We start from the raw sequence: 144,179 nt of genomic DNA, 5'->3' as shown, positions 1-144,179 counted from the left end.
AATTAAGTTTCCCTTCACACACCCTCAACTTATGTACTTTAGCTCGTCCTCCTTTTCCTTCCTCTGGCGAGGTGCAGACCAGCGCAGCACCAACGGTGATTGTCGGCTCGCATTCTGAATTCATGGTTGTTCATATTTATATATTTATTTGTGAATAGTTTGTCTCGAGAACATGACGGCGATATCAGGCCTCAGGCGAAGGCCGTTAGCAACAACATTGCTGGCTTCTCCGCCACGATGGGTGGAATATATCAATGTTGTTGTTGTGATTATTGTTGTGCATTTGTCTGATATATATGATTAAAAGAGGGGCAACAGTAGCAGCAGCAGGAACAATAGAAGTGAGTAGAGTAGAAGTACAAGCAAACAAAAGTAGAGAGTGTAAAGTGAACCTTTGCAGGTATTTGCTGCCCTCTGGTGGACAAGTGGGATGACCTGCGCTCCCCTTGAGACATTGTGAAGACTGCAATGTTTCTCTGTTGGCAGTATTTTATTCATGTATGTATCCTGCTGCTTAATAACACATTAATGATTAATAACACATTAATAACACATTAATAACACATTAATTTCAATCTCAATGCGCTTTTAAAACACAGACGCATTCAAATGCACACACACACACAAAAACACACACACACACACACACACACACACACACACACACACACAGCCCCGCCTGCCTCCCCCACACATCCATCTCACTGTCATGTGATCAACAATGCAGCTGGCTGGTGCTTCATTTCAGTCAACATACCGTGGTGTTAATGAAGGCTCATGGGACAGTGGGGCGCACACACACACACACACACACACACACACACACACACACACACACACACACACACACACACACACACATACACACACGCAATTATATTTGCACAGATACTGTACATGTAGGTGTTTGTACAGGTGTTCCCAGTCAGCCACAGAGTATAAAGACAGCAGCTCTTCATATACAGTCGTGACATTCACTTTAATCCATCGTTGACTTCATAATTCTGTATTGATAAATCTGACCCACATGTATGTCGACATTCCCCTCACCATGATTCTTTAAAATAAATAAATAGATTATCTTTGGTCATCGAACTACCTCACTTATCTCCAACTATTCACCAAATAAACAACAAATAATTCAATGCACCATGACACATAAACACGCAGCAACACAAAGTAAACAGACTGTAAACAGCATGTTGGGTGTCACACCGAAGGCGCAAGGTCAAAACACTCAAAGTTAATAGTTAGAGAAAAGCTCAGTAAACATACTGAACCTTGAGGTATATGTGTAGATTAGATATTTAACTTTATTGACTTTGCTCAGAGAACAAACACAGAAACAAATGCAGCTGAGCATCTAACCAGGAGAGCAAAGATCAGTAGTAATGTACATATATGTAAATATCTCTCTCTCTCTCTCTCTCTCTCTCTCTCTCTCTATATATATATATATATATATATATATATATATATATATATCCACTATATACATATACAGTATATTTTATAATAGTATATATTACCACTACACATTTACATCAAGAAATATATATATATATATATATCCACTATATACATATACAGTATATTAACACCAGACATATATATATATACATATATATGTATATATATAGTGGTAATATATATGTATGGAGGTAATATATATGAGTAAATATTTATATATATATATAAATATATACACATATATATATATATATATATAAGATCTGTATATATGTATGTATATATATAGTGGTAATATATACATATATGTATTGAGGTAATATATGTATATGTGTAAATATATATATATATACACATATATATATGTATTGTGGTTATATATATATGTATATATATACATGTGTATATATTTATATATAGTGGTAATATATAGAAGGAATGCAGGAGAATGTATTAATATATTAAGATACGTATGTGCAATATGAACCGTATGTGCAGCAGGATGCAGGTATACATAAAAGTATAGACGGCTGTGAATATGAATAAGATAAATATGTACCGTATGGCCAGTAGTATGAATATAAATACAAAGAGCATATCGATGGCCGAAGAGCAAATCTATCTGAAAAAATGCACTTTGAACACAAAAAGGAAGTTGTTGTTGTTGTTGTTGTTGTTGTTGTTGTTTTCTTGCATACTGTTTTTTGTTCAGGACCAAATACAAATAGACAAAGTGCAGATCGGAGGTTTTGATGGACGGCTGCTGGCTAAAGACATAACCAATCAAACGAAGAGTGGTGGCTTTGAAGTCCCACGATGAAGATGAAGATACTCGTCTTCCTCTCCTCTTTCACAGCAAACCCTCCAGAGGGAGCCATTGTAACTGCAATGAACACGCACAGCTCGTCACACCCTCCTCCGCTTCCTTTCTCCTTCACATGTTTCTCCTTCACATGTTTAACATGTTCCTTCTTTACATGTTTGACATGTTTCTTCTTCACATGTTCCTTCTTTACATGTTTGACATGTTTCTTTTTCACATGTTTCCTCTTCACTTGTTTGACATGTTTCTTCTTCACTTGTTTGACATGTTTCCTCTTCACTTGTTTGACATGTTTCTCCTTCACATGTTTAACTGTTTCTCCTTCACATGTTTGACATGTTTCTCCTTCACATGTTTAACTGTTTCTCCTTCACATGTTTAACATGTTCCTTCTTTACATGTTTGACATGTTTCTTCTTCACATGTTTAACATGTTCCTTCTTTACATGTTTGACATGTTTCTTCTTCACATGTTTCTTCTTCACATGTTTGACATGTTTCTTTTTCACGTTTCCTCTTCACTTGTTTGACATGTTTCTTCTTCACTTGTTTGACATGTTTCTCCTTCACATGTTTAACTGTTTCTCCTTCACATGTTTAACTGTTTCTCCTTCACATGTTTAACATGTTCCTTCTTTACATGTTTGACATGTTTCTTCTTCACATGTTTAACATGTTCCTTCTTTACATGTTTGACATGTTTCTTCTTCACATGTTTCTTCTTCACATGTTTGACATGTTTCTTCTTCACATGTTTCTCCTTCACATGTTTGACACAAACAAGAGTTAATATCGGACTTTATTACATCAGGGGGACACAATGAAAGAAGAAAGTCGGCACATATGTTTGAACCTTAATCAATCTGCTTTTATTACCACACAACAATTTAAATCCAGCGGCCCCTGATCCACACAGAAACACCTTCACGCTTCCTAAAAACAAAATAAACATACATTTAGTTCATGTCCTCGAGAAAAATGAAGCCTGTGGTACATTTAGCTTAGCTGGTGGCTAATCGAGGGTCACCGAGACGTTCTGTCTGATGATCACGAGATCCACCTTAAATCCCGGCAGAGAGAATCCTCTGTACGAGCGCGTCTATTTCTCAATATTTCTTCGTTGCCCCCCCCCCCGATCAAGACGAGCTCCCTGTGATCACGCCGTCGCTCCGCTGCCTTCTTTGTTGACTTCTCGTCATCTTTTCCGCGGCGAGCACACAGTTACCCTTGTTGTGTTCGCCCGCAAACAACACAAACAACAACAACACAAAACAACACTCGGCGACATTCACCACTGCTTTCAGCCTGCAGCTGCATGCCAGGTCGTCTCTGTCTGTGATTAATTAACATCCAGTTTCTCCCCCCCCCCCCTCCTGAATTAGCACTCGGGCTAATGAGCTGACTGTGAACCAGGTTACAGTAACCAGCTCATCCGTCAGGCTGGTGGACTCACACAGGCCTCAGATCAGCTCTAAATACTCAAGGTCAACTATACGGTATACTTGACCGTCAGTATTTAGATGTTGTGCAACTTTCTACTCCACTACATTTTTGGAAGTACATTTTCTATTTCATTTTCACACCACAACATTTATTTGACAAATTGCAGATTCAAAATTATTAATAAAACATTTGAATAAATCGTGATGGATTGCCGCCAGAGAGCACAACAAGTAGTTAAATTAAATAAAGAGATGTATATTATATATATATATATATATAATTCTTATTATTTAGGGACATTCTGCATAGTGAGTATATTTGGTACTTTAAGTTTATTTTGAATTATCTATATTTATTAACCACAGTCTAAAACAAAGAAACATAGTCATTCAAAACACGAGGCAAAATGGAGACAGAAGAAAAACAAGGAAACTACAATAACAAAACAAAAACTATAAATCAACAATAAAACTACTAACGACAACAACACAAACAAGTATCCACAGTATAGACACAATATTTGGATAGGCCAAGAAACGACCTCCTTCCATGCCAGGGGTCAAGTTCAAGGTCGAGTCTCGAGAAACCATCTCACCACAGGGAGCCTCGAGTAGTTGTTCTTGAAACTGTTTTTTTATACTGTTAGTGTGAATTCAAATATAATTCCTGTGAGTAATTAAATTAATGTTAATTCGTTCAGTAGATTCAACTTTAACAGAAAAAACCTTTTCCCACAATGCACCACTCCAACAATAACAACAACAACAACCGGGCTCTCGCGGTGGACCGCTCTGACCCACTTGGCCACGCGGGCCGGTCCAGAGCCGGCCAGCTGCTGTTGCCACGGGTGACGATGAAGATGTTGGCACGGGCGTCGGCTCAGGTGTCGTCTCCAAGGGAACCGGAGTGACAGTCTGATCGTCACCTGACTGACACCTGACTGCACCCAGAGACACAGGAGGAGACTAACTGATCACCAATCAATATTTAGAATATATATTTATATATATATATATAAATAAAAAGTGTTTTTTACCCGCTCTATGTGTCACAAAGTTTTTTCCAGGTCAGAATAGAAATATATTAGCAGTTTAGCTCCCGGGTTGCTCAATCAAGTTAATTAGACTGCAATCAAGGCGTTATCATTATTTAACATGTTGCCTCTTTGATGTTGATGTTTTGGATTCATTGCTCTGAGCGTCACACACACACACACACACACACACTCTAGTGTCTAGGTGATGTGAACTCGTGTTAACAGCAAAAACTTTTATTTGAATCCATTTTTTTTCCTGATCCATTTGACAGATTATTGATTTTTTTCAATTTTATTTAAACCTTGTGTTGCCTTCGGGTCAATTTGACCCGATTCAATGTTTCACCCTCCTGTCGCCTTCGGGTCAATATGACCCGATTCAATGTTTAACCCTCCTGTTACCTTTATATTTACTAACATATTTTACCCTTGAGGTCAATATGACCCCAGCTATTAAAATCTCCAGAAAATTATTAGAATTAATATTGTTTTCCAAGTTTAAGTGTGAGGTACTTTATGTTTGTTTGTTGACTCCCGAAAGAACACCGACATTAAACATTGAATCGGGTCAAATTGACCCGAAGGCGACAGGAGGGTTAAATATTGAATCGGGTCAAAATGACCCGAAGGCAACACAAGGGTTAACATTAATAAGCAAATTCTTCAAAAGCATTCAGACTTTAAACGTGGGGCCACCTGACCTCTGCAGCCCAACGCGCCCCCCTCTGGCTCCTCATTGGCTCGTACGATAACCGGGACGACTTCTAACTGGACGAGGGGTTCGCCAGGGCCGCTCCCATTGGTCCGCTCACTTCCTGTCCCGCAGGACGCCATCAGGCGCCGCCAGGTCCGAGCCCGTTCGTTGAAGCCTGTCACGCTGCGCCGTTGTCGTGTGCGGCGGCGGCGGTGGGCGGGGCGGGCGCGAGGGGGGGGGGGGGGGCACGACGACAACGACTCCAAAGCGCCTGCCCTTATGCTATATTTATAAGCCGGTATTTATAAACACATTTGCATATATCAAGATGAAAAAGTTGTTTGAATTGGGGGGGGGGGGGCAATTTGCATTCGGTGAAACATATGGCGGAGCCGCGGAAGCCATGGGCCATGCCTTCATTACCCGATCTTCGTTTCATCAGCCCCTCGCCCCCCTGCTGAGCCCCCCCACGGCGGAGCCTTCTGTCCCCGAGGTTTCAGTGACAGGGGACAATATGTCCCCAAGGTGAGGAGCAGGGGGAAACCGCGACTCCAATGATTATTTAATCAGACTCTTCACTCTGGATCTGAAAGAGGAGAGCGCTACAAAGTGGCGCTTATTACCCATTTGTTCAACGCAGGGGAGAAAGAGGGGAGACGGAGAGAGAGAGAGGTGGAGGAGCGAGCGCCGACGGAGAGTGTGAGAAGGTCCAGACGGGAGAGGAGGAGGAGGGAGGAGGAGGAGGAGGAGGAGAGATCAGGACAGCGTAAAGGTCAGAGAAGAGAAAAAGAAATGAAGAGGAGATCTGAGGACGGACGATGAAGAAGAGGGTGAAAGAAAAGACATGAAAGACATAAACGGAAACATTTTAAAAACAACTTTTTGTGTTTATAATTATCAGGATGAATTGTTGGATTTGAGCTTCTCGTCCTCGATGAAGGAAAACGGTTCACTTTGTAAAACATCCACGATATCAATCATATTCTGCAACGGGGGAGGGGGAGACGGGGGGGGGGGGGGGGGGTAGAGTGCTGTACAGATGTGCTTCACGCTTCACTGCAGTGCAGAGAAACAATGTTCTCTGCACTCCGTTCACATCGTACGTTTCTGCGAACTGCGAGGGAAACGCCGAACGTCAGCGTTTACGCAAAAAATAACTTATCGCGTTTTGAAGAAAATATGAATCATGCATCCAGGGGTTGTAAAAATTAAATAAAAACGTAAAAATGTGAGTGAACGCAGTTGGTTCTCAAACTGTGAGTGGGCCGCCAAGGCATTACAGGTGGGGTGCAGGGGGAAAATGCAGATTGTTTATAAATTGCAAGACCTTTATTGAGAAGTACACAGACATAAAACTAATTAGTAAATAAATAAATTAATAAATAAATAAATAAAGAGCAACATTTACTATTTTCTTTCAATTTTTTTGGGGGCGGGGGCACGTGAACATCTTTCTTTTTCCGAAGTGGCAGAACAACTTTGAGAACCACTGACGGAACAACGGAACAACGGAGCAACGGAACGGAACAACGGAGCAAAGTAACGGAACAACGGAACAAAGTAACAGAACAACGGAACAAAGTAACGGAACAAAGTAACGGAACAACGGAACAAAGTAACAGAACAACGGAGCAAAGTAACAGAAGAACGGAACAAAGTAACGGAATAACGGAACAAAGTAACGGAACAACGGAGCAAAGTAACAGAACAACGGAACAAAGTAACAGAACAACGGAACAAAGTAACAGAACAAAGTAACGGAATAACGGAACAAAGTAACAGAACAACGGAGCAAAGTAACAGAACAACGGAACAAAGTAACAGAACAACGGAACAAAGTAACGGAACAAAGTAACGGAACAACGGAACAAAGTAACAGAACAACGGAACAAAGTAACAGAACAACGGAACAAAGTAACGGAACAACGGAACAAAGTAACGGAACAACGGAGCAAAGTAACGGAACAACGGAGCAAAGTAACGGAACAACGGAGAAAAGTAACGGAGCAACGGAGCGGAACAAAGTAAAAGCGTAACTTAGCGCTCGTCACCTCACGCTGCGTATGACAGTCTGCGAAGTATCGAGCGTGAAGCCGATGTTTACTTCTGGTCTCCTGGGTGAAAGTCGCGTGTTTGTTTGCCCCGCCCACCACACCGGCCCTCAGCTGGCTCCGTCTCGCTTGTGATGACATCACAGATCACACACTGTACCTTTAAACGAGGCGTACTCGACACGCAGCGTGGCGGCGGCGACTCGTTCAGAAACGCAAAAGCAATTCAAACATTTTATTTCCCGACGACTGAACCGTTCATTTGACTCGTAAAAGTTCAAAAACAAATAATGAGCTCGAGAACATTTTGGCTTTGTATCGATAACCGTAAATATAAATAACAATGTAGCATTAAAATGTATCCACATCACCCACAGCAGTAATGCATCGTAATATATAACACACACGTCATTTAAATACACTTTCACTAACATACAGGATCTGAATACTTCCTCCAACCGCTGATGGTTGGTGTAACTAACCCCCCCCCCCCCTCCCTTTAATTTACGTCTTCAAACCAAATACGGAGCAACAAAAGGTCGGAAGTGGGGATAAGAGAACAAAGTGGATGTGGTTGTGGTCTGGCGTTGGTTCGGTGGAGGTCCAGCAGGTGAGCTCTCTCTCTCCCTCCCTCCCTCTCTCTCTCTCTCTCTCTCTCTCTCTCCCTCCCTACCTCTCTCTCTCTTCCTCCCTCTCTCTCTCCCTACCTCTCTCTCTCTCTCCCTACCTCTCTCTGTCTCCCTCCCTACCTCTCTCTCTCTTCCTCCCTACCTCTCTCTCTCCCTCCATACCTCTCTCTCTCCCTCCCTACCTCTCTCTCTCCTCCCTACCTCTCTCTCTCTTCCTCCCTACCTCTCTCACTCTCTCCCTCCCTACCTCTCTCTCTTCCTCCCTACCTCTCTCTCTCTCTCCCTCCCTACCTCTCTCTCTCCCTCCCTACCTCTCTCTCTCCTCCCTACCTCTCTCACTCTTCCTCCCTACCTCTCTCACTCTTCCTCCCTACCTCTCTCTCTTCCTCCCTACCTCTCTCACTCTCTCCCTCCCTACCTCTCTCCCTCCCTACCTCTCTCTCTCTCCCTCCCTACCTCTCTCTCTCTCCCTCCCTACCTCTCTCACTCTCTCCCTCCCTACCTCTCTCTCTCTCACTCTCTCCCTCCCTCCCTACCTCTCTCTCCCTCCCTACCTCTCTCTCTCCCTCCCTCTCTCTCTCTCTCCCTCCCTACCTCTCTCCCTCCCTCTCTCTCTCTCTCTCTCTCCCTCCCTCTCTCTCTCTCTCTCTCTAGCTCCATTTGCATGGTGTCTCACCCCGCCTGTGATTTGTTTACGTGCTCAGTTTAAGCTCCTCCCCCCGGCGCATCCTTCTTGTGTCACACACGCAGCTCGGTGGCTCTGTGACCTGCGTGCCGCCGGTCCGACCCCTCCCCCCCCCCCCCCCCTGCACAGTTGTCTGTCACGGTCTCCGCCCTCAATGTTTGTCTTTCTATTTCCATACCCTCATTCCATTCGGACGGAGCCCGGTTTAGAGCCAGGTGGTCGGCTCTGAAGGTCGTTTCCGGGGCACCTGCCCGCAGGCGCTCGCCCCGAGGCCTCCATTTAGGCCTCGGTTCTTTCAAACCTGTTTTTCCTTTGCGGCCGCCTCTCTGTTGTCTTCGCCCCATTTCACACGTCGGACACGAACCATTACGGCGAGGGGTATTTAAGGATAATCAAATGAAAGGGTTGGTTTACGGAGACGTGTTTTCTACCCGGCAACCTTTTTTTTTTACGAGTCTGTTTTCCACTCGGAGGTCGGCTCGGAGCGGAGGAAATAAGAACGAGTGCGGTCCAGTTCCTGTGACGGTCAGAACCGACACGTAGTGATGAGCTGGCAGAAAACATCTGGACACTTATGTGTTATTTAATTAATTCTAAACAGGTTATGATTCAATCCTGATCATTTGATCACTGCCTTGTGTATATATTTAGTTTCCTCTGTATATTTAGTATTTAGTATTGTTTTTGTGTTTTATGTGTATCTTTATTCCTGCTCTAATGTGCACCCATGCTGTGATCCCACTGTGGGAATAATAAAGGAATATCTAATCCAATCTAATTCAACTATATAGGATTCTCGATTAGTTTTTTACTGTTTATCAAATACTTCAATTGTTAACCGCTCACTTTTAGTCTTATTTGATCCACTCTTTCATGTGGGCGACTGAACTCCCGACAAGCCAGGTGGGCTCTGTTTTTCTGTCGACTTTCACTTTCCGTCCTGGGTCCAAGAACGCCAAGCCCGATGCTCCAGGCTGTACGATTCTCCCGGAGCCTCCAGAGGCTCCAATCCTTCCCAAGAGTTGTGTTGCAGGCGCCTGAGATTAATAACACCATCCTGGAGGCATTGAGAGAACAACCAGACCCGGGTAATGGTCCTCCGAACTGGGTTTGTTCCTGATGCTGCCCGCCCAAGGTTCTGGTCCATAATTCCCTCAATTCACCCTGGAGGAAACCGTACTCTTCTCCTGAAAAGACATTTCTGGTGGCCCACGATCAGCAGGGACACTCTGAGTTCGTTTCTGCCTGTCCCACGTGTTCCAGGAGTAAGTCCTCCCACCAGTTACCTGCAGGGTTGCTCCAGCCCTTCCAATCCCTAGTCGCCCTTGGTCTCACATCGCCCTGGATTTTGTTACCGCCTGCCTCCCAGGGCAACACCACTATCCTCACGGTGGTTGACCGCAAGTCGCATAGCTCTCCTAAACTCCCGTCAGCTCTGGAGACCGCCCAACGATCATGTTTTCCGATCCTTCTGACATTGTCTCTGACCGTGGTCCCCAGTTCACCTCTCGAGTCTGGAAGGAGTTTTGTCAGTCCCTGGGAGCCTCAGTCAGTCTGACTTCGGGATATCACCCCCAATCAAACGGCCAAACAGAGAGAGCCAATCAGGACATGGAGTCCTCAACTTGGAGCTCGTGATCTCACCTGCAGAGTACGCCCACAACGCCTCACTTGCTCCGCCACTGGTCTCTCCCTTTGAGGCTTCTTTCACCCCTGTTGTCCCTCAGTCCAGCAGCATGTAAGTCAGCTGTCAGAAGATCTGTCTGCTCCTCCTCCAGACTTCCAACAGTCACAGAAAGGCCGCCTCCCACGCCCAGGCCAGTCAGTCTGGTTGTCCTCCACAACATTCCTCTCATCTCAGAGTCCCGAAGACGCTCATTGGTCCTTTCCCATCATCATTAACCCTTCCAGTCCGGTTGAAGCTTCCTAGAACTCTGAGAATTCACCCCACTTTCCACGTGTCCCAGATTGCCGGTTCACACCAGTGAATTGAGCCTCCGGCTCCTCCCGCCCCCTGTCTATACGGGGACGCCAGACGACGGGCAGGTGGTGGACTGGGAGGGTTATGGTCCCTCGCCTGCATCATGGACCCAATCATGGTCAGGCCTTCACAGGGCCCATCCGCCTGGTGGTCGCCAGGCTCCCATTGAGGGGGATTGCAGCATCGCCTCCTTTTTATCTGTCTGTCTTCCTGGATGGTTGACCTACATTCCGTTTTTCCATCAACTCACCTCCGCCTCCTGTTTCTCATCATCACTGATTACACCACTCACCCACAGCTGCTTAAAACCCCGGTTCGACCATCAGACCGCCAGTTCCCACGATACAGTGAGATCCACATCCCATCCTGCCTGCCACGCCCAAACCAACCTCCATCTCAGCTGCTGCTCCCGTGTATTTCCTACTCAGCTCAGTGTTTTGCTTTTTCTCCTGCCTTTTTGGTTACACCCACCCAAAGTCTCCGTCCCAGTGTTTTTTTGTGTCTCTCCCCGCGGAGTCCTAACAAAAGTAACGGAACAACGGAGAAAAGTAACGGAGCAACGGAGCGGAACAAAGTAAAAGCGTAACTTAGCGCTCGTCACCTCACGCTGCGTATGACAGTCTGCGAAGTATCGAGCGTGAAGCCGATGTTTACTTCTGGTCTCCTGGGTGAAAGTCGCGTGTTTGTTTGCCCCGCCCACCACACCGGCCCTCAGCTGGCTCCGTCTCGCTTGTGATGACATCACAGATCACACACTGTACCTTTAAACGAGGCGTACTCGACACGCAGCGTGGCGGCGGCGACTCGTTCAGAAACGCAAAAGCAATTCAAACATTTTATTTCCCGACGACTGAACCGTTCATTTGACTCGTAAAAGTTCAAAAACAAATAATGAGCTCGAGAACATTTTGGCTTTGTATCGATAACCGTAAATATAAATAACAATGTAGCATTAAAATGTATCCACATCACCCACAGCAGTAATGCATCGTAATATATAACACACACGTCATTTAAATACACTTTCACTAACATACAGGATCTGAATACTTCCTCCAACCGCTGATGGTTGGTGTAACTACCCCCCCCCCCCCCCCCTCCCTTTAATTTACGTCTTCAAACCAAATACGGAGCAACAAAAGGTCGGAAGTGGGGATAAGAGAACAAAGTGGATGTGGTTGTGGTCTGGCGTTGGTTCGGTGGAGGTCCAGCAGGTGAGCTCTCTCTCTCCCTCCCTCCCTCTCTCTCTCTCTCTCTCTCTCTCTCCCTCCCTACCTCTCTCTCTCTCTCCCTCCCTACCTCTCTCCCTCCCTACCTCTCTCTCTCTCTCTCTCCCTCTCTCTTCCCTACCTCTCTCCTCCCTACCTCTCTCTCTTCCTCCCTACCTCTCTCTCTCCTCCCTACCTCTCTCTCTCCTCCCTACCTCTCTTCCTCCCTACCTCTCTCTCTTCCTCCCTACCTCTCTCACTCTTCCTCCCTACCTCTCTCTTCCTCCCTACCTCTCACCTCTCCTCCCTACCTCTCTCACTCTTCCTCCCTACCTCTCTCTCTCTCCTCCCTACCCTCTCTCTCCCTCCCTACCTCTCTTCCCTACCTCTCTCACTCTCCCTCCCTACCTCTCTCTCTCTTCCTCCCTACCTCTCACTCTCTCCTCCCCTCTCACTCTTCCTCCCTACCTCTTCCTCCCCACCTCTCCCTCCCTCCCTACCTCTCTCTCTCCTCCCTACCTCTCTCTCTTCCTCCCTACCTCTCTCCTCCCTCCTCCCTCCTCTCTCCTCCCTCCTCTCTCTCTCCTCCACCTCTCTCTCTCTCTCTCCTCCCTACCTCTCTCTCCTCCCTACCTCTCTCTCCCTCCCTCTCTCTCTCTCCCTCCCTACCTCTCTCTCTCTCCCTCCCTACCTCTCTCTCACTCCCTCCCTCTCTCTCTCTCCCTCCCTACCTCTCTCTCTCCCTCTCTCTCTTTCTCTCTCCCTCTCTCTTTCTCTCTCCCTCCCACTCTCTCTCTCTCTCTCTAGCTCCATTTGCATGGTGTCTCACCCCGCCTGTGATTTGTTTACGTGCTCAGTTTAAGCTCCTCCCCCCGGCGCATCCTTCTTGTGTCACACACGCAGCTCGGTGGCTCTGTGACCTGCGTGCCGCCGGTCCGACCCCTCCCCCCCCCCCCCCTGCACAGTTGTCTGTCACGGTCTCCGCCCTCAATGTTTGTCTTTCTATTTCCATACCCTCATTCCATTCGGACGGAGCCCGGTTTAGAGCCAGGTGGTCGGCTCTGAAGGTCGTTTCCGGGGCACCTGCCCGCAGGCGCTCGCCCCGAGGCCTCCATTTAGGCCTCGGTTCTTTCGAACCTGTTTTTCCTTTGCGGCCGCCTCTCTGTTGTCTTCGCCCCATTTCACACGTCGGACACGAACCATTACGGCGAGGGGTATTTAAGGATAATCAAATGAAAGGGTTGGTTTACGGAGACGTGTTTTCTACCCGGCAACCTTTTTTTTTTACGAGTCTGTTTTCCACTCGGAGGTCGGCTCGGAGCGGAGGAAATAAGAACGAGTGCGGTCCAGTTCCTGTGACGGTCAGAACCGACACGTAGTGATGAGCTGGCAGAAAACATCTGGACACTTGTGTTATTTAATTAATTCTAAACAGGTTATGATTCAATCCTGATCATTTGATCACTGCCTTGTGTATATATTTAGTTTCCTCTGTATATTTAGTATTTAGTATTGTTTTTGTGTTTTATGTGTATCTTTATTCCTGCTCTAATGTGCACCCATGCTGTGATCCCACTGTGGGAATAATAAAGGAATATCTAATCCAATCTAATTCAACTATATAGGATTCTCGATTAGTTTTTTACTGTTTATCAAATACTTCAATTGTTAACCGCTCACATTTAGTCTTATTTGATCCACTCTTTCATGTCTTTTTGCCCTTTCAACAGTTTTACCTTCAGTTGTCTGCTTTATGGTGACCGTTCTAACCATTAATACGTTACTTTTTGCTATTTCAACTGTTCATTGTCTTTAAATGGAGGCTACATTCATCCCTCTGTACATTCACTTAGTTCTAAAAGGACCAAAGTAGTTGGAACAGTTTGCTCCCTTGGTTACACCTCGTGGCGTCTCGGGAGAAAATTGTTATTTCAATTTTAGCAAATGACTTTTGCTACTCGACAGTCGTTCAACTGCAGAAGTACACAAGTACATAAGTACACAAGTACATTAGTACACAAGTACCTCTGGGCGGGAGTCACCACTCATTACGACAAAATCTGTGAAAAACTACAAAAGCTGCTCCATCTGTCCGCTTGACGTCACACTCGGGACTCACACCTGGCGGCTTTGCTCTCCGATGCTATAATAACGTTTAATGAGCGGGGGTCAAATGATAATCTGCACCCCCCCTTGAAGAAACTGTGCCATTTAACCCTCCTCTGCTATGCACACAGTGGATTCAAAATACTGGTTTAATTAATCTCCCTTTATGATAATGATTCCACATCTGAGCCAATAAATAGTGTCGCCCCCCCATTCAGTGTAACCCCAATATTATTTCTGCCGTTTACTCGGAGCTGTAGAGGCAAACAGGATGAGCGCGTCATTAACGCCACGCGGCGGCGGGGGGGTTTGTGGGGGGGGGGGGGAGTATCCCGTCTGTTAATAAGTAATGACCGCCCCGACATCACAGGAACCTCACGCTGCAACAAAAACGAGTTACGCACCGGCTTTGATAATGACTGTTAATAATTCAATATGTGTAATTATCGCTTTGCAGGAACGCACAATGGCGTACGGGGAAAATAAATACAAAATAAAAATAAAAACCCGATCGAGGTCAGCGGGTCAAGCGGACCTCGCAACGAGGGGGCTCTACTTTTTCTGTTGTTCTTTCCTCTTTCGATTGAACATTTGGAGAGAAAAAAAAAATACATTTCTATATGAATGGGAACCCCTCTTGTCCTGGGTTGGTGCTACTCACTTCCTCCTCCTCCTCCTCCTCTTCTTCTTCCTCCTCCTCTTCTCCCGTGCACCTCTCCCTGTTGTCCGTGTGCGGTGTCTGCCGCCTCTCTACCACTTCCTCAAATTTGCTTCTCCATTGTCCCGCAGACCTCGACTCGCAGCAGCCAAATGTCGAGGCGGCACATTTGCAACTCAAAACTGCCGCCAGATCAATGGTGAGTGTAATCACTCTATTTGTCATCCCCAGATTTGAATTTCACAATGAGTGTGTGCAGAGGAGGAGGAGGAGGAGGAGGTGGAGAGAGAGAGAAACTGGAAAGATATGTGACTCCTCTCCAAATCAATGTCTTTCAACAGCCCCGCGCACCTCTTTTCACGGGAAAGGGCATTCACGAGCGTTTCGGGTCGGCCATTGTCGGCAGCAAAATGACTAATCATAACATCATTGATGTGTTTAAAAGAAAAGAAAGGAAGAAAAGAGAGAAAGAAAACCACTACAGACGACAGTATACCATTGACAACCTTTTGCTCTCCCATCCAGAGAGAACGAGTTAATTTGATGGTGATGACACCCATGTCTTCTTTCAAGCCCCTTTTCAGGCCAGCAGCAGCAGCTGGGGCTGGAAGAGCAAGAGATGGGAGGAGGAGGGAGGAGGAGGAGGAGGAGAAAAATGTACAAGAAGGGTCGTTATTACGTCTCCATTTTGGGGACTGAGAGGGCTTTCTGAATTGCCCTGGATTGCGATCCCGCGTCAGGGTTCATTCCGACATAGAGACCCTTCGGAGCGCCAAAAAAATGGGCCTGGGGCCAAAGCTGGAACAGGAATGAGATCACAATTACATGTAAAAAGCCCAGAGAGGAGGGAAAGAAGAGGAGGAGAGAGAGAGAGGGAGAGAGAGAGAGAGAGGGAGGGAAAGAGAGAGAGAGAGAGAGAGAGAGAGAGAGAGAGAGGGAGAGAGAGGGAGAGAGAGAGAGGGAGAGACGGAGAGAGAGAGAGAGAGAGAGAGCCTATGAGCACCTAATTGCCAGATGGTGAATATTTTCGCTCCCTTTTCAACGGCGCATTAATTGCAGGTCTGCCCGGGGGTTGAGACGCACTGATCAGTGTGGCAGAGGATCCTGACCCTGATTATCCCCCCTCAGACTCCCCCCGCCGGAGAGACAGTGAGCAGTAAAGGGGTGTGTGCATGTGTGTGTGTGCGTGTGTGTGTGTGTGTGTGTGAAGGGGGTCTGAGATAGAGAGTGCGACAGTAACTCACCCAATCATTTGCCCATCGAGCCACCTGGGCCTCGACACTTTTAGGGGTCTCAAGTCGGAGGGGGAGGAGGCCGGGTGGAGGGTCTTTTAGGAGGGGGAGGGGGGTGTGCGACGAGGATAGGTAAGGACAGATCACCCGCCTGTCCTCCTTCTCTCCTCCCTCCTCACCCACCTTTCCTCCCTCCTCCTCTCCTCGTTTACATATCTCCAAAAGACGTAATTGAATTAAATAAAGCTTTCCTCGGGGGCAGCTGCCACAGCTGCTGTTTGTGGCACGTCAAAAGGCACCGCCACTTTAAGAGCACTTACATATGCTCCAAATTAGCAGGTCAGATAGGCGGACGCGGCGATGACGGGGCCGCGGCTGCCAGCGCGACAAGGGGGCCCCGCAGCTGCGAGCAATTCACTGGCATGAGTGGGGCTCCGTCGGGCCCCCTGATTATGAAGGGCAGCGGCGCACGTGCTCACACACACACACACACACACACGGCACGTATGCCGACTCGGGGGGTCACTGCGGCGTTGAGGAGGAATGAGGACGATGTGACCCGGAGGAATTCCTTTAAGCAAACACTGATTAGGATAAAAACCCAAAATAATCAAACCATCAATGAGACGTCTTACGGATTTTTTTTCGGCGGGGGGGGGGGGGGGTGGGTGGTATGTGGACACAAAACATCTGCTTTTGTCTTTTTTTTAGATCGGGGTCCAACACACTAATTAGTCACGCGCACAGAGGCGTAAAGCCAACGGGAGAAACTTCCAACTGCAGATGTTATTGGCTGTATTTCCTTTGAAGGAGTTTTTTTTCATTACATTATAAATATAAATATCTTTTTGTACTTTTATACATGAATTGGCCCCTTTCAGACACATGGTATAGTCTCGTTTGCCACCGATTCATCGTGCCGTGGAGCGAGGGAGCGCTTCATGACATTTCATTTATCATCAGTGCAAAAACATAACAAATATAAATTTGTTGTGCTTTTTTTCAATTGGGACCTGAATTTTTTATATTTTCTCTTTGTGCCATCTTCATTTACTCTTACCCAGTAACATATTGTCAGGAGGTGTCACGGATGTCGCAGCGAAAGAGAGAGGACCCAAATGCCAACACAACTTCTGCAAAACCAATATTTAATTTCACAAACCAGCCAGGACGACAAAACGCGGCCCAAACGGTACGAAGCCACACTGGGAATGAGACGAACAGGGTTAACTACACAGGCAGGTGGAGGTGATTGGACGACGGGGAACGAGACACAGGTGAACACAATGAGGGCGGAGCCAGCAATCACACAGAAGGAAACAATCAGGACCAGAGCAGCCAATCACAGGGAGACAGACGACACAAGGACTTCAAAATAAGACACAAACTCCAGATCATGACACATACAGTATAGACTGATATCTACACATCTGAACAATATATATATATATATTTTTAAATGTAAATATGATTAAAGTAGCCCTCGTGGTTTCAGAGATACAGCCTGTTTAGTTTGGGGATGATATTTTCGGAGCAGAGGCCTAAAGAAAAGCGTGTAGCTGAAAGGGTTAACATTTAGCATATGGTGCACATATTTGGATGATTACATATTTGATCTATATTTTTTGGTGATGTTCTTGCAGAACACTGGACGGCTAAAGCGCCGGTGGAACAAAACCAATAACGATGGCCGCGTTCCATTGAGCTGCGCCGCTATTCTCGCTCTACTTCCTGAGTGTCGTTGAGCGACAGCTGACTTTTTTTTCCCCCGGCCTCGTCTGATATTTGGCGTGTCCGTCATTCTGGGGATGGCAGACATCTTCTGTTCCTGACCTTGGAGATTTGTTTTTGCCCTTTAGAAGAAAAATCTTGAACAGATAAAAAAAAAAATTGGTGTTGGGTTGCATTGAGGTCATGTGACTTACAGGCTGGTAATAGACTCTCCCCCCCCCCCCCCCCGGATCCCGATGTGCATTGGATTGATTTCATAAAAATCATCCGTTATATTAAATAACAAAACGATGTGCCGCTCAGCGACGGGGTTCGGCGGCGGCGGCCCTTTTGAAAAAAAATGAAAACCGATGTCAACACTTCAGTCTGGGTTCATGTCTCCAAGACGCGCCTGTCACGTCGCAATCAACCGTCGCGAACAATCATCTAATGACTTGTCACTCAAGGTCTGCCCGGGCAATTATGTTTCATTTGCAATGCAGTGGATGGTGTTTATGACAAATAACCCGCGTCCTAATTGCTCGCCTGTTTTCCTTAAGGCGTGTGCCGCCGCCGCCGCGCTGATAGGATGTGATTAGCACGGAGGCAGCCGAGCGGGGCTGATCACGCGGGTCGTGCTGAGCGCGGGGCGGCCTTTCAACTGACTGCTTTTTTATGTGGCTCTTTGAGGCCCCCCCCCCAAAAAAAATTTGTCTCATTCTCGGACGTCGGTCTTGTGTGTGTGTGTGTGTGTGTGTGTGTGTGTGTGTGTGTGTGTGTGTGTGTGTGTGTGTGTCAGAGTCTCATGTGTTGATAAAGAACACACAAACAAAAACTCACCAGCCAATTGATGACGACAATGTGACTGTTGCAAGCTCACAAGCTTCTCAAATCAGTTCCGTTAATGTTCAATAACTCAATGTAAATGTGTTTCTGGTGAAAGTGTGCGTTTAAATGGGTGTTGTGCCCGAGAGGGAAGGGCCTGGGAACGTGGCCCCTGGCCCCTGGAGAGTCTGAGGGCTGTGGTGGATTAAAAAATGTTCAAGTTGTGTGCTTCCACAATATTTATATATAGCGTGTGTTAAACTTTTACATTGTGTTATATTCGACTTAAATTACATCTAAAAGATGATTTAGAGGGCAGACACACACACACTCACACACACACACACACACACACACACACACACACACACACACACACACACAGCTCTCTCCCTTGCGTGTTAACGTAACGTTGCAGCGGGACAACTCAGGCCCAGAGCGTTCAAAAAAATTAAAGAAAAAGGAGAAAAAAGACTAAAAAAAATCCTCAAATTTAAGAGGTCGTCAACTGCACTTCAATTATCACGGTTAAATTAATAAATATATATTTTGGTGTCCTAAGACTGGCCTAAAAGTCTTCCTTTGTTCATATCTCATCCGTTTAAAACAGGAAGTGGATTGATGTGTTGAAGCAGCTGCTTTAAAGAGTTTTGACATATTGACCTTCAGTAACCTTGTTTCATTCATTCAGGGGTCGGGTCGCTCGGCCAAGACACTTTGTAGAATGAAATAAAAGGTCTCCTGACATCTTTTGGGAGGAAACGTCTTGTGGAGTGTGACGGCCGGCTGTCAGACGTCTCCTCGCGCCCGGATCTCTGCATCTTCGATTCTTCATATTTCTTCCATTACGAACACGACGGGTATAAAAACAGTTCGAAAGTTCCGAGGAGACATTTTATTATTTTTTTGATCCCGTTTCTCGACTCCTGCTCGAGACCCAAAAGTTCTGGAGTAAAAAAAAAAAATCTAAATCCTCTCCTGACCCCGAAGCCCGGGCGCTCTCGCTCTCCGAGGTCGGCGGCGCTCGGGCGTCGTCCTGTGGCGGGAATAACAAAACAAGAAGAAAAAAAAAGGCTGTGACTCAGCTGTTTGCAATGCAACATGGGAGAATAATGGATGTAAAGGGGAACCAAACAACTGCCGATAAAAAATGCATGAGCCCCCCCCCCCACCACCAACCCAAAAAAAAGAAAGGAAAAAGCTCCCTCTCCCTCCGCTGAATAGAGCTATCATGGCGCCTGTTATCTCCCCGGACCCCCAGGTAGAAAATGGTAATGATACCACTTAACATCGCTGCACATATGGAGGGAAAATGGGAAATGCCAACAGCACCTCAACTATAAAGCAAATCAAATTGAAATATTAATCCGCTGATTAATATAACATTACGGGAGCCCATTCTCTTTGTTGTTAAACAACAAAGGGTTGCAAAATAAGCAACCGCCTCAGAGGTAAGGGGTTTAAAAAGAGTCCCACCGAGGTCCCAACACCGCCGCTCTGCATAATGTATCCCCTTCCACGCTGCTGAGCGTCGATATTGATGTTGACTCGTTTATTTTTTCATTAACGTGCGTTGTTAATGAATTCTTTGATGAGAGGCATTTTGTAAATCATTATACTTGGAAGAGAAGAGAAAGGAGAAGAGACAAAAAAAGGGGGGGGGATGCGATGCTCTGGCCTCTTATACAAGGGGCAGAAGAAGGGGAAAAAAGAAGGAAAAGAGGGATGAAAGGGGGAAAAGTTGCACGCAAAGAAAAAGTAAGGTCATTGTTTAAAGTTTGTTTTTTTGATGTGTTGACTTTTTTTCTTTTTCCCCTGCCTCCCCGTGTTGCTGTTCTTCTGATTGCATCTTCTATCTACAAGGGATGAGCGTATAGGGAGCCGACAGGGCCCCTGTGTGTGTGTGTGTGTGTGGATACTTAGCTAATTACAGGAATATAACTCAAGGCCTTTGGGGGAGTCGCTCCAGTGGGGGAGGACGGGTGCCGCTCTGTATCCACGGAGCCCTCTGTCCTTCCCCTCTTTAATATTGATCGCTGGGGATCTCCAGGAGGACGGCGAGGCTCCGAGGACGAGGGGAAAGTTTGCTCTTTCTCACAAGTGTCACAAACATCGGGGTGTACTTTATCTGAATACATCCCCCCCCCCCTAAAAAAAAAACCTATTACAAATAGTTGTTCCTTCATTTCAATGAATACACTGCACTTCATTTTGAAGGCGGTCTCGCTGGGGAATTATTAAGCCTTTTATTTCCTTTATTTTTTATGTAACCATCATTATAACAAACGCCTATTTTTTTATAATATAAATAGGACATTTAAATATATTTTTTACAGGTACAGCAGCTTTACGCCAAAGAGGTTATCTTTTGGTTTGTCAGCAGGATTACAGGGAAAAAACAACAAGCCGGATTTTCATACAAATTTAGTGTACGGGTGTATCGTCACGCGAGAAAGATGCCATTCTAATTTATATTATTTATTTATTTTGGTTAAGATTTTCCCGATTAGCTCTGGGGCTTGTCGGAGACGGAGGTTCAGCTCCTGGAGAATCCACTGCGAGGCTCCGGGAAAAAAACCAAGTCGCTCTTCTGCTGCGTTTCCGACAAAGGAGCGTTGCCCCCGGTGGCCGAACACTGCGTGACATGTAAAGTCCTCTTAGTTTAATCCCATCGCGCTAACATCCTGAGGGACAACTGTAAAAAAAATATATATATATTATTATTTCAATTACTTCGTCCTCTCCGTCGGCACATCTGGCTGAGAGGTCAGCCGGATTGACCCGGGGAGCACCGGGGCAGCGGAGCAACCCGCGAGGGCTTTTCTTTTTACGGTGATGGGAATCAATTTCTCTTTTGTTTAGACTTTTAGTCGGCGAGGCTTTACCGACTAAATTACCGCAACTTCATCATCATTGTCATCGCAGCGTGAAGGTTTTGATTGCTTTGTAATGGCACCCCTCCCCCACCCCTCCGCCCCTCCCCCCTGTTTATTTAGACGCATCGTGTGAATGACCCCCGAGTTTCGCCAGCGGAAAGGCAGGAAGGGAGAAGGAATGAAATACTTTCACCTTTCAGGTGTTTTTTGTAGGCAGAACTTCAGTTTCCAGATGTTTTTGTCTCGATGTGTGTGTCTATATCCGACCACAGAGCGCTCCACCGGGGCCCTCTAACGCACGGGGAGGAGGAGACGCATTATTTCATAATGATTTCCCAATATTGACAACGGGAAGGCAGCGATGCGCCGCACAGACCGCGAGCCTCTACGACGCTGTAGGCTTGTCTCAGCGTGGGGGGGGGGGGGGGGGTTTGGGACCGGTTGGCCACCGATGAGTCTTCGAGGCCCCCCCCCCCCGACCCATCTGGAGCCATCTTGGAGATGAAAGCGACTGCAACCTTGGAGCCGGTCCATGTCCTGGCGGGACCGGCCTCCTCTCTACCGCATGCAGGCCCGGTCGTCTCTAATCCCACCGAAATAATTAATTGCTTAATTGGATCAATTAGGTGTCCCAATAGGGTCTCGATGGTGCGCGGTGGTGTAGGTGAATCAAATAATGATGAATAAAATCAAGTCAATATTTGAAAAGGAGTTATTTAATATTCATCTCCACTTGTGTCACCACTTCATTTCAAAAAGGCACTTTTTTTTCTTTAAACTTCACGTCACGCGACGTCATTATGCAGTGCTTGTTTTTTTTTAGGGGGGGGGGGTTTCCCCCCCCGACAGAAGAACTATTTTCATGACTTATGGCGTTTGCAGAATCTCAAAGATCGCACTGCTGTTTTGTTTTTATCCCCTTCGAGCCAGTTTTTAAATGGAGCCGAACCGCACGGCGTTTTAAAGGCACATTCATCAAAAACAAAAAAAGGCGAGCAGAGAGCGCGCTGCAGATGCTGCCACTTTTTTTTCTGTAAAAAAAAAATAATGAATAAAAAAAAAAGGGGTGTTGAGGGGGGTTTGCAAGTAAGAATTATGGCTTTTCATCAGCCGATAAATTTCACTTGTGATTAATTGCAACGCTCACTTTTGGGATCACTTCTGCACAAAAGAGCATTGCTGCTTTGTAAAATTCATATAAAAGAAATGCAAATCATTGGTGTTCTTGGCACCAAACATATGCTGCCACAATGCCAACAAGCCTGCCCCTGACAACCCCAGCTGGGGGGCTTGTAAGACTTGCTCTTGGCAAAAAAGAGACGTTTTTTTTCTCTTCTTCTTCTTTTTTTCCACCCCGCTTTGCAAATGATCACCAATTAATACGAACAGCATCCAATTCTAATCTTGCACCTGGTAAGATTGTGAGTATCTCGTAGAAAGCTCTTCTGAGGCTATATGGATCCAAATTACTGGATGTTTTCTTGCCCTCCCTTTTTGGGGGGGGGGGGGGAGGAGGGATCTGAGCCAAAAAAAGAAGGCGGTGGCAAAGGTCCATAAGCCATCACGACCCACGTCAGTGGGAACCGTGGAAATGACCGTTTAGCGCTCTTCAGATGTGGAGACTGAGTTCAGCTGAAGGGCTTTCAGAGGAGAGAGAGAGAACATGTGGGGTCTTCGTCTCCGTCCTGGCGCTAACACTACGATCCCGACGCTAAAATAACTAAATATGTAGAAATACGTCAACATTCTTCGTCTTCTTATGAAAATATATCCCGATTTTCTTCATTTCGTGGATCCACACAACTTCCTCCCCCGTCGCTCTAGTTTCCCCCAGACTTTCAGGACATGCTCATCACTCGGTAACACAGCAGCATCCATCCATGTGATGAATTTCACATTATCCCCCCCCCCCCCCTAAAAGAAAAAGAAAACTACAACAACTATAAAGAAAGAGAAAAAAGGCGTTTTGCGTCACTAATTGCTCATCAGAGCTCCTCTCTCTCTCTCTCTCTCTCTCTCTCTCTCTCTCTCGGTCTGTCTCCGTCTCTCACTCTGGGAGAAAAAAAAAAGGAGCAAAAAAAGAAAAAGTGATACTCGCCATACGACTTATGATGGATAGGAAGCTTTAACGAGCTTCTTACAAGCAATTAAGTAATCAGGGCACCCCGCCGCTCGGCGCCGGAGCGAGCCGAGAGCGCGGTGACAAACGGAGGCCCATCAGCGGCGCAATCAGCACAGGACACAGTCACCGCTGCTCACCACTGCCTGAGCCGGGGCAGCGGCGGGCCGAGCAGCAGGCGACCCGCCCGGTTGTTGTGTCTGTGGAATAAGAAGCTGAACTTTGTGACTCCGGAGACGTGCTCTCGGTGGAGCCTCGGCATCCCAGAGTGCTTTAAAATAATGTGTTATTGGAGTTTAAGGTTCCCATTTAAAAGTTCATCGGAAAAATGAAGAAAAAAAAGGGAAATTGTGGAAAAGGGAAATGAGAAACTGAGTGTTTTTATTGGAATCGGGAGACATTTTCAATAAAATAAATTATATTTAATTGTTTTGTCACGAGGGACATTTTTATTTAATTTTTATTATTAAAATGTGATTTTATAAAATACATTTTTATTTATTTATATTTTAGAGAATTAGTTTTACATTTTGAATCAAACTCGCTCCTTATATTAAAACAATTAAATGTATGGGAGTTTATTCAAATTTAGATAAAGGAAATCAATCCATCTCAGTTTATTCTTCCATTAACAGATTTAAATTTAAATTTGATGAAAAAACTGCTTTTAACATGTACGTAAAGCACTTTTTAACATGTACACTTTATATTTATCATTCTTTTTATTACATCTCTCTTGTGTGTGCTTTGACCATGGCGCTGGAGCCAGGAGGCGATTAGCTTAGCTTAGCATAACGACTGGAAGCGGAGGGAAACTGCTAGCCTGGCTCTCCCCCATGAGTGAACAAAGAATGACCTCATGACCTCTTGTGCATCTGTTCTTTTTCTTCTTCATGTCGTGTTGCATCCTTTTTGATGTCGCGGGGCGCATTGGTTGTTTGTGCGTGTGGCAAACGATTCACGTTGTGACGAAGAAAATTAAAATCTATAACTGGGGGATCTGGCGCCGGAGCCGGTGAGCGCCATGCGGCATGTTGGACGCCCCGGGGCGGCGTGACACGTCTCCCACACGCCCCGAATTCTGCCCCGACCATACGTCTCAAGTCGAAAATCAAATATGTTGCTTATTAATAGGACGACTTTTGGCGAACGCTACCTGGAGAAGAGCCGGGGGGGTTCTCTCTCTTCTGTGTGCTACAAGAAAAAAGAAGGGAAAAACAGCTGAGGGTGCAGATTTCTCATCGCTAAACTGGCACAGTTGATGTAGGTGCACACACACACACACACACACACACACACACACACACACACACTCACACACACATGCTTTATGGAAATCAGAGAGCCAGGGTGTGTTAGTCATGCCATGCATGAAAAGCTCAGAGCTTCTGGTGCTTTCTTGTGCATGTGGGGGAGCAGGAAAAAGAGAGGATAAAAGGTAAAGATGACAAAACAAAGACGATCTCTTCATTGAACCAGAACATTCACTCGGGTCGTCTGCTGAAGTTACTACGAGGAACTGAGTCTGGCGCCCCCTGTGGACAAAAGCAGAAGTGCCAGGGTCCCTTTAAGAAATAGCCAATCATTTCGCTGATGATCTCTTACTCGTCTCATATGGAGGCATCTGTATTAAATATATTAAATGTGTATGTTTCATAACCAATAAAGGACTGCGAAGGGTCCGACTACATCGGACATGCAGTACCACCTCCGTCCACAGGGGCCGCCAAAGACCACACGCAATGGAAGTTTCCTCTCGTCGCTTTAAGTAGGCTAAATGTTTTGAATGCAGTATTTTTACAGAGCAGCACTGTACGAGTGAAAGCATCACACCCACACACACACACACATGTTAAGGTGACATCTCCGTCATCAAAACACTACCAGTTTATTTCCATCAGCTGCCATCTGGTTAATTATATTCCTCTTTATTCGAAACGTGGACTCACACCGTACGCTTTGTTTCACGAGGGGCTGAAGAAGAAGAAGAAGAAGAAGAAGAAGAAGAGGAGAAGAAGAAGAAGAGGAGGAGAAGGAGGAGAAGAAGGCTGCCGACGAGCCGCCCGTCGATAACTTGCCGTCATTTCCTCGGATTCCGTACAGATTGCAGCGGCTAATTATGATCTAATAACTGGCAGACTGTCTGTTTCAATATTATTACAGGAAACGAAGGTTAAATGAATAGCTCATCATCTGGCCCCCGTATCAGTCACGTTGTTTTAATGATCATAATTCCACCATTAAATCTTAATAACATGTCAAGATCATAAGGGAGACATGTCAATTTGGGGCTTCAATGAGAATTAAGCAAAGGAGCGCTGAAGTTGAGTGTGTGTGTGTGTGTGTTGTTTTTTTCCTTGGAAGCCTTGATTTCGTTAGCCACACACACACATTTCTGAGTCAATATGATATCCAAGAATATACATTTGTATTCACCAATTTACGTGTTGATGTTGAACAGAAAAAGAAGCCGCTGAATGTTTGTGTAGTTTTGGGTATTTTATTATGAAAATACAAAAACAATGTGTTCTTTCCCCCATTTAGTCATAAAGCTGCTCTGGAGATTTAGAGAAATATGACATGATCTTCATAAGATGATGGAGCATCCAAAAGACTTCTGGTTGAGGATTAGAATACATTTTTAAATTTAAAATCATCAGTAAAGAAAATTAAATGAGATCTCAGCTCTCGGCCTATTGGAGATTTCTAGTACATTAAAGATCTCTCCTTCATATTTTGCCTTCAAGATATAGAGTAAGTGATCTATATGTTCTAAACTAATGAAGTAATCAATAAATAAAATGCTCTGACATCCGGTTGTCTGTCACTGCTGGACCAATCACGGGCCACCGAGTCTCCCACGAGCTGCTATCGCTCGACAGCTGTCACCACCGACAAAAGCCACGTTTGTTGTTTGCGTTTATTATGCTAATTTAGGGAAGGGGGAGGGGCTTTGGAGGAAGGCCACGGAGGGCCGCTATGTGTTGCAAGCTCGGCTACTTTTCTCACGATTCAGCGACTTTCGGTTTAGAAGCTCTCAAAGTGGAGCGGCCGGCCGGTTTCTCTCGTGTTTCTGACTTTTAAATATGTATTTCAACTTTTTTCAACCAGGACTAAAAGACCAAATCTCTTTATGATATCACGACATTTGGAACGACCTCCCGGAGGGGATAAGGCTCGCGGAATCAGTAACTTCATTTAAATCACTTCTTAAAACCCATTTTTTAGAGAACATCTTTTAAGTGATGTCATCCTTTTTTGCAAATTTTTAGTTCCCCTAATTCAATTGGTCTGTTTTTTAATTTTTAATTTGAATTTTATTTAAAATCTTTATATTTGTATCTTTGTAAACTTTGTTTTTAAAGGTGCTATATAAATAAAGTTAATATTATTATTATTATTATCAAACACGAAGTATATTTATTTTTATAAAAAATGACACTTTTGAGAGAGAAAAAACGATTTGATGTTTTAAAGTTTTGAGATTTTGGTGGAATGACATAACATACAAACATCAGACTAAAATGGCGTTGTGCCCGATGCTCCCTGGAAGACCCTCTGGACGCGTTGGAGTCTCCGTTGCAGAACATTACACTTTGTGAAAAGGCCTCAGAGGATTTAGGAGCTGAGGCACTTTTTGGATGGACTCATACAGCGTCTTTAAAAAAGAGAAGGAGATGCTCTGAGGCACAGAGCCCATACTCTTCTTCCCCTCAGGGCTCTGTGTTTGCGAGGTAGAGAGACAGTCACACAGCTCCCGGCTAAGAATAGCTGCAGGAGACTGGAGAGAGGGAGGCGACACGCAAAGGCAGAGAGAGAAGAACTAAACAAGGTTGAGAAAAAAAGAAAAAGAAACAAGGAAGTGGGCGACGGAGAGAAAGAAGAACCCAGGAAGGAGCGTGAAGGAGACAATGGCTCCGTCAAGGAGTCACACGGAGTAAACATCACCGGGGCGATGCGGCGGTGGATCGTGACCAAACACGACACTGGGACGATCAATCTGAGGGGACTGGTGTGTGTGTGTGTGTGTGTGTGTGTGTGACGGGTGTACCCTGTCCCGAGGCCCCCATGCCGTGGTCACAGAAAGAGTCGAGATACATGTGTGTGTGTGTGAATGAGTCTATTGAAGAATAGCATGCTGCACAGCTAATAAGGGAGCATTGTGTGTGTGTGTGTGAGTGTAGGAGGGGATATAGTCAATGAGACTATTGAAAGACAGCAGCCTGCATTCAATTAACACGAGTGCACACGGGGGTTGTGTCCTTTAGGTCGCTGGACGACCACCGACGCTCACACAGGAAGTGCCCTCTTCCTCCTCTTCTTCCCCCTCTTCCTCCCCCTCCTCCTCCTCCTCCTACTGACGAGACGCCGGCTCATTCCGAGTGTCCGAGAGTCAAAAATGAAACAGTTATCTTAAAAACCCCGTTGGTTTGTGGGCTGCGGTTTTGAAGCACTTTGCCCGTCGCCATCTTGGTTTTTTTGCAACCAGCTGGGATCTGACCCGAGCGTCTTCAGACTTCCTGGTTACGTGGATTAACGTCATAATATTATCGTCTTGTTCTGTTTTTTATGTTTGTAACTATGCGTTTCTTATGTTGCCGTCTGTCTTGTCCAGGTTTAAATAAATAAAATATACGAATAAATGGTGAGGGATGTCTCTGAATGACGACTCATTATTGTCTGTAGTTACGAGTGAGAACCACGGCTCATTGTGAGAATATATAACATCACAGGATCAATGATGCATTAATGTGTACGTCACTTTAATGTTCCATCCATCCGTCCATCCATCTATCCCTCCATCCACCCATCCATTCACCCATCCACCCATCTATCCATCCACCCATTCACCCATCCACCCATCTATCCGCCCATCCATCCATCCACCCATCCATCCGCCCATCCATCCATCCATCTAACCATCCACCCATTCACCCATCCATCCACCCATCTACCCACCCATTCATCTATCTATCCATCCATCCATCCACCCACCCATCCATCCACTCATCCATCCACCCACCCATCCATCTATCTATCTATCCATCCATCTATCCACCCATCCACCCACCCACTCACCCATCCATCCATCCACCCATCCACCCACCCATCCATCCATCCATCTATCCATCCATCCACCCATCCATCCATCTATCCACCCACCCATCCATCCACCAACATATCCATCCATCCACCCATCCATCCACCCATCCATCCATCCATCCATCCATCCATCCACCCACCCATCCACCCATCTGTCCACCCATCCATCCACCCACCCATCCACCCATCTGTCCACCCACCCATCCATCCATCTATCCATCCATCCACCCACCCACCCATCCATCCATCCACCCATCCACCCATCCACCCATCAACCCATCCATCCATCCATCCACCCATCCATCCACCCACCCATCCACCACCCTACAACCCCCGCTGTCGAAGTGGACACCTGAAATAGAGCTAAAATAACAATGTGTCTCTCCACACGATGCCAGTTGATCAATAGTAATTATCTACCTGTGGACCTGGCTGGCGGAGCTCCTCAGGCCCCTCGAGGGGGGGAGAGGGGGGAGGGGGGCCTTCGCTCACAACCCCGATCCCAGGTAACTCCGTAGGACGAGACCTTTTAATTGCTTTGTTCACCCAGAGTAATTGAGGGTTGGGAGCGCACCTGCCGGGAGAAGTGTGACTTCACTTGGCCTCCGTTTAATTATTCCCGTAACACGAGCCTTCTGCCTTAATTTACACTCTTGCCGCGGCGGCGTCTGGAGGTGCGAATGCAACTGGAGGTATATAGGTTTGGAGCCAGATGCGCCGCCCCGAACGCCCGCCATATGGAGCGAGGGGAGAAGTGTCGCTCCTTCTCCCCGAAAAAAACAACAAAAAAACATATTGCCCAGACGGGCCACGCGTCTCCTTCTCGCACGGCAACTGTCCCCAACGCTCTTAATTTGATCTCATCCCTCGTCGCTCGCAAGAAGAAAAAACAACCAGACACGTGTCTCTGTATCAATATAGTTTCATTAGCATACTGATTAATCAACCGGTTAATTAGACAAATTTCCTATAGGCTGATTACGCCTCCCGACCTCTTGGTGTGAACACATATAGAGTGCATGAGTAATTTAATTATTCTGACTGTCGGGCGGAGGCGAGGTACGATTTTATTTCCTATAACACCGTTCAATCAGAAAGGCAGAGCGGAGAGCTTCAGAGGAGGCAGAGGAATAACATTTAAAAAGCTTTAAATGAGTTTGCTTATGTGTGAGCGTTAAATGCACATCTACACATCTCCCGCGTGCACATTCTTCTCTTGCTAACGTCTAATGGCGTGTGTGGCGAGAGCAGGACGGTTAACGCATTTAAAGACAATCACGTTTGGACCGTAACTTTTTAACATGACTTTTATTATTAATTTTAAGAGGTTAGTGTTTGACGTGCGTTATCGTAAAGTAACATTCAGTTTTAGGTAAAGTCTACGCATGCATTTTAAGCGCAGACATGATGTTTTTTCCTAAATATAGCAACGTGGTTTTAGTTTAGTTTGTTTCCACGGTGGAAATATTGGTTATCGAGGGTTTATTTTGTAAACTCCCAACGCTGAAGATCGTTGTTTTGCAAAATCTCACTTCTTCTTTTACTGCTGGAAGCTTTTAAAGACGTAAATGTGTGTGCTTTAGAACGGAGAACTTCCTAAAACGACCTTAAACGCAAACTGAGTCATCAATTACGAATGTCCCATCGAATACCGACGACCTCCGCGCGGTTAGCGTTGTACAATGAAGCAAAACTGCTTTTTACCGTGAGCTAAAAACATCACGATCTCGTCCCGACTCATTTAAAACGAATCGCAATTGACATTAAAGTTTTGCTAAACCTTAACGTCTTAAAACCTTACGGTCCGAGGGGTCAGCGGGGGAAAGTTACGGGTCACGGAACCAGAGTAAAAGCCGAAATAACGTACGTAAGCGCCGCTAAACCAACTCCTTTGCATCCAGCTATTATTCTGATCCACCGCGCCACGACTTCAACTCTTCCCCCCCACAACTTGGCCTCTTGTTTCCCCCCCCCCACACACACACCCCACAGCAACCCCCAAAAACTCGCGGCGGGCGAAGGCGGAGTCGCGGGCGAAGGTGCGATGGGCGCCGGCTCGCGGTGGCCGTCCGTCTGTTCGCGTCTGCAGAAGAAGAGAAAAGCAAACTGCACTGTTGCTCACACTCCCGATCCCGTTGTTGTCATTGGCCGGCAGCCACCGATAGTCAGCCAACTGAGTTAACAGACACTTCCGCTCGGCACATAAGGAACCATCTGTTTTAAAAAGCCAGAAATAAATAAATAAAGAGCTCCCCCCCCCCCCCCCCCCACCCCCACACACACACACACACATTCTCCCTCTACCACCAGTCTACAGAAAGCAGAGCTCTGCCATTATCCTGCTCCTCCTCACTCTTCATCATTTGCAATCAACAGCCAGCTTCCAAAATAACTGAATCTCTAGCGCTCGTATTAGCCTTTCAAATTGAGCCGGGACGAGAAACTAACCGATGTGTTATTTGAGAAAACTATTTTATTCCATCTTTTTTCTTCTTTTTTTTTACAGGTAAATAACTAAATTGTCAATTTGTTTCTTCATTTTCATTTTCAATTTTTTTTTTCTTCGCTCGTCAAAACGTGGCGCAGCAGTTACGGCTCACGGCAAAAACGATTTCGTCGTTTATCGGATGTCGGCGAGTTCAGAATCACGCTGACGCCTGATGTTGGTCACATCTTGGAGATCGAGCTCCTCCGACGTGCCGGCTTGTAGCTAAATAAATATTGGCTGAGGGGCGTTTGAAAAAACATATTGTCCTGGCTCAACACTCGCCCCCCCCCCCCCCCTCCCTCTTGCCCTCTGTTGCCAAAACAAGACGACGGGGGTCCGGAGCAGAAATCTCTCCTCACATGAGCGGCTTTGTAGCGGTCAGCGAGCCGCTCTGACCCTCCCGCCACGGCCCTGCTCTAGCCCCTCTATGACCCCTCAATGGCCCCACTCTGGCCACGCCACAGCCCCTCTCTAGCCCCGCTCTGGCCCCTCAATGGCCTCGCCACGGCCTCACTCTGGCCACACCGCGGCCCCTCTATGGCCCCTCTCTAGCCCCTCTATGGCCCCACCACTGCCCCTCTGTAAATGTATTTACTCCCTGGAAGCGAGCCACACTATCACACTGCTCCTTTTGTTCCCGTGCCGCTCTCCAGCAGAACGATGTGCTCGTGTGTGTTTTGCAGCGACAGCCAGAAACATCTCGGTCGCTTCTATTTACGACGCGTATTTTTGAGACGCAGCTTGTATTAAATACGACCGCTCACCGCGGCGTAGAGGGGTGTGTGTGTGTGTGGGGGGGGGGGGGTTCTAGCAATTTTTAGCCATCGTGAACTCACGATGTGTGCGGATAATTGTTTGCACGCTGAAGTTTGTGTCCGCTTACCGTGGCACCTGATCTATTTAAAGGGCCGTCGCGTTTTTTTTTTTTTACAAAATCACCTTACGGTGCAGAGTTTATATTCATCTCTGATCTCACACACACACACACACACACACACACACACACACACACACCTTACCTTATCTCGATTGCTAAATGAGAAGAGTCTTGTTTACTTCGGAGCGTACATTTCATCCCCCCCCCCCCCCCCCCATCACTCTTCGCAGGCAAACTGAATAACTTGAGGGGTAAAGTATTACTAAAACATTAGCGGCCCCGGCATTTAATTTAAACCGCCGAGCGCTCCACGAGTCCCTCTTTCGCCGAGAAATTAAGGTGTATCGAAACAAGTGCATTATTTAGTAGATTTGACACATATTCGCAGAGAAAGAATTAATACGCCCCGTGGAAACGAAAGCAGAAGAAATGTACTGAAAGTAATTAATTAGCGCAGCCTATTTCTAGTCCTCCTCTTAAGCCTATTTAAAGGGCATTAGGTATTATGAATGTGAGGTGGTCTAAATATACCCCCGTAATATCTATCCTCATCTGACTACATCAGTATACTTTCCCTCGCTCCCGATTTTAAAATCACACGGCGTGACTCTGACACCCAGAATCCTCTTTGGTTTTTCGCCCCTCCGTCTTTGTTTGGGATCACGAGATTTACACCTGAAGAAGAAAGAAAGAAAGAAAGAAAGAAGACGGAAGACGATAAACTCGACGCAAGTATTTGCTAAACGGGTGAAAGGCGCCCGTGAGTGACTCGGAGAAATAAATTATGTATACGCTAAAGAGAACTCATTTGGGAATTAAGGAGGATGAGGAGCGGTCCATTTTGAGCCTGTTAGGGGGGGGGGGTCTCTCGGAGCTACAGCGGCGGCATTAGGGGAGAGCTAATGGGCACTGGGAGGGTGGAGTTGGGAGTGGTGCGGGGGCATTTTGGGGGGGGGGGGTTGGGGGTTGGGCCCTTTTCCGCCCCGAGGTCCGTGGGCCCCGGTTGACAGATGGTGGGCCACCTCTTCTGGGGTGTCTGAGGCCGTCAACGCCGCGGAGATCAAGAAGGAAGACGAGGATGGCGAAGACGAGGCGCCGTTAGGGGACTTTTTTTGGGGGGGGAGGGGGAGGAAGTCGCCTCCCTCGAAGTTCTTCAGTGCCTGGAAAATCCCCCCCCCCGATCCCCTCCTACCTCCACCAAAACGTTCTTGGAACGTCTGAAAAAGAGCTTCGTTATTACTTGAAAGTCTCCGCTATCAGATTCCAGTTAAATGACTATAATCGCTTGCATGTAGGACCGGAGACTCAAATACTCTGATCTCCACGACCGCAGAGCGTCAGAACCTCAATATCCTTTCGTCAACCTTTCATCCGTTCTTCATCATCAATGTGATCTCGTTAATTCATTCCTGATTTATATGAATTGAATTCCCAGAGAGAGGTCATGCTGCCCGAGAGAGATCCGACCACAAGAGCACGATGTCACGGCGTCACGCCTTAAACTCAAAGATGGACGTTCGCAGCTCGGCGAGAGCAGCTGAAAATAAAATGCTTTTTTATATAAATACATATGGTCTGCAATAGCAGCCGTCTGGGTTTTATGAGGAGAGTTTGTAAATGTTAAAAACTCTGACAAGATGTATTTTATTTAATAATAAAACTGTATTGGTTCAAAGTGCAACTGCATTCATCCCAAAAACATAATTTCATATCACATCTTACCTAAAAAAATAAGGTAAGACAGACACATACCATCCAAAAACCTCCGTCCTCTTGACTATTCAAACTTTTATCAGGGAACGAGACACAAATTCTACAAATTCTGCGATGAATGTCACGTTAATTAAGTGAAATTATAGACCCACTTTTAAAAAGATGTTACAGAAAAGAAACTGCATCGCGACGTGAGTGTCCAATGTTCAGGCTTTCATTAAAGTGAAGAGGCCGCACGCTGTGTCCTCATATTTCGGGGACCGTTTATTAAGACGCCAACATTACAGCAAACAGCTTTCAGCCGGTTTCATCACTCTGATCAGAGACGTCTGCGCGAGCGTCTTCGGAAAAGTCACGGAAATGAGGACATCGCTTTGCTTAAATTGAGTAATTTCTTTGCCTCGTCCCATCGCCGTGAGTATATTTAAGTATACGTCAGGTTGTCTGGACGCACAGATCCGCTGCAGAGACGTTAGCGGCATAGTAGCCCGTCAGTTTCTGATGGTTGGGGGAGGAGGTCACAGCCAAAAAAAACAAAAAAAAGAGGTGCACAAATGTGGATCGTCAGTGGAGCTGACCGACGGTTTTTCTCCTGACCACCAGGGGGCGACTCCTCTGGTTGTTTAGAAGTCTATGCTTTATGTGTTAAAGCTGTATTCTCTCTCCTGACCACCAGGGGGCGACTCCTCTGGTTGTTTAGAAGTCTATGCTTTATGTGTTAAAGCTGTATTCTCTCTCCTGACCACCAGGGGGTGACTGCTCTGGTTGTATAGAAGTCTATGATTCATGTGTTAAAGCTGCATTCTGTCTCCTACCAGGGGGTGACTCCTCTGGTTGTATAGAAGTCTATATAATGACTCTACTTCTCTCTTGATGTATTCCCTCAATAAACATTGTAAACATGAGTTTATGTCTCAGTCTCTAGTTTCAAGTCTTCTTCTATACAGCATGATGTCACCATTTAGTACATTCTGGTCATTTAGAGTCAAACAGACCATAAAGCAGGGTATGATTTAGGGGCGGGGCTACAAGGTGATTGACAGGTCGCGCGAGACGCCGTCTCTACGTCACTCCTTTGCGGTCCCAAATATGGTCACTTTGGTTCACCGGTTGCAAAAATTCAAGACGGCGGCGGACAAATCGTCAAACTCGAGGCGTCAAAACATTGGCAAACCAACTGGTGAGTTGACACCGACGACTACATCCACTACTACTGCACCCACCGGTCACTCAAAGTGGCCACGCCCTCAATTGTGTACAGCTGAAAAACATTCAGCTGTTATGTAAAGTTGGGCATTTTAACATTTAGGTCTATGGGGATCGACTCGCTTTTGGAGCTTCAAGTGGCCATTTGAGGAACTGCAGTTTTTCTACACATTCTTCGTCGGCTTCATTTTTAACGCCAAACACCAAAACAACGAAAACTTAAAATGAATGCTTTACTAAATGTCTTTGTGTCATATTAGTTACACCTAATTAATGAATTAATACCCTTATGGTTGTTTTCCAGCCGCGCGGCCTCCTCCTCCCTTTGAGGAGAAGCAGTTGTCTGAATGTGAACCGGTTTGATTTGATCAAATAAAACAACATCAAGAGTCAACAACATTTCACCGCTTCCTTTCTAATGTACCAACATTTTGACAAGCAAAATAAATAAAACATGTTTACGAGTGAAACTAAACACTTGTATATAAATCCCCATTTTAGAAAACGAGCGCGGCATCAGTTTCCCCACCGCCAGCGCCCTCGCGGACATGAGAGGCCCCGGGGCCCCGCCGGCCGATTAAGCCCGTCTTACGTTCCCGGTGATCGGATCAGACGATTCCCACAGTCTAGTCTCAAACTACTCCCGACCCGCAGCGCCGGAGAGCGTCTCAATATCCAATTTCACAGCTTTCTAAACCTGGATCACGGAGGCTATTTATTACTGTCACGGGGGGGGGGGGGGCTTTTGTGTTTCATCTGCACCGGAGCAGGAAGGTGATCAACAGGAGAGTCGGAGGAAAAAAAAGTACAAAAGTGTAACGAGCGGTGGAACCGGTGGCGTCGCCCCGAACACCCCGCCAAAATAAAACTACAGTTAAATTAAATCCTCATCTCCAGGACCTTCGATCCACAACGCTGCAGCCACATCCTGCCGAAAAACAATGACCCCGCTGTGTGTGTGTGTGTGTGTGTGTACGTCTGTGTGTGTCTCACTACAACTACATGTGCCGTGTTTTCTTTATTTAAATCTGTTTTTTTAGGGGGGGAACCGTAACTTTTCTAGGAGAAATTGGGGATGCGTGGGGGAAGTTTGTGATTACAACTCCGAATTGCGTTCAGGAGCATACAGTAAAATACGAGTCCACTAAGTGATGTACAGATGAAGCCTCGGTGCTGGTTGGCTGGGCCGCGGCAGATAATGAAACCATTTATAAAAAGGCCGTCTTACACCGGACCAGCAGCCGTAATCGGGGGCCTCCATTATAGAGGCTTTATAATTTCCTTTGCTTTTTTTCTCTCTTCCTTTTAGCGCCTCTGTTGTTCCTCTGAATTACCCCTGAATGATTTATGCCCACTGCTCTGGCCACTGATGGACCCCTGGCAACACAGATAGAAACACACTTAGGGCCTTCCTCTTTCTCTCGGGGTGTGTAAACACGGCGCATTAAAAAACACGACTTGTTTCAAACGGGCCCGAAAAAACGCATTTGCCCCCGACCGCCGGTGTCACCGCTGCTCGTTCAAACACAGTAGCGGCGTGGACAATCAGGGTGGGGGGGGGCAACACAGGCCATTTAACCTGAGTAAACACGGGCGTGTCACGGGAAAAAAACGGAAAATAAAACCAAGAGGATGACTTAAGAGCCCCGAGCAAACACCGGGCGAGAGCCATCGGGCCTCCAATGGAGGACGAGTCACTCCCGTAATGGCTTTGTGATGACTCAAGATCGAGCGGCCATCTGTTTAGCCACGGGGGCGGAGGGGGGAGGGGAGGGGGAGGGTTCAGATACACAGAATATTAGCTGGCGGTGTGGCGGGAGGAGGGGAGGGCTTTGGCCCCGTGGCAACAGGATGTAAAGCATATGTCCATAAATGGGGTGAATATGTTGATGGGGTGGGGGGGGGCCCGACCCCCTGAACGGGGGCCAGATAACAGGATTTGCATGGTGATTCTCAGCCACGACGACACGACACCTTCGGAAGGTGTAAGACGCGTAATCCTGCAAGTGACCTCAAGACTCTAGCCCCCCTCCACACACACACACACACACACACACACACAGGTGGCCAACGCTGCGTCAGAAACTGACGACCGCCGACACGAAAACAAGCTCACCGCGTATTTAAAGCGCCGGTGGAGTTTGCATGACATTTCAATGAGTTTGAATAAACCGCAGCCATTTGTCGTCTGCTCGGTAACCGTGAAGCTCACCGAACAGCAAAAGTCAAACCACACGCAGACGGCGAGGAGGAGGAGGAGGAGGAGGAGGAGGAGGAGAGCAGCAGCCCGAAATCTGAGCGGACGCGACCAGAAAGAGGGCGGAGCCTGCATTTAGTTTAAAATGAAGAATAGTTTGAAGAATATGTAGCATCTAAAAGTACCTGTTATGCATTATCAGACTGGATTCTTAGTGCACACGTTTTATACTTTCATTTTATACACTGTCTAAGTTTGCGATGCATTTTATGTTTTATTTGCTTTTTAATCTGCAAAGTGGTGACTAAATGTAGTGGAGTAAAACAATATAATGCTTCCTGTGAAATGTAGTGTGGTAAAATGAACTAGATTAATGCGTAAAATGTTGTAACTATTTGGATAATTTGTACATTATATATATATATATATATATATAGATGGGTCATGAAGTATGCAGGCTGTTTACAGTATATTACAGTTTATTAGAGTTTAATTATGTACTTTTTTGGTGAGCAAAATCGTTAGTATTCCTGCAGTAATAAAAATAATAATACAATATTTATATAGAAAGTGTATTATATATATATATGTATCACATAATAATACAATATTTAGATATATACTGTATTATATATATATATAAAATACAGTATATATAAATATTGTATTATTGTATAATACATATATATACATATAATACAGTATATATCAAAATATTGTATTATTATATAATAGATATATAATACAATATATATCAAAATATTGTATTATTATGTGATACATATATATATAATACAGTATATCTAAATATTGTATTATTATTTTAATTTCTGCAGAAATACCAACGATTTTGCCTCCCTAAATATGTACATAATTAATCTCTAATATACAGTAATATACTGTAAACAGCCTGTAAAGTATCCAGCGTACTTTATGACCCATCTGAGCCACAAAATATGAATCTCGGGCACAATTTGTGAATCACACATAGACAACGTTGTTTGTTTCCTCGTGGACAGTTTCATAATATTCGGTGCGTACACTTCTTACTGTCACTGGTTATCGCTGAAGATTATTAACCATTTCAGAGGGGGAAGCCCAAATTACAAGTGTCCCCCGCCACAATAAAAGCTCGGCGGCTGCTTTCTGGGTCTCGCTCACGTTGGATTAGATGCTGTTAAACATCCTCAGGGAAGCAATCAGCTGTTTTAAGTTCAGGGCAATTCCCTCGCCTGCAGACAATCAATAAAACGTGGGGACTGTAATCGGGTCGGCTCTGACAAATTAAGGCAAGTAGTGTTTTTTCATTACTTACACATCCGTTTTCATTTTTCCCATCAGGGAGGAAGCAATTAAACAATGCTTCCTTAAATTAGTCATTGATTTTTTTGTGGTGCTTTTTTAGCAATAGTGACACTTTGCAGAAGGAAATAATAACTTTCGGAGGAGCTCTTTGCTCTTTCTTATTTCTTTTTTTTCATTACTGTCTGAAACAATTCACCTACATGGGAAAAACACGGTGTCTTAAATTAGCCATTGATTTTTCCTCAGGTGTCACTTTGGTTAAACGCTCCGCGGTCGGGAGTTTCCTCTCCGACCGGGAAATTGACAAGAGGCCATAAATCTATTAAGTCCTTCACTTCCAGTGTGTAGATATATATAAGTTAGTGTTTCTGAGAGTGGAAATCAGACAGTTGTCAACACGATTAATTAAGAAAACAATTGTGGTAACTTTTGTTATTCCAGAACTATTTTATTACAGAAGTCTGCCGATCCCGTCCCACACACACCGGACACAAAACTCAACACCGGATTCTTTTTTCTTTTCTTTATGCTGAAATTAAACCAAAAAAATAAAAATAAAAAGTCAAAATAATAATGATTAAAAAAAAAGAGAAATCAAGAATAGCAGGTCGTAGCTGCCGCACTTTTCTTTTTCCTTCTTCTTCGAGACTAGAAAAAACACGTACAATTTGAAGCGGCAAAAAAAAAGTGCATTTACCCGATTATACAATGGAACATTATTTTTGTTAGAACATCGTCGCATCTAAATATTCCATATACTTTTTTTATTCATTTTATTTTTAAACCTAAAAAAAAATAATGTGCACCTCATAACAGAGAAAACAAAATGAGCAAAATATTTGACTTTGTTTTCATTCATTATTTTTTTATTATCCAAGCCAATAAAATCTTTTTATTTGTATTTTTTGGGGGGGGAAGGGGATGCAAATAATAATCCTGCGTGTGTTGCCGTGTACAGACCCGTCCACCTGTTAGTCGACACACCTGGACATCTGGATGACAGACGCTCAGAACACAAACAAGTTATTTTTACAGCGGCTTGATTATTGATTATCCGAAACACGGGGCCGTATTTTCACCCACGATGCGTCCTCGCGTCTTTACTTCACGTCTTTACTTCACGTCTTTACGTCACGTCTTTACTTCACGTCCCCCACGAGCGCTATTCATGTCCATACGGCGGGGGTGGGGGGGTGGGTGGACAACACAGGTGAGCTCTACAGTCCGATTGGACGAGGGGCCGGAGGTCACCGGCCGAGCGTCTCTTTGTAATCGCCGCCTCGACCATCAAAAGCGTCGCCGCCGCCGCGCCGCCGCGTGTTCACTTTTGAAAATGAGCACGCGAGTCCAGGACGGCGGTTTGAAACCACGGGAGGGGGTCGTCCTCAGTCAGTCCTCGAGTCCTCCGTCTCACCGGGGCGCCGAGTCAAAGACAAACGAAAACAAACAAACAAACAAACAAACAAACCCCGGAACGATTCCCACGTCACAAAACACAAACGAGGGCTGAGAAGCCGGCCGCGTCGCTCGCCACTGGCAGGTTGACGCCGCGCTTCCTGTCCATAAAGTGCACTCTCTGTCCTGCTGCGCGACTCGGGGGGGGGAATAAATAAAAAAAATGTATGTGAAAGAGAGAGAGAGAGATATAGGGGAAGCTCCGCTGCATGTGTGTGTGTGTGTGTGTTTAAGTCTTATTCCCGGAGCGACAGTCTCAGGTGTGTGGACGGGGGAGGGGGAGGTGTGTGTGTGTGTGTTAATACACGTAGCCCTCGCTGTAGGGGTGCGGCGGGCAGTAGGGCCCCTCCTGGCCGCACGCCATGTTCTCGTCAAAGTGCGACAGCGGCACCGTGTCCTCCTCGTTGATCTGCCGCTCCACGTCCGTCTTCAGCACCGGCCGCTGGTTGTCGGGGAACGCCATGGAGAACAAGGCCTCGGGGTCGCACACAAACTTGTAGACGTATCTCTCGCCGGCCACCTGGACGGAGACGGGAGGCGGGGCAACGAGCGAGGAGGACACGGGACTTTAGTAAGGACACCCTCATTCTTAGTTCATGTGTGAAAGCAACACATTCGATATTTATAGATTGTTTCCAGCCAAAAGTGAATCTTAAAGTCAAAGTTAAATTGTGTTGTTGTTGGGAGGATGAAGCACGGCGGGTTTCTGAGAGGCAGATGGAATCTATTATTGCGATAATTAGTTGTTTTAGGAGTTCTTTCTCTAAAGAAATGATGGCAAGCAGCCATGTTGATGCCGTGTAACGGATACACAACAATAACAGTCACACATTATTAGAACGTGTCCGTCGTTGTGGTGAGTCAGCTGGTTCAAAACCAGGACCACAAGATGAATTCCACAATCAGTGAGCACCTGTGTCCCAAATACAGGAAGAGAAACGCATCAGAACTCTAAATAACCGTGAAAGTCTCTTTAAGTTCTGTATTATTTCTAGTAAACTAACAAATGTAAAATAAACGAAACAGTGGCTTTTAAACAGGAGACGCTCGTATCGGTCACGTGGGCAGGAAACCAGGCGAGCGTTCCTGAGAAGCTCCGCCTCCTTTTACAAGCTACCTCGTGAGCACACGCTCCGCCTCTAACACAGGTGGAATCAATCAGGCTCTCGTTAAGCGTTTGAGCTCAAAAATGTTCCTCTGAAAAAGGTGAGTTTACTTCCATTGTTGCAACTTATATATATATATATATATATATATAGATAAAAATAAATATATTATCTATATATAAACATATAATATATATATTTAGATATAAATAAATATATATATCTAAATAAATATATAAATTATATATATACAGGACTGTCTCAGAAAATTAGAATATTGTGATAAAGTTCTTTATTTTCTGTAATGCAATTAAAAAAACAAAAATGTCATGCATTCTGGATTCATTACAAATCAACTGAAATATTGCAAGCCTTTTATTCTTTTAATATTGCTGATTATGGCTTACAGCTTAAGAAAACTCTAAAATCCTATCTCATAAAATTTTAATATTTCCTCAGACCAAGTAAAAAAAAAGATTTATAACAGCTGAGTGTTTGTCAAGGCTCAGGAAACCCTTGCAGGTGTTTCGAGTTAATTAGACAATTCAAGTGATTTGTTTAATACCCTACTAGTATACTTTTCATGATATTCTAATATTTAGAGATAGGATATTTGAGTTTTCTTAAGCTGTAAGCCATAATCAGCAATAAATCAGAATAAAAGGCTTGCAATATTTCAGTTGATTTGTAATGAATCCAGAATGCATGACATTTTTGTTTTTTTAATTGCATTACAGAAAATAAAGAACTTCATCACAATATTCTAATTTTCTGAGACAGTCCTGTATATATGTAAATAAATATATTATATATATATAAACATATATTATATATATATTTAGATATAAATAAATATATATATCTGAATAAATATATATAAATTATATATCTAAATAAATATATAAATTATATATATATATTTATTTTTAAATATATATATATAAAAATAAATAAATATAAATTATATCTATAAATAAATATATATAAATTATATATATATATATATATATCAAAATAAATGATTACCTTTTGCATGATTCCCTTCTCGTAGTAGTAGCGCAACGATCGGCTGAGCTTGTCGTAATTCATGGCCGGTCGATTCTTCTGTAACCCCCACCGACGTGCCACCTTTACACACACACACACACATGGAGGCAGAAGGTGAACAGACGGCAAAACACACACACACACACACACGCGCGCACACACACACGCATGACAACACAAACACCGCCCGGCCCTCTTATTGCTGCGCCCTGATAACGGTGACGAGAGCGTCCAGCCCGACCGGGACGTGTTCATTCGGAGCTCGCCACGCGCCGCGCAGGAGGCAGCAGATGTTGCAGCACCTGTCGACCAGACCCCCCCCCCACCCGCCACCCGCTACCCGGCCGCGCAGCCCAAACCCACAGCTCCTCTCCTCGTCTCCTTTTTTTTCTTTTTGTTATTTCAGCCTCTTTTCTTCGGAGCCTTTTCACTTCCTCTCGATGGCGTACCTGCCCGCGAAAAGGCAGAAGCCGTTAGCTAACACTCGTCTGCCGCCCCTCCCCCCGCCCCCTTAAAAGCGAGTGCGTTCGGTCACCTGATGGCATGAATGGGCCCCCCTGTTAGCTGCAGCTGGCCCGCGCCTCTAGATGCTGTCGGGCTGCGTGGACCGCTGCCAGGTACCCCCCCCCCCCCCCCCACACGCCTGCAACCTGCATCCTCCTCCATCCCCCTCAGTGACTGAGCCCCGCTGTGTGCGATGTGGCCGCTCACAGACCCGGCCTCTGTTTCCTCCATTTCAAAAGGCCCAACCGTTAACGCGGGTTATTATATTTTAGGAACACGGGCTGTGAAATTATTTTGTACAAGCTGCATGCTTTAAAAAATATATAACTCTTAAAAGGCAAATCCAGAACTGACTTGAACCCTTTGAGAGCAGAGAACGTCGTTCACGCGGCGACCTTTGACCTTTCTCATTCTGCTTGGATGCATCACGCAACCTGTTCATTTTATTTTCTTCACACATGTGAATGTAGCACTAACAATTATGTTCAATTAATATGTTGATTTTTTTTTTGAAGTAGACATCCTTCTAGCTAACAAAAAGTTATCAATGATAAAAAATAAAAAAAACTGAAAACACGAGAGAAACAAAATCAAGAATTAGAAGAAAAAAAGTAAAGCACAAGCTTTTTTACTGATTTTTTAAATATTTGTTCCCGGATCTAAAAAAAAAGACATTCAGTTAAAAAAAAAGGCCTAAAATCCAATTCTCTGTAAAAACAAATAAACACTTGAACAAACGCCTCTCACCTCCTCCGGCTCGATGAGCTTGAACTCCATGCCGCGGCCGGTCCAGGCGATGAAGTGGGTGTTGGACTGGTCGTCCAGCAGAGCCACCAGGAACTGCCACAGCTGCAGCGAGCCTCGGCGCTGGTACGACGGGCCCTCGCGGTACAGGCCCGACTCCTGCTTGATGTCCCCTGGAGGACGCACAGGGAACCGCGTTACTCTGACCCACGAGGACAAAAGACACGATGACTGTCGCCGACGTGGAGCGTCAAAGCAGAGGGAACATAAACGAGTCCTTCACCTCCACCTAAAGGCTTTTATTTATCATCGTATGCAAAGCTAGCTTTAAACCCACCCAGAATAAAAGCGCCGTAAATTCGTAGATAAACCACTAAATAATTTGTTATTACCAAGTAACCAAGTCATTTTTAAATTGGATGTTTTTTGTGAATTTATTTAAGGAACCACACTCCTGCAATTTAATGTAGAATTGTTGGAAAACAAACTCACCGTCAACCTTTTCCGGCACCACGCAGGTGTCGTCGTAGAAATGCCTCGCCACCTTGTCAAACATGCAACCTGGAAGACAAAAAGAAAGAAAGAAAGAAAGACTTAATATATTCAGCCGGAATTCAGAGTGCACGATCCCCAACTCTCGAGCCGCCGGTACCTTCGGTCCGGTTGGCGTGAGCCAGGTAGCCGTCTTGCCGCAGGTAGACGGAGTGGCAGCTCGGCACTTCAGCTGAAAGAAAAAGGAGTTAGGAGGTGGGTGTTAGGAGGTCCCTGAAGGCAGCACGGAGAGCAGCCGAAGCCTGTTCGCTCAATGCACCACTGGCTCTGATTAAAGACCCCCCCCCCCCCCCACTCCCCTCCCTCCCCCCGGCAACAGGCCGGCCCACTAGACCACCGCGGCGTGATGGACGCTTATTCATTTTATAAAAAAATATATTGGTCGGTTCACTTTTGTTGTTGTTTCTCTCTCACTTTCACATATTTGAATGGAAGTTCATCTGAAAACACACTCACACAGGTGAATTTTTTAAAGTCTCATTAAATAACGGTCAAAGACGTGTTTTTTTAATTTGCATCACTCTGAAGTCCTCACCATTTATTGAAAAGAGAGAAACCGTTTTTTCAGGGGTTTAAAAAAGAAGGGAAAAAAGTGTCCACCTTGGACTTCTTCTCCATCATCATCCATCCCCGGATGTATTTGACAGAATCCTCGTTTCTAAATTAAGAACACGTCTCCTTCGGAAGATCTCGTACCTAAAATAACGTTAGACTCGTATTTACATCGCATCGTTCTCTAAAGTAGAAGTCTAATTTACGGTCCTCTAGATGTCAGACCCTCCCACTACACAGACTCGGGATCAAGGAAACGACCAAACGGGTTTACGAAGCGAATGTTCAGCCCTTCATTTGGGCCCGTAAACATTTCTGTGAGTTCATCAAAGTAATGGGCCTGTAGAGGAAACAGCTGCTAATGAAATTACCAGCTCCCCTCCCCCCCTCCCCTCCCATCCTCTCCAACAGGCCTGCTCCCGTCAACATGCTCCACGCTGCCTCGGAGGCCACAGTACCGCACGGGACCGTCGGTGCGGCCCAGTGGACTCCATAAACCCAAATATGCCTCCTGGTTCACTCTTTATGTTACATTATTACATTACATGTCATTTCGCTGACGCTTTTATCCAAAGCGACTTACAATCCTGTTAAACCTCCAACCCCCTGATTGTAAGACGGACCTGCTACCCACTGACCCTCAGTCGCCCGTTGAACATCTCACTTCCTGACTTGAACCCAGCGACGACATCAACCGTCAGCATCATGAACATCCATTCATCCTCTAAGGCATTTTGAATCATTAGGATTTAAATGTATATATATATATATATATATATGTACTATCTCTTTATATATATACTGTATATATATATATATTTTAAATCTATATATATAAAAATAAATAAATATATGTATATATAAATATATATATATATAAATAAGTATATATGAATAAATAAATATAAATAAATATATATATATCGAAAACACCTTTTAGACATAAATTTGGATTTGCCCTTTTTAGAATAAAAAACATGAAAAAAATTCAAATTAATAATATAAATGATGTTGTGCAGCCTGATCTTTAGACCTATTTCTGCTAATTGGCTGCAACCTGAAACTTAAGCGGCTTTTCTCTCTCCCTCTCTCTCCCTATCTCTCCCTCTCTCTCTCTCTCTCCCTATCTCTCCCTCCCTCCCTCTCTCTCTCTCTCTCTCTCTCTCTCTCTCTCCTATCTCTCCCTCCCTCTCTCTCTCCGCCTTGTGAATGAACCCAGCGGTCCGGCCGTATGTCCATTCATGTCCTCGCGTCGCCTCGGGCTCCGCGGGGCCGATGATTAGCTCACTTTTTTTTTTTTTTACTCTCCAACTAAAAAGGGAGAGGACGAGCGTGGGAGGGCGGATTCTGGATTGTGACCAGGCATAGCCCCCCACCCCACCCTCCACCCCACTTCCTCTTTCCTATTAGAGCGCCACAGGAAATGGCGACCGGCACAGACACCCGGCCCAACCAGATCCCCTGCCCTAATAATGGGCAAACTCAATAAACCCCCCCCCCTCATCCTCCTCCCACGTCCTCTCCCATTCCTGAAATGATAACGCTCAGGCAGCTGCTCTCTCTCTCTCTCTCTCTCACCTGAGTCGTAGGTGAAGTCCCTGGGCTCCTGCTTGATCATCATGGCGGCCGGGTAGGCGGCGTGGGGCAGTGGCGCCCCCATGGCGGCCGGGTGCTCGAACAGCGGGTCGGCGTACTCCTGCTTGAAGCCCTGAGGAGGGAAGGGGATGCTGGGCTCGGACATCTGCCGGTGGTAGATGGGCCGGCCGTCCCGGGCCATCGTCGGCGGGGAGGGGAACAAGTGGCACGGCTCCGAGAGCTGACGGCGAAATCTGGAGGAGGAGGAAGAGGAGGAGGAAGAGGGATTCACCGTCAGCCACCAACTCTCCTTAAGTTCACTTTGAAGGACAGGAAACGGAAGAATACCGAGGACGTGACGGCGGGGACCAGAACGCCGTCAGCTCAAAGGCCCTCTCTCTCTCTCTTTCATGAAAGAAGGGAGGAAGAGGAGGAGACGTGGGGGAGAGCTGGGCGGCAACTGGCGTTTTGACAAATCTAAGTCGACAAAACATCAAAAAAATAGAAATTATTGGCAAAAAATACAGCGAGAGGACGTTTGACATTTTTGCTTCAATTATCTCCCAATTATGAAGTTTTGTAACGATTATTCTTCTATCTGGAGACTAATTGACGTCGATAATTGTGTTGAGTACATACGCGTGTTCCCAAAAGGTCGGGAATGAACGACGACACGCTCGAATGAGATTTAATACAAAGTACTGAACACAGAAGCTGAAAGAAATATGAAAAAAGGGCCAAATATGAATTAGAAGTCCTCAAAAATGAAAATTTGTATTTAATTTACAACAAACTGGCTACATTCACGTCGACGACAGACAGTCTAGGCATTGTAAGTGATATAATAATATGAACGCCGACACTGAGTGGTACCCAAGCTGTGGGTCAGGACCCCCAACGGTGTCACACGATGCATCTGAAGGGTCACGACTTAATAAGCTGGACAGGAAGGCAAAAGAAAAAAATTCACCTTTTCTACTTTTTATTATTAACTAACTGGATACTTTTGCCTCCTGGAAACAGGAAGAAATGCTTTAAGTTAAAGGGGTCGCACGCCAAAAGGGTTGTGATCCATAAACCTCAGTTTTCCCGGAACACTGAGTCGCATCACATTTAGGCTCCTCCCACTAGAAGGACCTGGACCAATGAGCCTCCGAGTGCAGCGGCGGTACCTGTGGTCCATGGAGTAGGCGCTGTCGGGGAGCAGCGGCTGCGAGGCCGGCACGTGGCCGTAGGTCCGGTCTGGTTTGGACGTGGGGGCGGCGGCGGGCGAGGCATGGTGCAGGGGGGACACGGGGGTGCTGCAGGGGGGCGTCACTGGGCTGGAGGGCTTCATTCCTGCAGGCTGATTCTGCTCATGGGCACTGTGGCACACGCAGGACGACAGTCAGACGCTGGCGTTCACATGCTTTGGGTGAAAAATGAAAATACTAAAATATTTCACAAAAGAATACAGGAGGGACAGAGGGATTAAAATAATAATGATAATAATAATAATGATGATGATAATAATAATAATGACGATGATAATAAAGATAATAATAATAATGATAATGATGATGATGATGATAATGATGATGATGATAATAATAATAATGACGATGATAATAAAGATAATAATAATGATAATAATGATAATAATAATAATAATGACGATGATAATAATAATAATAATGATAATAAGAATGATGACGATGATAATAATGACGATGATAATAATGATAATAATAATAATAATAATGATGATGATAATAATGATATTCATAATAATAATAATAATGACAATAATAATGACAATAATAATAATAATAATAATGATGATTATAATAATAATAATAATAATAATAGTAATAATAATAATAAAAGGCTCTTTATTTGACTTTGTGGACTCTACTCTCCGACACTTCAGAGCCTCTTGGCGGACACGGTGAGGCGAGCTCTGCCAAATGTTGGGCTTTGCAGTTTGTTTGTTTTTGTCACCAGGTGAGCAAATTAATCACACGTATGATTCATCACTTCCTCCCGGCCGACAAGGTTCTTATACTGGCATGCAAAGAGAATATGTGTTGTGTAAAACAAATCAGGTAAAAAAAATAAAAAATAAAAACATGACCGTACTCGCTTTGGATTTTACTTAGGAAATAGAGTCTACTTTGATATGATTTGGACTAAAATATCATAATATTTAACTAAAACACTCAACCCCCCCCCAAAAAAATTGCACTTATTTTTAGTATTTCACAATAAAGGTCTTTCAGGACAGAATGCGAAACCGAATAAACAAAACAGAGGCCGAGCTTCTTTTCCAAGGTCGACAATTTTAAGGCGTATTTAAAGTGCGCCCGGCCCACCTGACGTTGTAGGGGCACTTCTCTCCATTCTGGAGCTTGAAGGGCCGATCCTGGCTACAGTTGGAGCTCAGCTCCGAACACGGGCTGTACAGCTCCCGCTTGATCTTCAGCTGCAGTCCGTGGAAAGCCACTGAGAGAGAGAGAGAGGGAGAGAGAGAGAGAGTCAGATGCTGTGCTTTTTAGAGCATCATTTCTTTTACATGAAGGTGCCGTTGACCTTTTTTTCTTATTGGCAGTGCTCAGTATTTTGTGCAGAGGTTTACGGCAGAGTATTATTTGAGGCCTGGAGAACAAGTCCCTGAAATAGCACGAACACGCTCATTGGATAAAGAATGTACTCAACTTCAATAAATATATTTTAGGATTTGCAGAGTCCACCTCTTCAAAATCATTCACAAAAACAATCAAATGAATAAATGTTGCGATGAAACCGTATCTGCTGCAGCACATACGCCAACATGGGAGTGGATGAGACGGACAAGTACAAAGTACTTTTCCAAAAGCATCCGTCCAGCGACAGATTTGCCACCCGCTCGACGTCCTACACAAACAACTCACTTCAAATCTCATCTGTCCCCCCCTCCCCCCCCCCCTCCCTGACAGGGACTCTGTGAGTGAAATATGACAATCATAAATGTGGATGTGCGGCGCGCGCTGCTGTAAATGCTTTATCCGCTTTCAGCTGGCTGTCAATACCATCCAGACGTCAACAACGGGCTCATTGATCTGGAGGGGGGGGGCTCCACTCTCTACCTAGGAGGCCCCCACAGTGAGCCCCGGTGCCTCTGAGAGGCTGTTAAGTGCCTGATCAGTCCTGATTAACATGCCATCATCTCAAGTCATGATCAACGCTAATCCGATTGGCTGCGCTGCTGACGGAGAGAGAGCCTCCAGTCAGTCAGAGTGAAGTCGGGCTCGGGTTGCAGCCCCCCCCCCCCTACAGCTGAAGGGAATGACTTATGACTGACCCCCCCCCCCCCCTCCCCTCCTGATTTAAAAAACACAGCCAGCTGAGATTATGAATGAACTGGTTCCGATAACGTGAGAAAAACATCGAGAGGCTCAAATCTTTGGTTGACTGACAGCTGCCGTACGAGCAGGGGTCAATCTGCCAACCCCCCCCTCCCCCCCCCCCCCCCCAGGGGAGAGCCGGGCCACACAAAGCTCAGGGGTTGTTTCACGGCCCTCGCCTTGGGGGGGGGGGGGCCCGACCTTTCCGGGTCATCGATCGGAGGTCAACGAGACGCTTCCTGAGGGGAGACCTTTGGCGGAGCCTCGTTAAGAGCTCGCCGAGTCAAAACAACACAGCGGTTCTGAATGTCCAGTGTCCCTTTAAATCACCTGCGACGGACACCCGTTTATTTATTTTGCACGCCCCCCCTCCCGCCATTGCTTCTCTTCGTTTCACCAGCGACTCCCTCTCCAGTTTCATCCCCGCCCCCCCTTTTTACATACGTCTATAAAATGGCCGTGTGTAACTACCGCTATTAACCCCGGCTTCGTGCGCGCGCCGCGGCGTCGGAGGAGGGGCCTTGAATTACAAATGGAAATGTCACAATAGATTTCGTCAGCGGGGCGCCGAGGTACACAAATCAATAGCGAGGGCATCGCCTGCGACTAAAACAGAGACTTCCTTTTTAGTCCAGAATGTCATGCCCATCACGGCTTGATTGCTCTCATTATCTACATATTGATTAGCCGAGACGGTGCAGCGCGTAAAAGTAGAGGCAGTTAGAACAATTACTGGGTCTACTTTCGAATGCAGATGTTTTTTGTTGTTGTCGTCGTCGTCGTTGTGTTTTTTTTCCCTCTTCTCCCGAGCCATTAACTTAAATGTTCTGCAATTTCCTTTGATATTTGGTGTAAAGAGTGAATAGAAATCTTTTTATTTTTTTATTTTTTTACAGATAATCTTCACGTCTAATTTTCTGACAAGACGTAGTTTTAACAATTAAATTTGATCTGCCATTTTTTTTCTGGCAACCCTTTGGGTTCCTTGTCTCTTGGCCACCGAACGTTACGTATTCTCAGGTACGGACGGGGGTGTTTTTGGCTGATCCGGTGCTGAGCGTTTGGCAGATATTTCTCCGGTTCATTCATAAAAAAAAAAAAGATTAGAAAAAGAAAAAATACAGGTCTTTTGGCAGCGTCGGGAAAAAAAAAACCTCTCCATTTGCTGTTAAATGGCGGCGGCTCGGATCTGCCGGTAACGTGTGGCCTCGTTTTACACCTCCGCTACTCTCTCCGTTTCCCCGCTAAGTTATGCTAATGTTAAGCATCTGTGTTGGGGTTGAGTTTTTTAGACAAAGAGAACTCTCCTTCTCCTCTTTCAACCCCGAGGACACTTTTCGCTTGGAGGCCCGTCGCATGCTGCTCCTGTGCTGCAGGGATGGAGAGCGAGAAGTCGACGGCGAAGACAGAGAAACCGCCACGGCTTCACGAGAGGTGGTACGTCTGAGGCCACGGGAACAAAACACCCGGGGAAAGGTATCCGGTTCAATCTTTGAGCCGACAGGACGCCGAAATGCAGATGATTTATTTTCGCTAAAACACATAATAAGGGTAAAACACTCTGGCTATGCTACGAATAGGAATCCAATAGAAACAGTTCCAGTATCTGGAGAATAATTCACTTTAAAAGCTGCTAATTCTAAGTAGAAACTAATGATTCAGATTCAGGACTAATTAGAGTGGATACTTTTTCTGGAATTAATGTCCTAAACACATAAGATTCTCCCTTCAGAGTATTTAATTTAGAAATAAATACTGTTGCTAATGCTACCAAATAGTTAGCGCAGATAGCACAAACTTGATAGCAAATTATCTGGGAAAAAAATGGCTTACTGGCTAACGATACAATATGTGTTTAGCATTTACATTTAACACACATTCACTTTTACATTTATAAAATAAATGTTATAGTCGCTGCAACTAGATGTTTATTTTGCTAATGCTACCAATGAGTTAGCACAGATTGCACAAACTAAATTATCTTTCAACACAACTGGAAAAAATAGCTTATTGGATCATGCTAACGTTACAATGTGTGTTTAGCATTTACATTTAACGCACATTAACTTTTACATTTATAAAGTACTTGTATTGTTGATGCAACCAGTTGTATATTTTGCTAATGCTACCAAGAAGCTAGCACAGAAAGCAAGCTAGCTAGCAAACGGCAAGTGAAAAAAACGACGTTTCGGCTAACGGTAACTATGCTGCTATCGGAGAAACGTTTCAGCTTTTGCTGGTAACACTGATAAACTTTCAATGTGGTTTAATTAAAATGAGTTTAAAGACCATTTTGAATGTTTTTTAAATGTTTAAATTCTTGCACTATGTTGACTGTTGTTTGTGTGTCCGTCTGATGTACACACCAGACGCCACGTCACATGCTTCTGTTTCTGATTTTTAAATGTGCTTCAACATTAGACTGACTTAAAAAAAAAAAAAGCCATGGTATTATCTTAAATAATAGGGCTGCTGTATTTATATTATTGTCAAATGGACATGAACAGTAAATCCTAGAAGAGGTCACACATATTCCTTTCAATAAGGAATCCTGAAACAACGCGGCGCTGTATTTTTTTGGCGAACAATGGAGCTCTGACGGCACCGAGGAATAAAACGGCGTTGGCCTTTTCAATACTTCCACACAACTAAAGATCTTTTACTTTTGGCCTTTCCTCTGCACGTGAAATCTGATTCCCGTGACGAGATTCCCGACATGCAACACGCCGTCGCAACCTTCCCGCCTTCCTCGCCGTCCTCGTGCAAACCCACCAGATGAATCTCTCTTTCCCCAGCTCCCTCTCTGGCTCTCTCTCTCTCTCTCTCCCTCGACCGCCCCTCCGGCCCTCCGCCCGGTGAAGCCCATATGGGAGAGCTGCCGGCTGGGACGCCTGCTCCGCGCGCCCAACCACGGCGCCCTCGCCCTCCCCGCCATCTGTCGGCGCCCCTCCAGTCTGCCAACACGGCAATTCAGATGGTCAGCGGTCTCCTGCCACCACCGGCTCGACCTCCTGAAGGACAACGGGACAGTCTCCGTGACCTCTGCTTCTCCGCATCTTGGATGTCAGGGCGCACCGAAGGGTCTGGGGCTTTAGTTCAGCGTCGGTAGCGCCAAATCCAGCCAGACAAATGTGTCGAGGACACATGGGAGGATGAGGATGATTGGATTTTTTAAACCCTAACGATGGTTTTATTAATCTCAGTTTGTCCGTATGCAGCAAATACGGCTCTAAAATGAATAAAGAAATCGAGAATATTTAACAAAAAAGTTGAACAAATCCAACTAAGACATTTAAATTAGCGTTTGAAAGGATGATAATGTTCTTTTCATCTTGAGGATGATTTTTTTTATTTATCTAAGCAACCAACAGGAAGCTGCTTGAGGATCCCAAGCTGTGATCTGGGCTCACGAGGGGTTAAAATGTCCCAAATGCTTACCAGAATCTAAAAATTCCACCTTAAAACCTGAGAGGTTCGCTACGTGACCTTTCCTGGTTGCTCTAGTCGCTCCTCACTCCGGCTTCGTGTCCAGGTGAAAAGGCGTCGAGGACACGGGGAAGACGTGTGTCCCTTCTCCCCGTCTCATGGGCGTTTTGGCCTCATCTGAAAGACATGTGCTCGCTCGGGGTCCCACTGAGCGCCACTCGCTCCACTTCTATCCCCACCTTGGCACCACCTCCTCCAGCAGTGGAGCGCGTCCAAGTCACCAGCCACCGTGTGCAGCCACCGTGCACAACCAGGTGAAGTACGACCGGCCGCCTAATCCTCAACGCCGCCAGTGGGAAAGCAGCTCCGGTCTGGCTAAATACTTCTTCTTTTTTTATATCAAACTGTTAAGGTAGTATTTTATTTACTGAATTATTTTCGAAAGCGGGATATCAAAAGAAAATGTAATAATAAAAGAAGGAAATAAAATCACACCAGGAGGCCATCGAGCCTTCAGCTTAATAAAAAGGATGAATGCAGAATTAACTAATATTAAACTGCCGGATTTAGAAAATCTAACCACACTGGGTGGTTAAAAGCACTTTGAGGAAAAAAAAGTCGTGCAGGAGCAAGATTTTATTCCCCCCCCCCACCGCCCCAAAAAAAGATTTAAAAACAGCCATTTATTGAAAGCGGTTTGTCCTACCTGGGAGTTAAAAATATCACTTCAACCCACTGGAGAGAAGGAAGGGAAAAAAGAAAATATGCCACAATATTTTGATGTTTATGCAAATAAATCACATGCAATAATATCTCCGTGGTGGTGAGAGGAACATGAGCAGCAGACGGCAGAGAGAGAGAGAGAGAGAGAGAGAGAGAGAGAGAGAGACCCCCCCCTCCTAACCATGCACCTGTCTGCAGACCTGCAAGACTGCTGCAGCTCTCCAGAGAGCAAAGGTGAGGGTACCGAGAGACACGTAGAAAACACACACACACACACACACACACACCGCTGCATTCACTCGCCCCAAGTACAAACAAAACCAGTCGAGACGAGTAAAAAAAAAACAGCCACCACAGATGTTCCCTCACACACACACACACAGAGAGAATGAGCGACGTGGTTTTCTTACTCACAGTTTTCAGTCTGGAAGTCTGGAACGAACTGCTCGTCATTGTCGGGAACTTGAGCTGAAGACAGAGAAGAAGAAGAAGAAGAAGAAGAAGAGAGGGATGATTGTTTCTGATGTTGATGGTCAACGCAGCATTGATCATGGCTCTCTGACGCCCGCTGCCCTCCTCCGGCAAACAGCCTCCTGGGATATTCGGCTCGGCTTCTCCTTCACATCGTTCTCCTCCGCTGACAGTTAAAGAACACTGAAGACATGTCTCACAGGACATCAGGGCGAGGGGCATTTGGGCTTTTGTTCTCCTTGGTGCTAATGTTGCGTTAGAAAAATAAAAATACACCGTATCTTCAGGTCTTTTATTTATTTTTTTTTGAATTATTGAACTCTGAGTTATTTTTCTAAAAAAAAACAAATATATGGAATATTTTTTTTCCTTGTGTGCAAACAAATTCAAAATAAATAAATTCACGAATCAAATTAGATTTTAACAAATAAATCTCTCCACAAAGTCCGTACAGCGGGCATTCTGGAGCTTTCTATCGTTTTACTCCTGCAGATCAGGATGGTCCAGCTGTTGTTGTTGTTGTTGTTGCTACACATTTCCTTTTTGTTAAAACACACAAAGAACTGCTCGTCAATGCAGGCGTACATTTCTATTTAATTCAATCTCAAAGTCCATACGTCTTGATTCTTCCTTTATTTGTTCGTGTCACACAAACAATCACATCCCAAAACAATGCGTATCTTAATTTGGAATAAAAAGAAGTTACCAAGTTAAGATTCTTTCTTTTTCTTCTATTGAATTAAATAATCAAATTTTTTTAAACAGGTAATCCACCAAAATGACTGACTATAAATCTACAAAATAACCTTGAGGACTTCAGGACAATACGCCCTCCGAGATTTCCCCGAAACGATCTGCGCCGTGCTTCTCCAACGAGCGCCAGTGCCTCTGATCCGCCGCTTCTACTTCTTGTCTCTACTTCCTGTCTCCACTTCCTGCGGTCGCCTCGTCCGTCCGCCGCTCCGCGAGCCTCGGCTCTCGCTCCTCGCCGGCGGCCAAAAAAACACCCATTGTTACCGGTATCTAATTGGCTCCTTCCCCACCGGCGAATCCACCTGTACCTGCCGAGTCGGGTCTGTTCCAAAAACCCTCCGTTGCTTCAACCCCCCCCACCCCTCCCCCCCTCCCCCCCCCCACCCCCACACACTCGCAGCTAATGCTTAAAATAATGAAGCCGGCTCCAATTAGACATGTACATATTTATATCACACATATTTACACTCGGTGACAGTTCTCCACGTCCCTCAAGCTCCTCTCTCTCTCTTTCTCTCTCCCTCTCTCTCTCTCCCTCTCCCTTTCCCCCTCTCCCTCTCTCTCTCTGGCGAAAGGCAAAAGGAGAATTTAATGTGTCATTAGCACGTCTATTTATACGCACGATGAGGTGGATCCTCATTATCACAGGGTCGGTAACATGTCTCGGCAAGATTTTTTTTGAAAAGAAAAACACAGATTCTCCTTCTCTCTTCTGCTTTTTTTCCACTTCTTGATATGATCGGGGGTTTGGTTTGGTTTTTTTCTCTTTTTTTCTCGCCAGAGGTGTGAATTGAGGGGAGTCAACAATCAACAGATCGAGAGAAAGAAATTGCTCCGTATTTTCCAACAATGTCAAGTGGGTGAGGAGGGCAGCAAACAAAGACTCCATTAAATCTCTCCGTCGGCGGCTTTTCTCTCCGATAGTTAGAATTCAAGGGTTGCTCTTTTAGTCCACTCTGTTACGAGCTTTCTTAAAGGGCCACGACGCCAATGTTTTAATAGTCTATTAACTAAACACAGATGTAAGACCTTCCGTGATTCATCCGACTCCAGCCTTCTCAAAGCTTCAATGCTTTTCTCTCTTCTCCTCAAAAAACTACGACGCCCCCTGAACGTAACATGAAACAAACTTTCAGAAACTTCCAACTCGGGAAGGGAGGAGAGAGGAGAGAGATGGGAAAACAAATAAACAAATACACCAAAAAAGAGAGAGAGAAAGGCGGCAGGAAGTACAAGACGGATGAGTCGCGGGCCTGAAGCCAGCGGAGCTCTGCAACTCTCTCCTGGGGAGGAAATCTGCCGCCATTCACAAAACAAAAACAACAACCCCAAAAAAAAGAAGAAGAAGAGAAGGACAAGAAGGAGGAGTGAGGAGGGAGAAAGAAGTTGTACATGAGGCCTGAGCCAGAGAGACGGATGTTTCCTGCTTATTTTAGAGATAAAAACAAGCCGTCTGCAACATAGCAAATAAAATATATAGATATAATTTAAAAAAAAGGTGCGTAAAAATACGGTGTAGGGCGGAAGTGTATGTGTGTGTGTGTGTGTGTGTGTGTCGGGGGTCGAACACACGGCCTCCACAGCACCGCCGCTCATAATTCCTCCTCTCGTTCCAATTACCTGAACTAATAAATCTGGCGGAGACGGGGAAGGTATTCCTTCTCATCTTAATGGACAGGAAGTCATTCATCAGATCAGCCCAGGACTGTAATCTTTAACACTAATTCCTCTTATCAGCCGTCGCCGCCTCCTTTTTTCACTTTGGATACTGAAATATTAAAATCGTCTTATTATTTTTGGGGGGGGGGGGGGGGGGCGCCGCCTCGTAAACCTAACCGCTCCTCAGAACCTCCGATATCTGTTTCCGGGGCGCACACTTTTTCATTTTTTAAAAGCTTTTGGATTGCACGGCGAACATTTTTCAAACGTGTTAAAGAATAGATGGAGCCCATAAATGATGGAGGGTCTTATTCACCTGCGTGAGAGCTGAAATCTCTCTCCACACTTCTCCAACGGGAGGGGGGGGGGGGGGGGGGGTATTACGACTTTAAATCCTTATTTTAGGAAGAAAGAAAAAAAGAAAAGTGTTGAAGTTGATTTAATTATACTGTGCGGTTGAGAGGTCTACTTTACAACTACAATTATGGCTTCACGAGCTCTGACTGATGTGCTAATGGACATTCGGAGGCTGGATTGCACCGCTGCGATGCTACAATACAAAAGAAATACTAATTACTAAAATGAACAATTGTAATTGACTTTGATTGACACAAATAAAAAGAAATAATATTTTTTAAATGGCCGTATTTGAGCCTTTTTTTAAAGGCAAAAGTTAAATTGTCCTTTAACATTTATGATTATTCACATTTGATTTGAAAGACTTACTATAACTCAAACTGTAATTTTATAAATTCAAAGCGATTGTGAAAATAACTTTTTTTTAGGAATTCACTTTTAACAAAAAGGTTCAACGATGAGGTTTTTCTGCTCTTATAACGTTGCACGTTTAAACGAGCACGTGCAATAAAGCGAGGAAGCATTTGTTAATATTGAGAAGAACATTTAGTTTTTTACTACACTGCTTTAGCTTAAAAAAATATATGTATGATTTTTATACATGAAAAAAAATTACTTAAAAATCACCCTTTCCAAGCAACTTCAACTTTTACTCTCGCAAATAAAAAAACAACTTCTAACCCGTAAAGATAAACTCCTCCACAGTTTCTCTCTAATACACCTCGACTCTCTCTCTCTCCTGACACACACACTCTCAGGTTACATGCCATATTCAAAGCGAGGTGCATCCCGGTGACACTCGAGTACGAAAAGTCCAGCCCAGAAACCTACGTGGAGCATGCACATCAAAGAAAACACGTCAAAAGTCGAATAAATAAGATAAACAATATTCACCACTGACCAAAACTCCTGTGCTGCAGAAACGGCGGAAAGAGGACACTCGCGCTTAAATCCTGAAGCATCACGTCTCAGTTAGACCAAGTCTTGCCATTAGAGAAAAAAAATGAAATTAAAAAAAAGCAAAGAAATGGAAAAAGTATATATAGATTTTTTTTTTTTTTTAAACCAAGTATTTAAAAAATTTCGGCAATTTCAAAGAAAAATTATAGATCCATTCTTTTTTTTTTTTCTCCTGCCAGGAAATATGCAACTGAAGAAAGAGACAAGGGGATGGTGCAGCTGGAGCAGATAGAGAGGTGTGCTTGAGAGGAAGCACACGCGGAGAGAGAGAGAGAGAGAGAGAGCTCTGGTGGAGGTGGAGGAGGTGGAGGAGGTGGCGGCTGGCGTGCAGCAGCGTTAGCTCCTGCCAAAAGCAGAAGAGGCAGTGAGCGTCGGAGAGCCTTCTCCTGGTAATTTGTGATGACACTCTCTGGGTAGAGCCTCCTCCGTCTCCCTCAAGACCCCCTCGCTCACAGCCTCTAATGTATGCATGACACACGAGGTGCCTCTTCCACACGGGCTTTTAATTGGACTGCGACGCTAGGCTTGTAACTCCAGGCAGCCCCCCTCTCTCTCTCTCTCTCTCTTAACCCCCCCTATCCCCCCCCCACCCCTCACAATATATCCTTTTTTTTTTTTTTTAGGGGGGATTTTAAAAAACACTCACCTTCTTCCAGCCAAGTCTCCTGCAGCTGACTGAGGTCCTGGAAGAGCTCTGGAGGGGAAGAAGCAGAGAACAAGGCGTTGGAGACACAGTCTGGGCCCCCGGAGGAGCGTCGGCGGGCGGATCGGCCCTCTCTGAGCTCAGCGGGCACACGTGTGCAGCTCATGACAAGTCAATTTGTGTTTCTGACCGCTGAATCATCACAGGCCGCCGCCGCCGCCGCCGTCTTGTAATTAAGATTCTGTAGTTAGCGGCGCAAAAAGGTGCACGCCGCAAACCAATTGAATTTTTGGCTAAATGTTTAGGAGCCCGTGAAATTAACTTCTCCCTCTGCCCTCCACGCCTTTACCTTCGCTGTCCAGAGCCAGGTCGGACTTAATGCATTTTCTCCTCCTGTCATTTGCCGGCCTCTCGCAGCTCGTGGCGTTTCCTTCTGGCTTCTGCGAAATAGAAAAAAAAGAAAGAAGAAAGAAAGAAAAAAACACACGCAAATCAATTTATTCTTCTTTTCCTCACTGGAGCGCTGATTCTGCTGTTGGCTGCAGCGCACGTGCGACTGAAAGAGCCTCAATGAGCCACTCATTTGATGCCTCGCACACACACACACACACACACACACACACACACACTTCCATCGCCATGCAAAAGAGAGCTTGCGCCTCACTCGTCAGACATAATTAACATGGTGCATGACCGAATAACACTGTGTTTATAGCAGTGGGCACCTTGTTTAGCTGTTGATCTTTGATTATTAGATGAAACCTAAATGGCCCCTGAGGGAGAAATGAGTCTTGGCAGCGGCAGGAAGGAAAGACTAGAGAGGAACAGATCACAACCAGAAGAGAAGAGTGTGAGAGAGAGAGAGAAGAACAGAGCAGGAAAAGATATTAAAGATGACGTGGGAAGTTTGCATTTGTTATTGGATTTACGCCCCAAGTTTTTGTTTGTTGTTGTTTTTTTTAACTCACTTTGGAGTTACAGTAAGGCACTTGCTGGTCGTGAAATCTATCCATTCTGCCTCTCTGAGTCCCCAGAGTCTCCTGGACGGGCACCGCGAGGTGGATGGAAAGCAGAAAGACAAGAGAGGACATGAATGAACGTCTCATTCATACAAAATAAAAAAAATGTTAAAAAAAAGAAAGGCACAGTTTAGTTTTTTTCTTCTTCTTCTTCTTTGGCCGGTGTTTTTTAAGCCGGAACTCAGCCGACTGAACTCCTTCCAGCGACGCGGCGAAGTGAAGTTGACAAAGCGGCGCGCGTCTCGTGCGTAAACGAGGGGGGCGCGAACTGCGCGGCGGAGCGGCGAAGCGCGCCGAAATGTTTTTAAAAAAAACATTTACACGATAGAATAAACTTATGAAGACGAGGAAGTGAGTCGGTGTCGCTGTGTGTGTGTGTGTGTGTGTGTGTGTGTGTGTGGGGGGGGGGGGGTGGAGGGAGTAGAGGAGGGGGGGGGGGGACTTACCTCAGATACCTCGCTTTTCATCCACGGAGCGGCGGCAGGATCCTCACAGGTCCCCGGCTGCTGCTGCTGCTGCGGCTGCGGCTGCTGCTGCTGCGGCTGCACGCGCTGCTCTTCCTCTCCCGCCGCTCGCTGTGTCGCTTTCTGGCGGCTCGGCATCGCCTCGCGGGGCCTCCCATGGAAACAGGGCGCGCGCCGCTTCCTATTGGTCGTCAATGTCTTTCACTGGATCAGATTGCTGCTGGCAGTCAATCACGCACGGCTGCGGGCGGTGGGGAAAAAAAGAGGAAGAAGAAGAGCAAGAAGAAGTCAAGGGTAACATTGTGTGTAGAGCTTCGCGCTTTTTATAATCATACTAATTCATAAATAAAGACTTTGTGGTTATTTTAATAGAAGAAAAATACGCACCGGTCTCGAGCCATGTTTTTTTTAAAGTTACACACATGCAAACCATGCACCTGCACACCCCTCCCCTCTCTCTCTCTCTCTCTCTCTCTCTCTCTCACACACACACACACACACACTCCTCTCCCGGTCAAGTTTGTGTCCATGGTAACTGTGTTTTTGAAGAGTCTCCAGTCCGGAGGGACTGGCTTTAAGCTCCAGCTCCTCGCTCTCCTGTAAGGGACACATTGTTGCGCCGCAGAAGACACTGACCTGGAAGTAGAGGCTCAGGTCACAGCTTCCCGACACACACACACACACACACACACACACACACACACACACACACACACACACACACACACACACACACACACACACACACACACACACACACACACACACACACACACACACACACACACACACACACACACACACACACTCGGCTGGTGAATAGCGGGGACCATACGAAATGTCCGGGTCTGAAGCTTAAAGCTCGTGCAGTGCTGAACCCCCATAATGCTGTGTTACCTGTAGCTTCCTGGTTTGCTATGATGCAGCTATATTCACTTACGTTACAGTTTAGCATTTTAATTATTGTGTATTAACACGTGAGCAGTCAGTAACTTCGCTAGCTTGCTAGTTGACGGGAACCAGAACATATCTGTGTTTTAATTTGTGTATAATGATTCCTTCTGGTCACGTGACATCTATTACACCTGTCCATCCTGGAGAGGGATCCTCCTCTGTGGCTCTCCTGAAGGTTTCTTCCCATTTTCCCCCGTGAAGGGTTGTTTGGGAGTTGTTCCTGATCCGATGTGAGGTCAAAGGTCAGGAATGTCTATATGTACAGATTGTAAAGCCCTCTGAGACAAATTAGTCATTTGTGAAAATGGGCTATACAAATAACCTGATTTGAATAACGGATATTAAATACATCTCAAAGCCGATATAAAACAACCCCTAAGCTGGCATGAAATGCTTAAAAATCATTGGTTGAAATTAAAAACAACTTGATATAAATGTGAGCTAACGTATCAGCTGGGCTAACAGGTGACGTTATGCTATTGTTTCCTCAATCAAAATGGCTATGGCAGCTGTCTAACAACACACCTGCAATACATCGTTTACCTTTTTCTTCTCTTTTAAGACAAAATTGTGTCCGTAATAGATGATGCATTTTATTGTGACGTACCTTGCCTTGTTAATGGCGTCCGACCAGCTTAACCTGTAACAAAAGATAAAACAATATTCATTGATGGCACGTCTAATGGAGGAAATTAACGTTGCCCATCACAACCAGAGAAAAGCTGGATTTGTAGCTGAAGTTGCGATTTATAAAAATATGTTTCTACAGCACAACAAAGATCTAGTGCATCTAGGATAAACCTCGCCCGAAAGGGAACGTTACCACGGCGTTAAACCACTTGAAAGACGGACGTGTCGGAAGTCAGCGGCGGTCACGCTGCTGCCATCTTGGATCCACGCGGGGTTCCAGTGCCAGGCTGGTGAAGTGGATGTGAACTGATGCACCGTGTCACTCCGGCTCAACCCCTCCGAGGACGAAAGGAACGCGGTTCAAGTGCAGGCGTCCACCCCGCTCTGACACCGTGACACGCGGTAAACAAAGTGCCACTCAGCGGCGGCACGGAGAGATTTATTTTGGTCTTCAGACACTGCCGGTACTCCAGTCCGAGAAGGCCTTTTTTTAATTTTTTTAATAAAGAAATCAATATTTATTCATTTTTTGGGGTACTTATTTGGTAGAAATCGTAATAACCTAAACCAGTATAACATGTCGTCTGCATAGACTTATGTGTGCGGGTATAAATTCTACCAGTTTGATCTTGTTTGATTTATTTCGGATGAAGTCAGGTGAAGCGATGCTTATCCGGCACAACCAAAACATTTATATTTATTGTTTCTGCATTCACAGCAATCCCCACATACGTTTGATCTCAAGAGGGCTTGCATATTTGGTCATTTGATTTGGGGAATATTTGTAAAAATGAGAACTAATATATTCGACATTGACAACACTTAGTTCTGAATAATACTATTATTAGAACACTTAATTTGTTATTCTGTGACTCTGTTTTGAAATTGAAATCTCTGGGAATGCACTGATGTTAGTCATTTAGCATCACCACAACTGATTAATGAAAATTAGATAACATTTCTTCATGGAGTGCAGTTAGTGACAGTGTGGGCTCCATGGTAACATAGCCCTGACAGCTGGGTGGACGCAGTGGGAGGGGGGGAGGGGGGGACAGGCTTAGTGAAGGGTCAATTAGCTGTCATCCACTGCAGTTGAAAAGCTTAATCATGAGCTACGGTCACAAAGCCAATTTGTTAGCTGCGCTATATCGAGTTAGCTGTCGTGAGCTACTGTAAAGACAGGTAATTCGTTAGCTACAGTCGGGGGTTTACCGTAGCTTTGTCTCTTTCTCAGCTAACGCAGAACGCAGCACTTGAGTACGTTAGAGCTGCCAAGAACGTGTCGCAATATCATGCAAAGTAAGCTAACTTTAAAGATAGGCTAGCGGGGGGGGGGGGGGGGGGGATTTATATTAATAGCATTTCAGTGTGTGTTATATTTGCAGAAATTCTCAATCAAAACGTTGAATGCTCTGACAAAAAAACTGCATCTGGCTTGGACCCCCCCCCCCCACACACACACAGACACACACACTCTCTCGCTCTCTCTCTCTCTCACGTGCACGTTCATGCACAGTGGTTTTGAACTGAATCCTGAAGGGCGGGGTTCTGACTTTTTCCCGTTAGTTTACCTTCTTCAGCACAATGTAACACAATCTTTGGGGAAAAGGTCCAATACACAAAACACACCACAACACTGTCCAACAACATCTTTTTTTTAATTATTATTCATCATTATTCACTTTTCCCAGTCAACATTGGCAGGCAGAATTAAGTTTTTAGGCAGAACAATGCTGTGTGAGTTCTAGAATGAAAGCAGTAAGCAGTCAAATAAATAAATACTGTGTACAAAAATACAACTTCACTGTACAAATGCAGCAAAAAAAAGAGATTGGAGACTCATCAGATCCGTCTCCACTGGCACATGGCACTTTTAAAAGACAGACATTCGAGACTAAGGAGTGCAATTCAGTTTAAAAAACAACACTTTACCAAGTTTATCACTAAGAAATCACCCAAAATGGGACTGAATGAAAATAAATACTATTTAAATGCAGAAATGTACTGAATAACAACCATTACCATCCATAATAATGCTATGTGCCTGTATAAAGGAGACTTTCATGAAATAAGCACTTTAAATGAAAGTCAGTGGCTGTAAAATGCCTTCCGAAAAAATCCTCTAAATATTGGACGGCATTGATTTTCTGTATTTCTTCAATGAATCAAGCTCCTACATATATATGTCAATAGTCATTTTGTTTTTCAGACCTTAATTGTTCCAACGCACGCTTTTATGCGCAGCGGACTGTAAACACTCAGCCGTAGACATCAGAGCAGATCAATGACCACTCTTGTGAATATCCACCTCTCCAGTCACTGTCTCTACTTTTTTTCTGCTGCTTTTTCCATTTTATTTTAAAAGTACCCGAGTACCCTGCTCAGAAAGAAAAAAAAGAAATACAGGATCCCATAAAAATGCAGACATGTTACAAAGTATGATATGGTTTATAAACCGAGCGGCACTGAAAACGTAGATTAAAAATAATTAAATAATAAATAATCAATTTCCACAAGTGTCAAAACAGATCTCGGTCACTCATGCGACAGAAAGTGTGCACACAGTCCTGTAAAACTGTCCTGCAAAATCTCTCGTGCGACGTTAAAAACAAAGTGCGTCATGCATTTTTCATGAGGATCAATAATCATTCCTAATCTTTTTTTCTGCCGCCGGAGCGACAAAAAAAAAACAACACACACGGCAGATCAAAAACATGACGAGGATGACTCGCAGGAACCATTAAGAAGAAAGCGGAAGCGACTCTCTCGTCTTTTTCACCACTTGAAGCCGTTGGCGAAGAAAACGCTGAGCAAACGTACGAAACACTCAAGATATGTCGGATCCGACCCCTCCCCCCACTGTCCGTCCGTCCCTCATGCAAATACTACAAAATGAAACTACAAAAAAACCATCAATAGCAGCAAAATATGAATGAATAAATAAAATACATCATATTACCAAAACACATTCATCTGAGGTTTTTCACACATCACAACAGCAAAGAAAAAATATTTCGGGAAAAACGACCTCCCGAAATAGCTTTCAAAATAGCTTTTTGGAGCTAAACTACTCTACGCACTGTAGGCCGAAGCGCCGCTCTCAAACACGCCCTCAGTCCGAGACAAATTTCGGGCTTCTCGGTCGACGTCTTCACGCCGCCGGCGATAACACACGGAACCTACGGATTTTGCTACGTTGCTCTGGGATGTCAACGGGCCTCGAAAACCCCCCCGTTCACCAACGTTGCTCTGGGGATCAACTTGTAGGTGCTTTGTGAGGACCTCGAGAAGAAGGAAAAAGGTCTTGAACCCGTCAGTCTTTGCTCTCGGTGCGCGTTCGTCTGATGACGGAGAAGAAGCTGCGGCATTGCGGCGGTCCGATCAGCATGGGGGCCTGGTTCTTGTGGACGATCTCGATCTGGAAGCGAAGAGGCCGAGGTTAAGTTGCAGGACGTAAAAGGTATGATCGGAAAAGGAAGTGAGTTTCAGATCCTCCCCTCCCTCTTCCTTTGATAATATTCACACTGATCGATTTTGAGAATCTATTCATAATTTAAGTAATTCTTTAAAGGTTTGAAAATTTGCAGTGTTTTCCCTGTTTCGTGTCATAGTAAGTTGAATATATTTAGGTTGTTGGGCGGATAAAACAAAGTTGTCGGTTTTCATGGGCCTTTTCACACAATCAATATTAACTGATATTAGAAAACAATACATATCAATCTAACAATAACGAACCATTCATATTTCGTCTGCTTTTATAGTATATTACTTCATTTTCAGCCACAATTATGGGGCATAAACTCCCGATTATCCTTGCCCTCATTTAATTTGGTGCAGAAAAATGGAAATCCTGGAGAAGTATTCTTAGCGGTTGGGTCAAACCTCCCCTTGTCCCTTTGTCCACTTATACAGAACAATATCAAAACGGTGGTTGGCGTGTCGTTAAATCTGCAGAGCAAATCCATGTTGTCAAGGGTCTTTTGACTCCTGAGTGCTGCCCTTTAGCTGAAGGCTCTATTTTTCTACAACACTATGGATCCATCCAGCACCTTTAAATTACAGGGTATGCGTCTTTCGGAGCTCCTTAAAGCTGCACCCGACCGCTCAAACACCAAATGCGTTCCTTCTTTCAGTTTAGCGGTGGTAGCTTTCTAAAAAAACATATTTGGGGGATTGGGATTATATGGGTAAACGGCATATTAAAATGGCCTAAAATAAAAAATGTGGGCATTTGTCATGACTTGATCAAAGTCTATCTGTACAACAGATGTTCAGGATAACATTGTCTGTGTAATCTTATGTTTTTAGGTTTTGTTTTATGACATCTGCCTCTCGGGACGACTCTGGCACATTTACAGAGATGTTTTAATTAATGTGCACTATCTCTGAACAAATAAACCATCATAAATTTGTTTTTGTCGCTACTCTCACCCACCAGAAGGGTAGAAAAGGTCCCAACGGAGAGTTGACTTTATAAATATCAGTTCATCTAAAGAGTGCATTAAAGCACCCTCTGTCTGTCTGTCTGCTCGCTAGAAGCTTAAAAACAGTTTTTTGGGGCGGAGTAAAGGAAGCTAAGCTAGTGATGCTAAGCAAAGTGTTTTACAATTCTTCTATAAAACTCCTGTAAGATAACGACGCAGTGCGGAAGCGGCCTAATTTGGAGAGGAAAAAAAAAATAGGTGAATGAATTAAAGTTATTTACATTTTACCCATATATTGTAAATCAGGCATGGATCCACTACGATGGGTCCATGTGGGTTCTTGTCTAATGGGGCCCGTGTGACACACTTTGAGGATCCCTGGGGTTCACGTATCCGGATTTGTGGAAACACCAAGCTGGATTTGTGGGTATAACATCGAACAATATCCCGTTTCTCAACAACAATGTCATTTCTGTTGACGGTTGAAATTGTAGATCAACAAATATCCACCATTAAATAAAGGGGTTTTCATATCAAGCGCATTATACCGCTGCACTGAGACTGTAATCGCAGTAATCTGCATTAAAGGGACCACGCTCGCTTCAAAGGACAGCTGCCATTTGTTGTACTTGCACTCTGAATTACTCAGTAGTGCCATCATTAAACATGATTGAGCTATGATTAAAATACAGAAAACATGATAACCTTTTATAGGGAATACAGCGGTCACATGACGAGGATCTAAAGGAATACCTGACATGCATTTGGAGGATAACAGAGTTTTAAATATGTACCATCGAGCGTTTATTTATCCAGAGCCTCAAAAACAGAATGCGGCTCTTAGAAATTAAAAACAATTAGAGCAAATTATCTAGTTATTCTTCTCCCTCTTGTTATCAATCAGCCAAACTAAGGGAACTAAGAGGGTTTTATATTTGAAATAAATAAATATTCATCCATTTCTATGTATTTATATTGACCAGAAATTCAGTGTACAGTTATTTGAGACCCAGTTATCAAAGACATGAGATACATGTCATATGTCACTTGGAAATGCAAATGGTTGGAAGGTGTTAAATATGTTATGCACACGGAGGAACCGAGAAGCATTTGCATAGATGTTGTGGTTAATAATTAGTGGGTTAACATCCCATTTGAACTGCGGTGTTTTTATGTGGATTTAACACGTCGACTGATTCAAATTCAGCTCCGACATAACAGTCTGAATAACTCGCGACACAATAATAGATAACTTTGCCGTCTGGAGTCGTGCCAGCAGACACGAGAGCACTCACGGGCTACTCCTTTTGTCGCACACACTGTTTTTCTTCTTCTTCTTCTTCTGTTGTTTAGCCGGAGTGATCCATATGTAAATCTCAGCGGCACTTCATCGGCAGTGGTGATGTCATTTAAAACGGAGGAATTTCATTTTGGTCGTCGCAGCTCATGTTTTAGACGCAGACGGGGAGCAAATGAGGAGAAGACTTGTGTATTATAAATATATATATATAGTTATAGTTATTAGTCATAACTTACTGCACACAGCAATGAACAGATACGGCACTAGATTCATATTTTAAGACTTTTCTGCAGCAATGCTATGCATCTGATCCTGTCCTTTTTCTTTGTTTTTCATTTATATTAGGGCTGTGAAACGATTAACATTTTTAATCAGGTTAATCACAGGTTTCTGTGGATTAATCATGATTAATCACATATATACACTTACAGGGCTCTCAGGACAGGCAAGAGCTCCGAGAAGAGTTGTTATTTTTCACAGCACTAATTTATATATATATATTTATCATATCAACCGGTTTTAACATTGTAATAATGTTAATTTTAGCGCATTGTCTGTTATAAATCCGTAAAGTAAAGTTATGAGAGTTAACATCGAGCCTTTAAACCAGGGGTGTCAAACTCATCTTCACCGTTGACCACATCAGCCTCATGGCTGCCCTCTTAAAGGGCCGGTGTAACTGAAGCAGTGTATAAACTACTCCCCAACATATTGTTCAATAACTCTCTTTGCATTTGATTATTGTTTGTTCGAGAGTAGAAATATTCTATGTCAGAACATTTCTCTAATATTAGAACACAAATCCATTTCATTTGAAACCTTCAAAATAAAAGCACAGACCAGCGAAGGTCGAGGTCACCGAACTTCAGCCCTTTGAAGTCTCGGGACACATAAAAAAAACACTGCCGCTATGTTTTAGTAATTTTCCAATGGAATTGCCGTGGTTGGTGGATCAGACTCGATGAGGCAAAATAAATCAACATCAGGAGCTCTAGTCAGTCAAAATAGTCGAACTCACCCGTTCAGGTGTGTGTGGGCGCTTTGAATAACGACACCGCCAGGTGAGCGTCAACGACTACCGGACGATAACGACTCTCATGGAGGAATTCCTGCAGTTGTGTGGTGAAGTGCGTACTCGCTTGTGATGACGCACAACATGGACGACGTTAAAAAACAACCTTTAATGACTCACCGTGCAGGGCGTCTGCATCCAGGGCTCCCCGTCAATCTGCATCGGGAGGGATTTACTGGTCCTGCCGGTGAAAAAAACAACAAAAATACTAAAAACACAAAGCCTGAGAAGGTTTTAACTGAATGTTCAACTGACAGGTAGCGACTGCTGTCTAGTTTTTTTTAAATTAAACTGCACTTTTTCCATCTCCAGGCCGAAAGATTGTTGAGTTACACATTCCATTGACAAGAAAAGACAACAGATCCTGACAGAGGAGCGGGTTGGGGGCGGGGCTAAAAGCTGACCTGATGGTCACGGAGGAGCACTGTGCCAGGCGGCGCCCGGCGCTCTTCAGGCCGGTGTAGATCTGACCCATCTCCATGGCTCCTTCCAGCCCCACCACCTCCAGCAGCTGGTCGGACAGGTCTGAGACACACAGGTAAACACAGGTAGAGTCAGCGGGAGGCAGAACTGGCTGTGGTTACGCAACGGCTGCTGTTGGATGAAAAGGAGGAATGACGCAACTTTTGTTTTCCGATTGGTCAAAATCTCAAAATGTGCAACTTTGATATTTTTTATTATCCAGTCATAGTCAGAGTTTTTCTTTCAATTCTTTTCATAATAATCCTCGATATAAAATTCAGAGATACCAAATACTTGATCGTGCTCCTTGCAGGTACTGACGAACTTATCATATTATATTAATATTAATATTTAGGGCAAATACAAAGTTTTGTCCAATAAATAAAATTGAAAAAACAACATCCAGAGATGCCAAAAAAACCTATATAATTATAAAAGCTCAATGTTTCCCCCATGAAATGTTCCTCAGCTTCCGTCATGCCACTCAAGAGTTACAACCCTTCCCTTGCAGGCTGAAAGGGTTAATATCTAAAACCTGGAAGAATCAGAACATTCTTGTACGTTTGTTTCAAGAATGTTGAAAAGCAAGAACACAGTTCCTTCAAAGTAAAATCACATCTGTGGCTTTTTGCAGAACATTTGCTAAAACGGTTCAATTGATGGTTAAATAAATACAAAAAAGTATGTTTAGTCACGCCTACAGTGAGGAAGAGGAGAGGCAGGAGGGATGAAGAACAGGATCTCATGCTCCTCACTTCAAAAAATTATTTTTTTTAAAGAAAGAAGAGAAAAGGCAAAAAGAACAACAGGCTACAAAACAACAACAGAAATGTAACTAGATGGCACCGGTAATGCAAAGCACACTTGAGGTATTATAATTATTAATTTCTCTTGTGTGAGCATTGATTTCGGCCCCCGCTGGAGGCCCGGCGTCACGCGGGGCCCATCTGCCTCCGACTCTCCACCAACTCGTCCCTCCTCGCATTAGGAAGCCGCCGCCGGGCGCCCACACACACACACTAATTGAAACTTAAGAACCCCTTTTTACCTTCGCATTGAAAATGCGGAAGGTTATGTTTTGATCGCCGTGTATTTATTTATTTGTATGTGTGTTATTCGCATAACAAGAAAAGTTTTAAACCGAATCGCATGAAATTTGGTGGGATGATTGGTTATTATCCGTGGACCATTTGATTAGATTTTGGGATCAATCGGGTCAAAGGTCAAGGTCATGGAAAGGTCAAAATCTTCTTTTTACCATAGCACGGTCAATTTTTATCCAATTGGCATGCAACTAATGCCAAAATGTTCATAATTCAATGCCCAATCTTGTGAAATGCGAAGGTATGCGCTCTACCGAGTGCCCGTTCTAGTTTTATTTATATTTATTTTGCCTCCGCCGTGCGAGCGAAGTCGTCTTCCGCTGTCATCAAAGCCGCGGCGTCGGTTTCCTGAAGGAGCGTCCCGGGGGCGACGCCACCGCGGTCGCCAGGTGTTGTCGCTCCGCTGTCGCCGCGGTGACGGACACGCGTCCGCCCCGATCTCGGCGCCGCGGCGCTTTCCAGGCTTGTGTGTGTGTGTGTGTGTGTGTCCGGCAGGTTGACCTGCCGACGGCGGGCTTTAAAGCCGCTTCAACCTCCCTCACCTCCCCCCTCCACCTCCTCTATTGTGACTTCTCACGCCGACGTGTCATGGACGGCGTCGCCATAGCGATAGGGAGTTCTTGTTGCCCCGGGCTACAACAGATCCAGTGTTCCCGAGAGACCTTTGGAAAGACCACGCAGCCTCGCTGAGGCCAGACGCCGCTTCGACCGGATGTTTCAGAAAAACACACAAACACACGTTTGACCTGCACGTTTTGGGTGAAACCACATTTCTTTAATTAGATTACAAATATATTTGGGGGTGTAAATGTTGGCGCGGGACTCAAATGGAGTTTGTTTGAGGAGTTCTTCGGATGAACTTCAAGCCGCTCTCTTTAAAAACGTCGTTATTGTAAAGTCAAACCGCTCTGTGTGGCCTTTATTGTAGGATTGTGTTATTCCAGCAATTGCAAATCATATTTTTTGTCTATTTAAAAAAATTACTAATGCAAAGGCATCGTTTACAGTCACCCGCCACATGTGGAGCTTATCTCAAGGAATGGAAGGACGGTAAATATGACCCCCCGTATAACAACAAATTGTTATTTGGACACCTCCGTGTGTAATTGTTCCTTTAAGATACAATAAATATATCATTTAAACTAAATAATTTGCAGACACATGGCTCATTTGTGACTTTCCATTTTGAATCAACAACCATTATTTCTTTTATTAGCGGTGCGAATGAAACACCTTGAACAATAATAAAAACAAGGGGGGGGGGGGGGGGCTTTGCCAAATTTAGAAGAAAGCCGTCGTGTTCACTTCCACGACGCGGGAGAGGAGCGGAGTCGCCTCACTGTTTACGCAAGAAGGATGTTGAAATATTAACAGGCGGCAGCCCGAGGGCCAAATATAAACCGAAACACCCTCTTACCCAACCGGCAATCGGCATTACGGGAAGTGTTGAAGGAAATGTTTGACTGCGATAAACCGAACAGGTGCCGGGAGACGACGACGCAGAGTCGGAGAGGAGGAGTGAATCAGAGCCCAGATGGGAGCACCAAGAAGATGGCGCCGCTGCCAGACGACGACGACCCGATGAGGACGGAGGAGGAGGAGGAGGAGGGTGGTGTGGAGGAGGCCAATCCTCCAATGAAAGCTTCATGGAGGCTTGTCGTGGGGCATCAGTCCCAAGCGTCAGACCCCCCCCCCCCACACACACACTCCTTCCCAGCCTCAGTCCCGTTCTAAATAATTCACTCCGCAGCCATTCCCTTCCACCTGAGGGGCTTGTCTCCTGGCGTCACCAGCGGGACGATTTAACAGCTCCCGAAAGGTCAGGTTTATTTTTTTATTTTTTATTCTGCAGCCACCCATCCACACACACACACACACACACACACACACACAGAAACAAACACACACACACAATAATCCCTACCAGCAGTTTGATCCGTGCTCTGCCGTGCCCCCTCTGGGCTAATGCACTCCTGTGTTTACCTCTAAATACGTCAGTCTCTTGATCCGACAAGTTAGGCGGCTCACCTTGAGGGCACCTTGCACAAGGGCATCCACACACACACACACACACACACACACATCAATAAACAGGCAGAGACGTAGTGGCACGCGCATACACACTCAGTGCCTTTCCAGGTTCGGACAGTGGCCTGCTTCTTTATTTTATTTTTTTAATTCCCCGCTGATGGATTTTTATTCAGGGATTCATGGAGTGTTCATTGTCGCAAAGTTGGGGCTTTGAATTGATCCACGATGCAACGCTCCCGGTCCGGGCCATTGGGGAGGTTACAAGCATCCCAGCATGCAGCAGCACCTGGAAGAAGATTTCTTAAACTCCCTCACTGCTGTGATGTACAGTACTTCCATACACAGAACCTACAAGCATACCGTCACCTGCGTGTGCAGGAGTTAGACATGTTGGGAAATAAAACACACACAACATCTCCAGTAGTCATGGCAATTGCTCATTTCTGGAGGAGAAAAGTACATTTGTGCGTGTATGTTTTCATTCTCGTTTCTCCTCATTTAGAAGGAGTCCTGTCGGGTGGCGTTAATCGAATGATTTTTCCAAAATGTCAACTTTTAAGGAACTTTCAATCTTAAACAAAAATGGAGACGTCTGGTTGCATTTCTCTAAAAGTTGGAGAAACGCAGATAGGCATTGAATTTGAAAGGTTACGTTTGGGCACCGCCCTCAAAAAGTTAAGGTTAGGCACCGACCTCAAATAGTTAAGTTTAGGCACCGACCTCAAATAGTTAAGTTTAGGCACCGACCTCAAATAGTTAAGGTTAGGCACCGACCTCAAATGCTTACGGTTAGGCATCGACCTCAAATATTTAAGTTTAGGCACCGACCTCAAATAGTTAAGTTTAGGCACCGACCTCAAATAGTTAAGTTTAGGCATCGACCTCAAATATTTAAGTTTAGGCACCGACCTCAAATGGTTACGGTCCGGCATCGACCTCCAAGGCTACAGGAAAAGTCAAGGGAACCAAAACGTACCAGGACGAGTGATCTGGGGTATTAAGTATTTTTTTTGCACGGTGATATTAAAACCTTTGCGTACTGCTTTTAAATCCTTCTTCAACAACAATTCTGGGTATTTCTTCCCCTTTAAGCCACCGTTTCAACAGTTATCCCAGAGCAGCTGACTCATTCTGCTTCGTTCATTCATACATTCCCATTGACGGGCTTCCTTTTGACGTAAATGGATTCAGGGGAATGCCTAACCCCCCCCCCCCACAGTCCGCTCCTATTAACTGAGCCTGTCCACTGGAGCCGATACGAACCATTAATACAAAAGTGACGAGTGACGAGTTTAGCTTTCGTAATCCGGGTACCCCGAGTGTGTGCTCTGATGGGCCTTCTTCTGACAGCTGGATTAATGACCACCACACGACCACAGCCACATCGACGTAGTCACTCATTCCACTACCTTGCACGGCGAACGTGAGCTCCTTGGGGTCGAGCACCGGCGTCCTCTTGTCTTGGCTCTTTTTGCCCCCTTTGCGGTTGCCCCTCCTCTTCTTGCTCTCGCCCCACAGGTTGGAGCCGCCGTGCATGCTGGGAATGTTGAGAATGGCGATGCCTTCCAAGGAGATGCTGGTGAGGTCCAGCGTAACGCCGTCGCACTTTTAGAAAGGAGAAAGAAAAAGAGGCAAAACAGAAAATGAAAAAGGGACTTAGGGGTTGACGTTGGAGGGTTCAGAGTTGACCAATGGATTTCCAGGACTTTTCCAGGACTTTAAACCAAATTTCCATGACCAAACACTTTGTGAAATCTCGGCGTATAAACGAGGATACCTTCAATGACACAAATGAATGAGATAAAAGAATAAATATTGATGTAAATGTTTATTCTTTTAATCAAACTGCGTGACTTAACACGTGAATACGACACATTTCCAGGATTTTTGGGATTACATTTTTTTCAAGGACTTTTCCAAGCCTGGAAATAACCATTTTAAAATTCCAGGTTTTCCATGACAGTACGAACCCTGCAGAAATATTCTCATCAGATGAGCGATACCTCAGTTTATCTGAGTAATGTCCTACACCCAGCGTCCAGGAGCCACCAAATGGAGTCCTATCACCAGGTGAGAAAGTGACCTGAGTTCATATTAAAAGAAAAATGGCTTCTAACTGAGCCTGAATGTGTAAAATGTCAAAAACAGAAGTCTTTGAGTCTGAATCTAAATCTGTATTTCTGATTGAACCGAACCTAAATCTGTATTTATCTTCAAGCCTGAGCCTAAATATGTGTTTCTGTCCAATACTCAACCTATATCTCTCTTTTTTTCCTTACATATACTTGTTCCTCAGATCCTGACCCTCCGTCTCTCTTCGAGCTCCGGCTCTGAATAAGTCTGAACCCGATTCGTTCTCCTAGACGGGGTTAGCCCGAGTCTGTGTACGCCACCGTTCAAAAGGCCAGTCAAACTAACTAAAGAGTGGGATTACGCACCCGTATGGATCTCCCTACCTCCTCCGGTACCGCGGGTACTTATCGAGCGCTAATTAATGACGACCTCGGCGCTCCGTGGACGGCTCCCGCAAAGGGGGGGGGGGGGAGATGAATTGCGAGGACACCGTCTTCATTATCACTCAATATCACACACAGCGGGGTCGTGTAGGGCTAATTACCTGAACGCCGAACTGATGTTGGGTGGGAAGCGGGTGGGGAGGCGCACGGATAGATAGCCTTCAACACATCAACACTGTCGGGCTGAATTTGAAACTAGTACAAATTGGTGCCATTTAAGGAACGAGGGTTTTTCTTTTTTTTCTTTCCACGAGCGCCGTTAGCTGAGAATTATTCGGAATTAATGTGCAAACGCTTTGTATCACATTTCTCAACAGGGTATGATAATGATAACAACGGTGTGTGTGATTGTGTGATTGCTAGGCACGTACGAGACGGTGACGTCTGGTTTATTTTCTGTTTTCCTTTTATAAGAAAAGGGCTAAAAAATCATAAAAAATACCGGAAAATACGTGTGTTTTTTTGTTGATTTACCTCCACCTCCAGGAAGTCGTGGAGCTTCTTACACGTGGCCGAGAAGGTTTCCGAAGTGCCGAACTCTAAGTACCACAGCTTATTCTTTGTTCTGAAAGGGAAAAACAAGACAACAGGATCAAGAACGGAGAGAGCAGGAAACGTGGAGGGGTGTTTTCCCCCCACGTCAAAAAGTGAAGCGTGTTCAGTCGCGTCTCCAGTCTCTTTGTACGCTGAGCTCGTGGAAATCAGACCCCTCTGTAAAAAAGGTGTCGACGAGAGGATCCTCTCAAACTACACACAGGAAATACACCTCGAATGTTCACCGCTGACCGGAATCACACCGCCATTAATCTCCAAAGAATGCATAATGTGGCTCGTTAATCCCACGTTGAAGCGTCGTGATGAGTCTGAAGCCGGGGGAAGAGGCTTCAGAGGGAGCGCATGGGGTCACCAGTGGGTCCCCGTGCCCAACATTAGGGCCCAGTGAGGGGTGCGGGAGGGTAATCTAACTGCCCCTGCAATTAACGGAGGACTGGGGTGCTGCTCCCCGGGCTTCCTACAGCACACACACACACACACACACACACACACCGCTAAGGCTGATGATCAATGACCTGGCGGGGGTGAGTCACCATCTGTTCGCATGCTGCTGTGGAACATTATATTCTCATGACTACACAAATAAAACGTCTTCTTTTTTTCTTTCGTACCAGCGTATTGATTATTATTTCCCCGTCGTATTATAGTTTTTTATTTCTTTCTTATTGGTTATGTAACACAGGTCTTTGCGTTTTGGCAAAAGACCCAAAAATATATATACAAAATCATGTGAAATGAATTCATCTAAAATATATTTGAGGGCAGCTGATTTCACTTTTCAGCCAGCGTGAGGTTATTATTCCTCTAACGGTCATGAATGAGCACAATGCATCTATTTAACTTCACAAATGAAAGGGAACAATTTAAAAATAAAAGGTTCATAATTGGTCGACTGCACAAGTTTCATACACTCATATTATTATGTAACTCCGTAATGATTCATTCTGGTCTATTATTATCTCCATCCTCGAGAGGGATCCTCCTCTGTTGCTCTCCTGAAGGGTTCTTCACTATTTTTCCCCTGAAGTGTTTTTTTTTCTATTTCTTGGGAGTTTTTCCTGATGCATGCAGGGTAGAAAATGTACATATTTTTTAGGGGGCAGTTTTTCCCCCACTGACTGAAATCCAGGGGCATTTAAAAAGAAATTGGGGCACTTTTTAAAACTTGAGAAATAACCTTTCTTCAAAAATGATAAATATACATATTTAAGGCTTATAGTATTTGAGTAAGTGTCATAAAGATGGCAATAATAAGACTATTAGGCAATATTAAGACTATTAGGCAATATTAAGACTATTAGGCAGTAGTCTACAGATTCAAAGTGTTTTCTTTGATTTTTTAAAAAACAAACAAAAAACATAAATCAGACAATCACATTCAATTTTATTCTTATTTTCTCGTGGTTATTTGTTATTAAATTTTTTAAAATAACTATTAACAATTATAACTTATTTCTTTGTTTTTATAATGAAAAATTATATTCATTGATTTTTTTGTGTGTGTACCTGACTAGTACAGACACACAGGAAACACACAACAAAGAATAAACAAAAAAACCTGTTAAATTATCAAAATTATTAGAGGACATTTTGGGGGCATCTTCTGCCCCTCTCCTCGGGATGTCAGGGGCAACATGATATTTCTTAGGGGCCGTTTTGCCCTCGTGTATTTCTGACACTGATCTGATGTGAGGTCAAAGGTCAGGTGTGTCTATGTGTACAGATTGTAAAGCCCTCTGAGGCAAATTCGTAATTTGTGATATTGGGCTAATTAAATAAACTGAATGTAATATAATAAAAAGAATATAGTCTTATGGACTTATCGATAAGTAGAGGGAGAAAGAGCAAAAGCGACTGAAATCACGACGTGCGTCACGGAAATTTGCATCCCTGCGTTGAATCACCAAAAAGCCTTTTAATCTCTCCGAGAAACAACAGACAACGACACGCAATTCATCAAAAAGCTTCAAGGACGGGGAGAAAAAACAAAAACAACCCACAACATGCTGACACGCGGAACTGAGCACGGTAAAAAACAATAAAAAAAGGCCTTCTCTTCGCTGGAACCGGAGTGCTACGAGAGGAACGTATTAGTATAAGAAGAGTAACAATCACTGAATTATTGATTTCCTCATTAGGACTTTTGTCAGGACCATTTAGCCACTTTATAAATGAGCTTTCATTAGGCTACTCGCAAGGTAGCCCGACTCACGGTTGATTTATGACGCGCAACATGGTCAATAGAAGAGGGATGGGAGCAGAGGGAGGTGGGGAAGAGGCAGGAGGGCGACAGGGCCACGCTGAGAGGCTTTCCACAACAACACACCCCTGCATCTTCCCCACCAGCATCATCATCATCATCATCATCATCGTCAGCGTCATCCCCATCAGTCTGCAGCTTCAGGAGGAGAACACATGAGGCCGGGGCAATTTTGCAAACAAACAAATTAAGGTGGCCACTTTTGAAAAGCATATTCAAAACCAGAGGTCGGAGAATGAAGCCAGAAACAAAATGTTCTGGGTGCGGAGACTCGTTGTTGTTGTTGTTGTTGTTGTTGTTGAAGTGGAGTTTTAGAGGTAAAGGGCGGAGGTGAAAAGGCGTGGATTCTCTCTGGGCGCCGTAAACTCATGTGAAAGGTGCATCTGTACTTAAAAAAAATTTCAAATCTAATTCTCCCAAATGCAGTTTTTTTTCCCGCTTTATGAAACGCGAAGACGGGAAATGAGAAACGAGAAGAGGGCGACGCGCCACTGGAGTTTGGGACGGCGACAAAAACCACATTTGGCCATCTGTAGGAATCGCCAAAGCAACTGTAGGTCGTCGAGTTGCATTGTGGGTAGCGTAGGCGGGCCGGGGTGCAATCGGAATCACGATATCTCCGGTTCCTCTGCGTGAATTTCTTTAATATTTCTTCATGGGAGGAACACTACATTCTCAGCTTTTTACTTATTATTTCTTATTATGCGAATATTTAGTAGCATCTGGAGGTGAAGGATACCCCTTCGCTTCCCTCTCCCTTTTTACCAGCTTCTCCGAGAACAACGGTGGCCGCCGGGAGAACGCAAACATTGGAAAAGCTCTCGGATTGTCCACTCCGGGCTGCCGTAGAAACACCGAGCGAAGGGCTCCCTCTAAAAACACGACCATTCACGAATGAAAACACAGTAATTCCTCCCAATAAACGTGAGGAATGACCGGAAAGCTCCACTCCACCTCACATGCTCCAGCGTGGCTTCATCTGTGGGTAGTTCAAAGTACCACGGGACACTCAAGAGACTCACGCTGCAGGAACAGACACAGGAAGAGACAATCCTGTCGATTCCCTCCACTTAACCTAACAAGCTCACCATGGCAACAAATCACCTCGCGTCGCTTTTCATTTGGTGATTGGGAGCGTCCCGTCGGAGCGCCGTTTGTTATCGTCTTCGGCGGCGAGGCCGACGTGGGCTCGGATTAACCCGATTGAGTAAGATGATACCTCTAAGAGGTGTATTAGGAGGCCTTTACTTTACAAAGTGCACATTTCCATAAACATCGTCGAGGTTAGCCTCCGTGTTTTCCCTGCGGCGGCGCCGTGTGTTTTCAGCAGCGTCGGGACGCGGAGCCGCAACAGGCCTGCGCTGTGATTGTAGCTGCGATGCAAAGCGCACCGCAATGATAACTTTAGCGGGTGTTCATGCGAGATCGGCCGCTGTTGTAGTCGCAGCTGGCGCAGCCAAAGAAAGAAAAAAATACGGGGTAAAAAACTAAACAGCGGCTCGGGTTTCCGACGGCGTCGGCGGCGTTGTTTTTTTTTGCGCGAGGAAACTAAATCGTGAAACTAAAACTGAAAGAAGAGGACGTATGCAAACACCGTGCGGCCGAGGGAGGAGGGGAAGAATTAGGAAAAACACTCGATTAAATTTAATTCGGATTATTCTGTGTAGCCCAATATCACAAATTACAAAGTATCCTCAGAGGGCTTTACAATCTGTACACATAGACACCCCTGACCTTTGACCTCACATCAGATCAGTGTCAGAAATACACGAGGGCAAAACTGCCCCGAAGAAATATCATGTTGCCCCTGACATCCCGAGGAGAGGGGCAGAAGATGCCCCATAATTTCGATAATTTAACAGTTTTTCTTGTTTATTCTTTATTGTGTGTTTCCTGTGTGTCTGTACTAGGCAGGTACACACAAAAAATCAATGAATATAATTTTTCATTATAAAAAAAGGTATAATTGTTAATAGTTGTTTAAAAATGTAATAACAAATAAACACGAGAAAATAAGAATAAAATTGAATGTGATTGTCTGATTTATGTTTTTTGTTTGTTAAAAATCTAAGAAAACACTTTGAATCTGTGGACCTAATAGTCTTATTATTGCCATCTTTATGACAATTGCTCATATACTATAAGCCTTAAATATGTTTTAAACGGTTAAATGTTATTTCACAAGATTTTAAAAGTGCCCCCAATTTCTTTTTAAATACCCCTAGATTTCAGTCAGAGGTGGAAAAACTGCCCCCTAAAAAATATGTACATTTTCTACCCTGCATGGGTCAGAAAAAACTCCCAAGAAATATATATAGTTTTTAATTTCACAGGAAAAAAGGGAAGAAATCTTCAGGAGAGCAACAGAGGAGGATCTCTCCAGGATGGACAGGTGCAATAGATGTCATGTGACCAGAAGGAATCATTACAGAGTTACAACACATTCAATGAGTATAACAGAATGTATAAATAGTTGGTAGTAGTAGTTGGTGGTAGTAGGCATGTTCATATAGTTGGTATAGTAGTAGTTAGTGGTAGTAGGCATGTTCATATAGTTGGTATAGTAGTAGTTGGTGGTAGTAGACATATTCATATAGTTGGTAGTAGTATTTGGTGGTAGTAGGCATGTTCATATAGTTGGTATAGTAGTAGTTGGTGGTAGTAGACATGTTCATATAGTTGGTATAGTAGTAGTTGGTGGTAGTAGACATATTCATATAGTTGGTATAGTAGTATTTGGTGGTAGTAGGCATGTTCATATAGTTGGTATAGTAGTAGTTGGTGGTAGTAGGCATGTTCATATAGTTGGTGTAGTAGTTGGTGGTAGTAGGCATATTCATATAGTTGGTATAGTAGTAGTTGGTGGTAGTAGGCATGTTCATATAGTTGGTATAGTAGTAGTTGGTGGTAGTAGGCATGTTCATATAGTTGGTATAGTAGTAGTTGGTGGTAGTAGACATGTTCATATAGTTGGTATAGTAGTAGTTGGTGGTAGTAGGCATGTTCATATAGTTGGTATAGTAGTAGTTGGTGGTAGTAGGCATGTTCATATAGTTGGTATAGTAGTAGTTGGTGGTAGTAGGCATGTTCATATAGTTGGTATAGTAGTAGTTGGTGGTAGTAGACATGTTCATATAGTTGGTGTAGTAGTTGGTGGTAGTAGGCATGTTCATATAGTTGGTATAGTAGTAGTTGGTGGTAGTAGGCATGTTCATATAGTTGGTATAGTAGTAGTTGGTGGTAGTAGGCATGTTCATATAGTTGGTATAGTAGTAGTTGGTGGTAGTAGACATGTTCATATAGTTGGTATAGTAGTAGTTGGTGGTAGTAGGCATGTTCATATAGTTGGTATAGTAGTAGTTGGTGGTAGTAGGCATGTTCATATAGTTGGTATAGTAGTAGTTGGTGGTTGTAGACATGTTCATATAGTTGGTATAGTAGTTGGTGGTAGTAGGCATGTTCATATAGTTGGTATAGTAGTAGTTGGTGGTAGTAGACATGTTCATATAGTTGGTATAGTAGTAGTTGGTGGTAGTAGGCATGTTCATATAGTTGATATAGTAGTAGTTGGTGGTAGTAGACATGTTCATATAGTTGGTATAGTAGTAGTTGGTGGTTGTAGACATGTTCATATAGTTGGTATAGTAGTAGTTGGTGGTAGTAGACATGTTCATATAGTTGGTATAGTCATGTTCATATAGTTGGTATAGTAGTAGTTGGTGGTAGTAGACATGTTCATATAGTTGGTATAGTAGTAGTTGGTGGTAGTAGACATGTTCATATAGTTGGTATAGTAGTAGTTGGTGGTTGTAGGCATGTTCATATAGTTGGTATAGTAGTAGTTGGTGGTAGGCATGTTCATATAGTTGGTATAGTAGTAGTTGGTGGTAGTAGACATGTTCATATAGTTGGTATAGTAGTAGTTGGTGGGCATGTTCATATAGTTGGTATAGTAGTAGTTGGTGGTAGTAGGCATGTTCATATAGTTGGTATAGTAGTAGTTGGTGGTAGTAGGCATGTTCATATAGTTGGTATAGTAGTAGTTGGTGGTAGTAGACATGTTCATATAGTTGGTATAGTAGTAGTTGGTGGTAGTAGACATGTTCATATAGTTGGTATAGTAGTAGTTGGTGGTAGTAGACATGTTCATATAGTTGGTATAGTAGTAGTTGGTGGTTGTAGGCATGTTCATATAGTTGGTATAGTAGTAGTTGGTGGTAGTAGGCATGTTCATATAGTTGGTATAGTAGTAGTTGGTGGTAGTAGACATGTTCATATAGTTGGTATAGTAGTAGTTGGTGGTAGTAGACATGTTCATATAGTTGGTATAGTAGTAGTTGGTGGTTGTAGGCATGTTCATATAGTTGGTATAGTAGTAGTTGGTGGTAGTAGGCATGTTCATATAGTTGGTATAGTAGTAGTTGGTGGTAGTAGGCATGTTCATATAGTTGGTATAGTAGTAGTTGGTGGTAGTAGGCATGTTCATATAGTTGGTATAGTAGTAGTTGGTGGTAGTAGACATGTTCATATAGTTGGTATAGTAGTAGTTGGTGGTAGTAGGCATGTTCATATAGTTGGTATAGTAGTAGTTGGTGGTAGTAGGCATGTTCATATAGTTGGTATAGTAGTAGTTGGTGGTAGTAGGCATGTTCATATAGTTGGTATAGTAGTAGTTGGTGGTTGTAGACATGTTCATATAGTTGGTATAGTAGTAGTTGGTGGTAGTAGGCATGTTCCACGATCCAGACCTCCATGATCTGAAACTGGTCTTGGATAAAATCATCCAATGCGAGAGAAAGACAGACGCAGCTCGAGCGAATCGAAAACTCTCCCGCCGGTCGCCTCGTATCAAAGGGTGTCGGAGGCGACGGGCTCCACTGCAGCCGCCGCCGCCCCCGAGGCCACGGAGGGCGCCTTCAGATGCACTTTCTGCCGCTGCGAAACGCCGCCATTGATTTTCTCCCCCCCGACACTTAATCTCACCCGCGATGATCTACGACCTTATTTTCACACTAATTTCTTCTTGATCAGAGGTGATAAATATCGCGTTGGCGTAACCGACTCTCTGTGCGTCGCATCGATGCGCGGCCGTGTTTAACGCGCCGCCGCCCGGGGCGCGCCCCGACCCCGCCTGGCAGTTTGAGGAACGACCCGAGTGGCAGCGGCTCGCCTTCAGAGGAAAACAAATGTATTTCTGTCGGTCGCACTGCGATGATTCCACGGTGCTTCTTTAAAAAACTATATATATATAAATACTAAAACTACAGATATTGGTGTAAAATAACAAAACATCTTTAGAGTCAAATAAGAAATCCGATGTGAACTGATGAGTTTAAAATGAGCTTGTTTTATTTTGCACACGTTTTATTTTTTTTTACATGAAGGTTTAAAGTGTGGTTTAATTCAACAACTAATACTTCCATTGCACAGACATTCCTGTTATTCCAGTATTAGACGTTAACACGTCGGTGTTGTTAAGGTGGCTGTTGAACAATTAAAAACAAGCACTGTAATAATAATACAATAGAAACAGAATCGGATTTGTGCGACTGTCTGGGAACTGTTACGACACCTGAAGTGAACTTCACGAAGCCGTGCTGTTAATTAACGATTTTGTATTGTTTACCAGGCTCGAGGGCGTTTATCGAAGGTCTGACACCTCCAGCGACACGTCTCTGCAACTTAGTTTAGTTTCCACAGTGAGAGTGAAGCCGGCGAGTCACTCGTCATCGCTTCAGAGTAAGAAACGCTGCTCCCTGCTGGACGCTGAAGTAGCTTAAGGGTGCATTCTCTCTCCTGACCACCAAGGGGCGACTCCTCTGGTTGTATAGAAGTCTATGCTTTATGTGTTAAAGTTGCATTCTCTCTCCTGACCACCAGGGGGCGACTCCTCTGGTTGTATAGAAGTCTATGCTTTATGTGTTAAAGTTGCATTATCTCTCCTGACCACCAGGGGGCGACTCCTCTGGTTCTATAGAAGTATATGCTTCATGTGTTGAAGCTGCATTCTCTCTCCTGACCACCAGGGGGCGACTCCTCTGGTTGTATAGAAGTCTATGCTTCATGTGTTAACGTTGCATTCTCTCTCCTGACCACCAGGGGGCGACTCCTCTGGTTGTATAGAAGTCTATGCTTCATGTCTTCTCCGTGTATATATGTTTAAATATATTTAAAGTAATCTTCTGTTCATCATTATAAGGGTAAAGCTCTACGTTAACCTTGATATATTGTTTCATATTGCTCAGCCCCTCTACTGTATATATGTAGTGTGCAGAGCCTTCACTGTGTGTGTGTGTGTGTGTGTGTGTGTGTGTTCCCACTGTGCTGGGGGACAGGGCCACAGGTGAAATCCCTCTAAATTACACACAAGTGGTCATTAATTATAGATGACACTTTTGGTCACATAAACGATTTCATCCTCAAATGAGGTCCGAGGGCGGCCGCTACCGAGGTCCACCATGCACGAGTGCGTGTGTGTGTGTGTGTGTGTTGCCTAAATCAGTGTGTGCACATGTGTAATTTAGAGCGCCATCACCTGTGGCCCCGTTCCCAGCTCAGCAGGAAACACACACACACACACACGTGCCGACAGCATTCGGTGTGTGTGTGTGTGTGTGTGCGTGTGTGTGTGTGTGTGTGTGTGTTTTGGTGATTCCGGCGGCCCCCGTCCAGCACATCTCAGGGCTTTGATGAACACACTCATTATGCTAAAGAGTGCTCCATGCCCGGGCTTCCCTGTGCCTTCGGGAAAGGTTAACCCGGGATGGTTACACAGCACAGTGGGCGCAACGGGGGGAGGGGGGAGGGGCAGAGCGGCGTGACGGCGTCAGATGTCTCGGGACCCGAAAAATAGATCCGGGTTACGCAGAGTGAAATATTCCCCGGGAGCGTCGACGCGGAATAAACAAACATCGCGGGCGGCTTCCACGCTGCGGCCGAAACCTGGAGAGACAGACGGTGAACGTGTGAGACGACGTTATAACATAATGATAATGATAATAATGAGTCTTTTATTTTGAAAATTCTTCTCTGCATTTGACCGATCCGATGCTCGCTATAACCGACTTTAACCACAGCGTCTGCGTCGTGCCGATTTCGTAGAGAGCGAGACTTTTTTTTCCAAACGTCGCCGATGGGCTTAAAATTAAGTGCAGACAGAGTGCATTGTGGGGGATTATTTCCCGATTCGGCGATGTTCTCGCCTGGACCAATTACGGGTTGATTAGATTCATCGCGTTGCTGTCGGCAGAAAGCTATCGAGCGAGCGGCGTCCGAACGTGGTGACGGCCGCACGTCAACCGGAACGCAATCGTTCCCATGGAAACGTAGAAAACGGTCAGAAAATGTCTGCGGAGCAAAAGTGGGCGTGGCCTTTACTGACTTGGATCTTGAACCAGGAAACGGTGAGAGGGGAAACATGTCCTCGTGTGGCCCATGTCCTTACTGTCCAATGCTGGAGATTTAAAATGTTAGTAACTCAACTCTACTCTTCAACACCCCCCCCCCCCCCCCACACACACACACGCACACACACACAACACAAAACCAGCACTGCACTAATCCTGCTAAATAAATAACAGACTTACACTCATGAAAGAAAGTTAAATGCTTCTCTTGAGTGTCAGGATTTTGCACAATAAATAATAATAATAATAATAATCATACATTAATGACATTTTTTCTTTATTTTTTTTACTGCAAATTAGTCTCACTACACTGGATGTGAGTTTGAATGCAGGGTAAAAATAACTTTAAAACGTAAGAGCTCGACAGACATGTGAAGTGGCGTCTGTGGGACGGTACGTTGAACCTGAGGATTGGTCGCTGAGCATCAGAGGGCAAATAAAAGATGTTATAGTAAATAAGAATGAAACTATAAGTTCTTTCCCCTCTATCTCTCTCTCTCCTCCCTTGTTTCTCTCACTTTCGGTCTCTTTCCCCCTCAGAGTCAGAGATCAGTGTGTAATTACATAGATCAGCCCAAAAAAAGGGGGGGGGGTGAAAAAAGAGTGTATTTTAACAAGGCGGGCGGCGGGAGGAGGAGGAGGGGGGGTGGGGAGGAGGTGGCGCAGCCCTCGTCACGGGCCGACTGATTGTCTGCTTTTAATCCTCAACCTCATTATCACCTCCAGGTCCGGCAGTGGCAGTAAATGAATCTATCTGCCGAGTGTCAAATCTTCACACCTTCGCCCTGGTAATCACCCCAAGGTGCAAATACAGAAGATGGATAGAACAAGAGAAATTAAGAGAGGAGGGGGGAAGGGAGGGGGGGGGGTATGACCCCCACGTTTCAACAAAATCCCCTCATTTCATGAGCGACATGATGTTTGTTGTTTGGCTGGTAATTGAAGCTTATTGAATATTACGTTTTTTTTAAGGTCAAACTGGTGACAACATTTATTGATTTGGGTTAATTTTCCGTCAGATATTTAAAAACCCAATAATTCAAAATTTGAGATTTTGCTCTTTCCAAGTTTCTGAAATCTTACATGTTTAAAAAAATATTTTATTTATCTTGACTTTGAAGAGAAAGCTTCAAAAAGGTACACAACTAATACAAATAAGCATTTTAATCCATTCAAAAGATGCTCAGATGCTGCTTATTCAATACCATATTTCATTTGTATGTCAGCACAATTTGGCTGTTCAAAAAAAAAGCATTTTAAGAAATAGATCTTCTATTTTCTAGTAATCTCTCAAATCCGACAGCCGGACGTTAAAATAATTGTACAGTGCAGAGATTGTCAGAGTCAGGCTGATCTCTTTAGGGCTGGAAAGAGTGCACCAGGCTTTGATTTAATATACTTAAAATCGAAAAATATATTTTATTCATCCTGAAATTAATTAAATGTAAGAATTCACCACTAAAATACATAATTATTTTAATTTAAAATGAATAAAAACATTTTGAACACTTATTTTTACTTCCCATTATTACTTTAGAACATAATCCCTTGTAATACGTCCAGTTTGTCTTTGAAACATTGAAAAACTCAATATTTAAAATGTTACATTACTAAATATATGATCAAATGAACCTGGTGTGGTATCAATTAGTGAAGTTCAGAGGAGGTTGAGCAACTGTTACAAAGCTGTTGAATATAATTTGGTCTGGTGTAAAATCAAATGTGAAAACTCAGTTTTCTTTGGGAAAAGATGACAAAAATACAGAATAATCTCACAATTTAACTGAATAAATTAATTTCTCACTTCTAATCTAATTGAAAACTTGTTCATCACAAATTTGGGCTATGTTGTTGCTTTAATTTCCATATCTTTGCAAGGCTGATTTGCAAAGTGGCATGATTATTACTATTATTATGACACCACTGTGGTTCTATTAACATTGTTTTTAAGTCTCTATATATCTGCCTTTTACGGAAAAAATTGAATATCGGTGTTACATATTTTTGGACTGAGAGCTTCCGCTGTATATTTATGTATAAGTGGGCTTCATGGCGCTTGAAGGTTGACAAAAACCTTTTAAAAAAACATTATTTATTTCAACATAAAAGATAAAAGTGATGTAAAAGCTTAAAACTGTAGGAAAACGCCTTCGATGGACACACGACGAGCCCTTTGGACAAATCCAACCAAACCTATGCCACCTTGAAAAAATATAATCATGCATTATTCAATTGGCAAAGGATAGTGTGTAATAGAGAGATCCTAAACCCATTCCCCCTCCTGAATTATTAACTGAATTCAAATAACAGACGGAATCATTTTCTTAAAATATCTAAATCATTTTTCACAAAAAGGCTTAAAAACGGAGGGTAAAAACAACAGAGATGCAGTATGTGTGTGTGTGTATGTGTGTGTGTGTGTGTATGTGTGGACAAGTGGCGAACAATTCTAAAGCAGGAAAAAAAGGATACGAACAATAACACAATGAAGACTACCCGACACCCTCTTTTTTTCTGCAGAAAATCCAGAGTCAATATCTGTACAGTAAGCCCCTCCCCCGTAACCATCGGTAACCATTATACAACTGAACCCCCCCCATCTCCACTTCCCTTGTTGGAACCATTTCAGCCGTCATGATGGAGCAACAAGCAGCTAGCAGGGATGTAGTTGGCTAAATGTTGTACTAAGACCCGGGTAAAATATGATAATGAGTACAAATGGGATTATTAGGAGGCCGTGTGTCATCAGTCTGACTGATCTGTGATGTCAAGCTAGCCAAGCAAATTCAATTAGGGCCTGCAATTACTCCCTGGCGCTAGTGGAGACGTATAGGAGGGGAGGGGGAGGACGTTAAATATTGATGGAAACATAGATGCCACATTTGTTCATCTCCAAAAGGTGAACGCATGTCCTTGTGGGTAATCACGAATGCTCGATGAGAAGCGGAGAGGCTCTGCGGGTTTGATTGTTTAGGGCCGAGGGAGCAAATCTTTTTCTTTTTTTTAAAATGGAGACGTACGTCCGTCACGACTTTATTTCAGAAAGAAAAGAAAAGGAGGGAAGCCTTAAACATGGCCTCGATATGGATAAACGCCAGAAGAGGTTTTAAATGATCTGATTAAATGAGGAATGGATGTAATGTTCCCCTTCAAATTAAAAGTTGCATTAAAAAAAAAAATGTTATCAGCCGGAACAATGAAGGCGTTAAAGTCATTGGACGATGCTCTGAAAATACCTTTTACCACAACCGGATGTGAAAAAAAAAGTATAGGAAGTATATCTAATACATATAATCTTCTGCCATACCAGTTTCGACTGGTTTAGGAAGTGAGGCGCACGAGTCCAGTGAGAAAACCCCGAGAGTTGGAGAACATTGGCTGATGGACGCCATCTTTGAGTCCGCTTTATGACGCAGGTCAGGGGGGTGCAGAGCGAGTCTCCAATGACTCCTTACTGTACGGTAAAGATGAAGCTACCCTGCTGTCTCGGAAGCGGATCGTCAAAATAAGAGCGTAATTACGAAAAAAATCTGACATTTAAACTTTTTTTTTTTTTAAATGTACACACCGACAGTATTAACTAACCCGTGACACCACTGTTTCCAATGGCTTGTGCCAGCCGTTTGACGTTATCGACGTCCGAGTTTAAGAATCCTCGTCGTGGTCACACCTCTGGTTTGAACCCATTCACCAACAGAGCAGAACGTACCTGCTGTTGAACTTCTCCGGATGCTTCTCCCTCATGACGTGGAACCGATGAGCGATGGAGGCGTCCTGACGAGGCAAGAAACACACCGCTTCAGTTTCCGGTCCTGCAAACCCGCGTTTGTTACGAGTGATTCTACGTTTACGTCCAACGCGTGAAGTTACTCGACGTCGATGGAACTATTTGCCGTCGCGCTCGAAGCAAAGCGACCTCTTCCTCATTAACCCCCGACTTCACCCGCCGGTTTGCACCTCGCCGTGTCCCTCGTGTGCATTTTCTATAGGGTGGAAAGAAGCTGTGTGCGGGGGGGGGGGGGGGTATTGACAGAGCGCCTGATGAACAGCACGCCGTCTCCACACAGGCTTAATTAATGAAACACGTTGTGAGTAATCACAGCTCACTGCCAACCTACAGGGCGCTGCCGACGCCACGGCAACCGACTTGTTTTCGCTCTCCCTACTCTCTCATATATATATATATATATATGTCACTCTCAACCTCCCTCTCACCCTCCCTACCCGGCCCCTCCCCCCCCCCGCTGCGCCCCCGGGGCACAGAGGCCGCCGCGGTGCAGTTTCTCGGTGTTATCCAGTGATACAGTTCATGTTACATACGTTAGCGTGGTGTGAGCGAGAGACACCGACACCATCCTCCGTCTGTCAGCGTCGACTTAACGGGACAAACAACCGAGCCGCCAGAAGGAAACTGTGTTTGTCGAGAAGTCTCGGAGAAGAACGCCCGTACGGCACCGCGGCGGGAAGCGGAAGTCAAACCGCCGGAGCTCAGGAGAGACAAGACCCCGCGGGGGGGGGGGTCGAGTTACTTTCAAAAGGTGACTTGAGTTCGCCTCCTCTTGCTCCTCCCGCCATCTGAAGCAAAAAGCGAAGCATTTTATATAAATTAGCTTCACGATTTGAGAAAAAGATTATTAAAAAAGGTCCAATGTTTAGAATTTAGTGACATCTAGTGGTGAGGTTGCAGATTGCATCCACGTAAATACACCCTCCGCTTATTCGGCCCTCTCCACGCGAGACCTTCAGGTAACGTCGGTTCTGAGCTCCTTTAGAAACATGGCCGACACCGTAAAGAAGATATGAAGGGCTCATTTCTAAGCTAACGGAAACACAACTATCCTCAATTTCAAGGTGATTATACTAGAGATGCACCGATCAGGTTTTTGGTGCCGATCACTGAAATCAGTATCTGCCGATCACCGATAATACCGATCACTGAAATCAGTATCTGCCGATCACCGATAATACCGATCACCGATCACTGAAATCAGTATCTGCCGATCACCGATAATACCGATCACCGATCACTGAAATCAGTATCTGCCGATCCGATAATACGATCACCGATCACAGTGTCGATTGAAGCATTCTATTTATTGTGTAGCATTATTGCCTCGGACTATGAGGAAATACATATATAAAGCACCTCAAACATTAAAGAAATTACAGATTACTTTAAACATTTAGGACTTTTACTTTGAAAAATGTCCTAATTGATACATTAAAATGGTTTGATTGCTATTGTAGGGGATTTCAGATATGTATGGAACACATCTGCATCATTCATTTCCTGGAACTCTTGGGGAAATCTATTTACAGGACTTTTTTTAACATACAAAAGTCTGACTTATTTTTATAAACTCTTCCTTGGTCCAGTACAATTTTTTAATGTTAGCATAATTTAAGCTAAATCTCAGAAACGATCTATAAAGATACAAAATCAGTTCATTGTTTACTTTTATATGTTAGTGTATGATTTGTCGACATCTTATTTTGAAAAACGGATGTTGTTTCACGTGGTTCTTTCCGCTAACTTTGCAAAACCGGATGTTGTCACTTAAATCCTTCCGCTAACGTTATCAAAACCCTCGCCCGCTCCCGATGGAATGTGTTTACCGTGAGCATCAGTCTATAGAGGCTCAGACATGTGAGAGTCGGCTGAGTCGACCCAGAGATTCAACTCGGGGGACGGGGACGCCGCTCAGTGGTGAGGATCCCCTCTGACCTCTGACCTGTCGGCCCTCGCCGGGCGCATCGTCTCCGTTGCGCCGCGATTGAAACGTCTCTGATAGATTTTCTCGCAGATGTTACGTCATCTGATCGGCCGTTTTGAGAACGCCGATCAAAACCGATAATGGGAATATCGGCCGATATGGATCGGTGCCGATCAGATCGGTGCATCCCTAGACTATACACTAACGGAAACATGAGTGTGAATATGATATTCCATCTCTCCCCCCACCCACCCCCCCCTCCCCCCCCCCACACACACACACACACACAGTGGACCTCAGGGTTCATACACATGTTAACCAATGGATTTCCAGGAGTTTTCCAGAACTTTAAACCAGATTTCCATGACCAAAAATGTTGTGAAATCTTGGTGTATACACAAGTAAATACCTTAAATGACAACTAATTGAGACAATAGTTTGATGAAAAGAATGAACATCTGTATAAATGTTTATTCTTTTAATCAAACTGCGAATCTATGTGAATCTAACAAATTTCCATGACTTTTCCAAAACTTTGGCGATTTAATTTCCAGGCCTTGAAATAACCATTTAAAAATTCCAGGTTTTACATGTCTGTACGAACCCCAAAATTCATCTGACGCATGCATGGCGACGACAAAATGAAATCCTCCCCCAGCCATCCAGACGATGAGAGTGTAACCAAGAACACGTGATTGGTTCTCATTCTAACGTATTACACCAGCTTTAGTTTGAAACGCAATTAAATTCTCTCGAACGCATAATTCCACGCGGTTTTCCTCGTGTGTTAACGTCGAGGCGTATTGGTTGTGCAACACAGCTATCAAGTGTCATGGAGGAGGGGGGGTTACGCTCACGTGCACTAAAAAGCACACGGACCTCGCCAACAGATTGGGAAGTTTGAGTCTTCCAAGTGAGGAAAAAGACTCGGAACTCGGACAAAGTTGCCGTTAACTTTTATTTGGGCTTGTCCCCCTTAATAACTAAAAACATTAAGATTGAAAACTTATTTGATAATTTTTTTGAGGGGGGGATAAATAATAATAAATAGAGAAATAGCTAAGATTTTATTTGGAGGAAAAAATTACTTGAAAGTTATTTTTATTTATTTTTTATTTTGAGACGTCATGTGGCAATAAATTTTTTCCTTTGTTATATATATATATATTTGTTATATATATATATTTTTAAATATATATATATATATTTAAATATATATTTATATATTTTAATTGACTCTCTAAAAGTCAAATATATAAGCAACAATAAGATAATTCAAGTTGAAGAATTTAAAAAAAGTTGTATTGCATTTCATTCCTCGTTAAAAGCTATTCATTTATTTACATTTTTAATTGTTTACTTCCATTTTTTTTAAATAAACGTAATCACTTTACAAAGACGTGAGCAAAATTAAAATGTATTTATATCAAAGACGTTATATCGTATAGAAGTCATCTGGCGCCTATAAAATAAATATATATATATATTTCTTTTTTAACCCTCCTGTTACCTTCACATTTACTAACATATTTTACCCTCGGGGTCAATTTGACCCCAGCAATTAAAACCTCCAGAAAATTATTAGAATTAATATTGTTTCCCAAGTTTAAGTGTGAGGTACTTTATGTTTGTTTGTTGACTACCTAAATACCCCTTTACATATATAAAAAAGTTGATATTTCTTATATGTTTGACACAGTGAAAAACAGCCTGGGGTCAAATTGACCCCAAAGAACACCGACATTAAACATTGAATGGGGTCAAATTGACCCTAAAGGTAACAGGAGGGTTAAAGAAACCATACAACCAAAATAAAAAAGGGGGAGGAGTCGGTCGCAGCATCAACACATGACGGACACCTTCCCATCTTCCTGACCCCATCGTCATCTCTCTCCCTCTCTCTCTCTCTCTCTCCCTCTCTCTCCCCCTAGCTGCCCTCAAATAATTACCAATGTAAAAATCTGGCACCCAAATTAATACGGGACATGTGTAATGTCCTCTCATAGCTCAAAGTTTAGTCCAATTATGAGCGGGCCCCAGCGGTTTGATGTGCCTTTCACCGCGGGGAGGGGGGGGGGGGGAGAGAGTAATGTCTTTGACAGGGAGCGCCGGGGTCATTAGGCCGACTGACTGCATTATGGTAGCGGAGCGCTCCGTGATTAGCTCCGTCTCTCACCCCTGGCCCCTGATTGAGATCATTACACTTCACGTCACTTCCACATCCTCCCGAAGGGGACGGCGGCCATTAATCCTCAATCCGACCGGGCCGTGGCAGAAGGAGAGGTCGGAAGAATTCCACAACCCCCCCCCCTTCCAAAAAAAAATAAAAGAGGGGAAGAATCACCTGAGTTCTTGGATTGAAATGACTTGAAATGAAATGAGTTTCCGTTTTGCTGGTGATTAGAGAGGAATGAGAGCGCTCAGACGAGCAGGGAGACACGAGTCTTCTTCAAATGGCTTCAGGTTCTCGATCTGATCTCGTGCTTTTAAAAAAAAAGAAATGTTTTTTACCGACGGTGTGATTACAGAAACAATCTGCTCCCCATCTGCATAATCTCTGAAGGTAATTACCAGCTTGACTTGTCGCGTAATCTTTATTGTAATTTTCGGTGTTGGTTTTTTTTCTTCTTTCCAACGGGGGGAAATATAAAAATGCAACACGAGATATTAAATGTCACACTCAAAATCCATAGAGAGCTCAAAGTCTTCTTAATCCCCCCACGAAACAACTTCATTTGTCATCATCACGCCCGCCGGCTGCTAATCCCACTAACAGAGGCAACAAAGCTGCTTTACTTCGCTTCAACCAGACGGAAACAAGCGCTCCCCATAAAGGTATTGTGGATTTATGAATGTTAACAAAGTGGCATGAAAAGCCCAAACATCTGGGGGCAGACACGTGTCACGTCTACCCATCCTCACTCCGTACTATCATGAAGATAGAAGACATTATTCCCGAAATCCAGATGTGGAAACAAGGTATTTAGACCCGTTGTGTGTACTAATACCACGCTCAGTGCGTTTACATGATGGTATAATTCGAATCTTGCTTTAGTCGGACTATGCTATATTTTGGGGGATCTGCTGTTATCCCAATATACATGGCAGTGAGTAATTCGAATCATTGGCCGAAAGCATCTCATATCCCATACGATAGGTGGCGCTGTTTTCATTACAACTCGTGGTGATACAGCCATTTCCGCTTGACCTCTTCACCACCACCAACAACAACATTTCGAGAAAGATGGCGAACAGAGAGCAAGGGGAAGCTACATCCCTCTACTATTCTTCCATGGTGTTAAGAGGAGTACATCGAATGCAAATGGCGCTATTGGCTGAGTTGATAACGGAGAGAAGACGCCGTCGCCGAAGGTACACGGAGAATTTAATTTATCGTCTCTTTCGACTTCCGGGTCACGACATGGGAGGAGGGAGGAGGCGGCGGATCTCGAGCATGCGCAAAGACGCAAAGTCCAGTTCGAATCGAATTCAGAGTTACATGCCGCGAGAGTCGAATTATCAACTGGATCGGACCGAGCTATCCAGGGGTGTTAATCGGATCGAAGTCGGACCGCACATAGTCCGACTAAGGTGTTTACATGAAACGGATCATTCGATTTCAGTCCGACTAAGCCAATAATTCGATTGCATGTAAACGCACTGAGTGTGAAAATACTGCATCCTTTTTCCTCCCGTACGTTTTGTCCGACTACTTCGGTTACTTTGCAGATTATAGTTTGACATCCAGTGAGAACCGCGGATACTGTATATATATATATATATATATAATATATACACATATATACATACATATATATATATATATATATATATGTGTGTGTGTGTCTAGGAATACAATTTGCTTTCAGCTTTGTGACCCTGCTTTATAATATACTTTATTTAGCTTAATAAGAAAACACATCTGCAGACGAGTGAGTTTCCACTGGACAGGAAGTGCGTGACTGAAGCCGCCAGACAAAAGAAACGTGCACTAGTTAGAAGAAATGAGAGACTTAAATCCAGGAGTAAAGGTACAAACAGAAAGTTCTAGATGTCTAGAGACCATCAAGAGGGGAAAAGTAGTTTTAAAAGAAGGGTATTTAAAATACGACTGACGTTGCAATTTTCTGAGAAGATTTCTACGTACAGTCGATTCTTTACCGGAGATATTTTTGCTGTTTTAAAAACCGTTGCAATCAGACACGGCATGCGAGGTAGAAGCATGTGTACCTCTGGTTTTTACACCTTAAGGCTTTGTGCTCGATCTTTTGCTAAAATATCCGAAAAATCAACATTTTTCTGTCGTCAATTTCCTTTAAGCGTATCATTTCCTTCCAAAATAAACTTCCATCTTCACAGGAAACGACTCCGTTAGGTTTAGGAACAAACAACAAAAGAAAGTGACCAGCCTGAACAAATCCATGTACTAAAATATACACATCAATATTTTCTTAAACATCTGTACTTGTAAATTACTGGAACATCAGCCCTGCTGAGCGATTTATTTCCCACTGTACCCACTTAGCCCGGCGAGTTTCCGGAGACGGCGTTCTCCTCCATCACAATGTTAACAAGACCCGACCGCTCAACTCCTCCCGACGCCGTCATTAGGAGGCCGAGGCTGGAGGTGTTATTCAACTAACATTCGCGAGGCCATGCATCACTTACGGCGAGCGGCGCCTCCGCCACCCGGAAAAATGTCAATTACCACGTTTCCCTCCTGACATTTATCAGTAATGGCTAACATGAGCCACGTGAAATCAGTGTCATTATGCTGGCAGTGGACGGCAGGGAGGAGAGGGGGAGGGGGGGGGTGCAAAGGCTTGTTTACCACTCGCAGGTGGTCGAGGCTCGAGTGCTTCTCAATAAAGGCCGAACCAGAATGTGATCAAGAGAAATCCATCGGCTGATTATCTCAGGTGTTTTTTTCTTCTTTTTATCTTCCTTGTTGACGGTTCTTCTCGTTCCGTTGGGGGTTAAAGGTCGTGTAGCGGCAGCTCTGCTACTCAAAGACTTAAACTTAAAGGGTTTAAAAAGATGCCGCGACTCCACCGCTCACCCTGCGGGTAACGTTTGTGAAGACGAGTCCCGAGAGGTGACATCGGGCATTCAACGTCGCTCAGAATGAATCTTAAAAAGAAGAAGAGGTGCTCCTGCTCTCCTGCTTCACACTTATAGACGTATTCATTTTCATCTTTTATGCGGACATTTGCTAAAATCCCAAAAGTTCATTTTATTACTCATTCATGTACGTGTTGCATCATTCCCAAGAAGACTCGTGGCTGTACGAGCTCAAGACGCTTCGACTCAATACAGGGTCTGAATACTTATGACCATGTGATATTTCAGTTTTTCTTTTTTAATAAATTTGCAAACATTTCTACATTTCTGTTTTTTTCTGTCAAGATGTGTTGCTGAGTGAACAATAATGAGAAATAAAATGAACTTTTTTGATTTTAACAAATGGCTGCAGTGAAACAAAGAGTGAACATTTAAAGGGGTCTGAATACTTTCCGTACCCACTGTGTATATATATATATATATATATATATATATATACATACAGGACTGTCTCAGAAAATTAGAATATTGTGATGAAGTTCTTTATTTTCTGTAATGCAATTAAAAAAACAAAAATGTCATGCATTCTGGATTCATTACAAATCAACTGAAATATTGCAAGCCTTTTATTCTTTTAATATTGCTGATTTAATAAGCTGTAGCTTAAGAAAACTAAAATATCCTATCTCTAAATATTAGAATATCATGAAAAAGTATACTAGTAGGGTATTAAACAAATCACTTGAATTGTCTAATTAACTCGAAACACCTGCAAGGGTTTCCTGAGCCTTGACAAACACTCAGCTGTTATAAATCTTTTTTTTTACTTGGTCTGAGGAAATATTAAAATTTTATGAGATAGGATTTTAGAGTTTTCTTAAGCTGTAAGCCATAATCAGCAATATTAAAAGAATAAAAGGCTTGCAATATTTCAGTTGATTTGTAATGAATCCAGAATGCATGACATTTTTGTTTTTTTAATTGCATTACAGAAAATAAAGAACTTTATCACAATATTCTAATTTTCTGAGACAGTCCTGTATATATCCATACATATATATATATATGTATATATATATTTATATATATATATTTATATATATAAATAAATAAATAAATAAAATGACTGAAGGGCGGCTCACCACTCCGATGGAGAAGTAGTTGTTGACGATGCCGTAGGGCACCGGGTCTCCTCTCTCCTCCTTGTCGGCGGGCGTGACGTCGATCTTCCAGCGGTCGAGCTTCACCTCCGAACTGTTCTCAATGTCGCGCACGATCTTCAGGAGGCTCTCGCCCTCGTAGCCTCGGGACAGAAACACGAGGAGGAGCGTTACAATGGGCCCGACGCTCGTAGGGCGGGAAACGACCTCCGATTTCTTCAAGGTTTATTGATGAGTTTTTTCCTTTCAAAATAAACTTGTATAATTTCCTTTCAAAATAAACTTCCAACTACACAGGAAACGACTGTTCGGTTTTAGGCAACAAAAATACTTTGACTGGGAAAAAATAACAAAAGGCAGTGACCAGCCAGAATAAATATATGTACAATATATATATATATATATATATATACAGGACTGTCTCAGAAAATTAGAATATTGTGATGAAGTTCTTTATTTTCTGCAATGCAATTAAAAAAACAAAAATGTCATGCATTCTGGATTCATTACAAATCAACTGAAATATTGCAAGCCTTTTATTCTTTTAATATTGCTGATTATGGCTTACAGCTTAAGAAAACTCAAATATCTTATCTCTAAATATTAGAATATCATGAAAAAGTATACTAGTAGGGTATTAAACAAATCACTTGAATTGTCTAATTAACTCGAAACACCTGCAAGGGTTTCCTGAGCCTTGACAAACACTCAGCTGTTATAAATCTTTTTTTTTACTTGGTCTGAGGAAATATTAAAATGTTATGAGATAGGATTTTAGAGTTTTCTTAAGCTGTAAGCCATAATCAGCAATATTAAAAGAATAAAAGGCTTGCAATATTTCAGTTGATTTGTAATGAATCCAGAATGCATGACATTTTTGTTTTTTTAATTGCATTACAGAAAATAAAGAACTTCATCACAATATTCTAATTTTCTGAGACAGTCCTGTATATCCCCAGGATGGACGGCTCCATTTTTTTTTTTATTCCTTCGACACAACCAGAGCTACAGAAAAAGGGATTTATGCAACCAGAATATGCTGATATACTAATAATCACTCAATGTGAATATAAATACCTTTTTAACTTTAATTATTGTAGCTATCTGTCTCATTTAATTATTAATAATTTCACAAATGTATCTCTAAAGTGTCAAAGATTTTTTTGGTCCTTGAATGTATTCAACGGAACCTTTCCAAATATATTTTGACATTTTATTCCCCCGACAAGAAAAAAAGGTGGAAAACAAAACATGTGTAATTAAATAAAAGTTATATTTAGTCTAATCTATGCAAATATTGTCTTTAAAACTGTAAGAAAATAATTTTTTGAGTCATTTCCTTAAGTTTGAGTTTCTCAGATGTGAAAATGATCTGCCGCTCGTGGTTTTATTGTATTATATGATTGTAAACGACGTCTTTCTACTTTAAAACAATGTGAACGATAATTATGATATTCACGCCGGGCTAACGTGCGGTTCCCTCCTCGTTAACGATGGTTTTAAGGAGGAGAACGTTCTCCATTTCCGGTCAGTACCTCCTCCCCACCGCAGACATCTGGCCAGGTCGTTGCCCGTGCCCAGAGGGAGGATGCACACGGGGGGGTTCCGGTCCAGGTTGGCCTTATCTGGAACAACAAAAATAATAAATAAAAATCACACAACGCCAAAACACAGGGAGCACAAAACTCACAGCCGAATATTTGAAAGCATTAAATCCATTTTGAGAGCGTCCAGTGGGCGCCGTCTATTTGGAGAGACGGTTATTACCGCTCTTTGTTTTTGATTGATAACAAAATTGGAGGCAATTTTTATTTTAAAGCCAGAACACGTCTTTCAAGACCGAATGAAGACGGCCAGGTGGGTGTCCTCCCCTCGAAATGATGACTCGTGTGTTGCTGTTCCAACTCACGTAATCATCCCACTTTACCACCCTCGACTACGCGGGCTCGGACGTAATGAAAGCGTTTATATATACAGAAACATAACGTGCGCTTTAATATTTAATATCTCGGGCTGAAACAACGAGAGCTGCCGCTGGCTTTGAAAAACAAATAAACATTATTTTACATGAAAAATAAAAAAACTAATGCAATTTTTCCCCCCAAAAAAGAAACGGAGCGTTTAAGTCGTTTTACTTTAGACGTACCGGAGGCACCTCGTGAACTCAGGGCCAGATAGTCGGTGTTATGAAATGTGGGTTCTGTACCTATGAAGTCCAGGATCCAGCCCACGGTGCCGTCCCCGCCGCAGGCCAACACCCTGAAGTCGGGGACGTCCCTGAAGAAGTTCAGCCTGCAGACAAACACGGTTCAATATATTGCAAAAATCCTCTGACCTTCTTCTGAAAAACTACAGATGTTACCATAAAATCAGTTATTACCCCAAATAAGGAGATATTTCTGGTTTTATAATGGGCATCTGCCTCTTCTTCACAAGAAACTATACTGATGCAACCCTTATGAGAACAACTGCAGGTTGTCTCTAGCAGTTATGATGCAGACCAACCATCTCAAGACCCCTTTAACCCTCCTGTTACCTTAGGGTCAATTTGACCCCATTCAATGTTTAACCCTCCTGTTACCTTTATATTTACTGACATATTTTAACCTTGGGGTCAATTTGACCCCAGCAATTAAAACCTCCAAAAAATTATTAGAATTAATATTGTTTCCCAAGTTTAAGTGTGAGGTACTTTATGTTTGTTTGTTGACTACCTAAATAGCCCTTTAAATATATAAAAAAGTTGATATTTCTTATATGTTTGACACAGTGAAAAACAGCCTGGGGTGAAATTGACTCGAAAGAACACCGACATTAAACATTGAATGGGGTCAAATTGACCCTAAAGGTAACAGGAGGGTTAAGGACAACTACGGTGGCCTTCAGGTACAAAAAAGAAAGAAAGGCAAAAGGCTCTCTCAGTGTTTGGTTTGTCCGTTCCGGGCTTCTGTAGAAACTCTGTAATATAGTAATAAATATTATATTACATTTCTGAATCCTCTAAATCCGACACACTGCCCCTTTAAGACTCGTTTGCAGCTGAGTTGACGCTAAATGTTTCACTTAAGCTCCAAAGATTCATATAATTAGGAAAAAGTCGTAAAGTATCGAGCAGTTAAATCAAAGTGAGCCGTTAATGATCAGATGACATGGCCTTTGTCTTTAAGTTGTATTCAGTGTATCCAGTAGTCTACTAAGTGCAGAAGGAGGCACCTTGTTGCTGTAATCATCGTTCTGAAGAGTTCCCGCCTCCTTAATTTAAAGTGTTTAACACTTATTACGCTCTCGTGTCATATTTCATATCGAGGTTTTCTTTTCCTCCCGGTTTTATTGGGTGTGTTCATAACTCATCGGCTCGAGTCTCGCCGATGAAAGAGAGCGTTAAGCGTTCACGTGATGGATCCTTGTGCCCCCCCCCCCCCTCCCCCGATCCCACAAAACAACACATGTCGCCCTGACAGTGACTCATCGGCCGAGCCGGCCCGCCTGTTGGAGGGCTAATCGGATCATGACGGGCAATGTTCAGTCCAACTTCTTCCGTTCCTTCACAACAACAGAGCCCTAACTGAATGAGCCGGCCTCTGAGCCTCGTATGGCGGCTAAATGAGTCGCTCAATTACTCTCCGGCCGGGACCCGCAAACCTCGTTAGACGCGAAGCAGACGGCCCCGCGAAACAAAGGACATGAAAGGCAACTTGGGGGAGATGTTTAAATACCACGAAAACAGAACACTTCATTTTTTTTGCCCCGCGATTGCATTAGCGAGGCGGCTAATTGACGGCGGCGTGTGTGCGGCGTTGCTTCGGGGGGTCCCCCCCGCGCGGCGTGTCGCCCTCTCTGAATATTAACCGGGTTACGGCGAGGGCGAAGGTCATCTGGACTGCCGTCGGCTCGGAGGAGGAGCTCTGGCCCCTCGGCTCCAGACGGGCCTCGTCTCGGGGGGGACGTCAGGGGTCCAGAGGCAAAACCAAGGACACAAGTTTAGCCCCTCCCCCTCCCCCAACCCCAAAAAGAACACAACTTGGCCGCTGCGTCGGCATAGTCCACGGCGTGAGCGCCGCTCCGCCCGCCTCCCCCAGGAGAGGTGCCGCCGTGTTTTTATTTCGCTCCAGATCTAATGAAAGCCAAACAGCGCGGCGGCACGCCGGAGAGGCGGGGTCCTGAGCGCCCCGTGCATGTAAATGATCCATTCCTCTTCCTCATCACAGACGTGAACCATAGGCGAGAGTGTCACCCGTCAGTCGCCAGTGTCACCCGCTACACCTACCCCCCCCCCGCACCATGCCGGCTTATGCATATGGAGCCGCCGCTCGGGCCGAGGCTACAGCATGATGCCGGCGTCTCCAGGATTGGTTACGGGGGGGGGGTCTACTAATGAAAGGCCTCTCTCGCATGTGATGGAGGTTATTATTGTTGTTATTATTATTGTTATTATTTTATGCGAGCAGCCTGTTTGTAAACAGGAGATCGTTAACAGGCCAGTGTTTGCTTTGTTTCTTGCTTATTTCTATTTTGATGTTTACGACTATTGATGTGACAGTTAGGTTTTTAAAAACACGCAGAAAGATCATTTAATAATCTTTAATCTTCTCGTTTATCGGGAATGCAAAACAAATATTTGTTGCCGTTTCACACATGCTGTAATGACAAAATATATTTTTATTTCTGTTTATTTCTCTTCATGCAGAAGTGTAAGTGATATATTGGATCACTTTACATTTTCTTTAAAAACTGAATATTTTTGGCCATAAACACAAGTCGGAAACAAACGTTAGCGCTACGCCTTAAAGGGACAGTGCGGTAGGATTTGGTGGCACCTAGTGGTCACGTTGCAGAATGCAACTGACTGAATGTAAACCCGTGTTAACTCCAAAGAACATCCATACTGGTATAAAAGAGCGACATAAGTAATACGATGGCTAATTCTTAGTATTAGGTGATTTTACAGAAAACACAAGTTATGAATATTAAATTATATTTCTGCTAAAAGATCACCAGAAATGCTAAAAACTGGACCCTGAAGTGAAATCTTCAATGCAGGATTCAGACACTTCCTCCTCTTATGAACAGATGATAACTTTTCCCCGTTCCCGACCGATAACCACCACGTACCCCGGCATGGGTCCATTCTTGGCCAGGTTGTACACTTGCCTTGGGTTCAACAGATACTGGAACTTTCTGTAAATCCTGCAAAATTCAATATGAGGAGAGAGAGATCAGAAAAAAGAGATAGAAAAAGTGAATCACAGGTTAGTGGTTTTAGAGTCAGACTCTGTCCCATGAGCGCCGACGCACGCCGGCGTCCAATCAGGGGCAGCGGACTGGGCGGCGGGATCGGGGTGGGCGGGACATGCCCAAAGACATACCCTTGAGGAGAAACCATTAGAAAAGACTAATTCATTTTAATTTCAATTTCATTACATCAACTGGCCGAAGTCATATTTTGATCCCATAATTTAAAGCGATGAGGGCGTAATGGGGAGCGAATGAATATGTTTCAGTAATAACCCAATTTAGCCCTTTAGGGTGGAAAAGACGGGGGGGATCGGGATAGGGGGGGCGGCGAGGGGGGGGGGGGGTTCTCCTTCTATTTGACTAAATAAGCCCGGAGCGCTCGGCGGCCGTGGTGGAGGAGCGGCGCTTCGGAGAGGTGTGTGTGTGTGTGTACCTCTGGTTGTGTGTACTCACCGCTCGCCCTGCTTCCCCCCGCTCTTCGGATTGACGAACACGAGCAGAGGATGAGTGCCCTCTATTGTTGTGATCTGAATGGGAGATGTCAAAACAAAGCGTCGGTGTTTGGAGACCGCAGGAAGCTCCACAGGAATTATCTTTCAAGCCGCATCCCTCAGACGGCTGCTTTTATTTATTGTTTCGCGACTAAACGCCGGCCAGTCATCCGTTACATTTCACGGCCGTTCGGTACCTGCATGTGTACGGCTCAGCAGAGTCCGAATCGAAGCTTGTGTTAATTATAATAATCTAATTATTCTTTTAAAAAGGACAGTGATAAAAGTCCTAAAAATAAGTATTTCTACGGCGACATTTTATAAAATAAATCACATAAATGTTTTTTTTCTGATTAAAGTCGTGTCTTCAAAGAATTCTATAAAAAGACGCCCAAAAAAAAGAGCAATTATTAGTCCGCTCGTCAATACTTCCAGACGGTAACTATCTGGAAAAAATAAATAAAAATCAACTCACAATATATTTAGGTTTTTTTTTTTTAAAGGGAGAAGAAAACTAAATTATTTCTTCAAATGTGACTCAAACAAGAGTGATAGAAGATTTGTTTGGGAACTACTTTCAACGACGGATGCATACACATCGGGGCTCTCGTGAGACTGAGCTACAGCGTGTGTTCGCGTGATGAAGGAACAGTGAGGACGGGTTTTAATACTTTTAGTGCAGAGGAAGAAGATTTCACAAAACTCGTTTGTTCCCTCACGACCAATCATATGTAGATTCTAGTCGCTTCATTTGGTTTAAAAGAATACGGCCTGCAGAATATAGCACGGCGACTAAATAATATTGTGCATATGCTCCAGTTTTGACCATAAATGTAGCAGGAATTCATTTTCTGTTCTCAGAGGTTCTGATCGGCTGCAGACCGCCGTGGATCTGCAGGAGCCTGCTCAGCCGATCAATACTCTCGACCCGATAAATCATGATTCAGTCGTAATAGCCATTCGTCGGCGCTCCCTAATTGGCGGGGGCAGTTTGTCTCGTGTGACGTTTGGATGGGGGGGGGGGGGCAAAAAGAAAAATATGCTGCGGTGCCGAAGGCCGGACTCACAAACCAGCTCTTATCCGGCGAACCGTTTCAAAATCGGGCCCTCTTGGCCCCCGTGCCCTCCCTGACACAGATGAAGCGCTTAACTCCACCCACCCACCCCCACCCCCCCTGTCTGCTATCCCAGCAGGCCGAGGGTGAATTAATGAGCTCCCCTGTCCTGTCCACAGTGATCCATTACTTCCTGTAATTATAAATAATAATCTTGATTATTACGCTGGTTAGCAGAGACGGATTGGACCCATGATGTACACGATTCATCACGCTCCTCCAAACGGGCAGCCGGCCACAGACGGCGGCAGGTATCCATCGCCGGCGTGCTGGCTGACATGATGAGGGGTGGGGGGGGTCCGCCGGATGATGCTGATTACCAGCGGACGCATCACATGACCGACTGCGGAGGTTCATTTCAGAACAGAAAAAGCTCTGATGCATGAATACAAATGCAACAATAATAATAATGCAGGGTGCAGAGGGCGGCGGAGACGCCTCCTCTTCATCTCCCCGACACTCGGTTTTACATTTCACATTCAGGATTCTGTTTGGGACTTTGAAATCACGTCTGGCTACTTTCTGCCCGTCCAGATCAGACCCTTTGTTAAAAGTCAGAAGACTCATTTTTACAAGAGATATCCTCGAGTTTTAAACCTTACAGCTGCCTCATTCCAAACATATAATCATGCTGGAAGGGCCTTTCTTTTAAGTCGGACCTGAAACTTTTATATTTTTTCTGTGCGCCATCTTCATTTACTCTTACCCAGTAACATACAGACTGATATCTACACGTCAGAACAATGACAAACATGTTTAAAAAGGTAAACATGATTAAAGTAGCCCTGCGGTTGCAGAGATACAGCCTGTTTAGTTTGGGGATGCTATTTTCCGAGCAGAGGCTTAAAAAAAGCTTGGTGCTGAAAGGGTGAAGAAGCGTGCGATGCAGTCTGGTGAAGATCTGGTGAAATATGTACCGTGCATCGGTTTAGGAAAAAACTACGATTAGATTTGACATCTAAATGGTTTGAAAGTTTTTTAAAAGGTGTTTCACGGTCCAATTCGTTTCTCACCGCAGAATAACCAGATCACCACCGAACAGGGTACACCGTGTGGTGAAGGTACACCGTGTGATGAAGGCACACCGTGTGGTGAAGGTACACCGTGTGATGAAGGTACACCGTGTGATGAAGGTACACCGTGTGATGAAGGTACACCGTATGGTGAAGGTACACCGTGTGATGAAGGTACACCGTGTGGTGAAGGTACACCGTGTGATGAAGGTACACCGTGTGATGAAGGTACACCGTATGGTGAAGGTACACCGTGTGATGAAGGTACACCGTGTGATGAAGGTACACCGTGTGGTGAAGGTACACCGTGTGATGAAGGTACACCATGTGATGAAGGTACACCGTATGGTGAAGGTACACCGTGTGATGAAGGTACACCGTGTGATGAAGGTACACCGTGTGGTGAAGGTACACCGTACACCTCGGTGAAGGCACCTTGAGGCGTCTCCTCCAGGCGCCCAGGTGGAGCGGGGGACTCACCTGGAGGCCTTGGCCGTCCACGGTGACGGAGTTGGCTCTCTGCATCTTTCCTCGGCTCGACTGACTGGCCCGGGAGTCCTTCCTCAGGGTCGTCTGTCTCTCCTGGGGGTCAGAGGTCAAACAGGGGATCCATCAATGAGGTCATCTCCACCGTTACGAAGACCGGAACTTTAAAGAAAGGCAGTTTAAAACCTAAATATCATCTCGTTTGTTGACGATTGTCGTGTGATTTTTTTTTTTTTATCAAATCAATAAATAATAAATTATTGACCTCCAACAGAATTTTATTCCTGGCACAAAACTTTGAAACGGTTTAAGAAAATAAAAATAAATCACCTGGTTTAACTCCCAATAATTAATTAGTCCTCTTAACCCTTGTGTTGCCTTCGGGTCATTTTGACCCGAATCAATATTACACCCTCCCCCCGCCTTAGGATTAATTTGACCCCATTCAATGTTTAATGTCGGTGTTCTTTCGGTAGTCAACAAACAAACATAAAGTGCCTCACACTTAAACTTGGAAAACAATATTAATTCTAATAATTTTCTGGAGGTTTTAATTGCTGGCGTCAAATTGAACCCAAAGGGTAAAATATGTTAGTAAATATAAAGGTAACAGGAGGGTGAAACATTGAATCGGGTCAAAATGACCCAAAGGCGGGGGGAGGGTGTAATATTGATTCGGGTCAAAATGACCCGAAGGCAACACAAGGGTTAAGGTTCAGACGGGGGTTTAAATGAGGTCATAGTTTAGTGCGCTTGAATAAAATCTTCTATAATCTCATAGATTATCAAAAATCAAATCTAAAGATATAATAATGTTCCCTGGTCGTAACTTGCTGCCTTTTGTCCGTTGGAACCTTTTTAGGTATCGACGCAACATCGAGCAACACGAGTCAGAACGAGGATGAGTTAGGTTTTAGAGATACTTTGAGAAGCTATCACGTAGACGTGGAGCGAAGGAAAGAAATAATGAAAAATAAAGAGAGGGAGAAGGGAGGCTGATGATGGTGTTGATGATGATGATGATGATGATTTTCACCCTCCGGTGACACGGCGTCAAGCGGGGGTCGGCCTCCCGTCGGCCCGCTGACCGGCGAGGGGGCGGAGTCTCACCAGGACCACGGGGCAGATGGAGTTGGGGGGCAGGATGTGATCCTTCAGGGGTCCGCAGTAACACTCGGGTTTCACGTGGGAGGCGCACTTGTTGTGGAGCTGGAGGAAATCAACAGTCAGCCAGTTACTTTTTAACATTTTTAAAGCTGAACACTTTTAGCGTTTATAAACTCTCTCTCTCTCTTTCTCTCTTTCTACACGTTTTATTTTATTTTATTTCTATTATCTTGCAACTACAAACAAAGTGTTTTCAGGGTGTAAATTGGTGGGATGACTTGTGAGGCATCCGAGGTGCAAAAAACAAAACCCTATAAAAAAACAACAACAACGACAACCAAGAAGCAGTTGGAATATAATGAGGAGGTGAGGGAGGGGGGGGGGGGGGGGGGCGTACCGTGATTTGACACCACACACAGTGGAGCCCAGTCAGGCCCTGGTAACACTTGATGGTTTTGTGACACTTGTCACACTTGGTGGGGCAGTTCCCCTCCACCCAGAAATGATGCATGACCTGCGGAGAGAGAGAGAGAGAGAGAGAGAGAGAGAGGGAGAGGTGAGAAAAGAAACATGGTGCCGGAAAAACAAGACGTGCACACAGGTACAAGTGACACGACAATTAAAGACGGCAAGACGGAGAGAAAACGGAAAGGAGAGAGAGAGAGAGAGAGAGAGAGAGAGGCGTCTTTCAAGCCGGTGCTGGTGATTAGCAAGGCCCAGGAGCAGATTGGGTGGTTGTGATTCCAGAAGAAGAGGAGCGGGCCCTCTTCATCGGAGCGTGCCGTTCGGGATCTGACGCACCTCGGTGTTCTTCTTGGACTTGACGTACGTCTTGATGCAGGACGGCGGCGCGCGAGCCACGCAGCGCTCGTGGACGGTGTACTTGCAGACTGGTGGTGGGGGGAGGAGGGGGGGGGGGAGAAAGAAACATTTTAATGTCAGACTTTGAGAGAGGGAAAGACGGATTGCTGAGGAGAAACAAACAGAGCCGGGCTGTGAGTAATGTGTCTGTGAGAGCTGCGCTGGAGGTGTTGCCAATGTTTTGTGAAAACAGCTTCTGTGTGTGTGTGTGGGTAAACCAAACAAAAATGTAATAAAAGGCTGAATATTTTATTTTTAAGAATCGAAATCCTTTGTCTTTTTCTTCAGTTAGAATTTTCCATGTTTCCGCATTGAGGATAACAAATAAATTATAAAAAAAGCTTCTGAAACATTTTTCGAAACCTTCACCTCCTTCAACTAAAAAAGACGAAGTAAGAAAGAAGACGCCTTTTTTTTTAATTGAGTAAAATCGTACCGATATTGGCACGGCAACACAGATGCATTATATTTAATAACTCAAATATTAACTTGGGTATTAACTCATAGAAAAACACATATATTGACCAATATAATGACTCATATATGAACTCACATTAACTCATATATAAACTCATATAATAACTGATATATATAAACTGATATCATATTATCTCATATATTAACTCACATAATAATTAATATATTAACTCATATATAAACTCATATAACTCACATAATAACTCATATAATAACTCATACTAACTCACATAATAATTAATATATTAACTCATATATAAACTCATAAAAACTCAAATAATAACTCATATAATAACTCATATAATAACTCATAATAACTCACAGAATAATTAATATATGAACTCATATATAAACTCATATAATAACTCACATAATAATTAATATATTAACTCATATATGAACTCATATAAACTCAAATAATAATTAATATATGAACTCATATATAAACTCATATAATAGCTCATACTAACTCACATAATAACTCATAACATGACTCATAACTCACAGGAGCAGCAGAGGCCCTGCTTCCCGAGGCCGATGAGCATGTTGAGGCACAGGTTGCAGTAGGCCGGCTTGTTGAAGTGCTTCAGCCTCCACACGTGTTGCCCGTCGTCTTTGACGTTCTGCAGCCACACGAACACGAACAGAACCGGCGGTCAAGAACCGCTTCAGGAAAATCACTTCGTATTCTGACGGGGAACAAACCCTCAGCCGATAATGTCCCCGGTCTGTTTGTCCCCGATGTGTTCCTCCAGCTCTGCCTTCCAGTGGTAGTAATATCCATTCATAAAAAATTTAAATAAATGACACTCGGGATTTCTGCCGAAGATGGTCAAATGGCTCCATCTAGTGGTGAAGTTGTGAACTGCACCGAAGAGGCCAACAGCAGCGGTGGGGATACACCCGTGTCGAGAGGTGTTGTCAGGAAGCCTCCAGGGAGAGTGTGTGAGCCGTTAGCAGATCAATTATGAATGGCAGTGAATGGATTAGTAAAGATGAGGAATATATATATACTCTGCTTATACTCATTTCCCACAAATCATCAACAACAGTCGCAAATCCCAGAAGAAGAATAATAAAGACATTCTCAGTTTATCTGACACGATGAACCAGTTCATTACAGCGAAGCCGTTAGAGGTTAAATGCAACAACTACGACTTTCAAGTCATTAGCATAATCATTTTTGCAGAAATAAATGTAAGTAAGGAAGTATAAAAAGAAAAGAAAAATAGCTGAGAGATAAAGTCAATTTACACTGACAAGACGGTGTTCCATTTCTCTGTAAGCTATGGAGACTCTGGTTTGATCTCAGGTTTCATATCAATAGCACAGACGTCCAGATGTCATCGCCCACATGCAGCCCTATTAAATATATAAACGATTGTCTTCACAGGAAACTACTTAGGTTTATAAAAAGTGTGTTGCGTAACAATTATGAGGGAAGTAGTGTTTCTGGTCAATAAAATAAGTCACATTTGAGCTTTAGAATAAAAATGTCTCGACAACTAAAACTCAAACGCAGTGATCTGCTCACTTCTCTCTCCATGCAGTGAACTTTGATTGAATACCATCAGCCTTTGTTTAAAATATATATATATATATATATATATAAATAAATAAAGAGAAACAAACACAGGACTTGAACCCAGGAGACCACAGTCCTGTCCCGGGAGAAACCAAAAGTAAAAGGAATGCTTGAGCTGTTTCTCCAACCTAAACCAAGTAGTGTTGCCTCGAGACGTTATGCGTAGTTATGACAACCTGTTCACGTGTCCTTAGGTTTGCAGAACCGTACAGTGCCAACACTTTAACTGACGACTGGGTCGGCTTTGGGTCGGCAACTTTGAGAACTTTTTTTAAAAAGCTCCGCAGCTAATACCTCCATCGGAGTACGTACACGGAGGCCAGGTGGCCGTGTTGGCGTTTGATCATTCTGACACAGTCTGGACTTTACCACACTAAAACCATAAATTCTCTCGGCGTAGGCGGTGGCGTGCGGCCCGGTGGACTCACCGTCTCCAGGCCCAGCAGCACCAGCAGCGGGATGGTGGTCATGCCTCCCTGGATCCACTCCTCCAGAGACACGGTGCCATCGCGATCGTAGTCGATCTCCTGCATCATGTCCTGGAGGATCTGCAGAGCGGAGAGGGAGGGTCAGGAGGAGGAGGAGGAGGCGACAACAAAGAAGAAGAAGAAGAAAACAACAAAGAAGAGGATGAAGAAGACGAAGAAGAAGAAGACAAGAAAGAAGAAGGAGAAGAAGATGAAGAATACGAGGAGGAAGAAGTCGAAGAAGACAAAAAAGAAGACGAGGAACAAGAAGTAGAAGAAGATGAAGAAGACAAAGAAGAAGATGAAAAAGAAGACGAGGAAGGAGACAAAGTAGAAGACGAAGAAGAAGAATACGAGGAGGAAAAAGTAGAAGATGAAGAAGAAGACAAAGATGAAGATGAAAAAGAAGACAAGGAAAAAGTAGAATGAAATGAAGAAGAAGAAGAAGAAGAAGACAACAAAGAAGAAGATGAAGAAGACAAGAAAGAAGAAGGAGAAGAAGATGAAGAATACGAGGAGGAAGAAGTAGAAGAAGACGAAGAAGACGAAAAGGAAGACAAAGAAGACGAAAAAGAAGACGAGGAACAAGAAGTAGAAGAAGATAAAGAAGACAAAGAAGAAGATGAAAAAGAAGACGAGGAAGCAGACAAAGTAGAAGATGAAGAAGATGAATACGAGGAGGAAAAAGTAGAAGAAGAAGAAGACAAAGATGAAGATGAAAAAGAAGACAAGGAAAAAGTAGAAGAAAATGAAGAAGAAGAAAAAGAAGAAGACAACAAAGAAGAAGATGAAGAAGACGAAGAAGAAGACAAAGAAGAAGAAGATGAAGAAGACAAAGACGAAGAAGATGAAAAAGAAGACGAGGAAGGAGACAAAGTAGAAGACGAAGATGAAGAAGACAAAGATGAAGATGAAAAAGAAGACAAGGAAAAAGTAGAAGAAAATGAAGAAGAAGACAACAAAGAAGAAGATGAAGAAGATGAAGAATAGGAGGAGGAAGAAGTAGAAGAAGACGAAGAAGATGAAAAGGAAGACAAAGAAGAAGACGAAGCAAAAGAAGACGAGGAACAAGAAGTAGAAGAAGATGAAGAAGACAAAGACGAAGAAGATGAAAAAGAAGACGAGGAAGCAGACAAAGTAGAAGACGAAGAAGAAGAATACGAGGAGGAAAAAGTAGAAGAAGAAGATGAAGAAGACAAAGATGAAGATGAAAAAGAAGACAAGGAAAAAGTAGAAGAAAATGATGAAGAAGAAGAAGAAGAAGAAGAGGAGGAGGAGGAAGAGTCTTACTGGCTTCAGCTCCGTGACGTCCCACTCCAGGTACTCGGCGACGTGCATCATCTGGGACACGATGAGCTCGAGCTCCTGGGGAGACAGTCACAAACACTGTGTTTACCTTAGTCCCCGTGTACCGGCGCTTTGGGAACAACAAAAGGCCGCGTGGGAGGAGCCGCGGGGCTGAGGGCTTAATTACAATGGTTGCTTTTACTTTGGCGGGGTGTATTATTATCTGGAGCGGCGCTGAATCACTGCGATGCACTTTGGACTTCTTTAAAGACGAGAGGGCACATTTAGGCTTTTCACACTTTTTGGGGGGAATAATCTCTTAAATCTGAACACATAAATAAATATGTCTTTTTTATTTGTTATATATGCTCTCCCTCCACCCACGTGACCTTTGCTTTATCTTTCATCCCTGTATTTTATATTTTATTCTCGTGTGTTTAGTTTATTGGTGCTGCTACTGTGACGAAAAATTTCCCCTTGGGGATTAATAAAGTAGATTTCTATCTATCTATCTATCTATCTATCTCCTACACACTTTCATAACGGCGCGCTTTCATTCATAAAGTCTACGCCGTCATCCATTCATATATTTATCTTCACGTTGACGCATAACACGGAGATAATGGGAGCCATCGTATTATTATTTAAGTACATGTGGGGTTAATAATACATAGAATACACAAGTACAGAGTCTAATATAAAAATACTCGTTATGCAAAAGAATGCTATATTTATTTTACTTCAGCATTTTAAATGTAGAAGATTATATTCGGTAATTACTGAGTAACTTAATCTATAACTGCAGGATTTATATGTTAAAAATAGATGTTTCACTAATAAAATGTTCTCATAAAAATGTGTGAAGTGAACAGAAAAATATTATAGAATAAAGGGAAATAATTACGAAAGATATACTCAACATTAAACAACTATATTGTGCTTAATGAAAGTACATATTGTAATTATTTCCTGTTATTTATCTGCTTACATAAAGGGTAATTTTACACTCTTGAGTGATTGAATATTTAATATTATCATTATTTGTCTTATTATTAGTTTTTGTCCTCCCTTATTGGGTAATAATTTGAAAAAGAATATAAAAATAAAGTAAATGTACTTTCTTCAAAGAGGATTTGTTTGGTTTGAGCTCCTCACTTGTGATAAAACATTAAATTTCTTTGGGTTTTGACATTTCCGTAAATTGAAACTAATAATTCATAATTAATCAAGAAATAAATCAGCATATAAGAATAAAAATAGAGTTAGAAAGGAGAATTTATCCTCTCAGACTTTGTGTCTCTGCCCGTTCTGATGCTCCCGATTGTTGTCTCTATAGTAATAAAATTAATACATGAGCGAAGTCGCAGTGATATTAAATATTCCAGCTACAAAACATATTTGGGGACATATTTACCGAGCTGTCCAGAGAGCCGTTCCCATCGGTGTCGTAGAGGCGGAACATAACTGAGGAGACAAAACGCAGGACGTCACGCTGCAGCCCCCCGAGCTGCCGAGGCCCAGACCTCTGCAGCTGCACGCACATCTGAGCGCCCCCCCCCCCCACCCCCCGTCTCCTCAATTACCACATTAAAAAGTGTCGCCATGGTAACAGACAGCTCTCGGTGTGACATCTTGGCGACAACAACAGCATCATCATCGTGACCTGGCTGCAGACCATTTCCCTGCTAATGCTCTACACTTAGAGGCACTCTTACCCGACACCCCCCCACCCACACACACACACACACACACACACACACACACACACACACACACACACACACACACACACACACACACACACACACACACACACACACACACACACACACACACACCACCACCTCCTCCTCCCCCGTGAGCGCGGGCGGGGTGCAGCAGACGGCGTGGGTGCTGCTGACATCATCGGGCCCAGACCTCAGATGGCGGTTTTCGTCAAGCCCACCAACGAGGAGCTAAGTGCCAGTTGGGGGGGGGGGGGGTAAAGGGAGGGGAAGTGATGCTGGTGGTGTTGGGTGGAGGCTGTCGGTGTCACCAGTTGGTGCTTGTGGTGACCCAAAAAGGAAATCCCCTCGGCCTCCTTTGAGTGCCCCTAATGGCTTTTGCAAGATTCCACCCTGCAGGAGGACGACCAATCAGAGTGGAGCACTCACGTCACGTGACTCTCGGTCTTATATCTCAGGAAGAAGTTACTCCTTCTGGTTTTTGTGCGTTTTCCTACTAAAGTCCCGCCTTCCGCTCCATCTATTTCCGTCATTTCTGTGTATCTGTTACCGCCTTTCTTTTGTCCATTTTTCTCCTTTTTCTTTGTGATCGTCCACTTCTCCTCTAATCTCACACGCTCACATTTTTCCAGGTGTTAAACTGTAATTAAATCGATTAAAAGTTAATCACAGATTTGACGGAACCGTTTAACAGCGACATGTCGTGCACCTTGAATGTGTTAACGCAATTTCGCAGCGAGATCTCTCTTTTCAGTCACACCTCATGTTGCACATCTGACCAAAAATGTGAAAACATCTTAAAATTATAAATTCATAAAGTTATGAAAAAAACTTGAACTGTATATTTAATTAAATATGTTTCCTAGAACACAAAACAAGGCTTGATTCTGCCTTATCTTACGTTTTTCTTCTTCTCTTTTGCCCCTTTAGAGTAAATACATGTTTTTCATTGCCAACATCTGCACCAGTTCCCCAACTGACCAGCAGAGGGCGCTGTCACCCCAGAAACGAAAGAAAGGCAGAGCTCCATAAAACATCAGTTAAATCCACGAGGCGCTCACACACAGGCATCACTTGAATTATTCAGTCGTCCTCGTCCTTAACGAGCGCTACTCCACTCAATAATTTAGCAAATGAGATTTACTGCAACGAAAAAAAAGGTCTCGATGTCCAATTAAGGGACGTTATACCTGTTGTGAATAAATCATGTGACGAACGCAATTAGGAGACGTGCCGAAAAACTGAGACCACGAGGGTCTCCTCGGAGAAACTTCGCGAGGGGCTGCAACGATAAAAACGATAAAATGTGATGATCGATTTGAAATAAACAAAAAAAAGTGTCAGAGCAGGAAGAGCGAAAGAGCTTATTTGAGTTATTATTTTTCACCCCGGGGGAAATAATAAGGAGACAAGAAAGATGCGGTTTAATTGAATGTGATTGCTAACCACCAAATCCAGAGAACACTTGCGACTTTAATGCTGAGAGAAAATAAACACACACACACACACAGAGAGACTGAGACGCAAAAAGACGGAATAAAAAAACACAGAAAGAAGAAGACGAATATTTAGATTAAAACTAAATATCGATACAACAAACAACTGTGTTTTTAGAAAATCCAGTGTCTATTTGTCTATTATACTCAGTATATTATTGGCTTGTTCAGGCTGATGTCATGATGTCATAATTTTATTTGGATGAGAAGGAAGAAAACAGAAATAATCACGTTGGTTGAGTCGAGTGTCGTTGAAGTATATTGAGTCCTGCACTTAATGTATAAATAGTGGACAATACCACATCTACAAAATGTACAATACTGCTTGCACTTTATCTTAAATGTGAAAAATTCCAAATTCAAAGCACGTAGCTGTGATTTTAAGGATTTCCAGCTGAGCCGGCGGCTTGCAGCTAACGATGCTAACGGCGCTAGAGGCTGTAACAGTGCTAGCTAGAGGTAGCGGTGTTGAAGCGCTGCGTTCATGAATCACATCCTTTCAGTAAAACTGTGAATGCAGAACTTTCACTGCAGTATTTCTACACGGTGGTATTTGTATCGGAGTACCTTGAGGTGCTCATTATTTAGGTTAATAGAGTATAAAACCACAACATGCATCTCCAGAAAAAGAAGAAAAGAAAAAAAGGTGCTTTCACTGACTGTAAAAAATAAAATGTGATATCATACTGCAGGTAACCATAGCAACAGTAGTTCTGCTGGATGCTGCATCGCCAGATCATACGGACCGAACCGCGAGTTGAACTGACGACAAACCAACTTCCCTTTGATTAGTGGACATCAGCACCGCGCTGGGAAGAGACAGCTGACAGCCTCCACCTCATCATATACACACATATATATATATATATATATACACGTATATATACACACTGTACATATACACATATATACACACATATATTGTTTTATCCAACAATCTAGAACCATTGCTCATGATATATGGTTATATATATATAATAATTATCTATAAAATAGTTGTATATATATAATAATGTTACATACATAACATCATTTAATATAGAAACAATTATTTTATCTACATATATAAATATAATATATTTTAATATATATATATATATATAAAATATATATTTTTCACCATATATAATATAAATAATAATAATAATATATATTTATACATATATACATTTTTTCCACCATATTATCATTAGCATTGGTTCTAGATGGTTGGATAAAACAATAATGTATTTATATATATCTATATATATATATATATACACACACATGCTCTTGTGAAATGTAATCTTACTGATATTGTGAGTTTCTTTAATGTATTGAAAGAAAATAAGTGAGTCAGTGACATTTAACAGGTGACAGATCAGCTACTTAGAGAAGCTTCATGTTGCATTCAATTCCCACAAAGCAGCAGAGCAACGATTCACAGCCTGTCCTCTCTCACTCTTTTGTATTTTTCACTTAACTTCAGTCTGACATTACTGCCCCCCCCCCCCCCCTCCACACACACACACACCCACACACACACACTGAGGTTCGTCTCAATAGTGACATTGACTCTGCCTGCTGATGGCTGGCTGTGTATTTTTATTTCTTCCGTGTACCCAGTAGTTTCTCTCACTCAATGATCCGGGGAGGACACTCACACTCCAGCTTGTCCTCGGGCCGCCCGCACTCCAGCAGCGAGAGGTAACACACGATGTCCTTCAGCTGCACCGTGCCCGGAGGCGGGGCCAGAGCGGCCGCCGTCCTCACGGGGGTCGAGCTGCCTTTGATCAGCTTCAGCCCTGCAGGGAGAACGGAGACGGGGGAAAGAAAAGGTCAAAGCGGCCTCCGCCAATAAAACGCCTCTAACGGCGGTCCGGTAACCTTCAGGCACGCGGCGGGATCGATCGACGGTGGGCGTCAGAAACAGAAATACAGTCCATTTTGTTTTCAGGCTGTATGCACGCGAACGGGGGATTTTAATGGAGGCAAAAACACGACAAAGATCACGACATCGACCCCGCACTCCGGTTTCTAGCTCAATACCGCATACGGGTTTTTTTTAAGTGGCGACCTGAAGCAGTCAATAACTGTAATTCAAGGTAATTAAACACAATTCTAAAGCTGCAGTGCGGATCGACAACATGCAGTCGTTTCAACTGCCTCCTATCGAACGGCTTCGCAATCACACACTCGCCTCCAATTGTCCGATAACGGGAATGTTGGAGCATCCGTCCCACCTGACGTCAGCCATGAGCTGCAGGCCTCGGCTCACAGGAAAGAGCTAATTAAAACCGCGCCTCGGTGGAATAAACACATAAGATGAGCTTTTGTTGCACCCTTGACATGAACTCTTCAATAAAACTTTGTTCTTCTTTTTAGCAACATGTATTATACAAAATCCGGGTTAAAGCAAGCATACACTGTTTTCTTCAGCCGGCTTCCCGCACCTGCTTTACACACGCCCCCCTCTTAAAGAGACAGTGCTCTTTTCCAACGGAACAACTCGCACTTTCCTCCCTTCACAGTTAGTATGTGCACAAAACACGAATTACCTTAAACACAAATCATAAGAAATGGACACCGTTGAACTACATCAGTAAGAGATATGAAATAACATTTCAGGGCGCTCTTATATCCTGAAACACAGCCACATGTCGAAGGTAAAAAATAAAGCATTTTTGTTTTCTGGTCTTTTATTAAAAGATCCATTTCATAAATTGCAGAATTGTAATTCTCAACCATCGAGTAGGCGCGTAAGAGTCTTTGCCGTCTGTAGCTTGAGCGCAATGCATGCTGGGACCTGTAGGCCCTGCAGATATAGCTCCCCGAGCTAAAAGAAATCAGTTTGTCGGGTTTTGATAACGAGCGTTGAAGAATTTATTGATTTAATCAGACTACATTTAGACCTGGACACCGCTATATAATAAATAAAAAAGGTGCATAATTTTCCGTTTGGTGCTAGTGACTCATCATTATTATTATAATAAATTCTATTAGTATAAATGATGTACACAAACCAGAAGCCGCGGCCAAGACAATTGGCGGCCGCTGCACTACAATCTACATCGTGGGCCACGGGGGCTGAACTTGGCAGGAAATCTGTTGGCATCTAATTGTCCAACAACAACAACAACAATAGATGAATAAACATAATTTTAAAATAAAGGCATCCCGTCTTTTTAGCATTGGTTGTCGATGTGTCGGGCTTCCTGTGTAGCATGTTGTACATACTAATTGTGTGTGTGTGTGTGGGGGGGGGGGCACATTTAATGAGTAGCCTGGATGAATTGAAAATTAAATTGTGGTAAGAATGATATAAATACAATTGTTATAGTAGGTACAATATGGAGGATGATGATTTATATATTTTTTGGATTTATGTGTTTTTCTGTCCTTGTCTGAATGTTCGTATAGTTGGTTGTTAATTTGTATTAGTTTTTTGTTGTCTGGTAATGTGTAACTTGTAAAAACTTAAAATAAAATGATTGAAAGAAAGGAATCAGTAACTAGGAAACCTCCACGTCCTTCACCACACTCACCAGACACTCGGGGCTTGTCCGAAGAGGAGGGGCTGCGCTCGGGCCTCTTGCTGCTGAACGTCATGAAGAGGTGTTGGCAGAACTCTTCTGGGAGTTCGCTCTCCAGGAACGTCTGCATGAAGACCTTGAAGCCCTCAAAGTCAATCTCCTAAAAGAACACAAATAAAAACATGCAGAAATAAGAGTTGTATGTTATTTGGGGAACACGCAAAAAAAGACAAATGTAAGAATTATTTTTGCAGATTTCTGCACTCGGAGACTCCTCGAGTGTCGTGAATGTTTTTTCCAGCGTGTGTGTGCCGCTGACAGCTTCGTCCATTTTCTACAACTATTGTGTTGGCTGTTTAAAATCTGGTAGTCTTAAGTCGTCTTGCATTTTGTATTCCAACAGTTATCGCCAGTTCCAGAAACACATTTAAGATGAGGAATATGTCCTGTAAATAGATGCATGTCCTCTGTTAATGCCTTATATTTTTATTTATCAATAAAAAAACTCCTTTATGTCCATGTAAATAGATGCATATCCTCTATAAATGCCTATATTTTGGTTTATCATTAGTAAAAACTACTTTACTTTCCACATGCATATCCTCTGTAAATGCCTTTTATTTTTATTTATCATTAAAGAACTACTTTATTTCCCTGTAAATAGATGCATATGCTCTGTAAATGCCTGTATTCTTGCTTATCATGAATAATAACTACGTTATTTCCCTGCAAATAGATGCATATGCTCTGTAAATGCTTTTTATTTTTGTTTATCATGAATAAAATCTACTTTACTTCCCTCTAAATAGATGCATATCCTCTGTAAATGTCTTTATTTATGTTTATCAGAAAAAATAACTACTTTACTTCCCACATGCATATCCTCTCTAAATGCCTTATACTTTTGTTCCTCATAAAAAAAACATCCATAGACAAACTTTATGAACACTCAACAAAAACACAACCGACAATACATTAAGGAGAGAAGAGAGATTACCTGGCTCAGGACGTCCTGCTTCTAAACATGCAGCATTGTAGAAAAGAAAGAAAGCCAACATGTTCACGGATGCATCGTGCAGTCGTCACGTTTAAACATTAAACATGTGCTAAATGTGCTTATTATACCTGTGTATGTCATAATCAGAAAAGACAAGGATGTCTGTGGATGCAGGTTTTTACGGTGACTAACTGTTTATTAATGTCCGCGATGTAAAGGGTACTACAACCGCCATGTGACAATTATTAATGCATGCATAGTGGATATAAAATAGTGTACTGCACACTGCAATTTGAGATCCTGTTATTAAAATAATGCATTTTCCTAAAAGATGTATATATTTTTTTAAAGTATTTTTTTCTGTTCGTATGACACTGTTAAATGTAGTGAGAAAATAATTCTTCTCCAAACCCCATTAGCGTGTGTCGAAATATTCTTTGAAATTATATAACCGTGACACGCAATCAAGCGAATAATAAATAATAAAAAAGTTCATGTTCAATCTGCAAAATCTAATTTATTTAAGCCTCCTTCTCCACAAATAGAATAGAATAGAAAAGAAACATGAATGTCATTGCTCTCTTTTTGTAAATAAGCAGATAGGTGTGCAGCATGGAGTCTCTCAACACAGTTAAATACCATTAACCACGTGTTATATAATGGAAAATAAACGGCACATACCTCCTCTGGATTGTATTTAGCCAACACGCCGTCTCCATGGAACTCCTGCAGCACATCCTTCAACTTCTTGGTCGAGTCTGAGGAAAATAAATTGAGCACAAGTTACCGTATTTGAATGCGTTGCGATAGGTTTATGTTTGGAAAGTTTGGCTTCTTCTCGCACTCGAGTATATATTTGACACTAAACATTCATTTGCAGCCCAGGTTTGAGCGATGCTTATATTCAGTCTGTGAAAAAAACCAGTTTATGAAGGCTTGGAGTGGAAATTAATCTGAGTTACACTCCAATAAGTGCAGCTACAGCGAGCAGCTGTTGTTAGCAACAGGTTAGCGAACAGGCAAATAAATCAAAAAAAGACTTTAATACCTTGGTTAATTATAGTTAAATATTTGGGGGAGATATGTTTATTCGCTTTCGTTCCATGAGCAAGATGAGAAGACAGACATCTTATATATTATATGCACATTTTAGACAACCCTTTGATTCTGTGCCCTACTGGTATATTCATTTTAATATCCATTGTCATTAAGGACATGAAATAAACATTATTACGCTGCATCTTGTACTTTGTTAAACTCCAAAACCACCAACAGCTGCAAAAAAGTAAGTAAAACATCCGAATACTTCTTAAAACAGCGAGCCCTTCTGACCAGTACCTCAGTAAATTGCAATACCACAGATTAGAAATACTACGCTGTAGTATAGCCCTGCATTGCAGGTAAAAGTACATAAGTATTACCATCAAAGTAAAGTAAAAGTAGTAAAAGTACTCATCATGCAGAAAGGCTGAATACAGAGGAATTCATGAATGTGTTATCAGTCTAATGTTGCAGCTGATAAAAAATTAAGCAAATTGCAATTAGCCTCCACTGCTGGGTACATTTTGAATTCATAAAAAACAGTATCATGTTACTTTATCTTAATGTATATTATTACACCACTTTTTATTCATTGATGCTATTTTGTGTTACTCTGAACCTGCAAAGTGTATGGGTAACGCAAGTTCCAAATATATGTCTTTGTAACGCCCTGTTCTGTGTCTCATCGGTTTCTTCTCGGTGTCTCCTTGATTGTTTCATTCCCTTCACCTGCCCTCAGCCACTCTTGTCTCGTTACTGTCTCATGCCAAACACATGTCCCCCCCCCCCCCCCACAATATATTGTGCCAATCCTTCTCTTGTCTGGTGCTGGATTGTTGTCTTTAGTTCTGTTTTCCCCGTGTACTGAGTTACTTTCCACCACAAAGTTTCGTCCTCACAGGTGTTGGAAGACAAATCTAAAAGTTGAACAGATCCCGGCTAACGTATAGCTGCTTCCGCTTCCAGTCGTTATGCTAAGCTAAGATAACAATATCCTCACAAGTGTGGTATCAATCTTCTTCCTCTCTAGAAACGAGAGAAAATCATGGAGTAGACATAAAAACATCATGAATTGGTCATTGATGATTTTGGAAGGTCAACAGCTAGCTAATTATCGCTATGAAGCTAATTTTAATGCAGACCAGTTATATTCAAACCTGCTTTAACTGATATCTTTGACAACAAGCTGTAAACTCAAAACTGAAAAATCATCAAATTAAATTTAAATAAAGTATACATTGAAAGTTCTCCTTTTAAGCTTGATAATAGACACTTTAAAATCCTACTATATATCTACATATATATCTATATATAGATATATGTGTATATATATACAGTATATACAGTATATATGCCAACACAATGTACTATTTTATCAAGACATGTGAAATGCATATTATATACCTAGATCTATATCTAGATATATAATATGTAATTGTGTGACCACTTTTTAGTTATGGACCAAAATAACTCGATCAGATGGAGATTCTCTGTGATTATTACTGCGTGCCGCTGAGCGTTTATGAGCCCCGTTGCGAAATCAATTTGCCGCGCCGCGGACACCCGGGTCTAAATGTTACAGAAGTTAATTAGAGGTACCATCTTCTCGTATGAACTGGAGGGCCTGGTTCTGCCTGCGCTCCACATTAGCGACCTGGTCCTCTCATTTCCGCCCCTTTGGCTTAATTAGCACGAAGAAGATGTGGCTCTTTGGCTCCCCGTAAAATGAACGCCTGCTTCTCCAGCAGCTCTCCAACCTGCCGTCGTCTAAATGGAGCAGCCGGGGCCCGCGAGGTAAAAGTCGCGGTTCACGGGACTGCGACTGTGTCGCTGATTGGTAATCAGTAGGTGTGTGTTGGGAGGTCCGGCCTCGCCAGGTAAGAAACGGTCAAATAAATCTATGCTGAATCAGAAAACTTGGTGAAAATGAATCATAAATGTCGATGGAGTAAATACAACACTGATTACTTTTATTTTTAATCAGCGTTATAGCAATAAAAGACATCTGGCCCGTAATAAACGTAAAGTGTATACTGTTGTGATTAAATAATGTATACTAAATAAATAATAGTAACCTTTACGTCATAAAATAAACTACGTACAGTTTTGAATTACATTGAGCTGAATACAAGAAATGTTTTATTTATTAATTGCATTTGACGTTTGAATAAATTCAGCTGTGAATCACTGAGTAAGCTCCCAAAAATATCCGTCTTTACACGGATACACATCGGTGTTAGTTAGCAGACAAGCTGTGCGACGAGTGTTTCGTAACTTCACAGGTAGAAGAATGAAGAAGTCGCCTGACGTTCAAAAGCGCTGCGAATCGTTTGCGTGAGTACGATCCCACGCAAAGTCAACGTACAGACGCAAGTGGTTGCGTGAGACGCATTTCGCATTTTCTCGCCAGGCGGCGCTTTTGGTGTGAACGTGGCTTAATGAACAACAATTTTAACATTTAGTTTTAGTTCTCCTGACAAAAGTCTGTTTGTTTGCCCTGAGCGTCTCGTAATGACGCGGGAACGCTAACAAAAGTTACTAAACATCTCCTTCACGAGTGAATTTGATGCCTTGCCAACGAGAACGGGGTCGCCCAAGCCTGTTAAAGTCCATACAAGACGCACCGTATAAAATATACAAACGAGAAGGTCAATTATATGAATAATAAAGGAGCAAATACGCAAATAATTGCTTCACACGGGCCCGAGCGTGTCATCACCATCACCATTGACCTGCCGATATTAGCGCGGCCGTCTACACAGAACCGGATTACGTGGCACGGTGATTATGAAGCCTCATGTTCAGCATGCCCTCGGGTTGAATTACGCAACGTTTTTTTTCTCATTCCGGCTAACGATTTAAAGCATTGTGTGCGAGACTCACGCCACGATCTTCTGGACCTTTTTAGAAGTAAAATAATGTCCCCTCTATACTGCTTTACGGCCATTAGCAGAAACACATCGGTGAAATAGAAACTCTTATTGTTGCGAGTAAGATATGAGACGCACGGCTATTAAAATGTTATGAACAGCATGCGGCGGCTCACTTTAATGAGAAGGAAGGGAGAGCTAGGAGAGCGGTAGGAGGCGAGATGAGGAGGGAAGGTGAGGCAATGCGATGCCCATTGTTGCTGCTCAGAGAATAAATGATGTTTCATATCCAAAGAGCCCGTTGAAACACGATTATCAAAAATCTGTCTGGCGTGCACATGCGCACGCCGAGACTCTTTCGGCGTCGCTCTCACGGCTTTCGCTTTCTTATTTTACTTTGCCTTTCATTCCTATTCATTGGGTTTCATTTAACAGCCACTAAAAAAAACAACAACACAAGACCAAAAAATGGAAAACGAAAAATAAAAAGCAGGCTTCGATTGGCTCTTTGAGTGCGCGGCTGTGGTGGTTGGGGCGTGATCGCCATAGCGGCATTCGCTGGAGAAAGCAGGAGAGTAAGGAGCGATGTTTCAGGCACAGGGCGAATGAAATTACCAAACAAGTGATCCGGAGGGAGAAGCATCCATTATTAAGATTCATCCTTCAGCCTCGAAGATGTCGTGTTTTGAAAATAGCTCTGAAACAAACAAAAAAGAACGACTCCATTTCTGGTGCACGGTTAGTTCCATCGTGTGTACCGTGACTTGTACTTGTATTTTCTGACCACCCCCCACCCCAATAAAAACGGCGTGTTTGGATGGTGGTGAGTTAGCATGCCAGGTATACCGTCATGTTTTCCGTCCCCCGGTAGTGTTTCAAAATGATGAAACGTGTCAACATCTCGGAGCTAACGTAAACGCCAGGCGTCCAGAACACCGTCTGGTGAGTGGGGGATTTGTTGGGGTTTGTGAATGAATCATTCGGAGTCAAAGCGGCAACACGCCGATTAAAAGACTCAGATTCAATTACCGAGCGACGTCGACATTGAAGACGAACGCGAGGCGGCAGAGATGAAGGGCGGCGAGGAACGCTCTTGTTATTGTTAACTCGGTGGGTTGATGCTGTCGGGGAGAATTTATGCCTCGTTTTGTCAATGTGTACCCCTCCCCCACCCCCCCACCACCATGTGAGAGCAGGTTCACCGAAGATATGAAAAGCAGAAATCAGTCTCATTGCCATAACTTGTCAAAACACAATAATAATGTGCTTTTTAAAAAGGAAGATGATCTATGTCTATTTTTTTCCAACCGTTTCAAGTTTCAAGTTTCAAGTTTTTTATTGTCACATCCCCTTTTATACAAGTATAATCGGTTCGTGAAATTCTTATGTGCAAAACACCCGACAGCAGTAGCAGACTAAAAAAAGAATAAGAATGAGAATAAACTATACAATATCCACACACAAAAAAGAAGAAAGTATTAACAATATATATATAAAACAGTGTAATAGAATATACATCATGACAATATATATATATAAAACAATGTAATAAAATATACACTTTTTTGAGACTATATATATATATATGTATATACATACAATATATATATACAATATATATATATATAAACAATGTAATAAAATATACACCATGGCCATAGATATTCACAGAATATGTTCTGGTGTGTAGTGTTAATGAGGGTCTCAGTCCTTGTTCAGCAGCCTGATGGCCTGACTGAAGAAGCTGTCCCTCAGTCTGTTTGTGCGGCACTTGATACTGCGGTATCGCCTGCCTGACGGTAGAAGGGTGAACAGTTTGTGGCCGGGTGGTTATTGTCTTTCAGCATCCGTTTGGCCCTGGCCACGCACCGCTTGGTGTATATGTCCAGGATGGAGGAAGCTCACCTCCAACGATGTACTGAGCCGACCGCACCACCCTCTGTAGTGCCCTACGCCCAGGGCGGTGCAGTTCCCGTACCAGACGGTGATGCAACCTGTCAGAACACTCTCGATGGTACTGGTGTAGAATGTTCTGAGGATGCGGGGGCCATGTTGAATTTCCTCAGTCGCCTAAGGAAATACAGGCGTTGTTGGGCCCTTTTCACCACGTGAGTGGTGTGCGTGGTCCATGTGAGGTCCTCGGAGATGTGCACGCCGAGGAACTTGAAGCTGCTGACCCTCTCTACTGCAACTCCGTCTATGGAGATGGCGCTGTGCTCTCCTCTCCGCTTCCTGTAGTCCACGATCAGCTCCTTGGTCTTCTTGACGTTGAGGACGAGGCTGTTCTCCTGGCCCCACTGTACCAGTGATCCAACCTCCTCCTGTAGGCTGTCTCGTCGTCGCGGTGATCAGCCCCAACACTGTTGTGTCGTCAGCAAACTTGATGATGACGTTGGAGCTGTGCATGGCCGTGCAGTCGTGGGTGTACAGGGAGTAGAGGAGAGGGCTCAACACGCATCCCTGAGGCTCCCGTGTTGAGGGTCAGCGGCTCTGAGGTGGTGCCGCCCATCCTCACCACCTGGCGGCGGCCCGACAGGAAGTCCAGTATCCAGCTGCACATGGTAGAGTGCAGGCCTAGACCTCTGAGCTTGGTGTCGAGCTTGGCGGGAACAATAGTGTTGAACGCTGAGCTGTAGTCCACAACCAGCATTCGCACACAACAGTTTCTCCCCTCCAGGTGGGAAAGGGTGGTGTGAAGTGCCATGCGTCGTCGGTGGATCTGTTTTGACGATATGCAAATTGCCATGGGTCCAGCGTGGCAGGCAACATGGAACAAATGAAGTCCTTGACCAACCTCTCGGAGCATTTACTGACAATCGAGGTGAGGGCTACGGGTCTCCAGTCATTCAGGCAGGTTACCTTGGGGTGTTTGGGGACAGGCACAATGGTGGACATCTTGAAGCTCTCAGGAACAACAGCCTGGGACAGGGAGAGGTTGAAGATGTCTGCGAAGACTCCTGCCAACTGGTCTGCACATGCTCTGAGGACGCGCCCCGGGATGTGGTCGGGACCTGCTGCCTTCCGGATGTCCACCCGCTTGAAGGCTCTGCGCACGCCGGCCTCTGAGATGATCAGCAGGCTGGTCTCCTCGGGCGGCGCTGCCTTGCGGGCTGCCGTTCACGCCGACCCGAGCAAAGATTGTATTTAGCTCGCCTGGGAGGGAGGTAGAGGAGTTCTCTCCACCGCTGGTTCTCCCTCTGAAGTCCGTGATTGTCTGTAGCCCTTCCACACACCTCTCACGTCATGGCTCTTGAGCTTCTCCTCCACCTTGTTCCTGAACTCCCGCTTGGCAGAGCCGATGGTCTTACGGTGGTCGTAGCGAGCTCTATTGTATTCCGCCATATTCCCGAGTCAGCGCGGAGTGCAGCGCGAACATCGCCATTTATCCACGGTTTCTGGTTGGGATAAATCCGAACCGACTTGGTAGGAACAACGTCATCTATGCATTTCTTGATGAACCCGGTGACTGAGGAAGCGTACTCACTGACGTTGTTGTCCGACGCGACCCTGAACATATCCCAGTCCGCACGCTCAAAACAGTCCTGTAGCATAGACTCCGATTGGTCCGACCAGCGTTGCACTTCCTTCACAGCGATTGGTTGCTGCTTAAGCCTCTGCCTGTAGGCGGGAGTAGTTGGATGGAGCGGTGGTCCGATTTGCGAACGGTGGGCGGAGGAGGGCTTTGTATCCATCCCGGAAGGGAGTGTAGCAGTGGTCAAGAATCCGCTCCCCTCGTGTTGCTTTTATGTGTTGGTAGAACTTGGAGAACTTTCTTCAGGTTCGCTTTGTTGAAGTCCCCGCCACAATGAAAGCAGCCTCGGGTGTGCCGACTCCTGCTCGCTGATCGCCCGTAGAGTTCCTTCAGCGCTATGTCCGTGTTAGCTTGAGGCGGAATGTACACAGCAGTTACGGTGACTGCTGTAAACTCGTAGCCAGAATGGTCGACACATGAGCATTAGGTACTCCAGGTCCGGGGAACAGAACGACTTGAGAGTATGTACATGACTTTGGTTGCACCAAGATCTGTTTATCATGAGACATACCCCCTCCACGATCTTTACCAGAGAGAGTCTTTGTTCTGTCCGCGGTGGACGGAAAATCCTGCCGCTCGATGGCTGAGTCGGTAACCTCCTCCGACATCCATGTCTCCGTAAGGCAGATGATGCAGTTGTCCTTAGTTTCCGGTGGAATTGAATACGAGCCTGTAGCTCGCATAGCTTATTGTCCAAAGACTGTACATTTGCCAGTAAAATGGTGGGTAGTGGGGTCGATTGGCTCGACGTCTCAGCCTAACCAGCACGCCAGCTCGCTTCCCCTCCGTCGGCGACGTGCGTGAGATCGCGCCTAAAATGGACGGAGATAGTTCCGCTACTGTTCCTGGCGGACGGAGTAAGAGTTGAAAAACTCTGGTAGGCGGCGAGCAACTGCCGATCCAATCTCCAGAAGTGTGCATCTGTCGACGTTAACCTGCTAACGTTTTGTGCAAAAATAGTCGCAATAAGAAGAATAAATATAAAAAAACTGCTACAAAATCCGGGAGCTCGCAACACAGCGGCCATCACGTACGGCGGCCATCACGTACGGTGATAACGTTATGAAAATTGTAAATATTTGTATAATACCAAAAACACCGTCGCAGTAGATTCAAGGACGACCTCGCGGAGAGAGTTCAGTAAGCGCAGCTACTTTGTCGAAATCTAAAGAGATTCTGCAGGAGACGGTAACAATCTCACTTCCTTCAAAATTCGTATTTCCATTTGCTGACCCACAAACAACGATGATGACTAAAAAGCCGGTGAGCTGAAAGGAAAACAGAAAGAAATCTAAACCTAAACCTCTTAGAGCTTTTCAGACGTTTGCTTGTGCCAGTGCTTTCATTTATATTCAGCAAACCCTTTCAACTGTCGTGTGTTTCGATTCAATGAGGAATTATATCTGTTCACGAGTAATATTTGCACAAACAAGCTAGTTTTGGTCATCACAACGAGCTGTTTGCACAACTCTGATATATGTGCTCCTGAAGGAAATATGTGTCTCTTAAGCTGCTGATTGCAAACACTATGTTAGTTAATGTAGTTTTCCTGACATTTGGTGGTGGACATTGGTAGTGCCAGAGCGTTTTTGTTGTTGTTGACACTGTTTACACTTGTCACTTTAAAATCACACTTACATTCCACTATTTAAAGTCCTGTTTACCTCTTTGTCCGTGCACTTATTCTATATTGTATATTCTTCTGTCAGTGAATATGAATGGGTCATAAAACCAAAACAATGAGCTGAAAGAAGCTAAAACTTTCCATACAGATGAGAGGAAATGCAGATCTATTGTCACTACAAGGAACCCCTTTTATATTACTCTTTGATCAAGTGTTAGCTAGTGTTAACGATGCTAACGTAATCTATGATAAAAATAGGAAAAAAAACATGTTGATTTGACCGTAAACAGCTGCAAGAAGAAAAGTGCCATGTCGGCTGGATAATGACATAATGACATAATGACGCTTGTCATCCACGGTGATCATGCCCTAATGCGATGATGTCATAATACATAATACATGTAGAGGTGCAGAGAGACGCCTGTGAACCCACGCAGAGCGTCTCTATCCCAGCCGGAGCCCCTCCTACTCACACTGAGTGTACTCCTGGAGCAGGGCGAACTCGGCCGGGGTCAGGGTGACCCATTTGTCCTGGCTGCTCATTGTGTTCAGGCCTGGTGTCTCCGCCCGCCGGGCACTCCCCGGGCAGCAGCAGTCACACGCTGGAAAACAACAACAACAACAACAACAGTGTGATCAGCGGTTCCCGTGAGCAGAACTACTTTTATCTTGCCGCCTGTGAACAAGAGCGAGCAGGTAGAAAGGAGACGGTTACAGAATTGTTGTCGAGGTGTTGATAGGTAACAGGGATGTGTCGTGTTTGTCGTCCCTATGCCGCGCAAAAATAAAAAGTCAAAATGTCTTGACATTTCAGGCTGTGATATTCATGTTCGTCAACCAGTGTTGGATGAAGCCAGCGTTGAGAGGCCTTTTTATGGAGAGAAACAAATGTGAACAAAAAAGTTCAAATCCCATTATAGGAACTCAGGAATATACATATGTGTGCACGCGGGTTGCAGTGTGTGTGTGTGTGTGTGTGCACTGCTCTAATACAGTCGTGACAGCTGATGAAGCCATCCAGACCCACAGTGTTATTGCAGAAGCCCCTCCCCCTCCCCCCTCGTTAAATACGGTTCACTCCCTCAGCCATCGCTGTGTTGAGAGCCATGTGGAGGCAATCCTTCAGATATGATATGAATTTGGAAATCAGAATTGATTACGCAACAATATGCAATATAATGCATAATTAATGTCATTGCAACATCTGGAAACACATTGGAAATTATGGCATCACTTCACTTTTTAAAAAACTTTTTGTATTGAAGTTCAAGGAAAACCTTTGGAATATTCTTATTATTATGTGTAATTTGTTCATGAATATTTGTGAGTGATAATAAATGGAAAAAGATTATGGGAGCAGTTTGGAGTGAAGCGCCATACAATGAGGTGGGGAAAGGGTCCCTATGGGGGGGGGGGGGGGCTTCATTTTCAAGTGACCTCGCATCATCGAGTCAAAGCTAATTTGCATTTCTTTGTAGGCTTGTACTTATATTTATTATATTGTTGAAGCGACTCCAGTTTCTAGTGTTTCAATGGCGTCAAATTAGAAGAAGTCCGCGTTCTTAAAACCTCGAATCCTCAAACCATCGAAGCAAACTAAATATTCGAGGGGTTTGTCGGGTCAATTTAATGCAAATAGCCCCCTGCACTGGATCCAGATGATGAGAAACCACAGAAGAAGAAAAAAGAAAAAGATGTCGCTTGGATTCATTTCACCTGCTTTCCCTCCCGAGCAAATGCGATTAGCCTAATTGTGTGTTTGCGTTGAAGTCACTCAGGCGTCCTTGTGTGTGTGTGTGTGTGTGTGTGTCCCGATGACTGCGACCGTGGATCAACAAGTGGTTGTGTTCATTCACGTGGAGGACGACGCATGACATCACCTACACCGATGAGCTTTTGAGTGAGTAGACATGTCTCTTAATTCGTTCATGCAAGTTGTGTGTGTCTGTGTGTGTGTGTGTGTGTGTGTGTGTGTGTGTCTCTGTGTGTGTGTGTGTGTGTGTGTGTGTGTACATGAGCAAGACACTATCCCTCGCGGTGCCATGTTTTACCTTGAAGAACCCTTTCCCGTATGAAAGCGCAATTTCGTGAATAAAAGCTATACATTATCAATTATGAAGGGTATAGCGTCAATATTATTATTATTATTATCCAGACCAAAAAAAAAGGGAGTCAACCCAATATGCAGCCACCAGTGTTTCTGTGCGTGGGAATCAGCCTCCCTCGCAAAAAAAACCAACAACTTTGATCTCCCGCTGGAGCTGCAACTCTAAAAAAACGCTCCTGATTTCTCTCATTAAATGTTTTTGCGTGTACGAAAAAAAGAAAGAAAAGGATCTGACGGAGAATCTTCATGTTGAATCTCCAGTGAGCTGAATCCCAACATGCCCCAATGGCATCTCCTGTAATGCAGCACTGGAGTGTGCGCCGCTCCTCTGGCTCCATCCCCGCGTCGCCTTGCTGCAGCATCCTCACGCAGCATCCCTCCGGCAACCCGGGGATCTCATAGCGGAGAGAGACTCTCACACACACACACACACACACACACACACACAGACCAGGCTGGGAGTCGGTGGCCACACTGCGACACGGCGTGCAGCGCCGCGAAGGAGGACGGCAACATGCAGCTCACCTGCTCGCAGAGGCTGAGGGATGGAGTCCTCCCGGGGCGGATGGTTGCAGGTGAAGCTCCTCGGTCACATTCCTGGCTGCCCGACCGACTCCTGTGGGTTTCCTGTGGGGGCAGGTGTTTATAATGAACCCGTGGAGTGGGAGTATCTGTTTATGGAAAGAGAGGAAGCAGCAGCAGCAGCAGCACTCTCCTCTGCATGTCAGTGTATGAGAATGTGGACGGGGTTTGTTTTTCGCCGGGGATGTAGAGAGAGAGAGAGAGAGAGAGAGAGAGAGAGAGAGAGAGAGAGAGAGCATTATTACCCACCACTGCTCTGCCTGCAATCATCAGTTTCCATCCTCCCGCTCGCTCGTGTCACATCCCCCCCCTCCGTCGCTCAGGTCCTCCTCTCCCTCTCCCTCCCCGCTGGAAAAAAAGAGGAAGCCCTGAGGTCCTATACGTTCTCCTGCTTTCTCTCTCCGTCTTCTCGTCTCTCTCTCTCTCTCCTCCTCCTCCTCCTCCTCCTCCTCCTCCTCCTCCACCCCCCTCCATCCCTGCCTCTTCCTTTCACGCCATCTCTACTCGCAGCGCGGCCGCATTAGCATTCAACGTGACAGGCGGCAAGTGCAGCAACCTGTGGGGAGCCCCGAGAGGGCTGAGGAGAAGGCGGGAAAAAAAAGATTACGAGGGAGGAGAGGAGAGGAGAGGAGAGGAGATGAGACAAGAGGAGAGGAGAGGAGAGGAGATGAGACAAGAGGAGAGGAGAGGAGAGGAGATGAGACAAGAGGAGAGGAGAGGAGACAAGAGGAGAGGAGAGGAGATGAGACAAGAGGAGAGGAGAGGAGAGGAGATGAGACAAGAGGAGAGGAGAGGAGACGAGAGGAGAGGAGAGGAGAGGAGATGAGACAAGAGGAGAGGAGAGGAGAGGAGATGAGACAAGAGGAGAGGAGACGAGAGGAGTGGAGTGGAGTGGAGTGGAGTGGAGAGGAGTGGAGAGGAGATCAGAATCAGAATCAGAATCAGAAATCAGAATCAGAAACATGTTTATTGCCAAAGAATGTTCATATTAAAAACACAAACAAACGAGGAACTTTTTTTGGCGGAAGGTGCAAGAATCGCGCACCAATACACCGAGGCGCCGTCCGCGGCGCCATCTAGGAAAGGGTGGATGAAAGATGACAGCATAACATGAGGGAAGAGAGGCGAGAAAAAGAAAAAGCCACCCCCCGACTATGCCCCTAGAGGGGTACAGTGTGGGAGCAGGAGAAACAAAAACACCATTGCACATAAGCACATACATCTTAGACATGACTTGCAACGAGTAGGAAGGGGGGGAGGGGAGGTAATCCAAAGACTGGGCGATAGCCCCGTCATTGGGGGCAGAAGGTAACCAGCACCGACAAGCAGCCAGCCCGGTCCATCGCCGTCACGGCGCCGGCCGCAGACCCCGTCCTGTCACCCTGGGGGGGCAAAGCAGGCGAAGGCGTGGGATGGGGGGGGGGGTAGTGAGTGCATTTCAGTTTGTTAAGTTCGTGTGTGAATGGCCCGGTGTATCGTCCTCCCCCAGTCCACAACAGACAAAGTTCTCAGTCCACAAGATGGTCGTTGCCATGGAGATGGCCTTGAAGGGGCCTGGGGAGAAAACAACCACAGGTGTCTGTGGATAGGGGGAAGGGAATGGGAATGAGAGAGTCTCGCTTCAGTGATCTTCGGGGGAGTTGTTATTCCAGTCACGGCCTTGGGCCCGTCCTGGTAGAGGGAGCCGAAAGCAGATAAGATTGGGATTGTTTGGTCTTCCAGTAGCTGCAATTCAGTTTTTCGCACCCACTATTCCTCCAATTTCCTCCCGTTTGCCAATAGGATTTCAAATCGATCCAATTTCATTTGCAGAGCCGTCAGCTTCTCCACGATGTTGTCATTCTGACGGTTTAATGCCAAAGTCTGAGTGCCAACAACTCTGCCCAACGCGTCAATCATGTCGGGCAGCCTTAGGGGGCTTTTAACGGCTGTCACCGTTTCCTTAATTTTCCGATAAGCCAGGGCAGCGCCAAATCCAAACAGCAGAAATCCTGTAATCAAAGTTCCGAATATGTAGATGTCTTCTACGTCCTCCACGGAGAGTGGTGCTAGGCACAAGACCCGCCACTTCGCCCATCGTGCGTCCATCGTGTATCCAGCAACATTCGTCCCAGCAGGACAGGCAGACAAGAGGAGAGGAGAGGAGACGAGAGGAGTGGAGTGGGGGGTTGACGCACAGAGAAAAGACTGGATGATGGGACGCGGGGACAAGTGGAGAGAAGGGGTAGAGACGAAAATCATGGGGGGGGGGGGGGGGGTTTACATTGTCCGTCACTAATTTCTTATTTTTTACCCATTTTGTTTTCCAGGGATGCCGAAGAAGAGACATGAGGAGACATGAAGGTGACATGAAGAGATATTAAGGAGACATGAAGGAGACGTGAAGAGACATGAGGAGACATGAAGGAGACATGAAGAGACATGAAGGAGACATGAAGAGACATGAAGGAGACGTGAAGGAGACATGAAGGAGACGTGAAGAGACATGAAGGACATGAAGAGACATGAAGGAGACATGAAGGACATGAAGAGACATGAAGAGACATGAAGGAGACGTGAAGGAGACATGAAGGAGACGTGAAGAGACATGAAGGAGACGTGAAGAGACATGAAGAGACATGAAGGAGACGTGAAGGAGACATGAAGGAGACATGAAGGACATGAAGAGACATGAAGGAGACGTGAAGGAGACATGAAGGAGACATGAAGGAGACATGAAGAGACATGAAGGACATGAAGGACATGAAGAGACGTGAAGGAGACATGAAGGAGACATGAAGAGACATGAAGAGACGTGAAGAGACGTGAAGGAGACGTGAAGAGACATGAAGGAGACGTGAAGGAGACATGAAGGACATGAAGAGACATGAAGGAGATGTGAAGGAGACATGAAGGAGACGTGAAGGAGACATGAAGGAGACATGAAGGACATGAAGAGACATGAAGGAGATGTGAAGGAGACATGAAGGAGACGTGAAGAGACATGAAGGAGACGTGAAGGAGACATGAAAGCGATCACACACAGGAGGCCTTCTCATTAATAGAATGCCTCTTAAAGGAAACATTCTAGGAGCAACACGACATATTCACTGTGTTCACGTCTCTCTGCCACCGTCATTCAATAAAGACGAAGATGACGTGATGATGATGATGATTCCAAAATCTCAATATATTGCCTCCTCCACACATCCTGCATGAAGCCATGGCGACAGAGAGGAAAGAATAAGAGAAACTCAAACGATGGGGGAGAATAATATCAACAAATATATATATATATATATATATATATATAAAATAATGTGATATAAAATCTGTTCAGATATACACCGATGTCAGACCTTTAACAGCCCGTTACACGTTGTGTCCGCTGAATCTGACGAAGACGTTCCCCTTTGAGGGCAGCGAAGGAGACCGGCGTTCATGTCACGTGGAACCAACCGGCTTCACGCTCGTTACACTCGCTCCTTCACGTCCAAAACCATCAATTATTATTGTCTGTCCGTGTGCCACGTCGACAACACGGCTGTAACAGTTTAGCTCCACGCCTTCCTTTTTGTAATAGTTGTTTTCATCCTGTCACACCATCTCGTCAGTCCAACTCCCCTCACCTGCCTCTGGTCACCTCGTTAGTCCCTCATTCCCTTCACCTGGTCCTCACGCCCTCCTCACCTGCCTCTGGTCACCTCGTTAGTCCCTCATTCCCTTCACCTGGTCCTCACGCCCTTCTCACCTGCCTCTGATCACCTCGTTAGTCCCTCATTCCCTTCACCTGGTCCTCACGCCCTTCTCACCTGCCTCTGATCACTCCCTCGTTAGTCTCTCTTTCCCTTCACCTGGTCCTCACGCCCTTCTCACCTGCCTCTGGTCAACTCGTTAGTCCCTCATTCCCTTCACCTGGTCCTCACGCCCTTCTCACCTGCAGCCCATCCCCTCATTAGTCCCTCACTATTTAGCTCCCTCACTTCCACTTGTCCTCTGCCAGATTGTCTTGTGTTTTCGTGCCAAGTTCTCCAGTGTTATTGGAGTATATTCCTGACCTGCCTGTTCTGACCTCTGATTCTCTGCCCCGCCCCTTTTTGGATTTGTTTGCTTCTTCGACTGATCTCCCGGTTTTGACCCAGCCTGTTTCCAACCAAAGACAGGAATCTTTGTTACTCAGTCGTGCTTTTGGGTCCACTCTAATAGCGCCGTGACAACGGCTTAAGTTTATGAAAGATTGTGAATATGGGAAAAATAAACTGTACTTTTGATAAGCGTTAGGACTGTAAAGTACTTAAATACTATTAGTAGTACGACTGTTAACGTTCAGGTTGATAACATATAAATGTTAATTGCAGAATTCAATCTCTATCTTCCAGCAACACACACACACATTAGGCATATTTCTTCAAGTGTCATGATGTCCAGAGGAGGTTTAATGAGCATTTCTAAATGTGCATTCCCCTCTTTTTGGATCTCCATTGGCTCGATGGTAAATAAAAAGGTGACGATCAAAAAATTTCAATCAAAATCTTCTCCGAAATATTAAAATAACCTTTTTGTTTTACATAATTACATGTCTACACGGCTCGAGGCGACCCGCGTTCGTCCGTCATTAATATTTCAAGCGGCGTCGTTGACATTTAGCGGCCGCTCGTCCACGGCGGTGCATCATGGGAGCGGATGTCAGACGCGGTAGCTCGTCGATAGCGATGAAGAGGATGAGAGACACGGGCAGAAGAAAAGAAGAAGAACAACAAAGCAATGAGAACAAATGAGACAATGAGAATGTGAAGGTTTATTAAGAAGATGCACGCTCAGCTTTTCAGCACAGTTATAGATAGATAAAGCAGAAAGCATAATTAATGAAGACTAATTATAGCAGCAAAAATCATTTTAATTAGGTGTAAACCCAACACATGGATACACGACTGTTTTCAGAGTTTCAATATAAATAAAAATAATAATAAATATTGCGCAAAATCACCAAACATGACGAGTTATGACGTTTTAGATGTTTAAGAATTGTTTGTATTGTCGAATAAGATTGTAGTGCGCTCACTCCTCAATACAAGTTGTTAGAATTAGTAATAATAGTAAGTTATTGATCCAGGTTTGATAGGTATAATTCAGCGTCGTCAGCATATCGGTGGAACTTTATCGCAAGATATCGTGTAGACAATGAACAAAAAAGGTATTTAAATGCGTTTGATTTTTTTTAAAATCTCAACAGGCTGCGGTATTTGTACCATTATAAGTTGAAGTTATATTATTTTAGGAGCAGGGGTGTCAAACTCATGTTCACCGTGGGCCAAATCAGCATCATGGCCGCCGTCTTAAAGGGCCGGAAACACTTTATAAACTTCTCGAACTTATCGTTAAATAACTCTCTTTGCATTTGATTATTGTTTGTTTGAGTGTAGAAATATTGTACATAAGAATATGTGTTTAATCATAAACCTTCAAAATAAAAGCACGAGATATTTTACTTCAATTTCTTTAACCCTCCTGTTGCCTTAGGATCAATTTGACCCCATTCAATGTTTAACCCTCCTGTTACCTTTATATTTACTGACATATTTTACCCTCGGGGTCAATTTGACCCCAGCAATTAAAACCTCCAGAAAATTATTAGAATTAATATTGTTTTCCAAGTTTAAGTGTGAGGTACTTTATGTTTGTTTGTTGACTACCTAAATAGCCCTTTAAATATATAAAAAAGTTGATATTTCTTATATGTTTGACACAGTGAAAAACAGCCTGGGGTCAAATTGACCCGAAAGAACACCGACATTAAACATTGAATGGGGTCAAATTGACCCTAAAGGTAACAGGAGGGTTAAGAAAAGGTGATCGCGTGTCTTTAAAGCCGCCAGGGGCCGCATGAAACGAGTCTTCTAAAGAGGCAAAACGGTTGAATACTCCGTGTGGGGAAAAGATCTGGAGCCAGACATTGAGCGGAGCGGCTGTGAGCACGGTGCACACGTCTGGCCTCGGAGAGCGTTGTGTTCACAGGGAACAGAAAGGTTACTCAATACCGGCTCCGGCGCTGCTGTTCTGCTTCCGAGACCCGGGTGGAAAACAAAAAAGGTCTCCGCTTACAGCCGCCCCGGAACACCACCCAAAGCCTTCAATTCACTCACCCGCCCACCTTTCGGCGACCTTTACGCCGATCGCCCACGAGCGCCGCCGTTCCATCCGACCCACAAAGCGTCAGTGTGGACGGAGTTTCATGAAAGCGCCGCTGAACAATGACCCAGATGTGGGCGGGTGGTGGTGGCGTGCGGGTGGTGGCGTGCGGGGTGGCGGCTGACCAATACAACGCTGGTGTTTCAGTGCAGCCTGCGGGCGGTCGGCGTGGGGTCATGCGGGTGTTTACGTCTGTGTCCGGTCATCGACCTGTCCTTCACGTGTTGCCGTCGCCGCAGGGGAACGAGCCCGACCGCCATCTCCATTACGTCTGTTTCATCAAATGTGGAACATTCTAAGTGAAATTACTGGGAAATGTAATAAAACAGTTAACCTGTTAGTTATCATACCTGGAGTCAGTAATATAAGATGTTTCTGGTCACCTGACGAATGTCCAACATCATCTATAATAAGTTACATTACAAATCTATAGTAAGTTACATTACTCATCTAGAATACGTTACATTACTCATCTATAGTAAGTTACATGACTCATCTAGAGTCAAATAAAAGACACAAACAGCGAGTAAACAGCTAGCAGGTGGACATTAAATCACTTCTTAAAACCCATTTTTATAGAACAGCTTTTAAGTGATGTCGTCCTTTTATGCAGATCTTTGGTTCCCCTAATTTAGTTTGTCTGTTTATTTATTTATTTTAATTTAATTATTTTATTTTATATTTATAAAGTTATTATTATTATTATTATTATTATATATTATCATTAGCTGTAGTAGAGTAATATTGTTGAATTTATTTTTATGACATTTTTTTATTTTTTGCTTTGAGATATATAGGAATGTATATATATATATATATATATATATATGTATATACAATATTTTGAGATTCAGCGTCACTGCTGACGACAATCCCGCTCATCATGCTCCGCCGGGACCAGATGGGTAGTAGAATAAATATCCCACATATGTAAATCAATAATACAACTTCCATGATCCAATCAAATTGCCTCGGTTTCTCAGAAGAGCTCTGTCACCACCATGACCCCCCCCCCCCCCCAGCCCAAAACACACATATCAATCCTACCCCACTTCTGGCCCTCCGTGCTATAAATAGCCTGAGTGTGGCGTCCAGTGCAGAGCGCCGTGGATCATAATGGGACCGTTACGTAAGCTCCTGTCCACCGGGGCGTCAACACAGCTGACCCGGGGTCTGCCCATACGCATTGAAGATGGTGTTTCTCATCCAGGATGAAAAAAGAAGAGCATTAAGAGTGAAGACAGATGGGCTTTGTGGGACAAGCGCTTCACATTAGCCTGAAGTGTTATGTTGGATTAGCGCTAATCGTTAACAATGTGTTTTCATTCCAGACTGCGTCCGAGAGGAAGGTTACCCAGAGTATTTAAAAACACAACGTTTATATCCATAACCTTTTGCTTTAAAAGTACATTTGGGAGTAAATTTGCTCAGCATGTCACTGTTAATCTGACAAACACACACACACACACACACACACACACACACACACACCCTCAAACACATTGACACGCACCTCCTATAATTTGAAATGTAGTTTCATACATGAAGGGTTAAAGATTCAAGCTTGAAGATTAAAATGATATCTATATCTACATCTATATATATAAACTATCCATATATGTACATGTTTATACAAAATATAAACATGTATATAATACAATTATTAATATATATTCAACATATAGTAATGTATTCAATATAACATGTTTGATCAGAGTTGTTCTATTTTTTAAATAACATTTATCTTAATGTGTGCCCATCACCCACCTGTTTCAGACAATTCAGACATTATTACATGCAAATATATCTATATTTTTGTAACCCTTTGATGCTATTGTCAGACGATGCAAAGGCTGTGAAAGAAGCTTCCATTACGCAGCCGCCGCGTCGCCCTCGGCCCTCTTCTACGTTACAGCGAGATCCAATTCCCATCGACCGTCTCATCGATCGCCTTTCTTGAGCGACATTTCCTCGTTCCATTAAGCGAGACCCCGGGCGGAATTCCCTCACTGCCTATTAGTAGGATTTCATGTAAAAGGTTAAGGCCATATCCGTCCACACCGGGATCAATATGTCAGCTTCTCGAAACCCGTCGGTGGAAACCGCTTCAATAACCGGGGAGGTCGTTAAAAAGCAGGGAGTACTGTATCCGCTCTTCATCTTCGCCAATAATATTTTGTTGTGTTTTACCTAATAGACTGCAGATAATGACATCAACATAAAAATCAAGGAGTTGATACGATAATTTAATGGAAATGGGCTCCACAGAAGTAATGATACTCACTTAGAGGGCAATCCTGCATATTTATAACACAATAAGTCAAATTGAATCACTAAAATGTTAAGAGTTGGACCCGAATCCACCAATTACACCACGACTAATGTGCATTGGGTTTTATCTGGAAAAAAATGGAAATTTGTGTCACTCTTTAAAATTCAATGTCACACGGGTATTAATATTTTTACATTTCAAGTGAACATGCACACATTTTTCCATATTTACACAACCTACTTATCTTTACTGAATGTCATTTTGGGGGGTTTTCAGCCTGTAGATTTTGGGGTGTGATGTAAATACGTAGTTAAAGACATCGCACAAGACATTTAAGTTTTGTGTATTGTTTTGCTTCGTGTGGAAAAAGCTCTCACACTCAATACTGTGGGTAAATATGACTTTAGAAGCACTTAAATACACCAAACTTTACAATTTCATTCCTATCTGCAGTTTATTTTCAGGGATTTATTCACGTTAAAAACCTGAAAATGATTCCTTGTGACTGTTAATTCAGAAATGTCACCCACATGAAACCATAATTTAAAACTATACTTTATACAATGTTTATATATTTGATCTGGGAATATCTGCACGTATAAAAAAATATTTTTAAAAATCCCTGTTTGTATATTTAAACATGAAAACTACAGAAAACTGTTTTATGGTGCCGATGACATTTTTCTACCCCATTCCCCGGGAACGCCGCCTGACTTCTTCTCTCTCTCTTCAACAGGAAGTAGATTCACAAGACTTCTGGCAGGTGGTAACAGCTCCATCTGCTGCCGCTCCATCACTCCCACACGAGACCTGGAGGTTGGGAGGAGGAGCTCGTACCGACAATCTGTCGTTACGCGGCGCAAGCCCCGGGGTGTCGTCACTCTGTCTATATGTGCATCATTCTGTCTATATGTGCACCATTCTGTCTATATGTGCACCATTCTGTCTATATGTGCATGATTCTGTCTATATGTGCATCATTCTGTCTATATGTGCACCATTCTGTCTATATGTGCATGATTCTGTCTATATGTGCACCATTCTGTCTATATGTGCACCATTCTGTCTATATGTGCATGATTCTGTCTATATGTGCACCATTCTGTCTATATGTGCATCATTGTCTATATGTGCATGATTCTGTCTATATGTGCATCATTCTGTCTATATGTGCACCATTCTGTCTATATGTGCATCATTCTGTCTATATGTGCACCATTCTGTCTATATGTGCATCATTCTGTCTATATGTGCACCATTCTGTCTATATGTGCATCATTCTGTCTATATGTGCACCATTCTGTCTATATGTGCACCATTCTGTCTATATGTGCATCATTCTGTCTATATGTGCACCATTCTGTCTATATGTGCACCATTCTGTCTATATGTGCATCATTCTGTCTATATGTGCATGATTCTGTCTATATGTGCATGATTCTGTTTATATGCATCATTCTGTTTATATGTGCACCATTCTGTCTATACAGGACTGTCTCAGAAAATTAGAATATTGTGATAAAGTTCTTTATTTTCTGTAATGCAATTAAAAAAACAAAAATGTCATGCAATCTGGATTCATTACAAATCAACTGAAATATTGCAAGCCTTTTATTCTTTTAATATTGCTGATTATGGCTTACAGCTTAAGAAAACTCTAACATCCTATCTCATAAAATTTTAATATTTCCTCAGACCAAGTAAAAAAAAAGATTTATAACAGCTGAGTGTTTGTCAAGGCTCAGGAAACCCTTGCAGGTGTTTCGAGTTAATTAGACAATTCAAGTGATTTGTTTAATACCCTACTAGTATACTTTTTCATGATATTCTAATATTTAGAGAGAGGATATTTGAGTTTTCTTAAGCTGTAAACCATAATCAGCAATATTAAAAGAATAAAAGGCTTGCAATATTTCAGTTGATTTGTAATGAATCCAGAATGCATGACATTTTTGTTTTTTTAATTGCATTGCAGAAAATAAAGAACTTCATCACAATATTCTAATTTTCTGAGACAGTCCTGTATGTGCATGATTCTGTTTATATGTATCATTCTGTCTGTTTATATGTGCACCACTCTGTCTATATGTGCACCATTCTGTCTATATGTGCATGATTCTGTTTATATGCATCATTCTGTTTATATGTGCACCATTCTGTCTATATGTGCATGATTCTGTTTATATGCATCATTCTGTTTATATGTGCACCACTCTGTCTATATGTGCATGATTCTGTCTATATACATTAATTTTAACCATATGCATTCATTGTGTCCATATGTGCATCATTCTGTCTTTATGCATTTATTTTGAAAAAAATAGAGCCCAAAGTTTCAATTGTTTTTATGTCAAAACGAAGCATAGGAAGCAAGTGGTGTATTTATTATTATTATTTGTATTTAAAAGGAACCATGTGCAGTTAAAACATAAATGTCACCATTTGATGCTCTGTACCAGATTGTAGCTTCAGCTCATTTGCATATGTGGTCCCCGGACAGACCATAATAAACATTAAACAATAACAAACATAAATCAATACCAACCAGGACAGGATGAGACACACTTCAACAGTACAGTGTGCAAGTCAAAAGCAAAAAGGCATCATCGGTTTCAAGAGGTGCATGTTGCATAATAAAAGGTATCACAATATTCACGGGAGTAAAATAATGTTGTTTTTTTTAGGAGATAATAAGATCATCTGGTTTGGTGGATGACGTCGTCACTGAGCTTCAGTCGTAAGCAGCGAAACATCAACAGAGCAGACTGAGGCAGGCGAGGCCTTCGCAGGCGAGGCCTTCGCAGGCGAGTCTCTGTGGCGGTACCAATCAGAACTCCAGAGGGCCGACCCGGCCGCCCCTCTGGGGGTCGACTCAGTCGGCTTTCTTCTTGATGCGGAGCAGCTGGGAGAAACTCTGCAGAGCCCAGAGCAGCAGAGAGATGGAGACAAAGGCCTGGACAAGAGAGAGAGAGAGAGGGAGGGAGAGAGGGCGGGAAAGAGAGAGAGAGAGAAGGAGGGAGAGAGATAGAGGGAGAGAGAAGGAGGGAGAGGGAGAGAGAGGAGGGAGGGAGGAGGGAAAGGGAGAAGAGGGAGAGAGAGGGGGGAGAGAGAGAGGGAGGGAGAGAGGGCGGGAAAGAGAGAGAGAGAGAAGGAGGGAGAGAGATAGAGGGAGAGAGAAGGAGGGAGAGGGAGAGAGAGGAGGGAGAGAGGAGGGAGAGAGAGAGGGGGAGAGAGAGAGACAGGAAGAGAGGAATATAGAGATGGAGGGAGAGAAAGGGAGGGAGAGGTAGACAGAGAGAGGGAGGGAAAGAGAGAGGGAGGGAGGGAGAGAGAGAAGGAGGGAGAGAGATAGAAGGAGAGAGAAGGAGGGAGATGGAGAGAGAGGAGGGAGGGAGAGAGGGGGAGAGAGAGAGGGAGGGAGAGAGACAGGAAGAGAGGAATATAGAGATGGAGGGAGAGAAGGAGAGAGAGGGAGGGAGAGGTAGAGAGAGAGGGAGGGAAAGAGAGAGAGAGGGAGGGAGAGAGAGAGAAGGAGGGAGAGAGATAGAGGGAGAGAGAAGGAGGGAGATGGAGAGAGAGGAGGGAGAGAGAGAGAGGGAGAGAGAGAGAAGGAGGGAAAGGGAGGGAGAGGGAGGGAGAGGGAGAGAGAGAGAGGGAGGGAGAGAGATAGGAAGAGAGGAATATAGAGATGGAGGGAGAGAAGGAGAGAGAGGTAGAGAGAGAGGGAGAGAGAGGGAGGGAGGGAAAGAGAGAGAGGGAGGGAGAGAGAGAGAGAGGGAGGGAAGGAGGGAGGGAGAGAGAGAGAGGGAGGGAGAGAGGGAGAGAGATAGAGGGAGAGAGGGAGAGGGAGAGAGAGAGAGGGCGGGAAAGCGAGAGAGAGGGAGGGAGAGAGAGAGAGAGGGAGGGAGAGAGGGAGAGAGATAGAGGGAGAGAGAAGGAGGGAGATGGAGAGAGAGAGAGGGTGGGAGAGAGACGTTAGGAGCGGCCTCTGTGTTTCCTTCCAGTTGATCAACGTGACGCCACAGAGAGAGAGAGAGAGAGAGAGAGAGAGAGAGAGAGAGAAGGTGAAGCTCTGTTTGCGTATTTATTTCTGCGGTGGGACAGACGAAGCGGCTCCTGTTCCTCTCGAGGTGAAGCTCTGCTCTGAAGACGTGGGCGATGTGTTCATGGAGCCGACGGCACCGCGCGAGGAGGACGACTCGATGGACAATAAATCGTCCAATCAGCCGACTGACGGTCCGGGGTTATAATTATCTCTCGGGTCAATAAATTGACACATTTAATTTAATTTCGTCGTTTGTTTTTGTGCTTGTGTTCCCGTAGAGAAGCTGGACACGACTAATCCTCTAACACGTGTTTGCTGCCACACATTCAAACACTCTGACACCTGAACTCGACTTCTTTTCCTTCTCCTTATTTGAATAGTTAATTATGTTTATTTTAAAGTTCTTACAGGATTGAAGGCCTGATTCTCCCCTTCCTGCTTCCAGAAGCTTATTTTTATAACACACATAACATTTACATTTCTGTTCTCCACTCTGATTAGAAATCACAAGATTAGGTCCGCTTTTTAATTTGTATAAACCTTTTAATGAATACGTCGTGTGATGTCATTTATAGGTCGACCAGAGACGAGATTAAACGTATTCCAACGTGCACGCTGCAAAAAAAAAAAAGATGAACACGTCGGATTATCACGACACAAAAAGAGAGAACATGAACGCAAACAACCAGAAAGAGAATGTGTAATCGAAGGAAGGCAGCGGGAGGCCTTTCAGGGCCTCGGGATGATGCAGAAAGTGGGCTCATGGGTTAAGGAGCAGGTCTTCTCCCCTGATGCTCTCATGACGGGGTCAAAGGGGTCACCGCTGTTCGAGAGGGAAATGAGGGGGGGGGGGGGGTCTCTCCGCCCTCTCCTCCACCGCTCGCTGCGTTCTGGCCCATGAACTGCTTCCGACATCACAGCTCAAGCCAAAAAACGAGGCCGCTGTCCATCACAGGCAGAACGGCCTGATGGGAAAAAAGCAACGTTTCCCTCCTGGACGCCGCAGCTGTTTTCCTCAGAGAGAGAGAGAGAGAGAGAGAATAACGCCGACCTCTCTCTGCTTTTCGACCTCGCACCACCTGAAAACCGCTCGACGCCAGACGAGGCCAAGCAGCTAATCCAGGGGCCTTCCTCGTGGGCCCGATCCCTGAGGTACCCCTCCGTTGAGCACCAGGACTATCTGTAGCTATGTGCTTGTACTTGATAGTGATGGCGAAGGGAATATTTAAAAGGGGTAAAAGTTAGTCACGGAATGACAATGCAGCCATCCAGGAATCGAACCGATACATAAATATATACATATATATATGTATATTTATAAATATATATATGTATATTTATAAATATATATGTATATTTATAATTATATTTATAAATATATATATATATATATATAAATATATATGTATTTATATATATATATAAATAAAAGATTACTTCTACAGATTTAACTACCCAACAGTATATAAAGCAGTTAACAGCTGTGATGATGAATCCAATATAATATTTCATAAGGATCATATCACCTTTTTTTTTTACCACAGAAAAGATGCAAAAAAAGAGTGAACTCTGGTTCTGTGTGCTGGTAATGTATTATATTTTATGAAATAGAATAAACTTTAAAAATAAT

The 144,179-nt window shown here is 44.0% G+C and overlaps 3 protein-coding genes across 5 annotated transcripts in view; all 3 read right to left on the bottom strand.

The window, feature by feature from the left end:
- Positions 1-40,070: 40,070 nt before the first annotated feature.
- Positions 40,071-59,867, bottom strand: etv1 (ETS variant transcription factor 1). Its single transcript, XM_056443834.1, has 13 exons — positions 59,790-59,867; positions 59,293-59,364; positions 58,674-58,764; positions 58,328-58,375; positions 53,896-53,949; positions 48,322-48,451; positions 47,143-47,334; positions 45,974-46,224; positions 43,944-44,015; positions 43,784-43,852; positions 43,295-43,464; positions 42,023-42,124; positions 40,071-40,410 (listed from the first exon to the last, which is right to left on the bottom strand). Exons 1-13 carry the CDS (start codon positions 59,808-59,810, stop codon positions 40,189-40,191), a joined length of 1,494 nt encoding a protein of 497 aa, XP_056299809.1. The 5' UTR covers positions 59,811-59,867; the 3' UTR covers positions 40,071-40,188.
- A 3,163-nt stretch (positions 59,868-63,030) lies between these two features.
- Positions 63,031-130,095, bottom strand: dgkb (diacylglycerol kinase, beta). 2 transcript variants are annotated; one of them, XM_056443832.1, is made up of 24 exons: positions 130,008-130,095; positions 127,849-127,977; positions 118,990-119,066; positions 117,324-117,471; positions 115,443-115,583; positions 111,994-112,043; positions 110,583-110,657; positions 109,254-109,373; positions 107,746-107,863; positions 106,704-106,792; positions 106,300-106,416; positions 105,906-106,004; positions 104,790-104,891; positions 102,144-102,217; positions 101,568-101,642; positions 98,602-98,747; positions 97,991-98,080; positions 96,438-96,598; positions 88,230-88,294; positions 74,774-74,864; positions 73,193-73,388; positions 68,592-68,712; positions 68,308-68,368; positions 63,031-64,809 (listed from the first exon to the last, which is right to left on the bottom strand). In XM_056443832.1, the coding sequence occupies exons 2-24, from the start codon at positions 127,916-127,918 to the stop codon at positions 64,705-64,707; spliced, it is 2,391 nt and encodes a 796-aa protein (XP_056299807.1). In that variant the 5' UTR covers positions 127,919-127,977; positions 130,008-130,095; the 3' UTR covers positions 63,031-64,704. The 2 variants fall into 2 exon arrangements, with proteins under 2 accessions (XP_056299807.1, XP_056299808.1); XM_056443833.1 differs by having other exon boundaries at positions 98,662-98,747.
- Positions 130,096-140,834: 10,739 nt separating this feature from the next.
- The window catches only part of agmo (alkylglycerol monooxygenase), a 49,180-nt gene continuing 45,835 nt past the window's right edge, over positions 140,835-144,179 (bottom strand). For both annotated transcript variants that reach the window (XM_056443835.1, XM_056443836.1), the window contains exon 13: positions 140,835-141,457. In XM_056443835.1, the coding sequence (XP_056299810.1) occupies positions 141,377-141,457 (81 nt within the window). In that variant the 3' untranslated portion in view covers positions 140,835-141,376. The remainder of the gene's footprint in view (positions 141,458-144,179) is intronic.

The sequence above is a fragment of the Pseudoliparis swirei genome, chromosome 22 (genome assembly GCF_029220125.1).
Source record: "Pseudoliparis swirei isolate HS2019 ecotype Mariana Trench chromosome 22, NWPU_hadal_v1, whole genome shotgun sequence".
Lineage (NCBI taxonomy): Eukaryota > Metazoa > Chordata > Actinopteri > Perciformes > Liparidae > Pseudoliparis > Pseudoliparis swirei.
This window is presented reverse-complemented; position numbering and strand designations above follow the sequence as displayed.

What these genes read in the sequence shown, in the direction of transcription:
- etv1 (XM_056443834.1), bottom strand. Translation starts at nt 59,810, where the DNA reads ATGAAAAGCGAGGTATCTGAG. An exon ending in TGAAAAGCGAGGTATCTGAG is followed by an intron (nt 59,365 to 59,789) that starts GTAAGTCCCCCC and finishes GTGCCCGTCCAG; the next exon opens with GAGACTCTGGGGACTCAGAG. An exon ending in AGAAGGGAATCATGCAAAAG is followed by an intron (nt 40,411 to 42,022) that starts GTAATCATTTAT and finishes GTCTCCGTCCAG; the next exon opens with GTGGCCGGCGAGAGATACGT.
- dgkb (XM_056443832.1), bottom strand. Translation starts at nt 127,918, where the DNA reads ATGAGCAGCCAGGACAAATGGGTCACCCTGACCCCGGCCGAGTTCGCC. An exon ending in CTAAATACAATCCAGAGGAG is followed by an intron (nt 117,472 to 118,989) that starts GTATGTGCCGTT and finishes GTGTTCTTTTAG; the next exon opens with GAGATTGACTTTGAGGGCTT. An exon ending in GTGTGTGGTGTCAAATCACG is followed by an intron (nt 106,005 to 106,299) that starts GTACGCCCCCCC and finishes GATTTCCTCCAG; the next exon opens with CTCCACAACAAGTGCGCCTC.